A 144179-nucleotide genomic window follows, 5' to 3' on the forward strand; every position below is an offset into this window, starting at 1 on the left:
AAGAAGGCTGCGCACATTACCAAACTACCTAAGGGAAAACACAGTGTTAAAGGTGAAGTTCTTCACCTTCTTAACCACAAGTTATTTGTTGCGTAATAGGATTGCTTCATGTCTTGTTTTGGTTGGTTATGCCTGTTGGTTTGTCAGACTTGATGGTAATAATGTTCTTCTGGTTCGTACTAGGTGTGGGCAGAACCGCCCCTGATCCCGGTTCCACTGCCACTCTAGATGGGGTGCAGGTGCCGCTAGGAAAGGGCTGCAATACCAACATCGACGACACCAGTCTTCTCTACAACGAGTATCCTTATTCAAATATTTCCACTTGGTTCATGGGTTTGATTGTGCAATCTCTTCTTCATTATTTGGTTAAATCAATTCTCCGGCACCACTATGATTTATTCACTATAACTTTTCTTACTCGATCTTTAGCTCAATTTGTGTGGTTGGCAGATGTTTAAGCAGTAAGCCAGGAGAGGCCATGGTTTACAGTTATATTATTAACCAAGCTAGGGGGCGCTGTTGGGCTCTACGCCAGGTGGAGTGTCTAAAACCCCAATAGCTACAAAACGAACACAAGGCAACATAAAATGCATTTATTTATGCAAACATTCTTTCACCAAGCAATATAGTTCCTCATGACAGCATATGGTTGCCAAGCAACACAGGCTAGCATACTTTGACATTGGCAGCACATAAACTAGCTAAAGATTTATTGTTGTTGCGTGTGTAGACGTGTTCCAATCGGGGAAAAAAATTATATTTTCTTCTAAAGCCAATTCTAGTACAGCTATTGGTTTAGAGTATTGATAGGAAGACCTTGATACGCAGGAATCGATGAAGGAATCGACATTTCTTTCCTCTCTGCACACTCAATATTGGCTTTCATCTCGCTTTAGTTCGGAAGCTTTCCTTTAACTATTACTCCTCCCAGGTACATCGTTTACGACGTTGCACAGGTAAACCTGAAGTACCTGCTGAAGACCAAGTTCAACTACCAGACGTCTCTTTGGTGAGAGAGGCCCGCGGTCAAACCGTCCAATCGGTTAAACTCAAAGAACGACCCCACGACCACCACGTCACCCGGACGCCCAGCTTGTCTGCCTCTTCAGCAGACCACCATGTTCCTCAACGGATCCAAGCTGTTGCGCCTATATTGTTCCTGTTGATGTTTAAGTTCCCTAAATGCACTCCCCATAACGTAATAACTGTCAACTGCTTGAGCATTGGTATATTATTAGGCACCTTGGTGTCCATCTTGGTAGGGAACTCGCTGCGATTGAAGCAAGGCACAATACTTTACGGAACGTTTCGGGCACTGTTTAGTGATCTCCTGTTTCTCTCGAGGTAGCGGTTCAAGAAATACAATGTTACCGTTTTCTTATGTTTTTTCATAAATCTGGTAATAACTAATAGTAGCGGGATGGTAATCTTTTCAACCATAAGAATTACTGTCAGAAACAAGCTATCGGCGATGTAGAGTGGAAGTCCTAGACCATTGTTGTTCTGGGTGCCGTCTTTAGGATTTCCTTGTCCTTTAATCAGTCTTCCAAGTCTTTGGTTCTTAGGACAATGATACTGTAAATTAAACTGCTGTTGAATGTGGTTCTGGTTCATGTTACTTTGTTTCATTCACATCAAAGAATAAAAATCTTGAGACATACCTAGATTATTTTGCATCAATATACTTCATAATGCTTTAGTTCATCAGACTTTTTGAAGTGAGCTCAATTAATCTAACCTTACATTTACATTATTTCTAATGGTTTGTGTGTATTCCAAAAAACAAGGTTGGTACAGGGAAATTTAAAGCTCAAATATTTTTGGTGAAATATTGAGTATTTTCATATATTTATCTAGGGACAATTTTGAAAAGGAATTTACAATCATGTAGAACATTTTATATTATGCAAAACATGAGTCTTAGTATTTTTCGTAAAATAGCAGGCAAACTGTAATGCATTATGTGAGCTCATAACTTCAGTAGCGGAAGTAAATCCTTGTACAACAGATAAATAGGACATTTTAGAAGAAGTGTTTCTTAAATTGCCCTCCACATAGCGTCCCGACCCAGAATGCATTTTGACAAGGTCTTTGAAAAAGCGGCGCGGCTAATTCAAGATGGCGGAGATGGACCAGCTGTTAGATGAGAGTGAGTAACAACACTATTGTAAAGAGTTTATGATTTTAAATTACACAAACGCCATGTGAGTTGTAATATACCCATTTCGTAGGGAATTTTCGCTTCAATAAAGTAATGGGCTTAGTTTAGATCCAAGATGCAATACACCTTTTATACGAAGACAAATACCGGTCTGTGCAAGTTAGCTAACGGTGTTTAGCAAAAGGGGCTAGTGGTAGCTAAAGCTCGAGTTAAGGAGACACACGTAGCTTAGCTGTGTAAACAAGTTAGCTTAGCCGCAACACAATATACGCTAGCCACTACTATTTCTAAAAACAATGACAAATCACCTCCTTAATATAGCCGCTGTCTGAACACATCGTATACACACACTATGTGTTCAGCTAGGTGTGTTTCCAAATGGACTGGGTTTGTTGAGCGTAACAGTTCGTTAAGCCAGTAATGCATTGTTTACAATCTTTGACGTTACCGAGCCGACAGGCCATCTTTCGTCCTGCTGACAACTAAACGTTACCTTTTTAAATGCCATTTTGCCATTTTTAGAAAGGGTTGCTTTGAGTTAAATGTTTTCTTGCTCATTGGCTTTTGTCAACTTCCTCTATTTATCTGTTATTTCACGTACGTGTTTGACAGCTACATACATGTTTTCGGCCATTCATTTTCACGGTATCCACAAGCTGAAAAAAAATGCACTCAATGTGGTGGTATTAAGATGGTGTCATGTTGGGATGTCATTATCACTTGTACGCCAACTCTTCGAAGCACTGTTTTGGATTGGAATAGATGGAAAGTTGACACTAGTTATACCGGTTTGTTGTTGTGTAATAACAACGTCCTACATCGTATATAGAGGGAGAACTATTAAATATCGTCTTCTTTTCTTTCAGGCTCCTCGGCTGAGGCACTTGTTAGTCTGAAAGGTATTGTAAGAAAACTATTTGTGTGTCTTTTGTCAAGGGCGATTTTGTCGAAGCATGTTGTTGAATAACATTGAACTGAAATGAATAGAGATTTAAGGTTTAATATCATATCATCCGATGATGACATTCTAATCTTCTATTAAAGATGGAATTTGCGCTCTTCTTTCAGAGGGTAGTTTGTCCAACAGTATAAATGAGAAAAACAGCTTCCCCAGGGCTCACAACACAAGAGGACGAAATTCCTCGCTGACAATGGACACGGTAAGTGAGAAAGAAGCTGGTTTCCCATGTTTTTATATTGTTAGACATAAACCCTTCTTGCATACACTAAATAAGCATAGGAAGTGGCAAGCAATGTAGCCCATGTCTTGCTTAGTTTGTAGTGCATTATATTGTTTGTAATCAGTAATGCTAACAGTTGCTTCATGACTATTTTGGTTGTTGGCTAATGCATACATTTTTCAGTCCATTAAATATGAAATACTGGGTTGTTGCCCGTCTCAAGTTACAAGACTGCAAAGTGGGATCTGTAATTTGCTTGCTTTGTCTGACGAGCAAGTATGCATTTCCTAATAATGTCTGGATTGAGAGAATCAGCTACATTTCCAAAGCTATTAGCAGTACTTCTTTATGAATCCCATATGGAGGACTCATCCCCCTGTCTATCTCTCCAGCCCACGCGGAGCTCCAAGAGGAGTCGACTCTTTCGGGATGAGGAGGAGCAGCAGCAGCAGCAGCTGCAGCCACAACAGCGAGGCGCTTCCAAGTCTCCCCGGAGGAGTCAGAGGGTCACCACCACACCACAGGTACACACCCTCCTTCTGGAGTCTTGTCACCACACTCCAGGTACAGAAGCTCCTTCTGGAGTCATGTCAGAGGAGCAGTCATGTTCATACAGTCTTTCGACATAATATACATTTCACTTGGTGAAATTGTCCTCGCCTAAGGACATGTAGTCTTTGGATGTGGAATGTAGCCCTTTTGTTTTCTTGTATTGTATACATTTAGCGACGTTCCAAAATGATCACCTGCCACAATTAAACATATTGGACCCTGCATCTAGATGTAGATGCAGAATGTCTGTCCTACATCTAGAATAATAATATAAAATAATTGACATGAATGAATGTGTGATAAATCAATGTGAATGCTATGCAGTCGAGTCAAGTACATTGCTGAACTTGATTTATTCAGAACTTCAGTTTGATTCCAAATAATGTAGCTTGGGAAATCCAAAGCGTATCCAATATGGTGAAACATAATCCTCCTCGTATACATCCATTGTGACTGTTTGTTGAAAGGTCAGAATGAGGTTAACATTATTGACTGACTATAGCATTTCACCCGTTTCCGCTTGCAGAAGTTTTCCACCGTCACAACTCCAGACAAGAAGGCATCGCAGAAAATCGGTCTCCGATTAAGGAACCTCCTCAAGTTACCGAAGGCTCATAAATGGTGCATCTACGAATGGTTCTACTCAAACATCGACAGGTAATGTCTTGCGCACGCCGTCAGATAATCTGTGGGACCTGTTGTGTTCCACAATGTGTGGCTTGTTGGCACGAGCTGAGACATCTGATGTCTGCTGTGTTGCTCACTCTGTGCTGTGACCTTCATTTGTAGGGAGTAGAGGGGACTTTTCTCTCTCTCTCTAGCATACACAGAGCAATCAGTCGCAGAATAGAATAGAGTAGAGGCTGAGGTGTTTGACTTAGAGCTGCATGATATATTGTTTCAGCATCGTCATCATGGTGTCGTCGTTACATGCAAAACAGGTTGCTGAAAAAGCCCTGTACCGTGCGCTCGTGAATGACACGCTAGATTGAAAGTGAATGCATGGAGTGTACTTACTTCCTCACATGAGGGAGCTGAAACGGGTAGCGCAAACACCCTCAACCCATTAGCATAGCCGCATAAGCAGTTTGGGTTGGACCGGCTAAGATTTAGCATAGTCAAATTGAAGTCTTCAGGCCAGACCAATCGTTGTCTGATTTATTCACAGTATGACCATATGACAATATGTCCATTCATGTCAGTACCTGCATTCATGTTAATGAATGTAACTGCATTCATGTTAATGAATGTAACTGCATTCAGATAATGGATAATTATTTTGGCAGTATATAATAATAAAGACCAACATAATATACCATAATTTGTGTATGAAATATATAAATCTATGAAATCAAACAGTGGAAGGTCTCTATGGAGACGATTAGAAATACATATAATGATCTGTTTAACGTATAGACCAAATGCAACACCATTCATTTTAGCAGAACAGCGGTAATGCATTACCAAGTACTGATGGAGAGAATCATTTTTTGAGTGTAACGACATGGTATGGTTTAATGTGAAAGCTGCTTTTGGCACAGTTTTTTGGATATTCTTTAATGGTTTTGAAACGCTGCCAAACTTTTTATAAGTTTATTTCCCTGACATTTTGTATCCTTCTAGAAGACTAAAGGTGAAGAGTGTGCTCTACTTCAAAAAATAAATGATTGGATAGTGCCACTGAGCTTACAAAAATTGGTTATCAAGCTAAAATGAAGGACATTTATTGAAACCAAACATAGCACAGTAAATTCCACCCTGTAGACTTAGTCCATCACCAACACATTCTTTTATTACGTACAGCTGGAGGCTTTTCCTTCTAGAAGCCAAGCCATGCTGTGGTAACACTAATTTAGCACCTCCCAATGTAACGCATTGCTGAGACACACACACACACACAATGTTCCTGACACGATAATTCAACTGCTTATGGCGTTGAAGATTTGAGGTTAGCCCTATTATCAACAAGAGAATAATGGACCACCATAGCAAGACACACAGACATCGCAAGGCAAAAATTGAATGTGAGATGTTTATGTCCTATTCGAAGCTTGCAAATGTGGCAGCCTTTGCTTTTGTGTAGGACCTTTCCAAGCTGCCCCTTCTGTATGAAGGATATTTCATTCCGTGAGCAAAGACTCATGCAAAGTCGTGGTCCAAATGTTCATTAATAACACGCTATTATTACTTACTATTACCAAATTAATTTAGATTTTACTTTTACGAAGTTTGACGGCAAAACAATAGTGTAACAAAGTAATGAGTACTACTAAAGATTCCTGACAGCTACTGCAGTTGATTTAAACTAAAGCTTTTAGGTAATTAAGAGTGTGTAAGCTAAACTCCCCTTGACATTAATAGTGATACATATTGATACACTCACAGTTTTTCATACTTCCACACTACTCATATTGTCTTTAATGTTAAACATATGTTATAGATATATTTTTAATGTTGTATAGTGTAATGTTTTTCTGGGGGGACAAAGCCATCAACTGGTATGAAAATATGAACGTTAATCGACTCTTACAGAATTCCAGTCTTTTTTCCAATTGCGTAATGTTTTGTACATTATCGTTCAGCCCTAGTTTGTCTCCTAGCCAAAATGTTCTGGGATTGAGTCACAATGTCTGCATCCGCCAGCAAGATGTCTATCCCGAGTTTTCTTGCTCTTGCTCGCTGTATTCACTGTAAGTAAAACTGTTCATCCTAAATGATTAAATATGGACCTTGTATTGCCTTCTTTCCTTTTTATTTATCCCAGACCTCTGTTTGAGGGCGACAATGAGTTCTGCCTGTGTCTGAAGGAGTCCTTTCCCAAGCTCAAGACCAGGAAGCTGACCCGCGTGGAGTGGAGCACCATCAGGAGGCTGATGGGGAAACCGCGACGGTAAGTACCACCTCCTCCTACCACCCCCATCGCTCTTCCTCTCTACCCATTGAAATGTATCCTCATGCTAATCATTGCTTCATAAAAATCCAAATTGCGACGAAAATAAGTAAGTTAAAACATTTCATCACAGAACCCTCTTTAATGCTTGCATACACCCCTATAATATTTTTCTTGTGAAAGTGACTGATTTGTAACAATGTTCATTGTTCAAGTTACATATTTGTTGCTATTTTCTGTGCTCCAGGTGCTCATCTGCATTCTTCGCTGAAGAGCGGACAGCGTTGATACAGAAGAGGCAAAAGATGCGTCTGCTGCAACAGAGAAAAATCTCGGACATGTCACAATGCAAAGATCTCCCAGAGGAAATCCCTCTGCCCCTCATCATAGGAACCAAAGTAACCGGTAATCTCATGATTCGATTTCGATTCACCCGTCAGTGATTCAGTTCTACTTTTTCTTCAATGCAAATAAGCAGCAGCAGCATCAGCGGTATCTGTGGGACCGATCTCAGTTCATACCCCACAAAGGAAAAATCCTTCTGCAGTGCATTACAAGTGTACTTTTATCTACAAAAAGATGGTTTTCACAGAGCAGCTCTAAGACGGGGCTCATCCTAGACCTAACAGTGGTCCATGCTGCGAATGATTTCTCAATAAGATGCGTCCTAGCCTTTTCATATATACATTTTATAATATGTTGATATTTTGGATACACCTTTATTGGTGTATTTTGTATAGTTTTACATTAATGACAGCTCGCCTGGAATGTCCCGAAATCTGAAATTTAGAGCAGCATATTGCTGCTATATTAATGAATCACAATACATAAACTGATATTGCAATATCAGTTTATGTAATTTAATTTGATGTTATTAATTTTATTCTGTCTAGAATGCCCCCCCTAGTGGTTGTTCAGTGAATAGCCCATTATACCAATTGTAGATTAATTTAGAAGCTGGATGGCAGCCCTCATATTCTAAAGCTTCATGCGTGTCCGTTGATCGCGACTGCCTGTGTGTTTTTTAACCAGCCCGACTGCGGGGGGCTCACGACGGCCTGTTCACGGGGCAGATCGACGCCGTGGACACCAGCGCCGCAACATACCGCGTCACCTTCGACCGCAACGGCCTGGGCACCCACACTGTGCCGGACTACGAAGTGCTGGTAAGTCTCGTGCCGGCCGTTTTGGCGTGACAAAAGCATCAAGCAGTGAACACGGGTGATCAGAACCGCTTGGCTTGTGTTCTTTGTTTCAGAGCAACGAGCCCAACGAGACCATGCCCATCTCGGCGTTTGCCCAGAAACATAGGGCTGCACGCTACCTACAGAACCTAATGACTCCGCCCAGAGGACCCTGTCCGTCCGCTACCACGCCGATCCTAATGGTAGGGGGCCGGCAGCTGAACATTGATGCCCGTGTCAACCTGTTCAGCTTGTCAGAGTGGGGTGCAATCCACGCACTCTGTGGTTCATATGCTGGTAACATTATGTTGCTGATGAATGGGATCTTCTTTTCCTACCCCGGTGGATGCACCTGGACTTGCCTGACACTGTCTTGTAATAAAGGGTATTTTGAGATGCATTTATATATGTGTATGTATACTTAGCGTCTGTTGGATCTGCATTTGATTACAGGACAACGACCCTCTCATCAGCCAGTCAACATGGAAGAGCAGACTCCCCGCTGGAGAGGGGGAGACATTAGGGGGGTTTCCTGTCAAGTTCCTCGTCCAAGTGGTGAATACCGCTTTTTTCTAGTGCTACTCACTGCTAGACCTCCCTTATCCGAGTGCAGCCTCTTAATCCTTTCCCATTCCTTATCTTCCGCATCTCCAGACGAGGCTGTCCAAGATCCTCATGATCAAGAAAGAGCACATCAAGCACTTGAAGGATATGAACACGGAAGCAGAGAAACTGGTACAAAAACCTTACGATATGTTTTCTTATTTGTACATGAGGGTATTTGCCCGTGACTGAATACGTATTATTTTTGCCTGACTGCCAACACTGTTTGTGGGGATGTGGTTTGTGTGTCTCCAGAAGTCCTACTCATTGCCCATTGGCCTGGACTTCCAGAAGCGCTACGCCACCACAGTGCTGGAGCTGGAGCAGCTCAATAAAGACCTCAACAAAGTGCTACACCAGGTTCAGCAGTTCTGCTGCGAGGTAATGCAAATAAATCCCACGTTGGCTTCGTCCTATTTGGATCTATTTATTTAGCGGAGATCAGAATGTCGTGGTCTGCGCTACTCTGTATTTAGTGTTACCAATGTGTCATTGCAAGTCAATGCTTTAAAGTCAGCTACCATATACAGAATGAACACACTTGTTTATAATTAGTAAATCTTTTGAACGCTGTTGACCAGCGTCACGGCTGGTCCTCCCTATTCTAGAAGTAGGCGTTGAGATACTTTGGAAGCCAAAATGTTACTGGTTTCATCTCTTCCAGACTAGGTGTGTGTGTGTGTGTGTGTGTGTGTGTGTGTGTGTGTGTGTGTGTGTGTGTGTGTGTGTGTGTGTGTGTGTGTGTGTGTGTGTGTGTGTGTGTGTGTGTGTGTGTGTGTGTGTGTGTGATTGCCTACAGGCAATCTAAGATGGTATAACTTGCATGACTGGAGGTAAGATTAAACCAAACCATTGGTATCAGCGTGGGCACACTTGGCAGATGGGAGCTTAGACGAGAATGAATCTGTGGTCCCGGGGAGATGCAGCTTCCCCTTGAATACCGTACCGGCGTTTACCACGGGGTTGATCTAAACGGTACTAACAACACGTCCATGTCTGCCCCCTTACCAGCTGGCCCCGGACCAGGGCATGGCTCCGGCCGACCGGCCCACGGAGATGCGGCAGCGGTGTGAGGAGGAGGCCCAGGAGCTGGTCCAGCACAGCAACACCCTGCTGGACGGCCAGCAGAGCGTCACCAACACCAGCCACACACAGCTCGTCTCACGGCTCACAGCCCTGCTGCTGCAGATCAAGGTCAACACATACTCAGACACACACCCCTCGCCCAATACACAAAATACTTGTGGTGTGTGTGTGTGTGTGTGTGTCTGGGGCTGAATACGCCAATGATTTAATACTTTTGTAACTGTGGGGAAAAGCTCCTTACCACTTTTAATACCCATCTCCAAACATTTATTTTAGTTTGTTGGTTTTTTATGTCGCTGTCTTTATTTTAATTATGTGGCACAAGCTCTTCGCTATCTCAAACTGGATGCACGGGCCAAAAAATGCAGTCCTTGTTGTTTGTTTGTAGTAATATCTGCATGTTTTCTTTTGGTTACAGTGTTTGGCTGAAGGTGGTGACCTGAATTCGTTTGAGTTCAAATCTCTGAATGACTCCCTAAACGACATTAAGAGGTCGATAGACCAATCGAACCTCAGGTAAGGAACACATGTACTAATGTACAAAAATGCATTCAAGTACACATGCAGTAATTTTGTGATTGAAAGCAGTCCTGTTGTATAATTCGGTGCATATTTCAGAATTTCAAAAACTTCCTCAGACAATTGGTTGCTATACAAATGCAAGAAAACTCGTAGAACCTTCAATAAAACGGCACTATACACAAATGTGTATGAATTCCAACATGCCTGACATTGCATTGTATTGAAAGAATAATGTGACTGAAATACGAAAGAAGAGGGTTACCAGGGGAGACGGAATATTCTGCGTGCCTTGAGGCCCCGCAGGCATGTATTTGTATAACTGTCTGCAAGAGACAGCTGGATGCAATGTATCCAAGCAAAAGACTTCATTACCAAGCCAGTCACGCTATTCCAATGCTTCTCTCGCCACAGCACTGCACATTTTTCAAGGATTTAGCGCTGTTGTTCAGGTCTAAAACAAGCTGTGTTTAGTAGAGCGGGTCATCTTACCTCTGTTTTTGCTAAGATTTTAGAAGCTTTAAATGTTGAACATATTTTTGGCCGATGTATTACCATGATAACAATCGATTCATATAACCAGAGGTCGGCATACCACAATATATAAAGAGCCTAATTCAAATACTTGAAATAACTTGCAGGTTGGACACCGTACAATAATCTATTCCTTTTTATTTTCAGTTGCTTCCAGAACAATGTGGAAATCCATGTGGCTCACATCCAGAGTGGCCTTAGCCAGCTGGGAAACCTGCACGCCTTCGCTGCCAACAACACCAATGCAGTCTGACCGCTTGCACTCTTTCTGAACACACACACACACACACACACACACACACACACACACACACACACACACACACACACACACACACACACACACACACACACACACACACACACACACACACACACACACACACACACACACAGCACCCTGCACATGGAGTTGGTGCTCTTTCCGGAACTTCTTCTATATTTACTTTTACTTTTTTAATTCTGCAACAAAAAAAACTCCATGCAGCCATTTTTTTGGACTCACAGCACACGACGCAGTGTTGGACGTGCAGCTGAATCGGCCCAGAGTGATTTCCAGAACACTATAAAGCATATGGGGAAGGTGTGGTTAATCTTTTAGCAATTTTTCTGTGTGGGAATGTGGCCCCATCGATCGAGGCCTACGCTCCAGTTCACTTCTCTCATCCCCGGTGGTTGTTTTTCCATGTGCCAAAAATTACACATTTGCAGTTTTTATAGACCATATTTATTTATATTTTAGTAGGTGTATGGTTATAAGACAATATTTTACTATTTCAGAAAGATTACTCTGTATGTATTGCAGCTTTGCTCCACTGATGGTAAGCACAGGGGAGGATAAAGAATGTTTTGTAAAAAAAGTTTATTGTAGATATTTGTACAATACTGAATTATTAGGATTATTGTTGACATTTCTGCTATGTGAAATGGCTTTTTTGTAATTTTGTGTGCACTGAAAAAGAGATGTGGTATTTTTATAAATGATCGGCCTGGGTTCCAGATACCGTTGGTTCAATTAATTTTATTCTCAGAATTTGGCATGGCACCCCCTTTCACTGAACATACATCACTGATGTAACCCTTAATTCAAGTTGTTTACCAGGACTTTCAGTTTTGTAAAGTTGTATATGGGAGTGCCTCAGGGCAAATGTATATAAATATTGCTGTCTTTTTATATTAAACATTGCAAAGCAGGTTTCGGTCAGTGTGTAAGTGTGTTGATCTTATTTGGAAGAAGACATTGTGCATTTATAGACAAGTATCATTTTTTTTTAATAAATAAGAATATATTTTAAAGCAAGTTTACAAATGTATACTACATACGCACATAATCCAACTGTTTTGCTGTGTCACAGAATCACATAAAACCCCCAAAGCCGACCATGGCACTGGTTTCCCAATCAGAGTCCGAGTCGGAAAAGTCCTCACTGGCATGGATCGGAGAAAAGTGGCAGAGCGAATGTGTTGGAATTGGGGGAATAACCACTTTCATCTCCGGTCCGATGGTCTTGTTGGGTGGGAAATTGTCGTATTCCACAATAAGCTTCGGTCCTGCGTTTCCATGAGATGAGTAATGGGCTTTGACGTCATGTTGATGCGCCTTCTGAAATGAAGACGTGACGCAGGGGACGACAACGCTGAGTTCGGGCTTTTTCGGAGACGTCGCTTCGTAAACACAAGAAGTTACAGACTTGTGTTCGTAGCTCTGTGGCTTTGTCGTAGATGAAGACACGTGGTTCTCCTCGCCTTTACAGTGGCGCTGAGTCGGTCTGAAGCTGCCGTCCAATGGGAAGTGTGTTAAACCTATCATGTCTGCAGCCATTCTGTTTTGGAGTTGCGCGAACGGGACGGGGGCAGAGCTGGTCGGCCCGTTGGATTTCATGGGGGCCGATGAGCTGACCTGCCGGCGTGACTTGGCCCGTCTGTTCTGGAACCAGACCTACAATCGAAGAAAGTTGAATTTAGTCCTAGTTCTTATTAATAAATTCAAATGAGATTTATTGGACTATTAAAATAAACATGTAAATTGCCAAAGCATTTAAAATAATCCAACAAGTGGGATATAACCGCTTGCCTTTACCAACCACTAGATAATGACCCTATTATGTACACATATACAATATATTCAGGCTGATAGCTCGCATATAAATAATATTACCTGAATTCTGGACTCCGGCAGGCCAGTCAGAGCCTCAAGTCTCTCCCGTAGGTAGATATCAGGATATTTAGTGTCAGAATACACCTTTTCCAGCACTTCGATTTGCTGCGGGCTGAAGTTGGTTCTCTTCCTCCTATGGGTCAACAGTGCCATGCTGTCCGCCCTTGGCGCAGTAGAGTTGAAGTATTGAACTGAATCTGGAACTGGGAACAGCACAAACATAATAATTTAGTACATTTGATAAAGCACATAAGTAAATAACAAGATGAAGATAGAGTTTCGAGTATTATTGCTCTGCTTATACAATGAAGTTAAATTCCGGAATTCGGACGTAGTAGTCCTGTGCGTAATTACGCACCGAGAACCAACCTGTTTGCATGCTGTTCATCCCCATATTTCCTTCGTGGTACATCTGGAAGTGATTCATTTCCTCGATGTGTAGATTTCCGTGAACTGTAGACATTGTAGGCTACTCCTTAGGTCGGCGTCTGAGTGAGTGTGAGTTCTGGAAGGTCGACTGCAGGGCTTATATCCACCCCTTGTGTTTGCTGATCAAAAGTGTCTTTAGGACGTGTGAATGGCTAGCCGAACCGTCATAGTCGGTTGGCAGGAAAGCATCCGCGTACAGCGACTTCAGACATGTCTGAAGGCCAGTGTGTGAACGTTTAACACCTCTGACGGTTGTGCAGCCACAGGTTCCTTTAAAGGGTTCTAATGGAACATGCATGCGCAATACACATCACTTTGAAAAACATTGACCCTCTCCTGAATGGACGGAGCGATCACAGACCAGTAGCCTTCAAAGAGCACATCTCTAAGATGCCACTTCCTCCAGCGTTCGGCTTACATCCAAATATGCAGTTTGTTGGTGAATACAGTTATGGGAATGACGAGATAGGTAATTTAAGTATCCGATCAAAATACGCATAACTTGATATTGTTTAGTGTAAATGTATTGGAAATTTGGAGATTATGGATTATATGGAGATTTAATTACACATTTTATTTAGTTTATTGTGTTTGCATAAATTGTCCATTAGGCTTCTTTTCCACTGGATGTCCACTCAAGATTTACAATGCCTTTATCACCAGTAAGCTTGATTGCTGCAATGGTCTTCCGACAGGTCTTTAAAAAGAACCTCTAAGGCAACAACAGCTTGTTTAGAACGCTGCTCCTGGAGTTCTAACAAAGACCAGAAATTTGAACACATTACACCAATTCTTAAATATTTACATTGGCTCCCTGTCAGAGAATTGATTTAAAAATCATGCTGCTTACCTATTAACCTATTAGCCCAAGAGCCAAAGTGTATAACTGATATACTTCCACTACCTTCTAGACCGCTAAGATCTTCTGGGACCAATCTGTTAATTATCCCCAGAGTAAACACCAAACAGGATGGGAAAGCAGGATTTATTTGCTACGCAAAAAATAGCTGGAATAAACTCCCTGAGGATTTACGACTTGCCCCAACTCTGACCACCTTTAAAACAAGATTGAAGACTTTTATTTTTGTTTTAGTTTGCTTTAGCTTTTTACTTAATCTTGTTGATCTTGCACTTTCTACAATGCATTTTTATTTTACTTAGCTATTTTATTTTATTATTTCATTTTATTGCATGACGTTTTATGTGAAGCACTGTATATAAAAATAGATATATGAATAAAGTTGATTTATCTTGGATTAGGTAGGCTTATGGTTTATAGGATGTCGTTTTTAATGAACCTTTGAACTTTAAAGTCTACTGATGTAGGCCCCTAACCTATGCACTTTAACGAAAGGAAATCGGGCATGCTACGCCTCTTTGCCTACAAAGTCCATCTGAATACACAAAGCTCAGTTCAAAAGGACTGAGAAGTGGGCACTTATTGATTAGAGGTGATTGAGGATCAAGGACAGACACCCCGATTAATGCAGTTGCACAAAAATGAGGAAATAATCGCAACCACAAAAGTTCATTAGTTCAAACTATTAATGAAAACACCTTTTTATTTAAACTGAATATGAGACAGTTGCCTCTTTGGGTAGGAATCCTACATCGCTATAAAGATTGACTGCAGCAGTGAAGTTACGATGACGGTATTTAATAGTATTCTCCATTTATATAGTAGGCCACTAAGATCCTCTGAGACCAATCTGTTAATTATCCCCAGAGTAAACACGAAACATGGGAAAGCAGGATTTAGTTACTATGCAACAAATAGCTGGAATAAACTCCCAGAGGATTTAAGACTTGCCCAAACTCTGAGCACCTTTAAAACAAGACTGAAGACTTTTATGTTTGCTTTAGCTTTCTGCTAAATCTTAAATACATTGCACTTTCTAAAAAGCTTTTTTAACTTTGCCTTTATTTTTATTTATTTTTTTATTTTCTAATATATTTTCTAAATATTCTATTTTACCCATTTCTTTGCATATGTTTTCTTTTACTTATCTATTATTTTATTTTATTGTATGACAATGTTTATATGTGAAGCACTTTGAGTCTGCCTTGTGTATGAAAAGTGCTATATAAATAAAGTTGCCTTGCCTTGCCTTGCCTATATATTTTTTACAATTGTTGTCAATTTGTGTGTTCGACATGGTAATTCGATCTCATTTCAAATTAGATTAAATCCCACGGTTGTTTAAATCCCAGATTGGCCAACGACATTTTAGATTCCGCACATTTGATCATCAAGGACAGGAAAGCATCTGGACATTATTGGTCCTTTTAAAGCACACGAGCGCTGCCAATGCATGTCTAGACAAACACATGCACATTAACACCTTTTAGAACCTAAAATACAAAGGGCTTCAGCCAATAGACACGCAGATACATGGCCTACTCTGCTGAAATTTACAAGATGATGTAAACATGTGTGTTATATCATGAATCGGGCTGATATAAAAAAATATGAAATTAACTCATCTTTTTGTTTAGAAAAATTCAGAAAGGTTTCAGTTCTCAAATATTATCATTTTGTTATACATTTGTGGTTTATGTTACAATTTGGATGAATAATTAAACCCAACAGGGCGAATGATTTAGAAGGTAAATAATAATCTCAGCCGAATGAGACGTTAGTGTATATTAGCCCGAGATTATATTATTTCTAGCCTCTTTATCGTCCCTCCAGGGGGACGCTGCTGGTCGTCTGCGAGCCATGCCCATGCCCTTTGCTGACACATTTCCTGCTCCTCCTTGGCGTGCGGTTTTTGCGATGCATTTTCCATAAATTCCAACCATGCTAGTATGCATATATCATTTTTTTTTTTTTTTTTAACATTTAAAAGATATTTATATTTTTTAAATGCCGTCCATGACGTTATTTGCGCCTAACCCGATACGCCATGTTGTACGTCATTATTTACTTCTGTGACCAAAAGAATACCCCGGAACTTCCGCTGAATTATAACGGAAGTAAGTACGTGGCCGCTTAGGCTGACATTCTGCATGATGGCGACAGAGGTTCAGAGCGGCGACCTCAACAATGGCAATTCTAGCCGGCTCGAAGTCTCCATCGACGGCCTTACACTTAGCCCCGACTCCGAAAGTGAACCGGGAAGGGTCGGGGAATCGGATTCCGTTCCTACCGGGCCCGAGGCGGCGGAGCCTGGTTCTGCCGAAGCCGAGGATGGGGAAGACGGCGCGACAGACAAATATACCATGGAGAAGAAATGGGGGTTTGAATTACTGGAGCTTTACGGAATGGCCTTGAAATTCTTTAAAGGTATTTGTTGCTTAATGTCATGTTATATTCTTAAAGCAAGGTAATGTTGGCTACCGTTGTGCTTGTTGTTAGCGAGGGGAGAACCATGAGTCTGGGCCCTGCTTCTACACTCCCTGTCTGAGGTGGAGATCAGCGCTGTCACCGCTTAGCTGCCGTTGTCATGCAAACCGCACTATTAGCCGAGTTCAAGCCAAGCCCACTGCGAACAGTAAGAAGCTGCTTGCAAATGTCACAACATATGTCCAATCACGGAAAACACCCGTAACGTGGTCATCGAAAGTGTGCTTACTTAAATGTTGGTTTAGCATGTTGTAGCTAAGCGTTTTTGAACCTTGTCATAAAACATACGCACTTTTCCGGATTACCTTTTACGCCTTGGGTCAGTAAATCACGTGACTACTTCAGTTAAATAGCCACGTATCATTCATGGAGTTATCTTGAACCACAAATTTGTTTTTCGAACTCAACAAACACACCCTTCTTTAGTCATTCATGCCCTCTTCTGCTCTTATTGGATAGGTTTACATATTGGCAGCTGGATGTATGCAGTCAGGGGTGACCGAAAAGATAACACAAGATCATTTGTGAGACAATTAAGACTTTGCCTGCCATCTTCCACATTAACTGCTTTCACAAGCATATTGCTGTAAACATGCATATTGACTAGATGTCACATACACTCATGCTGGAATGTCAATGAGCCTGTAAGTCTTGTTCTGTCTCAATTAATAAGAAGACAGTGCCACAGAAACAGTTTGAAGAAAACTTCTGCAATTTAGATTTCCCTGAATGTCAGCCACAGTTGTAAGTGTTGATTTAATTAGGAAATCTAAGGCCAGTTGAGGACTACTGTGCAAACAGGTTCTGGGCCTGGTATACCGCCCTGTTCAATAGAAAGCGGTGTATTGTGTCCATATTAGGCTAGGCCACATTGCGCAAGTTTAAGAGAGGCCTTTCACCTTCATTCAAATCCAATTAATCTTGTTTTTTATTTTGTAGGAATGAACAGTTGCTAGGTGTTTGTATTTTATTTTTGAGGAAAAGAGCAGATTTCCAGAAATGATCTTGGTATAGTATAAGTATTAACCCTACTCCTGCTAATAATCTTTTATATTTAGATTTTTAACGCTGTTACAAAATGGGATAGAAGCACACCTAAATTTTACCTTGCCTTGACAGCTGGACAGAACTATGTGGAATACATATAGTAGAGATGAATGACAGATTCAGGCCGAAAAGACCAAAGCCAACCAGTTAGAATGTTGGTGTTTCCTGTGTCCACAGATAAAGATGGCAAGGCCTTCCACCCCACCTACGAGGAGAAGCTACGACTAGTGGCTCTACACAAGCAGGTGTTACTGGGCCCTTACAACTCAGACGCCTCCCCCGAAGTGGGCTTCTTTGATGTGCTGGGCAACGACCGAAGGTAACACCAGCTGTGTGTGTGTGTGTGTGTGTGTGTGTGTGTGTGTGTGTGTGTGTGTGTGTGTGTGTGTGTGTGTGTGTGTGTGTGTGTGTGTGTGTGTGTGTGTGTGTGTGTGTGTGTGTGTGTGTGTGTGGTCTTTTAACTCTGGCATGCGTTCCCATCCGTTACAGTAAACAGGAAAAAGAGTGTTGAGCATAGCACTTTTGTCTGTTGCTCTCTCTGTCTCCTTCCTCTATATATTACCTCTTGCTGACCCGTGTGGAGGACCCCCCTCACACAAAAGTCATTATTTTGCTGTATATTGTATTTTTTTTTAATAATAAACATGACAGCCAAGGTACGATAATACCGTATCATCCTAAAGGGAATTTTATAAGAATAGGGAGAAGAACATTTAAAATAGATAAATTGTGAATTGATGACGCATGTCTTATATAATCCTCAATACATTTTCACAATTCGATGTTGAAATGCTCATTTTAAGAAGTAAACATTCTGCCTTGAAGATTTAATGCCATAAGGTTTTTATATTTTGGCCTACACAATATTATCTCCTCAACTCATCTGTGCTTCTCTCTCCCTTCTCCTCCCTGTCCCTCCCTCTGTTCCCAGGAGGGAGTGGGCCGCTCTGGGCAGCATGGAGAAGGAGGAGGCCATGGTGGGGTTCGTCAAGCTGCTCAACAAGTGCTGCACCCTGTTCGCGCCCTACGTCACCTCGCACAAGATCGAGAAGGAGGAGCAGGAGAGGAAACGGTACTACACAAGTCAGATCTGGATCAAACACGGTCAAAACGTCACGCACAGTTGTGTCTTTTGAAATTAGTTATAATAAGGGCGCATACATTATCCTTAAAGGTTTCTTTCCAATACAGTATACCTAACATTATGAGGTGTTGTCTTCAACATGGGATATTGCGGCAGAATAAAGCAGTATACAATCAAACAATCTCAGAATAATAGCAAAGGTACAGTCATCAGTGTGCTGAGAAGTCTTTTTGATATTTTTCCCCCTGCATTAAACATGTCCACCTCTCTGTTCTCCCTGCAGGAGAGAGGAGGAGGAGCGTCTCAGGCTGGAGGAGGAAGAGAGGGAGCGACAGAGGCAGGAGGAGGAGCGGCGGCAACGCGAGGAGGAGGAGAGGCTGCGGAGGGAGGAGGAGGAGCGAAGACAGGCGGAGGAGGAGAGGCTACGCATCGAGCAGCAGAAGTACGCGTGTGTGCATGTACTGTGGCTATGTCTGAGGTGTTTTAAGGCTGATTGATGCGTTATTGATTTGTGTGGGTAGGGAAACTGCCTGTAGTGGCTTCTCTGAGGTTCCGTGCGCAGGGTCTCTTGTTCCCCTCTCTTGTTCTGCCAGACTGCTTCATAATTCATCATTCACGGGGAAGGAGCCCCGTGTAAGATGGACATGAATCCTGATCCTTATGACCTGGCCATAGTATTTCTGTGTGAAAGATGTTTATTTGTATTCAAATCTGGCCAGTAGGGCTGTAACGATACGCGTATCAAACCGAAAATCGCGATACTCAAAGCCACGATCCTGTCTCGCGGTGTGAGAAGGCAGAAGCGCGATACGCCCTTTCTAACTCTGCTGTCAAATTGTCCGATTGAAATTTGCTAATAATTTGTCTAAATAATAGTCTGCTGACAGCGCCCCCTCCTATCGATGCCGTAAGTATGCGACTGCAATCCTCCGTGGCTACGGAGGATCGCATTTCTCCACAGCCGTCGAAGTGCTCATATGCGATATGAACGACATTTATCCAGAGGGGCCTGTGTGATCCTGTCTCTAGTGTTTTGTGTGATTTGACTGGCAGTTTGTCTGCTTATAGGTCGGAATGAAGCGGCCACCGATTATTGACAGGATGGGTACTTTATTCTACCAGACTCGTTCGCTTCTTCACTAGACACACGCGCTACCGCTCGCTCTCCTCGCTCGTCCACTCACTCGCTGACGTCACTCACACACGCATACGCACATTGCCATTCTGGCGCACACATATGCTACTCGTAACGCCTCGTTATTGCGACGTTCATGACATTCAGGTTTTTCTCCATCTATTGAAAGTTAGGCTATTAAGCATGTTGCATTCTATACGGCCTGATTATGTCATTATTTAAGCTACATAGCCTAATAAGAAGTGCTAATAAGGATATTTGACTAAACCAACCAAACAGTTGAAAAAAGCATCCTCCCACACGTTATTTCTTTATTCATTTAGCTATACTTTAATAGTATTCTTTCTGTTCAAATCTGTTCAGTGTTCCAAATTATTTGTTATTAAATGTTACATTAAGTTAATTGGTATATAAGTGTTGTTTAAATAAAATGCTTTTTAAATTTCAAAAAATCGTGGGATGTATCGAACCGTGGGTCAAAAATCGTGATACAAACCGAATCGTGAGTTTGTGTATCGTTACAGCCCTACTGGCCAGGTAAAAATGGTAATTCAATCACGGCTTCTAACATAAAGGAACAGAATCGAAGGGGTTTGAGGTCAACCCACAAAAGGCTTATCCTTCTTTGAGAAGGTAACATGGCTGCCGTTGTTTGTTGAACCGACCAGGCAGCAGATCATGGCGGCGCTGAACGCCCAGACGGCGGTGCAGTTCCAGCAGTACGCGGCGCAGCAGTACCCCAGCAGCGCCGAGCAGCAGCTGGGACTCATCCGGCAGCTCCAGGAGCAGCACTACCAGCAGTACATGCAGCAGCTCTACCAGGTCCAGCTGGCCCAGCAGCAGGTAGTGGTCACTGCGGCTAAGGGGGGGGGGGGGGGGGGGAGAGACGGACGGACGGTCGCAAAGTAAAATGATAAATGAACACCCTATTCCAGCCTGAGCAATGCAATGAGCAAACGGTACAGAGAAAGGGAGAATTATCACCCAAACTAAAAACAGTCAAATGCAAATCCTCCTGACAAATAATTGCATCATCACACAAGCTGTGTGTGCACTTCAATGAATATTTTGACATATTAGACGACCCAGGATGAAAAACACATGTAAAACAGTAAAGCTTTGCATTAGCATTGCAGCCAGAGCACTTTGTTAATGTTTTATAAAATTGATTACCTGTCCATATTAATACCGTCCTAAAAATATGTTGTTCAATTTCTCTTAACTGAAACTGCTCTTGGGTTGTGCTAAATTAACGCTGTTGTCATTTCAGGCTATATCATATCATGTGATTTGACATCAGCCAATCAGTGGGATGTGCACCTCACCTATATGTCCTGACCTTTATGAATGGACAATATGTGTGCAAAGCTTGGGCTATATAAATATTGATGAACACGAGTTAGGTAGTACTGGTTGATTTTGAAAGGAGATAATGTACAAACTGTATCTGCATAGCCTACATGCAGAATATTATTAAAAGCATTGAAATACGAAGCCATTGCTGTCCTAAGGCTGGCCCGCCTGAAGCTGCCGGTTGTCAGAAATAATAATGATTACATTATTTCCTTTCAGTGTTTAGGCCTTGCCTTTTATCAAAAAGCTATGAATAGCAACTTCATGTAGTTCTTTTATCTTAAGTCTTTTATCCAAATATGCCACAAACCCTTCTCTTAAACTGGATTTCCTCAGGGGTCTATTGTATATAAAACAAGAATGGGGGGCTGGGAAATGAAGTGCAGATCACTGCTTCCACCCTTTAGCAGAACAGATAAATGCAGCTCACATGAGGTAGACTTCATAAGGCGTGCTCTCTGGATTATACCACTAGTTCAGAGTGTTTAACCGTAAACCGCTGTGTTTTGGGGAGAGGTTTTAACGACTCTCGCCCTCCCCCTCCCCAGGCGGCCCTACAGAAGCATGCGGAGGACGGTGTGGTGCAGGCCACCCTGGACGCCAACAGCTGTGGCGGAGGCGGCGGGGATCACGCATTGATCAGTGCGGCCTCGCCTCTCTGCGCCACGCTGCCCTCTAGTGGTGACGAGGGCCCCATGGTGAACGGAGGCCAGTCGGACTCGTACTCGGAGAGCATGGAGCGGGAGCCCGAGGCCGAGGCAGCGGACGAAGTCTCAGAGAACGGACCCTTACTAGGTGCGTAGACTCACACGGACACATCGACACGGACACAAAGAGGTGCACAGAGAGACATTGTTGTGCCCCAAGCCTGGGGGAAAAGGATGGCTCAATGAGCCCAGCTGGTCTCAGGTGAACAGTGACCGCCTGGAACTACCCAAAGCAAACCAAAGCCTTGTTGCACACGTGCAACTCTATCCTTAGAGTTCCCGGTTGGGATAAAGGACATGTCCTGTGGAGAACTTGAGTTCAGGGTTCAGATTACTGGAAACCGGTGATAGTTAACTCATTAGGGAAGGGCTCCTACAGACGAAATGCTGACAATCGTCTCAACGCATTTCCATTGTCAATGAATCCTCAAGCTTTGATTTATTCACGGGCTGCTGATAAAATGCAAGTGTCACAAAAGTCGTCTGTAGGTTTGTGTCTAACAGTGTTGTCGTTGTGTCGCGCGACAGTGATCGCCGACTCGGCGCCAGTGATCGCGGCGCCGTCCATGTGGACGCGGCCGCAGATCAAGGACTTCAAGGAGAAGATCCGGCAGGACGCGGACAGCGTGATCACGGTGGGCCGCGGCGAGGTGGTGACGGTGCGCGTGCCCACGCACGAGGAGGGCTCCTACCTCTTCTGGGAGTTCGCCACCGACTACTACGACATCGGCTTCGGGGTATTCTTCGAGTGGACGGACGCCGCCTCCGCCTCGGTCAGCGTGCACGTGTCGGAGTCGAGCGACGAGGACGAGGATGAGGAAGGTGGGACTGGCGATGACGAAGGCTGTGTTGAGGATGGAGCAAACTGTGTTTTTTGGATGGCTTGCCGTAGCTCTGGTTCTGGTTCTTCGGATTATATCCTGTTCTACACGTTGCCATTTTTGGTTTCATCATTTAGGTTGTGATCAAATTTCTTTGTAGTTGTATTTTTCACATTTAGCTAATATTAAAGCTGACGTATTATACCACCAGGTGTGTGTGATTAGCTGTTACAAGCCGTCCACGTAGATGTACGCTGGATAGATCAGTCTCCTGCTGCCAGTGGACAGTAGCAAATGTTGCTCATCTATCAGTCATACATCTAGGTGGACATGCCCACTTGTGATGTCAGAAGAGGCTGACTTTCTAAACGGCTTGTAACGGCACATCACACTCACACCTAGTAGTATAATATCGCACCTTTTACTATTATTCATCCGACATAGAAAATTGATTGTGACGTTAGCATGTATCGCTAATGCTAGCGAGCCGTCTGTTGTGCTACCTATTTGACCCCACCAACCCCTCTACCGCCCCCCTCCAGGTGAGCCCTCTGGTGAGGAGGAGAAGGCCAAGAAGGAAGCGGGGAAGCCCCAGACGGATGAGATAGTGCCGGTGTACCGGCGGGACTGCCACGAGGAGGTGTATGCCGGGAGCCACCAGTACCCGGGCCGCGGCGTCTACCTGCTCAAGTTCGACAACTCCTATTCCCTGTGGCGCTCCAAGAGTGTTTACTACAGAGTCTACTACACCAGATAAGCCTGAGAAGAGACACAATGGGGGGGGGGGGGGAGAAGAGAAGGTGTGTGTGTGTGTGTGTGTGTGTGTGTGTGTGTGTGTGTGTGTGTGTGTGTGTGTGTGTGTGTGTGTGTGTGTGTGTGTGTGTGTGTGTGTGTGTGGAACGCATTGTCTTTGACACGCCACAAGAGGCTGACAAGTGTACCTGTCTGGAGCCGATGTAAGAAGGTCGATGTCATCTGTGTGTCGTGTATGCGCGTGTCCCAGGATGCACCAACGTGAGGCTCCAGCTGAGCCCTTGAAGGAGAAAGGGTTTTCCTCTTCTGTGCTGCCCTTGCTCTACAATCCAACTGACCAGCGCTCTCCCCCCAGATCAGAGACAATTTCCTATTGGACGCTACCATTTCCGATTGGTCGGCAATAGTACAACACAACCACCAACAATAATAACGGCACAGGTTCACTACAGAACATTGTTACAACATTGTCCCATAGAGGGGTGGTCTCTTCGGCCATATTAAGGGTCATATTTAGATGCACACATGCACACACACCCCAACCTCCCATTCGGTCACTTCCTTATCTAGTTGTGAAAATGTATTTGTCCTCTTCCTTTTTTTTGTTTTCAGTTTGCACCTATTCAGGTCAAATGGATTTATTATTACTTTACTTCTCAAATGGAAGAAGCATCTTCTCGTTGGACCATGGTTAAGGTAGCTTTTGGGTCATGATCAGGAATCAAACAAAACTATTTTGGATTGTCAGCTCATAGGATTGGACAAGAAAGGGTTTTAAGGTTTAAATATTCCCCAGCCTACCAACGAAGGGAGCCAGGAGTACGTATGCACCAACTGGAATATTGGAAAGGTATTCATCTCTCCATAAAGTCTTACTGTGGCCAAGTGAGTTACTTCTATCTATATATCTAAGATATATATTAAAGAGGGAGGATTGTGTCTAACAAAACATTGAATTAATATTTATTTTTTTCCTGTTTGTTTTTGAAATAGTTGTGATTTCTTTTTGTGATACAATGTTCGTTAATCTTGTCACCTGAATGCTTCTAAGGTGCCTCAATTCAACTCTGATTATTTTTTCTTTTTCTAACTGGTATAAAGAAAAGCTTCAAAAAAATGTTTAGCCATACAAGAAAGTAGTCGTTATCTAAGTGGTTACTGTAAAGTAGTCAAGATTGCAACTCTAATGATATGTATACGTCTCCTTGTATGATGGTAAATTGTTTATCATCCCAGATTGGGGATTCGTTGCTACCATGTATCATCTCTTTGATTTCACACCACAGGTTTTGCATGCTTTGTGTATCACACCTCCAAAATCATACCACCTCTTGGGGGGGGGGGGGGGGGGTGTGTGTGTGTGTGTGTGTGTGTGTGTGTGTGTGTGTGTGTGTGTGTGTGTGTGTGTGTGTGTGCTACTTGATCATAGGGTTGTTATCTGCTCTGCTCTCTGTAACCTTACAGATGGCATTATTTGTTTTTTTTTAAGGTAAAACTAAACGGGTTTCACCGACACAGGGATGGACTTCCATGCATTTAACCCATAACCAAAAGACTTGCTCCCCTTGTTGCCTTGCCAAGTTCGCTGGCCAACCGGTCCACGTGAATGAATGGAAGGCAAAAAGTCTTGCCCCTCACCCTAAACAACAAGTACAAATATTAATTTCTGTTTCCGAATGTCGCTTCCCGACGCTTTCGCAAAAGATCACGAAGTACCCATGGTTTTTCTCATGTTCACTTATTTTGAAGTATGTGCCACTCAGCAAATGTTTGTTGAGTGGAGATGTTAATCTAAGCCTTTGTATGTAAATAATTCTATAAATGGATTTATGTGTGGGGTTTTTAAGATGTGGAAAATGGGTTGTGGGTGTGAGGAATCGATGCACTAAAGTATTGAGGGTGAGATGTATGTACTTTTTTTTTTTTTTTTTTTACCCCAAATGAAAGTCCAAAACTCTTGGAAAGTGTAAAAGTTTAGAGACGGCACGTGTCAGAAAAAACTCTTGGGGGTTTTCTTTGTGTTTGTTGATCCCTTATGAGTTGTAAGATCTTTTTGGGCATATATTTAATCTTGATTAAACCTATGTTCATCTCTGCTACATATTGGTTGAATGTTTCTTCAATCGATTTTGTCCTATTTTCCGTAAACATGACACAAAGTAGTCAATGGTTTCCAATCGTCTTGACATCAATCTGGATCTTCGATGCATTCCAGCAGACTGCTTTTGTTTTAATGTGCATTTTCAATTCAAAAGGAGGATTAAGGATATTTAATGGTATAATGTTGGTATTTAACATACTTCATTACTGAATACACTTCTCAGGAACGACACCTTTTGGATTTAGATTTTGTCTGGAGCTGGATGTGTCATCTCAGATGAGTTCATTAATATTGACCCATCTTCCAGAACTTCACTTTCGCTAGTTCGGTTCCCTATTCATTTTCTTATTGCTTTTCCTTTACGTAATTCCCCCACCACAACCCTTTTATTTGGAGCTCACAAGTGTCACTGAAGTAAAAGCAGAGTTGTTGTAACACGAGCTCTCCTTGGCTGCACGAATGCATCGTTTTTTACGTTTATTTGACAGGGACAATGCATAATATATAATTAAGAGATTATAGCCATAAGGCTAATTTACATCTTTTGTCCCTGTATAATAATACAATAATACATTTGTGGTGTCTGGGCTGCGGTTGCATATTTAGTTTGGTCCACTTCGCCCGAGCTCTTGGTATTGCGTAATGACATAAGTAGCAGGGAAGCCGCTTGGAGAGCAGAAGGATCGTGGGCGGGGGAATTAAATGGGACGCATTTGACTATCAACCAAAAACATTATATCTCTACCACCAGGTGTTAGCTGAGCGCTATACTGTTGTATAAAGACGAAGAGTTGGCATTGCAAGAGTATTGATTAAAAAAAGTACTACCTTGCTCAATGTAGAGTATGCCGTTAGTGTAGTATGGCAAAGTGTCGAGCATGTCAAGTGTGCAGTAAGTATGAGTATGGACGGTGAGTATGGATGCTAAGCATAAATCACTACACACACTTTGCCTCTGAAGCAGTCGAGAGCTGTAATGTTGTTATCTATTTAAGCTATTTATGAAGTTAATCACGTATTTTTTATTTTTCCTACTATATCGTATATATGTTATATAAACATAGGAATTTAACATCAAATGATTTTGTTCTTAAAAGTGAGAATTTGTTTCACATAATTATACGATTGAATGTTTAGTATTGGTTTTGCGTGGCTAGCGTCTATAAAAAGGTGTGCTTATTGTGCAAAAGGTAAAGTATGGGTAAAAAAAAAGGATAGACACACACACACACGCTTGCTCATGAACCCTAGGTGGGTGGAGACAACTCTCAAATATTATGAAGTAGTCCTATTAACAATTGAATGTGCTTCTAATAATTTTAAATATCTCCCTAATGTGCAACATTGCAGATGGTTATGCTTCAGGCGCTCCATATCTTTGATGTGGGACAGATGGGAATGTAATCGGTTACGGCTGGTTCCTGTATGGGGAACAGATCTGTCTGGAGTTCGAGGTTCTTCGCATCAATCTCTGAGACTACTCTGCATTTGCTGGTAATGCTGATATGCTCAATGTTGATATCTCTCGTGCAACTTAAGGATTGTATAACTCAAATGTTGATTTAAGGTGCCATTTTATCATAATAATGACAATATTGTTCAGGACTATTTTTCTTTGACCCTCAGGTGGCCACAGCATTATTTTAGCTTGAGACCATTAGGCAGACCTCAAGCCGGAAAACCTAATGCCCGCTCACACCTCAGACAAGCACAGTCAAATGTCAGTCACACTCAGTCAAAGAAGTGGGTCTGGCATGTCACGCGAATCATGCTCAAATTGGGTTACGCATCACATAACAGATATAGCATTATCCACTCAGAACACATGGATTGCAGCCATCTTTTTTGTTTGTTTCTAACACCAATGTAACAGGTGTTATAAGAACTTTATTAGTACAGCCTCTTTCAAAATCAGCTTTCAAAGTGCTTTACAATAACTAAATAAAAATTGCATGCATTCAATTAGGATGAAGTAGTTGCAAATAGTACAAAATACCAAAATAATAGATAGGATGCAGAAACCAGGATAACATATCACCCAGTAAAACAAACAAACTCCTCTTCTTTCCTGTTTCCAAAGCCTGATGCGGTCCAAGGCCTGGGTCTCTCTTCGTTGTTGCAGGCTGGTCCTATGAATAGATTCACTGACCGACCTCATTGACTGATTCCTCCCAGGGTCCAGGGTCCATCGTTGACACAAGCCATGGACGTTGCATGCCTGACCTGCAGCCCTGGGTTGGAGCCTCCTGTGTGCAGGAGACACAAGGAGGTGAAGCCCGGTACCATAGACCGTAGGGCTCTGGTGCATACTGTGCATACGTTCTCCACCACTAGTCTCTCTAAGTATAGAGATTTATGTTTCCACAGGAGCTCCCCTGAAACCGGCCCAGTGCAGAACAGGTGCCAACCCTACACGTTGGACATTGGTGCTGAGCGATACAGGTACGTCTGCATTCTAGTTAAGATCCTTGCAAGAATAACAGGGGTTTTAGAGGAAGTTGAAGCCAAGAAACAGAAAACAATGTGAAAGGCTTTATTCAGAAGGCTTGTGAGAAGCTTTTGCTGCTGCTTCTCCCGTGCCCCTGTTCTCGATCAGGGATTAGCGGCAGATCTGACACCAGTCATGTGGCAACAGATATCAAGCGCATCAAATATTATCCTAGTCTATATTTTGTTCCATATTTCATTAAACTAACTTCCTTTCAAGTTGCTCATGTTGTTGGACCATCCTACGTGGTATGTAAGAATTGTAGCTGCATTGGATGTGTACATTTTCCTCCGTGGCATATATTTGTAATGAATGATGTGTATGCAATCCTCTGTGTGTGCGTTTGTTTATGCATGTGTGTGTATGCGTGAGTTTGAACAGTGGATGTGTGGAATGGATGCAATGTTATCCATTGACCGTATAAGTTAAATATCAAATGTGTGTGAAAACTTTTTTTATTAATTGATATGAATGACACAGGCAACATGATTTGACACGCAAGTTATTTGATACAAGTACTCCTGTGACATATAGTGAGCCAAACCTGCTTGACTAGCTCTGTGGAGTCTCCCTGCACATTCTTCTGCTGAAACACCTTACACACACACACACTCACACACACACACACACACACACACACACACACACACACACACACACACACACACACACACACACACACACACACACACACACACACACACACACACACACAAACACACACACATAAACACACACACATAAACACACATAAACACACACACATAAACATTCACGTGCCTATCTACAAGAAAATGTTTGAAACCCGAGAGAATCATGGCAAACAAGGAAACAACTCTGGACTTGAATGACAAGCCATTGTTACTCCTCTGGGGCAGGGCACGGCAAGCATGATCTGGACACTGATTGGAGGTCGAACAAAGCAATGGTGCTAAGTGTATCAAGAAGATTAATAGAACCAGTAAAGCCATGCCGCTTTATGAACAGAGACAGGAAAACCTAAATTCACTATGCTGATATAACCTCATACTGTTATATATCTCCCAATGCATTTCTTACTATTGACCTAAGCGTTTACTTGTTTTCTTGAAGTAAAGCAAATCAATATATTCTCTATTTAAAACCGTGCACCAACCAATATTTATACAATTTGACCCTTGGAAAATCCTCAGCAGATGCTCCGGTGAGGCTCTCCCACTGAAAACTCTTCCCTGGAAGACCACAAGGTGGCACTAAAGGGCCGCATTTGGAACACATTGGTAGAGCTTGACGGGAAGATTAATCTGCAGATGGTCCAAATTTGTTAATTGTAAAGTCAATCTATAAACTTGTAGGTCTGTCTGTTTATTGTTCCATTTTTCAGCTATCGACCTATCGACCTATCAACCTATCTGTATACACACACACACAAACACACACACACACACACACACACACACACACACACACACACACACACACACACACACACACACACACACACACAAAACTCACTCACTCACTCACTCACTCACTCACTCACTCACTCACTCACTCACTCACTCACACCCACTCACTCACACCCACTCACTCACTCACTCACTCACTCACTCACTCACTCACTCACACACATTTATTAGACATTTATCACAGGATTATTCAATTTTTTCCCTCAGGACCGTCACCTGTTTTAAAAGAGTTACAAAATCATTAAATTACCTTTAAACTCAACAGAGGTCATTCAAGGATGCTTTAAACAGGTGCCGTAGGGACCGGATAACATGACTGGCCACAGCCACAGTCCAAAGACGAACAAAGCTGCAATCAGAACCAAACCAACCACCACAACCCTGACCCGGACAGCGTCCGCCTCATGATACCCATCACTGAGTACTGCGATACGGAGTCTGACCGCCCCGATGGAAACCCGTGCCCCGAACACGCACCACTCTCACATGGTGTGCTCTGCAGGGCTGGAAGCTCATCTGGGAAGCTCATCATTCCTCAGCACACAGGGTCGGCCTCAAAGAGGGAACTTCAGGACAGGTACATACCTCTCCCTGTTTATGACTTCCTTTTATGTGTTCTTCTCCCTCGTGTTGTTGAATCTTCTGGACTAAAACCTTTCGTACATCGAACCCCTCCTGTCTTTCCTCCCCTGATGCATGTTTAATTCAAGTGAAGACCCCTGCACCTATAATATACCCCCATCCTCTATAAAACATGGTATTGACCCTGTTCCCCCATAGTCACTCCAAGGACGTATGGTTTTCTCAAGGAAACATTTGATTGATTTGAGTATTAAAGCTCATCATTTCAAAGGCATGAACATTTCTATTACCTGACATTTCATTACTACTTTTTTATTTTTTTATGTATTGGCCAGGACAAAGTCTGCTCCACTTTCCAGTCTACTATGTCGTTTTCTGACATTTACAAACCGCCTCACTAAATATTTTAAACCTTTCCTTTCCATTGAATATATTTGTTTTACCAGTTACAATTTCAGCTGGGAACACTTTAGTAGTTCAAGAATATTTGTCAAACACCGAAAGTTGACATTGACTGAAACTGCATCATATCTGAAAAGCTACCTCTTACAACATGTGTCATCTTGGCAGTCCATCTGTATCTTAAAGCACATGCAGTGCTTTCATGGGCTCAGAAGGTTTTGAACACCCCAGAAGCAACATCAGTGCTTCCCGGCCCCCTAACTTGTGTACAACCCGAGAGGGAGCGCCCCTGTTTGTGTATGAAAACAGGATTCACAGCAGAGCAGCGGTTCCCTAAAGAACGTGAGAGTGTTTTAAAACTGGTCCCTTTTCCCTCAGGGTGTACACACATTCCTCTGATAAAAGCTGCCCTGACTCGCTGAGCCGGGCGTCAGACACCAGCGACTCGAGGCTAGTGCGCTACAACAGGAAGCCCTGTTGTTATCCTCAGCCAGACAACATGGGAAAGCAGAGCGCCCAAACGTGACTCTGCCCTCCATTGCACTGTACGCTCTCTCCCATCATTCAGGGACTGATGGATGCTGCTCGGAGCAGCCTGCCCTGTTCCTCTGGACGGGACGAGCCGCCGCGAGAAGGGACAGCGGGACCGTCAGAGTCCCCCGTGCACCTGTTCACCATGCAGGACGTCCTGTCAGACATCCAGGGGATGGTGGAACGGAGCCATATTATCAACGTGAGTTTTGGATTGATGCTATCATGCTGTTATGCTGTCTCCTTAGGATGTATTGATCTAGACACCATTCAAGTTTCGAAATTTCAACATCAGGGAATTACAATACGTTGCTTTGTGGGCCAGCCTGTTGTAACAAGTTAGTCGCGTCACTTTGTGAAAGACAGAATGTAACTTGAATAGGGAGGGATCATTTACAGAGAGTTTAGTCATTAGTGGCACAACATTGTATTTTTATATACAAAATGTTACTTTTGAACCGTTATTAAACAGGTTGGTCTCATTGAGTTGTCACATCTCTTTAGCAAGAGTGAGACCTCAGAACACCACAGAAGAAAGCATTATTTTACAAATCAAATCGTTGAATCTGGCAGAGAAGCAACAAGACTGGACAGCTACCTTGCTATAGTCTCTCTTCAGCTTATAGGGAGAGTCGAAACAATACAATCATCAGTAAGTGTTGTTAGATTGTCTGAAAAGGCTCACACGGAATGAAGGGAACGGAATGGCCCCGTAAATACAAATGTTCGATTGAGTGTAAAGTTATGCTTTAGGTGTCTGGACTTGGAAACAAACCTCCACCATCTGTGGTGTACTGTGTCCAGCACAGTATGTAATTATAAATCCTGTCTGCAAAATCAGGCCTTGATTTTCTTCCCTTGCATAATGTTTGTAAATACGGTCTACAAGTGTGTCCATAAATGGCTTTAGGAGCCGCAGTGTCCCTGCAGAACAGATACGATCCGTTTGAAGATCAGCATTCTCCGAAAGTTCACGGGAAAGGAAGGTTTTTTATGTACTTTAGGATAGTACAGGGATTTCCTGTGGGCTAATTTAAAGGCCCGGGGGATTGCTTTAGTCCTAAAATAAACAGTTTGTAAAATTAAACTGTTAGAGAGACAGATCTTATCTTACTTATATTATCTTGTTCATCCTGACCATAATTATTGTAATTCATATTATTGTCGTCATAATTATTGTTGTCATTATTGTTGCTGTTATTGTTCTGTTTTCATGTTTTTATAGAGGACACCACACATGGATTTAACTTGCCTGAAGTCGTGTTCTGGTGAATCAGAGATCCATTTGACGCGGACCATTTCCAGGGCTCTGGGATGCCGGTACCAGCCAGCCCAGCTCAATGTACCGGCCATGCTCAAACAACTGGAGGAGGCAAAGGTTACATATTATGCACTCATTTTATTTATGAATTGTGACATATAGATAATCGTGAATTATCTCTATGTTAATTTACATCTATTTCAGAAGGTCCGCCTAGGGGCCTGCCACTCAGGAACTGGTTGGGAGGGTTTTTTAGACCTACAATTTTAATATCCGTAGATTTATTTACGGTCTGTTCAATTGATAAAAGTCCTCTTAATGACTACCTAAATAATGTAATAAATATTTAGTTAGTTCGATGTTTACATGGTTTGTACGTTGATAGCGAACAGCATTGGGTACGAAAGCAAACAAACACATATTTGAATCATGATCGTAATGACAAAAAGCAAAGCTCTCTGTTGATTGGTTGGTCGCAGTACTGTGCTTACTTGCCTACTCTGATGTGGTGAACCTCGCTTACAGGACTATAGGCGCTGTGTGCAGGAGCAAGTGGCGGACATGAAGCGTGCTAGCACGTGCAGGACGAGCCAAGACACGGAACCCTTGGGGACCGCGGAGGAGCAATGGAGCATGGCTCTGCTGGATGCCGCTGCCACAGTGCATGTCAAGGCAGCACAACTGGAACAGGTCACCCTGTATCACAACCAGATGGAAAACATCAGGTCGTTCCTAAAGAGGCTCACTGGGGAAATGGCGAAGCTGAGCTTGTAAGTAGCATTGTTGTTGTGTTTACTGCCAGAATCGTCCTGTTGGTATATTCTCATCTGGATGTGCATTCATTCCCTTTTGTGTATGTTGTATGTTTGTTTTCAGAGATGTTTTAGGTAGCAGCTCCGTCCAAGCCGAAAAGATCAGTGCTCTTTTGCAAACGATGGAGCAGAAGAAAGACATGATTACGGAGCTGCTCCATTCAAGTAGTGAACTTTCACCCCATTTGAGGGAGGCTGAAAGTTCAGGTGTTCTTCTTGCCCAACTCGGGTATCTCCAGGAAGAATGGAGACTTCTGGAAGGCACTTTTAAAAGAGCTCTCAGGCATGCCTCCGCATCCTTCTCTCAGTCGTCTCATCTTTTGAAAATGGCCCAGCATCTGCATGGCAGGGTAACAACTCTCCAGAAGACTTGCGCTGGCCTGCAATCCTCAGAGGAAAGCCATGGCAGCCCATGCAGCCTGATTCTACAACTGACCTGCCTGAAGGCCGACATAAAAATACACAATCAGCATTATCTCCATATTCAATCACAGTCAGATACCTTATGCCAATTTTCTTTGGGTCGGAAGGAGAAGGATGAGATGGGGTGTGTTCTACAGGAGTTGCGATGCTCACTGAATGTCACAAAGAGGCAGCTTGAGGATCTCAAACCTGGTATAGGTGGGACTCCATTACCTAAACACCTCATGTTGTTGGAGGATTTGGCTACATCTGCCAAACACGCAGAAAACCAAGTCGCAATGGGGCAAACTTTACCTCTTTTCCCTGAAGAGGCCGAAATCCAAATTGGGGAAATGCGGAAACTGCGATCCAAAACTTTATCCAAACAATTACAATTGAAGTATTTGGTCATTGGTATTGATAAAAATAACTCTGATGTTTTGAACTCAGTAAAGATGGTAGAAGATCTGTATGAAGCCTTCGATGAAAGCTCAGCTCATTTCCTGGAGCATGCAGAGAAAAGCCTGCAGGAAAGGGAGGATCTATTCCACAAGCTTACTAGCTTTGACACCTGGCAAGCAGACAAACACATCTCCAAAAACCCTCGCATTCATATTGAGAATGCTTCAAAAGTTGAAATGGTAGAGTTAAATAGACAGCTAGGTGTTCACAAATTGGCCACAGACAAGATTGAAAAACAAATGGCCAGGGTAGCCATTTTGATAGAGAACTGTAGGAAAACTGCCATAGAGTTGAATCCTGCTGAGGCCAGATATCTTATTAACAGGCTCTCAGGGCTCTGGACAGAATTTGATGGACTGGTGGCTCATGAGCGTGTAAGTAGCTGGGAGTTAGAAGAGCTTATTCACGAGCGTACCTCTTCTAATGAGGAACTAGCAAGCATTCAAGCTAGCCTAAAGAAGATATCTGCAGATCTTGATGGCCAAAGCTTCCCTTTGACGGCAGAAGCCATCTCTGCAGCTAAGCGGATGACACATTTGCTAATGGAGCATCAGTTCCAAGTGCAGGAACTTCAGCACTGTCACGAGGCGAAGCGAAGCTCAATGATGTGTGACATTGGTGAGCTTCAAGACAGATGTAAAACTCTAACTGTCCATGCCATGGAGCAGGAAAAGTATTTTCACCTCCTGAAAGAAATGGACAAATCCCGGCACATTGCTGAAGGTCAAATCCAGTGTTCATTCACCCAAGCTGCAAGCTTGGGTGAAAGATTCAGACTTTGCCAAACTCTTTTAGTTGAACTTCCCCTAGTGAAGACACAGTGCCAAGAGGCGGCTGACCAATTGGAAGTCATAGCTCAAAACCTGAACGCTTCAGAGCTCCAATCAGAGAGGCAGAGGATTCTGCACACAGTGGAATCCCTGGTGGCCTGGGAGCACGCTGTGACGGAGAACGTCCATAACTTGGAGGGCAAGCTTCTGGAAGATCTCCGTCTCTGCACCGAGCTTCCCAATATGACAGACCATGTCCGAAGAACCAAACAGGAGCTATTGGAGGTTGAACCAGTGACCCCAGAGGAGAAAGCCATTGATGCTGCATTACAAAGGTTTTGGGTTATTCTGAGAAACCTGGAGTCTTGGATGCGGGTGGTCGAAGCTTTGGTGCGGAAAGAGAAGTGTAACCTCAGGACCCTTGAAGAACTGAAATCCCTAACAGATGCATGTATGCATGACTGCCATTCAAAGATGGTAAGCCACTCTTTATTTTATATACATATATATATATATATATATATATATATATATATATATATATATATATATATATATATATATATATGTATATACATTTCTTTACAATATGTCAATATATTTGAGCATTTCAACAACGTGTTTTCAACATGATGAAATGCCTGAACCTGTATCAAACAGGAGGACTTGGCCCATGCTCGAGAGGCCCTTAAGGACTACCACTGGGCTGCTCAGGGGGCCCTATCCTTCCTCCACAACGCCGAAGCTACCTTCTTGTCAGCGCCTGGTGGGTTTTTGGACTGTGCCGAGGAACAAAAAGAGACCCAGGAGGCTCTCGCCTCACTCAAGGATGTCCTGCAGGCTCACATTAGCCATCTAGTGGAACTGGTGCCAAAACACCCCTGTCTCTCAAGCAAGAAGACAGAGCAGCTCCATATTGGGGTTCTGAGCCACCTGTTGGTGGGCAGAGCCATACTCGAGGCACAAGCACAGCTCAGACTGGAGGCCCTGGAGAGGTAAATCATTCCTTTTTTTTTTTTTTCGTTTGTTTTTCTTACATTTTACACTTGGAAAATAAAATGGTTTCTTTCTTCATGACAATCCGTTTCACCATGTAGGTGTGCAAGAACACAACAGAGTCACTGGATGTGTCACAAACAATTACGACAGCTTCTGTCCAGCTTTGAGGCAAGTCTGTCTGAGTGTTGCTCCGAGCGAGTGACCTCCTACGTCCAGTGTGATGCCCAGCAAAACAGAGCTAAGGTAGGCAGATTTTCTCGACAACTTCATTGGTTTCACTGAAAACCTCTCCTGTCACTCGAGTCCAAAGAAGAATTATGGGCTGAGCACAACAGTTAGAAATACATCTAGTTGTTGAGACTGCAAGAGCGTAAAGGTAAATGTATATATTGAATGGACTAAGTAAAGCAATTTAAAGAAATAAAAAACATTTCATGTAAATAAATGTCTGTTGAGTAACTATCTATAGCCAAATGTGGTAACAAAATGGCCCACAGAATATGCTGTTGCATTATTACAGTATTATGAATGATAGGAACTTGGTGGCGGTGGCAACTTTCCCTGGAAAAATCACATGTGGGGCATTGTTAGGGAGAGGTTTTCAATCCCCCAGCAGTGGCTGTTTGGCCAGAGAGGGTAGGCGTAGCTAACACAACAGACGTGCACTTTAAATAACTTGTGTGTATAGCAGCGGACTGTTATTTCCGGTCTCTGCTGACCCGGCCAGTTAAACAACTGCCAACTGACTAATGTCACACTGTTTAGATCTTTGGAAAGTTGGACAAATATACTCCTGTAATAATCGCTTACCGCCATAGGTGTCGCCAAAGAGAATAAAACGGAAATCTTCGCGATCATCCCTTTAAACTGTAGTTATATTTAATAGTATTATTATTTAGGTAATCAAGTCAGCCACACAAAACACTAACTGACTCTTGCCTTGTGGATCTGTGTGAGCAGTCCCTGATGGGGGAGCTGCACAGCCTGGCTGGGCAGCTAGAGGACCTGCGGGCCGGCTGTCCCATGCAGGGCTGCAGGGCGGGCAAGGAGGGGGAGCTGAGCGCCCTCTGGAGACACTGGGCACTGCTGTGTCGGGGGGTGGGCCTCCTGCTGGCCCACTCGGAGCAGAGGAGAGCCGAGTGGGGGGACATCAACACCAGCGTGAGCTTTATACTTGTTTTCAAGAGTTACTGTACATTCTGAGGCAAAAAAAACTATTTAAGTCATTTGCTTAGAATTAAGCAAATTACTTATTTGTTATTTCCACCATGAAGAGTTGATAGATATTCACTATTCAGTCAACATACAGAGCCAAAATTCTGGATATTATGGAACATGTTGTATATTTTACAACCATGTGCCAGCATGATGATGTTGTTATTAAACTACCAGTTCTATCTAGGGTTAGGGTTGCTTTCCTATGCTATCCTGAACATAAACAAGATCAAATATTTTTTCTTGAGAGAGCACCATGAAGGAAATCACTATGAACAAGTCAAATCACAAACATCTCTTTGACCTATCTGCCCCAGATGGAGCAATGCGGTAGCTCCCTGGCGAGGCATCAGGCAGAGCTTCCTGATTCCTCCTCCACTGGGGCCCCCGCCGCTCAGCCGCACGCCAACGAGTCATTATCCCAGGCAAAGATGCACCCGGCTGGCTTGGAGCAGGGGCAGCGGTCCTTCACCTCCCTGGAGCACCGTCTACAGCATGCCCTCAGCCTTTCTGGGCCACAGGACCCAGGCAGCTCCGGGCCCTTGGGCCAACAACTGGAGGAGGTCCAGGAGACTGTGAAAAGGTGAGGGAATCCTTTGGGAAGTGTTGTGTGCATCTGTAGAGGATACGCCAACCTGGTATTAACGCTCGGTAGTAGAGCTTGGCAAATATCAACAATAATATCAACTAGATTTCAATTAACAATATCGTGATATGTATCTTGGTAACATCAGGGATCATAATATTGATCCCGGTTCTTAATATTGTAATTGATCTAAAATGAGATGAATCTATGTTTTACTGTACTGCAACAGAGGCTATATTTTTTGCGAAGATTAAGATTGTACGGTGTAAGCAGCCACATCATGATGATTTTCTACCGCGCCATTGTAGAGAGCATCATTAGATATGGGATCAGCTCATGGTTTGGTAACCTAACCATTAAGCCAAAAAGCAAACTAGCCAGCATCCACAAAACAGCAATGAAAATCATAGGGAGGAAAGACTATGAGCCTATACAGAGCATCTATGAGCAGGCAGTTAGGAAAAAAGCAAAGAAAATAATTTCCAACTCCCAACACCCACTCTTCCCTGAATATAAAACCCTGCCATCAGGGAGAAGACTCTGTGTGCCGCTATGCAAATCTAACCGCCTTAAATTATCATTTGTCCCAGCCTCCATTAAGCTGACGAACAATGTGCAATAGAATACTGTGAAATAAATAGGTTAGCACTTTAGCACATAGTACTTCAGCACATAGCACTTTAGAACTAAGCACTTTAGCACATAGCACTCTATCCATAAGTTCTAGTGCAATAAACACTTGCACTTTATCCCCATACTGTCGATTTCTATGATATACAGCAAGGTGCAATTTAAGTCTATCAAGCTCCATGTTCTCGATGTTAAAATGTTGGTTTGTCTGGTTGTGTCTGTGTTTGTGTTTTTGTTCTGTTGTACTCTGTGTATGTTAGGAAAGCACTGATGCACTGTGCCCAAGACAAATTTCTCCACGGGGACAATAAAGTTGAACCTTGACCTTGACCTTGGTATTCTCCACAGCTTGACAGAACCAAACATGCTGGTGGTGCGACCAGCCCTCGCTGAAGAGCAGGTGATGCGGCGGTCCCAGGAGGAGATACGGGAGGTGGAGGACCGGGTGGAGGCATTGCTCCTCCCTCTGGAATCCTGTTTCAACCTGCAGCAGGGAAAGATGGGACACGTAAAGGTGCTTGCCCTACACTGAGTCCCGGGTCTTAGGGTGCTAGTCTTAGCTGGTCGGCCATTTTAGGTAACATGGGGGCCATAGTGGGGTCTCATTCATGCAGAAAGCATAAGAAGCAACCCCACTTTGGTCCACTTCAATTTTGGCCAAAACAAATTTAGTTGGTAATAGTCTAACTGACTGCTGTTTTTTGGTTGGCAAGAATGTAATGGTTGCTCATTTACTTTTCCCTTTCGATGTTCAGTGCACCATAATGACTTAAAAGCTTTTTTTTTTACATGCAAACCCCCACATGACCACCAATTTGACACAATTTCCCTTTTAGAGCTGTTTTTTCCCCCGTTGGGCAGAATTAATTGCAGTACTGCCAAGCAAATATTGTTGTTTTTAGGCATAAACTTATATTTGTCTGTACAGCTCCTACTCTATCCTACCCATGTTTTCAATTTGGCAGGACGCCAGGCAGGTCTTAGCTTTGCAGAGGGCTAAACTCTGCAGGGTCGGTGAGGAGCTGGGCAGCAGGTACCCAGAGGTGCCTGCAGACATTGGCCGACGGCTCGGTGAAGCCCAGCACGCCGTTCGGACAGCGGAGGAGAAGGTAGGGTGGCCCGCCATTCGACTGCACCGCACTCAAAGAGATGCCAACCTCCCCCCCACTCCCACCAATTGTAATGTGTGTCTTACATTTGGGCTTGCCCTAAAACATTTTCAACAACAAAACAACAATTATTTAATGTTAATGATTAATAACAACAAAATGAATCGTTGACCTTCATTAGAGAGATTATCTGGAGCCTGTATAAGCCATGCTCTGCTCTTGTCATGGTGCAGAGAGCAGAAAGTCATTTTGCATGTATGAACTCTTTATTTGGAATGGGAACAAAACTCAATGAACAGGATTGTGTGAGTTTTTCCAGTATTGACTCGCTTGGGTTATTTCGATATATGTTGTGCTGCATGTCTATATTCATTGGATCTAGTAATATTTTACTTCTGTTATTTCCTATACAAGAATGTGTGTGTGTGTCTTAATGTGTGTGTGTGTGTGTGTGTGGGTGTGTGTGTGTGTCTTAATGTGTGTGTGTGTGTGTGTGTGTGTGTGTGTGTGTGTGTGTGTGTGTGTGTGTGTGTGTGTGTGAGCGTGTCTGTGTGTGTGTGTGTGTGTGTGTGTCTGTGTGTGTGTGTGTGTGTGTGTGTGTGTGTGTGTGTGTGTGTGTGTTTGTGTGTGTGTGTGGTAACCCTGGCGTAGCTCTTGGAGAGGAGCGATCCGTTCCATAAGCTGAGCAGCAGTGCGCTGGAGGTCAGCGTCTCCCTGGAGGCGCTGAAGACGCTGCTGGACACCAGAAGTCCTTCCTTCCCCGAAGCTCAAGACAAGCTCAAGGTGTGTGTTTGGGTGTTTGCGCTTCCCTCTTTAACAAAGGGGGTGCTACTATTGACACTTCCACAGTATGTGTCACAGTATGTTATTGCAAAGCACTTAAAGACGGCTTAGTTTGAACCTTATACGCTAAGTGAGTACATGCTATCGCGGGGCTTTCAGTAGTCTATTCTAGTAGACCCTACTATTCAACAGCAAATAAATTAGCTGAACCTCTGTGCCATATCTCTCCTTTGTTTGTTTCAGGAAACCAACATTACCTATTGAAATGCTATGTCCTATACTTAGGTTATGAAAACAAACATATATTAATCGCCCGTTTAAATATATATACAATGGAATAACCACACAGGCAGTACACCTTTGAGTGACCGCAGGTTCAATTCTGACCCTTGGTCCCATGCTAAATGCATGTCATTGCCTCGCGTGTCAGTGTGTCTTCAAATTTTGTATACATAAAGTCACAAAGAGCCCATAAGACAATATGATGCGTACAATTTTGACCTTTTGCTAAGGAAATCCCACTGAAAGGGCTCCTCCTATCCCTAATGCTGCGTTCACACCAATGCACGTCGCGAATACATGCAAATTCAATACAAAGACGATTTTTTTTGCCAGTCAAGCCGGCATCACAAAATGGCTGGAATCACGAGGCTGCTCGTACCCACCACAAACTTTTCAAACAAGTAGAATATTCTGCTCAGGTTGGGTGTGAACGCACCTTAAGCCCACATCAGCATAAGGAAGTGTTTCTTTGTGTTCTGTGTGTCTGACCCCCCCCCCACCCCCTGCAGCACGTGTGGGACGAGCTGGACACACAGCACAGCCGGCTGGGGGTCCTGGAGAGCGAGGCCCAGGACCTGGCAGAGGAGCGCCCCCAGCAGGGCCACCTCCTCATGGACCGGCTCAGCGGGCCCCTGCAGCTCTACCAGGACACGGCCCAGCTGGCCGAGCAGCGCACCGCCTTCCTGGCCCGGGTCAGGACACGCCCCCTCACATGAGTCTCCGCCTCTTTTTTTGTTGTTGCATTTTTATGCTTTTTAATAGAGTGGGATAGATAGGAGGGTCTGGGAGATAGAGGGGAGGACATGCAGCCACTGACCCCGGGCAGGATTCAAACCCGGGTCGCTGCGGTCAGGGCTGAGCATGTGGTACACGCTGAGCCGATGAGCCAACGGGCCAGCCCAGTCTCTCCCTCTCTGATCACGGATCACGCACTCCTACAATGTTACATAAATGCGAGTTATGCCATGTTTCCTGTTTTTTTTATGGAGATATTTGTCACAAAGATACTTCTTTGTGTAAATGGAGGTTTGTTTTCTACACGGTTTGGATTTGAAAACTTTATCGCCACTTTTTCCAAGAACATTGGTTCCCAGGGCGAGATGTTTTAGCTAATCTTCCCACTGGGAAAAGTTGTGTTTGCTGTAAGCCAATTACGCAATTACAGATTCCTCGAATCCAGCAACCGGATGGATGGAAACTAATTTGAAGTGAAAGATAGTGAAATGGCACGATCGCCCAGACTATTAATGCAAAGTGTGATTTGTTAGAGAGCAAGCAAGAGAAAAAGCACATATTTTTGGGTTAATTTAAGTTAACCTTCATTATGCACTTTTTTTCCATGAGATACATGATGTGCAAATCGAAAAAAGCCCTAATTACGTCTCTCTCGTGGTCTCCCTTTGTGATCATGAATTGCATGCAAAGGAACGTTTAAAGGGTTGTTTTTTTTTGTTTTGTTTTTGTTGGGTCCCATTTTTTGAAAATTGGTTAAAGTTCAATTGGGAAAATAAATGAGTTTCTTCACTTCAGGCCCAATGAGAAATTATTTCATTTTGTCATCCAAAAAGGAAGCAGATAAAAATGCTTACATGACGGTAAGATGAATTACAATCAATTGAAAAATTATTGTAATAAATATTTTTTTATGATTGCTCCAGATTCCGGCCTTCCTTCAGGAGTTTGAGGACATCCTGCACAGCGCCACCTGTTGGCTCGGGGACGCTCAGTCGTGGATCAGTGCTCCCTGTACTTACTCTACAGCCAGGAGCCTCCACAGCCATGCCAAGTCCCTCCAGGTCTGTCTCCAGTCACAAGGGTTCGGGTCAGGAGGGCTTGAAAGAATAGACCAGAATGGTCTACAATGACCTGAGATTGCAATGGAGTTGGTGGAAAAACATTGTGATGCTTCTGAATTAAAATAAAAAAAATGAAAACCGCCCATGATAAATGCTTGCAGCGCGTACATGAATACTATTGTTTGTGTGACACTATCCTAGCTGGTCCTTGAAGACTCGGAGAGGACCAGAGCCACCCTTGGGAGCTTGGGGCTGCTGTTCCAGGTGATGTCTGCGGTCTGGGACACCAGAGCGCTGGAGCAGAGGCTGGCCTGGACAGAGCGCCAGGTGGAGGGCATGCAGCACAATGTGTACGAGCCCATGGAGCAGCTCCTGCACATTGCCACAGTAAGAGCCCTTCGTTAACGCAGTCCAAAGAAAAACTACACGTCAGTTAACTGTTAACTAATGGTCTAGCTGGAATTAACTTCATGTTTACTAATGTGATGGTCTTCATGTTAGATAAATACATTTGATAGGGTAGGACCCTACCCTAATACACCTAACCCTTTGCCAATGCTGTATAAGAATGCTTATTACTGCATTAACTAATGTTCATTACTGGTTAATTAATGTACCCTTATTGAGAAGTATGACCAGGACCCTCAAACTTGTTTGTGTTTATCCTGTGCTTTGCTTTAAGCATCGTATGTGAGCATGAATACACATTATTGTTAACTACAAAAATGCAATTCACATTGAAAAAAACTGTGGCAGAATTTATTCAGAATTTGTTTCTATTTAAGAAAAATAACAATAACACTTAATTTATTTTCCAGGAAATTGATGCCATGGAATTAGAGGTGAAGACTATGGAAAAGAATGCGACGAAGATCAGATCCATTTTAACCACCATGAGCAGCAGGAACATCTCAGAGGCAGAGTGCCTCGAAAGCCGACAGGTGAGGCACTCTGTTTGGTTCCCTCATTTCACCCTGCTACGTGATCGGTTTTCATTAGGAGGAATGACATATGATCATGTTTTCATCCATGTGGAATCCCAATTTATTTTGGGATTTAGAAAGCTGTGCATAACACCGTAAGGTGTTATGCACAGCTTTCTAAATCCCTAAATAAATTGTTGTCAATATTACTCACATCCTATCAATATTAGTGTATCCCTCATACAATACATCTCAGTGGTTGAACTTCCACTAAAAAGAGAAGCACTGAGAAAGCCTTATCAAAAAGAACTATCAAAGCTTTATATGTATACTTATATGTCCCATCTCTCATCTCTCATCTCAAGGTGATCCTGGACAACCTACAGTCCATGCAGGGGACCCTGGAGGAGATTGAGCAGTGCAAGGGCGAGCTGCAGCTCCCAGCAGGGGCGCTGGACACGCTCACCGTCTTCCCCAGGGCACAGCTGCTGCTGCAGTCCCTCCAGGAGCTGCAGGAGTGGACCCAGCGGCAGGGCACACTGCAGGAGGTACACCATGGAGTGTTTTGTGTAATAAAACAAAAACGTATTGCACATCCTCTATAGAACACTTGCAGTTGCTACTGAGGCTATATCATTAGCCACTTGCCAATTTTTTATAGTTTTTCTTATCATAGAATGACTTAACTCACAAAACTTTTTTTCAACCATTGTGAACTTTTTTACTCGTTTAACTTTGTTGTCAAAACTCACTCTCGATCCATATATTGTGGAGGATGGAGACATAAACGTCCATTCTCTCTCACCATAATTGTTTAAACTGGATGGTAAAAACAGAGAACTTAATACATTCTTGATAACATAATAATTGTACTATTTGAATATATCTCTTTAATAATTGTGTTTATATAAGATAAAGACGTGGTGACCTTGATCCTTTGCCAACTCTTATCTGGGATTGATGTCTGCCTGGTGAAATGTTTGCCTTATGTGCCTAACAACCAGAAATGCATCATAACATCATTATCTCAGCTGGCCCAGCAAATGTTTTAAGGGTTAATTTACCACGTAAATGCACATAACTACAGCTCCTGACAGGTTTGAGTTATATTTATTCAGAAAAACAACTCCTTAACAGGACGGTATGAAGTAACTTGACTGAACTGGTTCTTATGAGCAGACAACGCTAACACCCATCTCCTAACCAACTCTATTGCCCTCTCTATTGGAATCAGGGCCCTGTTGAGGTACTCAGCTCTGAGGAAGAGGAGGGTGAGGGCGTGGAGCAGCGGTACCATTCGTCCTCCTCTGAAACCCTCACATGCAGTCTCCCAGAGGTGAAGATCCACACCTTCACACCAGGACCTGCTGACATGTTACATATATTTTAAAGGTTTTGAACTAGGAAGAATGCATGGTTTTACTTCTCTCTTATTCGCAAGTATTGAATGAAATGCATGGCTGTTGATGCTATTCATTGCTTTATCATGGTATGAATGGTCAAATGTTTATGGACTATTTAGTACTTAACAGAAGTCTGTACAAAGCACACTTAAAAAAAACAGCTGTTTCACCCTTATAGAGATCACACGCACACACTCACTCAATTACACACACACACACACACACACACACACACACACACACACACACACACACACACACACACACACACACACACACACACACACACACACACACACACACACACACATATATAAAAGGCTCATAATAACACATAATAACACAATAATGCCCTTTATTAGGACCCCGAAGAGAGCTTTATTCAACTACAGGATATGGAGACAGATGCAGACACTGCCCGATGCCTTGGAGACGCTAAGGATATTCCTGGAACTCAACCACTCCAAGACGAGCCGGTACTTAAGGCTTCACCTTGGATAGTTTCTTTGTGTGTGTGTGTGTGTGTGTGTGTGTGTGTGTGTGTGTGTGCATTACATGTGTATTTGTGTGCGCATGACGTGTGTGCGTGAGCCCATAATATGTGTGCGTGTGTGTGCCTGTGTGTGTGTTTGGCCATTAGCGATCAGCAGTTGCTAGGTTTGGTGTTGTGGATGTTGTGATGTTTCAGGTGTTACTGAGCCTGTCTTGCATTGTTCCATTGTTTTGAAGGCTCCTTGGAGTGTGGCCTGGCAGCCTTGGCCTGAAGCAGAGCCGATCTTAACCACCACCACGCGGGACGGGTCCTGGCCTGCGATGGTTGGTGCTGATAGAGCAGCGTCAGGGGAAGAAACTGGATTACCGCTGGCTATTGAACCCAGGCTTGTGTCCAACACAGAGACCAGTCTTGCTGCTATGGTAACTAAGGCTGAAGCACAAGCGGCCCGCATTACTCCTGACAACCAGAAAATGTTATATTGTTATTATTAATATTATTATTATTATCATTAATGTTATTAATGTTTTATTATTATTATTATTATAATTACGATTATTATTTGTTCTTTATTATTAATTATTTTCTATTATTTCTCTTTATATTTTATTATTTATTTATCTTTTCTTGATGCGTCATTTACTCTTATGGTTTTATGCAATGCATGTGAGCCAGTACCTTCAGGTGCATGTTTTGCCATTTGACACTTTTTTGGGTACGCCCTGTTGATTAGACAGGTGTCCCCATTCGGGTCATGTGATAGAAGTCATCTCACCCATTGTTTTCAATGCCTGATGAAGAACCCAAGCGATCGAAGCGTTGCCTGTTAATAAATCCACTTCTGGAGCATTTAAACAGTGTGCGGACCCTCCCTTTTTTCTCAACCAGTCGAACCCCGCCATGGTGTCAGATGAGCACAGACACTCACCGTACATCGATGAGACGTGTCAACGCGTAGATCCACAGCAGTCTTTGGCAGTTGATGCACCAGGGTTTCTTGCCGCAAGAACTCCAAATGCCTTCACAGCCAGAGGACCATCCGTGAACGCATCACGGAACAGGCCCGAACGTCTCACTGGATCGTTGACCTCTCACCAAGACTTGGTAAAAGCTTGAGATAGAAGAGCCCTGTATTTTTTCGGTTGCGGACACTTTCAACAGAGGGGGCTCACAAAGAGGGGAATATCAACCCACCTACCATACTATCTTCTTTCATAAAGCATCAAACCTAAGCACACCATTCCCCAACCTCTTTGTCTTATCTCCACCCAGGTGACCCAGGATGAGGTTATTGATCCCAGAGCAGACATTAAGGCCGGGGCCACTCTGGGCAGTGTGGTGGATGTAGAAGATATCGCAAAGACACAAACCCATGATGCAATGCAGGACCATAAACCAGGGTGAATGACTCAGAAATCATCTTATTTTTATCTGCAATGGATTGTCTTATTCAGTTTTCAATGCATATAATGTTATGTGTCATTTTGCACGTTTCACATTTACCCTGTTTGTAAAAACTAAACTCAATGTTTGCATAAATTACCCTGCTTTGGTGTAACTCTTTCACTTCTCTGCCTCATTCATTCCGTCCCTACTTCCGTGTTTCTAAAGGATGTCCAATGATGACGAAGAAGAAGCACAACGAGAAGAAGAAGACGAGCAGAAGCGAAACACTGTCTCTGCCGAGATCTCTCACAACCTCAGAGCTGTGATCCACAGCAGAAACAGAGAGGATGTGGAACAGGTGAATGCACAACAAACACCCACTTAAACTATTTTCTCAAGTCATGCAAAAAAAAATTCTGAAACTCAATGGAAATGTCAGTGTCTCCGCGTGCTCCACAATGTCACAAGAAATTAAAGGACAATTTTGATTACAGTTGTTAAAATTTGAACGGAGGTCTAAAGTAGAGCCTTGATGGAGAACCTGAGTTGTGTGTCCTGTTTGCTCTGTGAGGATGATGTATTCCCTGTGATCTGCTTGTGTAGGTCGAGGAGAGGCGAGAGGAGACAGGTGTGCCACAGGAATCCCAGGAGGCTACAATTATGCTTCAGGAATTTGTCTGTACAATGGAAAGAGAGGTACCTTGGATTCACCTTAAATCACCTGAATTTGATATTTCCAATGACTTTACAAATTGCTTGTTTAAGCTTGTTCAAATTGCTTGTCTTATTTATCTTTAGCAGAGTCAGAAATTTAGGTCAACAGGTTTTGATGTCAACATGGGATTCATGGATATTTACATTGTGATTTATCTTATATTTGATGATGTGTTACTGATAAATAATTATTTAGCAAAGCACATGGAGCACAAATGTTTCAATTTTGTATTTTGTCCGCTTGCTTTTTGGGTAGAGAATTATTTTGGACGTAAAAAAAAAAAACTATGATACCGGGTTTGTCCCGACACGCCCGTGTGCTTCGGGATTAAGGGTTGGGATTCATTTTTATGTTTCCATATGACTCAGATTGGTATGAGGCACACAGACAGCTTGCTTTGGTTGGTGGAGGACTTTGATATTGGACGGAGTGAACCACACCCCACTCTCAAGTCTGTGCCTAGTTTGGAGGTAACCAGCGTTTGTGTGTGTGTGTGTGTGTGTGTGTGTGTGTGTGTGTGTGTGTGTGTGTGTGTGTGTGTGTGTGTGTGTGTGTGTGTGTGTGTGTGTGTGTGTGTGTGTGTGTGTGTGTGTGTGTGTGTGCGTGCCAGCATGCTTGCATGCATTCGTGCCACATGTAAGGGTGCATTTCAAACATTCCTAAATGTCTAGTCACATTTTCTTTCTTTAGCATCGTGTATCCATTTTCTTTACTTCTTCATTCTCCAGTGGCTCGAGGGGACCTCCGAAATGGCCCCTGAGGAACAGTCTGAGCTACGGCGGATTTCCAGCTCGTTCCTGCACAGATTAACATGCTTATTAGACCTGGGAGACGGACGCACAAGAGCATGGCGGACTGGCCACGGACAAAGTCTGCATCTCCCCTCCAGAAGCAAAGTATGCACACATAACCCAAAGGATGTCTCCTTCAGACCAAAGCTCCACAGTTAAAATGTGTACAGGTCGATGTATAAAGGATGTCTCCTTCAGACCAAAGCTCCACAGTTTGTGTACAGGTTGATGTATAAAGGATTGTCTCCTCCAGACGATCGCTCCACAGTTAAAATGTGTACAGGTCGATATATAATGGATTGTCTCCTCCAGACGAAAGCTCCACAGTTACAATGTGTACAGGACCATCCCGTGGTCTTCAATCATCTTAAGTCTTGCCAGGGGGACAGGCTTTCATCACTTTTACTGTTTCTTAGAATATACAACATTCAAAAAGGGTAATAGAAATGCATTGGTTTGTTTTTTTTCCGGGAAAGGGAGCCCTCGCCTACTTATAGAAAGGGACTTTGTCCTTTAAACCATGAAACACACTCTTTTGACTCAACGTGTTTCCTGTCCTTTGATACCAAAGTTCTTGCGGGTTCTGGGAACCCAGTTGGCCGTGGCGCAGCATGTGTTCCAGCGAGAGCCACAGGCCCTGGAGGGTACTGAGGAGGCTGTCTGGGCCCAGCTGGAGCTCAGGGCCAGAGCGGTGCTGCAACATGCGCTGGATCAGGAAGTCACATCGCAAAGCACACTTCAGGTTCGACACAGTGTCGTGGTTGTGTTTAAGGCTACACACAAACATACCTTCAAACCATGGTAACGCAGCGCACCATCTCCGCCGCTGAGTCACCGGTTTGTTTCAACAGGCCAGCAGCGAGTGGGAGGGGGGGCGTGGCCGGATGGGCGCGCTGCTGGAGGAGTTGGACGGCGTGGCGAGCGCGGGACCGCCGGAGGGGGAGGACGACTCGGAGCTGTACTCTGTGGAGCATGTGCGGACACGAGTCGGAGCCTGCGAGGTACACCCCGTCCCGGCGTCGCTCACCGTGAGACGTTGTTCACTGGTTCAGTTTCACCGTCGCTTTTGGAGAAGAAAAAAAACCCTCAATCACACTGCTGTTAGACGCCACTGCACTGGCCAGTGTGAGATTGGACGCCATACGTCACGTGGGCTGCATTCACACTTGCTCATCTTAGGATTTTTTTGTGTGTGAGTCTAAACTCAAGGTCATTACCGGTGATGAAGAGCACAGAGAGACGGTGGGGAGCGCTGGTCTCAGCACAGATGTCCTACAGATACCCCAATTGTCTCTCTGTAATAGAACATTTTTCTTTCAGACACCAGGTCCTAAAAGACCTCGTTCTCAGCAAAATGGCATCCGCCGACCCGATGAGAGAACGCTGTGTTCCTCTACTCGATGATGATGATGATGATGATGATGATAATGCCTATTTCAGTCCTTGTTTCTCTGCCTTTTCTGTGAAAAAAGGAAACATTTTTATGGATGGGCTGAGTGACATGAGTAATGCTTCTCTTATCTTACCTTCTTCTTCGCCAGTGTTCTTACTGTAGAACTTTTGTTAATATAGGGACTGAACTTAAAACGACCAAAAAACATGTACATACGACCTATTAACTCCCTAGCTTCATTTATTTCCCTCTGACCCTACGATACTACGACAGGCCAGGTTTCAATTGAGAGGTCTCTCCTCATATAGAAGGAGGTTTTCATAAGAACATCGCCATTCTGTCGCACCTAGCTGCCTGTATGTCTGTGTTTTATGTGTAAGGTAATCCGTTAGACACCCACTTTAAGAGCCTCTTACTGTTTCCTCCTAGGACGTGCTAGTCCAGCTGGAGCAGAGCAGGGCGGCCTTGGGCTGTCTGCTAGACCAGAGACAGCTATTGGTGCTTCCGCCGCCAACCGACGCAGAAGGCAGTACCTCAGTCGGCCCAACAGGGGGAGCTCTGGAGCTGCAGTGGCGGAGCATCCAAAGGCGGACAGAGCAGGAGATCAGGCGTTGCCAGGAGATTCAGCGGAGCTGGGCCAGGTGAGACAGATCAGAGGGGAAGCAGACCATAGCCCGTAGACACTGGAACAGTAGCCGGTGAACATGTTACCTCATTTTAAATAATTCAGACCAAGGTTGTTTATTGCGCATAAAATTTGCAGCTAATTATAGCAAAAGAAATTGACTTTGGAAAGATTATTTTATTTTAATGTTCCAACCTGAGTTGTACATTACTCCCCCAGAGTTTTCATTCATTGCAGTAAATGTCCTAGCTTCACAAATATGGCACATCCCAGAAATATTCATTTTACTTTGGCAAGAGAAGATGAATTCAGAAAGCAAACAAACTGTAATTAAATTCATGTCAACCAGAACACTTCCACCATTCCATTAACACTCTTAAAGGGGCAGTGAACCCAAATATGTTTTGTTAAAACGTGGCAATAGCTAACCGTCACCGACACAGTGCCTGCGGTTACAAAGGTCGCCCGCAAGGACCATATGAGGCGCCCACAGGTTCTAAGTTAAATAAGTATCCCAAAGTTGCCATGGGTCGTAACCATGGGAATAACATGTGCCTGCGCTCCCAGCCAAAGTGCATTTATTTTTAAACTCCTGGTGGCTGAATCTAGCTGAAAAAGGGGCTTGACTTACCCTTTTCAATGACATCAAGTCATTCCCACTAATGCACCCTACATGTGACTCGTAGCTCATTTCTGTCCTCTGTAAAGAGGGAACGGTCATAGTAGGTTATAGTAGATTTTATTTGGACATGACAATGTCATTGGACGAACCAGATGCATTGTTTACAGTGTATTAGCATAAATGCTAGTTTACAACACCTGTCCACAGGAGGCTTTTTGAAAACAACAAAAGAAACTAAACAAGACAGAAACAAGATCAAATACTGATAAAAAACTGATAGTGATAATTAAAAAGAGTAAAAATGCAGTATACAGTAGAGTACAGAGCAGCAATATAATGAGTCAAATATATATATATATATAGGCTACGTAGAGAAAAACAAAGGCAGCATGATCAAACAATAAACCAGTTGTAAATTATTTGTGTGAGCACTGTTGATTTGATTTGAGCCGTTGTTTAAGTTCTCTGTTAATAGTGTTGCTGTTAGTCTCTAGTTTTAGACTAGTGGGCAAGAGGTTCCATAGTTTTGCCCCCTTGGTCCACTCTGCTGGCTGAGTGCTTAATGTCTGAGTCTCTCCCCCTCTCCCCCCCTTCGATAGACTGCAGAGCGAGAGCCAATCTCTGGGGGAGTGGCTGGCGGGGGTCCGAGGGCCACTGGAGACGTGGTGTGGGCTGGCCGACAGCGCTGCAGGGGGGAAGGAGAGCAACATTCACAGCCACCTCACCCAGCTCCTGGTAAAAACAACTGAAAAAAAACAACGTCTTAACCTGAACACCCCCAAGGGAACAACTGGTGTTGGGATAAGGATGTTGTTTTTTTACATTCACATTTTACACTTAGGCCATTTAGCTGACACTTTTATCCCAAGCGACTTACAATAAGTCCATTTGTCATAAGAAAGTTAAACAATGTACCGCTGTCGGTACAATAAGGACCAAGTACCAAAAATGTACCCAGTTAACCCATTCTACGTATGTAACAAAGATAGCTTGAAGATGTTTTTAACGCAAGGCAGGAGCATCTAGGGAACTGCAAAACAGAGGCTCAGTAGATTTGGGGTCCAGGGATAGAGGATAGAGAAATGTCTTAATTTTTAAATCTGTGTTCATCGGACAGAGATCTAACGAATCTCTGTCCAATAAAGACATTGAGATTCAGGCTAACCTTTGAAATCACAATCTGTCTTTTAGTGCGAGTTACTCGCATCTGCTGCTAAAGTTGAAGCAGATGTTGAATGCATCGTTTTTTTATCATCAATCGCTTTCACATTCAACCCATCTGAAAATCTGCATTGGGTTTGTGTGTGTGTGTGTGTTTGTGTGCAAGTGTGTGTGAATTTTTGGTTGCTCAAAATTCTTCTATCTTGGCCGATAAAGTTGTCCAACTAGATGTTTGGCCATGCCGGCTTAGTCTGGCTAATGTGAGCAGGCCTCCATTTAGTTTGTTTGATATTTTTAATGCATCAATAATGATGAAAAGACTCGATGTGATCATGAACTCAACCTATTGACCACCCTAATACATACACATATTTTTAAATATTGGTGGATATGGTATGGAATGACCTAAACAATATGTAATCTAATAAATTGATTGATGAACAGTTGAAAATGTCATTGCTGTCCTGTCCAATAGGATTTCTCCATGGAGGTGGAGGCCAGGGCGGCTCAGAAGGCATCTATAGCCAGGGAAGGAGCTCTCCTCCTGGGCTTGAGAGAGGCAGACAGTCCCTGGCTGCGTGGTCTGCTCAGTGCGCTGGAAGTCACCTGGAGCCAGCATACATCTGACCTGGCCAAGGCCCAGGAACGGCTGCAGCAGGTAGTGCCCATCAAATCATTAATTGAACATTAAACTCTCTTTTTGGTTGAGTTTGCTGATGACATTTTCAGTATTCATAAAAAAAGGAATACAAAACAATGATTTATTCCCAGTTAGACCATGAGATGAGACCATGAATCAGACCATGAGATGAGAACATGAGATGAGAACATGAGATGAGAACATAAATCAGACCATGAATCGGACCATGAGATGAGAACATGAGATGAGAACATGAATCAGACCTTGAAATTAGACCATGAAATTAGACCATGAATCAGACCACGATATGAGACTATGAATGAGAACATGAGATGAGACCATGAATCAGACCATGAAATGAGACCATGAATCAGACCGTGAGATGAGACCATAGAATGAGACCATGAATCAGACCATGAGATGAGACCATGAATCAGACCTTGAGATGAAACCATGAATCAGACCTTGAGATGAGACCATGAATCAGACCATGAGTTAAGACCATGAATCAGACGACCTTGAGACGAGACCATGAGTTAAGACCATGAATCAGACGACCTTGAGATGAGACCATGAATCAGACCATGAGTTAAGACCATGAATCAGACGACCTTGAGATGAGAACATGAATCAGACCATGAATCAGACGACCTTGAGTTGAGACCATGAATCAGACCATGAGTTAAGACCATGAATCTGACGACCTTGAGATGAGACCATGAATCAGAGCCATGAGATGAGACACTGAATCAGACCTCGAGATTAGACCAGGGATCGGCGGGAAATGGGCCTCAAAGTGATCCTGGCTTCATCACTGTAGAGTTCAGATCAGATTACACATCAGTTTTATTAGTTTGGAAACTTGATAAGGCCACAGCTTGTCAGGCTCTGAATTACAACCGCTCTCCCCTGTCCGCTGTTTGTTTTCAAAGATAATTGGACATTTGATAGAAAAAAGACATCTCCCCCTCATTAAAAGGGAGTGTAACTCAAAGGCCCTTTCGGTGCTGGCAGAATCTCAAAGAGAAAGACGAAGAGAAGGGCATTTTTAATTCCCCCTCCATCCATCACCGGTGATCGGAGGAACTGTGTGGGAATCTGTCTGCCATTGCTGGCAGCCTCGACTGCGAAAAAAACACAATAAATTCTTTCTTTCTTTCTTTCGTTCTTTCTCTCGTTCTTTCTTTCGTTCGTTCTTTCCCTAGCTGGTCGTGGTTGTCTGGCCCCCGTCGGAGCTGCTCTCTGACCTGCGGGGCTGGGTGGAGAAGGTGGAGAACAGGCTTGGGGAGGAAAGGGTGAAAGCCTTCCAGGCCACAGATGCCTCCCAGCTGGCCGACACCCTACAGCACCTCCAGGTAGCCCTGCCGCCTCCACCACACACCCTCTATATCAGCCTCCTCTAATCACAACATGATCCCCTTTGGTTTGTGTGCATGTATTTTTAAAGATGAGATTAGGTACAATTGAGGAGCTACAGTTTGAGTGTTAATTGTGAGAAATGCCATTGCCATCCGTCAGCTGAGGGATGGTTAAACGTGATGTGAGAATATGTTCCGGTTGTCGGTGCCTGACTCTGTATGAGCCGATTTAGATTTTGAACTGGTCCTGCCTCATTTCTTACCAATCAGGGCATCTCTTCCCTGATTGGTTTCGGGGATCAATCTTGCCTGTCAATTGCTAGCTACACTACATCTGTGTGAATGCATTTCAAAATGTTGGAGTTCTCTCTTCAGCTTTTTTCTGCCTTCTCTCTCACAACTACTATTCTGTATGTTCTGCTGTGGCACCTGAATTTCCATAGTTGGAATTGAAACAGTAACATTTTATTGCCCATCGTCAACAAGGCTTCAAACATCACTTTTCAGATATTGTGTGGGACAATTGTTGTCTTTCACTTACATTGTTTCAAATGCTTGTTTTGTTTGTTTTCAGACTAGTTGTATGTTTTTTTTTTCCTCATCATTCCTCAGGAGCTGAATGTGGGCGTGAGCTGTGGTCAGGTGTTGCTGGACTTCCTGTGGCAGTCTGGGCCGCCAAAAGCAGATCCGGCAGACATCTGCGTGTTCAGTTGGGAACGCACTCTCTTCACCGAGACGATCGGCGAACTCAGCTCGAGCTGGGCGTGCCTACAGGGGGAGCTAATGAGTCAGGTTCGTTTCTCACAGTAAAAACAGCTTTTTCTACTGAATCCACCCACCCTCTATGATCAGACCTTAAGGTCAGCAGTTCCTATGGTTAAATACTGGTTAATGCAGTCAATCTTTCGGATTGGCTGAAAGGATCCCAGCCCGTGTTCCCTGCCATAATAACGTACATCGTCCAACAAAACATAAAAACTACGGCAGCCCACTTGACCGAGCAAAAATCTCGGGATTGATTTGAGGGTTCAGTCCTCGAGTGACAGAACGTTTCCCATAACACAAGCCTTGTCTGGAGTCCAACCAGTCCCATGTTCTTAGTGTAGTATTTGCCTCTGTTCCCCGATAGATCCGCTTGGTGGGAGATATGCATCACATGTGCTCCCACAGAGAAATGCGATTGGGGCGTATTGGTGACTGGCTCGCACGTCAAGCTGCCGAGTTGGAGCGGTGGGATCGCCCCGCCAGTCAAACCGAGGCTCGCAAGGCCCTGCTCGAGTGCCAGGTACACCGCCCTCCCAGCCGCCCGCATGTTAAAGAGGCTTGTCTCTTTCCCTTTCTTTTGGATCTCTATTTCAGTGTTTCTCAACTGGTGGTTCGCGACCCAAAAGTGGTCCAAAGAAAGTGTGCCGTCCAAAAAATGTATAATGCTAAAATAATACATATATTTTTACTTTTACTTTGTTTTTTGTTGCTAAAGTAATGTTCTTTGATTGCAGGGATGAAAATATTGGTTTATTTATTCATGTTTGAAAAGGCATGATCATGATGACATTTTGTCTGTGTGTTTGCTAGGCCAGTTTGAGAAACAAATTTGCCTGGTTTGAAATGTGTGAAAGTGGATTGCGACTTAATGACCATGGGACAATGTGGGATCCAAGGCCAGACCAGTTGGATTCCACTGCTCTATTTGGTTTACACTTTGAATTGCTGAACACCCCTCTCCCCCAAGGCCATTGAGGGGAGAGAAAAGGAGGTGAGGGCAACAGTGCAGGAGCTGCAGGAGCTGCAGGAGCTGCGTGCTTGTGAGCCGGAGGACCCCCAGCAGGAGCAAGAGACACAGCAGCGGCAGGAGAATCCCAGGGACAGTGCGTTTGCTTCACGGGTAGTGGGCGCCACTCAAGCCTGCATGGCGCTGACCCAGAAGGTACTAATGAATAATTGAACCAATGGGCTTTACTGATGCACTTTAAAGAACACGGATTGAGATTTGTGATACTTTCTAAAGTCATTTAAGAACTGGGAAGTTGTGCTACATGTCCTTCCTCTTTTTCCCTTCTCTTCTTTGGGATGTTCCATTATGCTCAGAGTACACAGTCTAATACTAGCCTTTATTTATACAGTGCAGATACATTTCCAAACACACCTTTAAAACCTGGCAAAGTATGAGCCAGGTTTTAAATGTGATTGTCAATGGCGTGGTGTTTACTATAGTGTTGTGAGATGTTTGTATCGTGTGTTATCAATGTGCAGGCGGAGGCTCTTCGACCAGCTCTAGAACGCATCCTGGTTGAGTGGAGTCAATTGGAGACAGATTTGAGCGAAGTCTCCCTCTACACCACCAGGCTGCGCTGTGTCCTGCAGCAGCTGCTGCACACACCTGCATTCTCACCCAAGCAAGTCCAGAAGCAGTTGGAGGAGCTTAAGGTGAACCAAATATATGGTATACCAGTTGGGCTTGTTCATCAGAATGCATCATGTTGGCGATACTCATTTTGAGAGGATTCAATAGAGTTGATGTACTTTTAAATCCTAAATAAACATAAATATTCAGAAATTGGGTGAAACCAAAAACTTCTTCTGCTCTCTGCTCTCTTTGTCTTTACAAGTCATACTAACTCATCCTAACTTTGATCAATGTTTGAATCTGCAAAAAAGTAATGCAAATCCCTCCCTCCACAGCAACTGCAGGAGGGTGCTGGGAAAGGGGTCAAGCTGTGTGTAGCAGTGGACCAATCATATCAGGCTCTGGAAGGAAAAGTCAATGACGTCACAGCCAGGTTACTCAAAGAGCGGATTGAAGGAGAGCAAAGAAGGTCAGCAGCGGGGATAATGTTTAGCAGAATATTTGTAGGGAAATAAAATGTTAATTGAACTCCACAATGGTGTTAAGAAGGAGAAGTTACAGGTTCTTTAAAATCCAACATAGTCATAGCTGCAACTTTTTAACTACTTTTTAGAGAGCTGAATCCAGAGAATCTCATTAAATAATATTGCTGAAAATGCCTTCTGGCAATTATTCCCTCTCTGCCGGTCTGTTTGTTGGTCTGTCTGTGGGTCTGACCGTCTCTCTCTCTCTCTCTCGGTCTCTGTCTCTGTCTCTGTCTCTGTCTCTCTCTCTCTCTCTCTCTCTCTCTCTCTCTCTCTCTCTCTCTCTCTCTCTCTCTCTCTCTCTCTCTCTCTCTCACACTCTCTCTCTCTCTCCCGCCCCCTCTCTCTCTCTCCCTCCCCTACCTTCCATGCTGATCCTTCTCTCGGTCCCGGTGGCTGCAGGTGGGAGGAGGCGAGGCTGGAGGTGGTGGCGGCCGTCCGGGGGACTGGCCAGACGCTGGCCCTGTGGCAGGGCTACGTGCAGCAGCGCGACAGCTGCACTCTGGCTCTGCAGCAGGCGCGGCTCCAGTGGGAGGAGCCACGGAAGGCCCCTCCCGCCCCACATCGGGTTGCACACACCAGTGGGGGCTCCACCGAGGTGCTCTTGTCTTTCTTTTTGGTTGTTCGATGCTGTCCTTGTTTTGCTCCTGGCTTTATATAACCAGCAAGGAGATTATAACTTCTTGGTCCCCTTGTTTTACTTCGCAAGCACACACACAAACACACACACACCTATATATATAGATATATATATATACAGTATATACCTACCCCCCTACACCTGCCGTGAAGAATGGGAAGCATGCACTTGCAACCAGATGCTAAAAGTATCTAGATGTTCAGTGTTTTGTGACTATTCTGCTCAATGCGCAAAAAAACAATTAACCTTTTCCCGCTGGCATACTTGAATCTGCTACACAGAAACAAGAGATGTTTTTTCCGAGACACATAAATGCTTCTAAAGGCTGCTACACAGAAACAAGAAATGTTTTTTCCGAGACACATAAATGCTTCTAAAGACTGCTACACAGAAACAAGAGATGTTTATTCCGAGACACATAAATGCTTGTAAAGAGAGGCGCATGGTGCAAAAGAAGCCAAAGTAGTCACTGTGCAAGAATAGGAACACCAAATGATTGAAGTATTTACGATGGGCTATGTATGCATCAGAAGTTCATGTGTATTATGAAAAGAAAGGAATGTGATAAATCAAAAGCAGAAGGTTAAAGCTGTGATCTAACATATTTTTTAGTATATATTTTGATTGTATGCAGCAAGAATTGACACTCCCTTGCCTGTAGGCCTTGGATTTTATTTAGTAATGAATCCATATTGGCAGTGTTCTGGGTACTTCTGATGTATGCAGAGCTGTTACCCATCCCCAGTCTCCCAGTGTCAGCTCAGCAGTGATTAACCTCTCAGACAGACCCTCCCTGGCAGCACAGTGGGACAACCGGCCTCGGCCTATTCCATTAGAATGAAAAAATTGCAAGAGTTTGTGTGCCTGATTCATTCATGTTCCTCTGCTTTTCCCCGCCCCCTTTGTGCTATAAATTGCAGGACTTCATTGAGGACTTGCAACGCAGCGGAGGGGATGTGGCGGCGGCCGCACGGCCTTTGATCGCACTACTAGAACCCCTGGCAGCCAATCAGATACAGGCTGAGGTTGCAGTGTTGTCAGGTGACATCCTGCTCATGGTCCAAGCAGTATCCAGAGAGGAGGCCCGCCGGCAGGTAGGAAACCCACATGTCTAACAGACTGGTTTCATTGCTAGTTGGCTTCAATGGTGCTGCTGAAGTTACACAAATTAATGTTACACAAATCGACATTACCTTTACATTACATTACATTAGTACAAATGTTGTACAAATGCTTTTGCAATCACAAAGTTGTGGCCGTGTTTCGATATGTATCTATCAAATGTAAACCCACATTCCTTCTCCGTTTGGAAGGAGGATTTGGAGCTCCACCAGAGATTTTGTCGGGGTTTGGAAGCGGTCGAGCTGCAGACACAGGAACTGGCGAATGGGCCAACCCCGGGAGCACGTCACCTGGAGTCTGCTCAGGTTAGCTTGACTTGGCAACGCAACACCAATACCAACCCGCTTTTCACCATGCCATGAGGCATACGTTCTTCTCTGCAGAATAAAGGCTTATTTTCTTGCACCCCTCGTTCACACACACACACAAAAAAACTCTGTGGTTTTCCCTTCTGCTCTGCACCGTAGAAGACCGTGCAGGATCTCAGCGGCCTGTGCCTGCCCCTCATGGAGCTGAGTGAGCTGAGTGGCCGTGGTCAGAGGGGCCGTGGCGAAGGGGAGCGACTGGGAGTGCTCTGGAGACAATGGGCCGAGGGCCTGACTCACGCGGCTGACATATACCAGTGAGCACGGGTTACATGGGCCGGTTTCTACTCTGGGCTCCTGACAAGGGAAAGTCAGCCCAGTCATTTATACAAATGCCCCTACATTTGCTGTCTTTTAACTTTTTTTGGTCTTCAATTAATGACTTCGATATATATGTATTTTTCTGTCCACTCAGGACTTTTTTCCACTCCTGACCAGTGAGAAATTATTTCTCATTTTAATGTGGGCTTTTAAAGCCTTTCGAGACAGTATTTCTCCTAAAGAACACAATGGGAGTTGTAAGAAACGTTCAGGTGTGATGAATAAATCAACAGGCTGGCGTTTATCTCTTTTGATTTTCTCCCAATGTGTTTGTCGTTTGTGTTGTCTGTCTGTTTACCAGGGAGATGACCATAGCATCCTGTAGTTCACAGAGCTTTCAGCAGAAGTCTGATAGGTTAGCGATCATCCAGGGAGCAGTCAAGGAAGCCTTGGGGACCAGAGACACTGGAAGATCCTCCAGCCTTCTGAAGAGGCTGGCTACACATCAGGTAAGCTACAACTCCCAGACTCTCCTACTTTTATTAAACAATTGTTGAGTAAGGCTGGAGTGGCTATACACCAGGTAAACTACAACTCCCAGACTCTCCTACTCTTATTTAACTGAGTATGGCTGGCTACACACCAGGTAAACTACAACTCCCAGACTCTCCTACTCTTATCACGCTAGTAAGGCTTGCTACACACCATGGATGGTTCTTTGTATGTCATATGAAGAAAACCTAGGAATAAATGTACCATGATAAATGTATATTTATAACGATTTTCAGTGAATTGTGAAATTGTGAAAACTTTCGGTGTGTTGCCTCCAGTAAAAATACACAGTGTCAGGTGATTACATTTTCTGTACAGGTCCAAACAGATCCATTTTTTTTAACAACTAAAACAGGTGCTGCTAACACAAATTATTCTTCTTTATTTAGCTGAGAGCAGCAGTAGAGACTCCGAGCCAAAGTAGACACCTGGAAAATGATCCAGAGATTGAGATTTGAGCACATGCTAAGATTGATAAACACCAGAGTGGATTTCAGCCAAAGCCCCAGCACTAAACTTTGGATTCCCTACTGTCTGGAGTTGTACCAAAACAACTAATCTGCCAATCTCTCCTCTGTGTATATCTTTATGTGTATGTGTGTGTGTGTCTGTGTGTGTATGTGTGTGTTCTACACTAACCGTCTGCAGAGGCTTGTCGTTGAACTGGTAACTGGCCAGTGGCTCCTGGGGGCCCTTTTCAGGGACTCTGTCGGCCTCCAGACAAACACCACAGAAGAAGAAAGGTAAACAAGGCTAACGATTGAGTCCACAAAATCACAATGCATATTTTTTTCTGGTTTCCAAGCGACTACACAGACAGCGACCACACTACTCATATTTGTGAGTTTATGTTTAAGGAAAGGAAAAAACTCATTTATTTTAGATTAACATAATTCAACATTGTGATAAAGTAGGTTACATGCAAGTTCTATGGATGATCCTGGTCCAAATCTTGGCATAATGCACAAGGGTGTAAAAACAGATCAAATAGTATCAAATAAATGAAATAGTTTTTCCGTAGTATTAGGCATTGTATTGAACTTTAGTGTACTCTGTAGTATTTGTTCAGCCAAGACTGATTTTTGATATCGTGTGCACACAGGGCACAGTTAACTTAAGGCACAGGTACAGAGTTAACTTTCTTAGATGCTTAAGAGATAATGTACAGAAATCAAATTAATAAGTCCCATTTACTTTGCAGTAAATTCACTCTGGGCTTGTATGTAGTAAACTTTAAAGTAATCCAGAAATGTGTTAGCTATGGAGAACAGCATAAGGACAGGAGAGGGATACATTTTCAGAAAAGGTATCAGCAGAATCAATTAATAAACATAAAGGCAGACTGCAGTGAAACCATTCATCTGCCATCTTTTTAACGTTTACCATAACGTTTTATCAGGGAGGAATACATTTTTGGAAAGTATGCAACAATTAATCACTTAGCCACATGGGTGAATAAACATCAACCCTTCCTCTACTATGATTGAGGCGAATTTAAAACGCAAAATCAGAGATTAAACGGAGCCAATATATTTGACAAACAGAACAGGTGTTTTTCAATTTTCGTTTTTTTGATGGGTTTTCTGGGTTCCCAACATAGAGCCACTGGAAACCCAAATCCACAATGTCTCCCCATAATGACAAATCATCTCACAGTTAAAAACGAAACAATCACCAAATACCATTACTACGTACAGATACATTTATATTCTTATGCTCTGCAGTTCATTTCTGTTATCAACTGTACCCAACCATGGAAGATTATGAAAGAAGTTAAGCTAATTAGTTTTTTAATCACTCGGATAGGTTTGGTAATGGAGAATCTCTTAAGGATTATTTGGATAGCAAAGGATTTTTGGCTATTTTTGGAATGCAAGGAATGGGGTCAACAGGAACCAGTATGTTGATTTGAAGGATGCGTGGATTGGTCAAGCTTCTGCATTAAGCATGATTTTTAGAGTTGAGATTTGCACATTTCTGTCTGGAATAGAGTGAATGCTACATATTAGGTATTCCTAGTTTATTCATATCAAAGATAAGGGTTGTTTGGACAAGAAAATGTTAATTAGGGTCCAAAGAGGATTACCCAAATGTTTATTTGATTAAAGATAAAAGCCAGTAAAAGGATGTGAATAAATTGAAAAAGATTCATACCAGAGGCTTACATTTTGATGCATCTTTACAATCAAGCAAATATGATTATCACAGAGTACACTGGTCATTTTATTATAATGGGTGTTTTGGAAAAGCTCCTTATTAACGTAATTACTCATAGGGGACTACTTCTTTATAATACATTCATTTTGGCAGAGGCCTTCAGACACATTATCCAAAGGGAACTACAGTGAATGAATTTTAGATACATACATTAATGAGCTCGTCGGAGTTGGGCATCTTGCTCAAGTGTGCATACAGGTTGACTGTGGACACTGGGGATTCTGTCTGTGACCGCAAACACGGGTTGACTCGTACACACACACACACACACACACACACACACACACACACACACACACACACACACACACACACACACACATACACACACACACACACACGCACACGCACACACACACGCACACGCGCGCGCTCGCTCGCTCGCTGGCAAACACGCAAACACACATGCAAACATACACACAGCCTCACAAACACAATCACACACACGCACATACACATTACTGTCTGATATATCCTAAATACTGACTACCCGACAACCTTGTGAGGCCACAGTTGAGTCCCCACCAACACTCCCCCCTCCCCCCCCCCCCCCCCCCCAGGGTGGAGCTCCTGACCAGCCTGGGCCGGCTGAGGGAGGGCTGGCAGCGTGGCTGTGTGGCCGGGGCTGCAGAGCGCAGGGCCCGGCTGGGGGAGGAGCTCTCCCTCTGGAGGGGCTACCAGCAGCGGTCCAGGCTGCTCTGGAGGGTCCTTAGGTCCCCCCAGCCCGACCCCCAGCCCGACCCCGGCGGGGGGACGCCCTGCACGCTGCGGCGGCTACGGCGCGCCCACGACGGCTACAAGGTTAGCCCCCAAGAACCTTTGTTCTATGTTGAGCCTCAGACTCTTTCCATTTGATGTCGTATCCAAGGGGGTGCTTTCGGCCTTCTGAGCAGCCTGATGTCCGACACTAAAGGGCTGCTTGTGTCAGACAGGTGTAGTGGTTCTTTAAACAAGGAGTATGGGAGCATATTATGAGCCACCAGAATCCAAACTCAACTCAACCTCAGGGAATGCGCCAACAATGTGACATACAATGTGACGCACGCATCGGATGACACTTGTGGTCCCTTGTCATGGTTTGTATGGCCCATCCCTGATCTCAAATTATTTCATCCAATCAGGAACAGAAACTCTTCTTATTTTTTCGTGCAGTTTCTCATCTATAAATATACATATATATAGATAGATGGATGGATAGCAGGCGCGTGCCGTCCATATGGGCGGGTGGGGCAGTGCACTACTACAACTACTACTAAGTATGCTCCCAAAAAATAGTTCCTCAGTAAATCATTACTCCAAGTCTATTATTAATAATGCATATAAAAAAAACTATAAATTGTGGGTATGGTCATCATTCTCAGTAGTTTCTGCCCCACTGAAATTTAGGGTCACCGCACACTACTGATGGATAGATAGAATGACTTAAAAACTAAAGCGAGTGTTTTCAGTGTCCGTTTACTTTTGAATATGCAGCAAAAGGAAGCAGCAGTAGAGTAGGAGTAATTGCATATTCAAGAATAACCTAGAGGTGTGTCGTTTTTGTTTGTTTCCCAGCGGCTGGAGGAAACCATGGCCACACACGGCCCTGTTTACGGGCAGACCCTCGAGGTGGGGAGAAGGCTGTGTGCGTCCACAACAACATCAACAGAGCCTGCTGATCACGGACAACTATTCCAAGAGCTCCGGTGTCTGGAGGAGGCGTGGGAGCAGACCAGCACCCTGCTGGGAAGGAGAACGGCCCTGGTTAACACTGTGCTTCAGGTACACACCGCGCGGACATGCACCTGCATATTGCACACCGATCTATACAGGCCGAGGACACCAACATCTCCCAGTCTATAGAAACTGTGCATAGAGCGATGCAAGAGCAAGCTTTGTCTGAAGAAAAGAGTGCAGGGTAGTTGTATGATAAGAACACAAGGTTAATAGAACGCACGTTATTTTTTGAACGTAGGGTTAGTGCATTATAGTGTCATCTTTGAGATACAGGCATACAGCATCTCAACAAAGGGCACAAATCCGGTCTTGAATGATGTTTGTTTTCGCACACCACTTCAAGCAAGGCCAGCCGTTCCAACGTCACGGTACCGCACGTCAGCCCGTCCGGCGCTGTTGGCCGTTAGTGGTGCGAGGTAGCCAGCGGTTGATCCAGCAACCCTTCAGTTGCAAAACTGTGTACACCGGGCAGCTTCACGCATCGTAAATTCAGCCATTAAATCGCCGTGCGATCGCTGCGCCAGACACGGCTTTCCATTAGCCCCATTTGTTCTACCCCACTGGTGTCCAGTGTAATAAAACAAAAGGATAATAACTCGTAAATACATTAATGGTGTGTGTGTTCCCCGGACTCCCGAGGAAGGACCGGGCATTCAGTGGCAGAGCTGGTTTCGGTGGGGAGGGAGGGTAACTAAACAAATAGGAAACGGGTTTCCATTTGACCCTCCTACCCTCCGCTATGTCAGTGATGTGTTGGTCTCTGCCTGTTGTGTATACGTATATTGTGTATGTGTTGTGTGTGTCTGAGATGGCCATTGTGGGTGACCCATATCCAAAAGCTGAGTTCCCGCAAAAACACTCCCATGCACACACATACATTAAAAGAACCCAGCCTGGGGAGGATCAAACTGTTGGCACTAATCTCACCATGATCTAGATCCGAGAGGCCGTGTGGTCCCCGGTCTCCGTGGAAACGGTCTGTTTATTACCATGGCATGTCGTTCCAGACCTGTGTGTGTGGTGACGGTGGACGTTGTGGTCACATGACGAGGAAGAAATATGAAGTGGCCTATCTTACAATACGTCAGGGTTCATGTGTGCATGGTGTGGCCAAAGTGCGCGTGTGTAGGGTATGAATGAACAAAAGGGTTAGCACACTCCGTATCTAGAGGCCTTAATATAATGAATTTGAAAAATCGAGGTCGCAGAAATACAAACATTCTCAAAACAAAAAAACACACCCATCCACATGACAACCCATCCAGGGAACTGTTCTCGTATCGTTGTACTTCGGTCCACTTTCCATTACATAATCCCAACCTCACAGGCCCCCCCGCCCACGTGGGTCAGGCCTGACTTTTGTTGACCCGTCCATGGGGGCGCTCCTGGAGGCAGGATTTATAGTGGACTCTGTTCAAACAGGATCAGGGGACTGGCCCATCTCTCTGTGCTAACACCCTGCATTACAGTCCTACATGGGGCCCACATGAAGGAACGCTGGAGCTAGCTGGGAAACAAGTGATCTAGTGATGGATTCAAATTAGTTCTATCATTGGTACTTTGAAAAACAACAACTAACTATTTGCATCCCCTCCACCCCCCTCCCGTATACATTATTCTACTTCCTCGATTTTATAACAAATATCTATCATGAATTGCAGCATTATTATGGGTTTATAATAACTTTATAAATTATCTTACAAAACATTATTGATTTTTCTTGAATTATTTATAACTGATTATAAATAGTGTACTATGATTATTTATGAATGAATAATGCTTCATTAATAAGGAATCTGGCAGCACACTATTTGATAATAATGCGCCGATATCCTTGCTACATGAGGGTGGACTTTGTGCTTTCATAAAAGGCTTTCAGGCTGCGGATTATTGTAGAGGGATTTTATTATGATAAATAATCTGTTGAGGCAAAATATGGTCATGTGTTTACTAAGACACATTGTAATGTGACAACAATGTCCCATTATTATTATGACACATTTCCTCCGTCTCTTCAGGAATGGTCGCTGTTTGGGGACAAGTTGGTCGTCTGTGGGCGTCAGCTTGATGACCTGAAGCAGAGCCTGGAGCAGCCAATGGGGAGCGAGGATCCTGAGGTGGTAGAGAGGCTACTCAGGGTGAGTTGTGTGTTTGTGTTTGTGTCTTCCCTGTATGGGCGTGTGTGTCTGCCCGCATGGGAGTGTGTGGATGTTTGTCAGGCCCTACAATAACTTATAAATAATAAATAATAAAATAATAATAAATAATCTTTCAAGACAATCAAGACAATGTTATCATTTGAATATTTTTATCCTTACATTTTACTATTTAATGGAGACCTGTTGGATGGGGAGGGAGGGTTTGCAAAAGGGTTGTTTGTACTTGTATTTTTGTTTTTCAGTTCGGTCTTGTCAAAGTCTTCCTGTCTTGTTATTTGATGTTTTTTTTGTCTGTTTATAATGGAAAAAAATAAAAAGTAGATCACAAAAAACGAATCTTTCAAGTAGCAAGTGACTCTGTTCCGACACCATTGCCAATAAGCGCCATTGTTCCCATAGATCATAACGGTGTCGCCACGGACACCCAGTTCGTAACATTAGTAATAAAACAAATGCAAGAGTTTTCATCATCAGTGGCCCATAGGCTCCATCATCAGTGTGTTATCTTTCGGAGATCGAGAGTGACTTAACACCTTTTATAAAACCTTAACACCTTTTATAAAAACAAAAATATTTGAGTGCATAATTTAGAGAGAATGGGATTCAGCAGCCAATCAGAACACTGGCCCTTTAGCCGCCACTCTCTCCAACCCCCTACCCCTTCTATAGGCCCCCCAACTTACACAATAGAGTTACTCTATTATCATGTCAGGACCCCCCTCCCCCCAGGTGCCCCTCACCCCCTGTCTCTTCGCCGCCTCCCCCTTTCACTGCCCACTCCGCTTGGCCCCAGTACCTCCCCCCCCCCCCCCCTCTCTCTCTCTTTCTCATGCGCTCTCTCTCTCAACCGCCCTTTAATCCAACTGGTCAAGAGCAAAGAGAGAGAGACACAGACACACACAGAGAGAGAGAGAGAGAGAGAGATAGAGAAAAGTTAGTGAGTGAGAAAGGAACGGGACGGCCCACACACACACGGGGGACTGAGCGGTGTGAACGTGTGTAACGCGTCGTTGTGTGCGTCCGTGTGTGCGTGTGCGCTATGCAGGAGAGCGAGGTGTCTCTGGGGCGCGCGTGCACGGCCCTGACGGAGCTGGACGGCGCCAAGACGGAGCTGTGGCGCTGCGTGGCGGCCGGCGACACGGCGCTGCTGGAGGGACAGCTGCAGCTGCTGCACCAGCAGTGGGAGGAACTCTGCACCAAGGTGAGAGAGAGAGAGAGAGAGGGGGAGAGGGGGAGAGGGGGAGAGAGAGAGAGGGAGGGAGGGAGGGAGAGATACAGGGAGAGAGCTGTACAACTTTAACATCACCGACTGCCTGAAGTTTGGAATAGCCATGATGGTGATGATGAAGGCAACACAACTAGGTCATGTGCTGATGAGAGTGAAGCATTCTGAAACTGAGAGAGAGAGAGAGAGAGAGAAAGAGTGAGGGAGAGCGAGAAAAAAACGTGCATCACAGATACAAAGGTCATTGGCCCACAAATGCAACCGTTTGTTAAAGAAATATAGTGTTTGGGTTTAACATGGGTTTAAAATGCGTATTTTTACGATTGTAATGTTGCTTTTCTAATTTTTAATCGTTGAGATGGGAGTGAGCAATCCTGACTCAAACTCCAGAGACTGAGACACCAGTGCTCTGAGGAACAGGCACTGCCTTGACCAATGCTTGCAAGTGTACCCTAAACTTTTTTTGTTAGTGAATTTAGAAAAAGCACACGGAGAAAGGCGGGTTGAGTGAAATCTTTTGAATGAATGAGAGTGAGAGAAAGAGGCATTTGTGGGGGGAGAGAGATAAAATATATACAGAGGAAAGAGTACCAAAATGAGTGCGCTGGTGTGCAGGGAAAGGAGTTTAAGAGATAAAGAGAGAGAATGAAGCGGAGGAAAGTTGTTACCAGTGGTGGCTTGGCTATGGCTGGCAGCCCAATAGGCAGCAGCTGCACCGCTGGGGTCAGACCTATTCATTCACACACACACACACACACACACACACACACACACACACACACACACACACACACACACACACACACACACACACACACACACACACACACACACACACACACACACACGCGCGCGCACACGCACACGCACAAAGGTCAAAGGTAATTGGAGTTATTACGTCTGGATTTCTGTTCCATTTGGGAAATAAACTCAATGCAATTAAACTAAATTGCAAAGAGTTGGCTGTTACGTTTTTTTAAGCATCTGTGTTTTGTTGTCTTCAATTGCTCTACATGGTTAAAGCTACAATTTGGAGAAATCTGCATGAGTGAGTTCGATTTTGTATGTTTACTACTGAAAACATCCAAACTCTCCAAGCCTTCAGGCCTCCCTCCAAAGACACTCCCCTAAAAGACATGACTAGCTCGTTAGCTTGAGCATTATGTATGCCTAAACTTGTTGAATACTCAGGTCATGAACAATGAGCACACAGGCAGAGTGCACGCAGGTAGACTGTGAGGTAGATAGGCGGGTTGGCCATCCAGCCCTTTCATTCGGCCCAACTGAAATGATTAGACAGGCTTATAACAGGCCTGCGACACCCACAGATAAGATCTTTTGTCAGAGCATTTGATTCATTGTAAGGAGAGATTGTCAACAAGTATAACAAAAGAAAATCTAAACTAGATACCAAGCTTTTTGAATCTTGAATCTTGAAACTAAACAGCCAAGCTTTAAGGTTCAATGTTTATTTAAGTCTGTTGGCCTTTGTGTTCGGCTTGTGTTTGTGTTTGCTTGTGTTGATGAGTATCCCTCATCTCAATGATGTTTTGCCTTGTTTCCATGAACAAATTACATTTTCAACTTTTCCTGTCAAGTGCATTCTGCAAAAGAAACCTATTCGACCCTCTCTGAACATACCGGATTTGAACCCATTTTGTAGTCGATAAAAGATCCGTTATTGTCGAGGGTCAATCTCTTCACAGAGGCTCATTCTCCAGCCTGAAATGCCCATTGAGACTGGGGAAGACATTAACTGGAGTGATCAGTGCGATACAACATTTCTTTGCTTGAAACTCGTCTTCAATTTGTTGGTTTATGTCTGCTTTATGTGAAATACCATTGCCCACTTGTTGATGGGGTGGAACTGATGGGATGCTTCTGCCGTTATGTAAGGCCTCAAATTAATGACAGTCACAGCTTGACTTGTTTGCTTCCGCCCTGCCTCAATTCTTCAGCAGCAAACCGGCCACAGACTATAACATCGTGCGAAAGACACCTTAATTACTATATGTCCGTTGCCAAGGAAAAGTTTCTTCTTCAGGCAAGCACTGACAAAACCGAGCGGACGGAACCCAAATGAGCTAAGTTCCCAATCTCAATGCAGTAAAATAAGGTAAATAAATGTATTCTTGAAAGACATACACAAATAGATAACGTTAACATCGTTAACATTTGAATATATCAGTAAATAAAGTTTTTGGGCTACAACCGATTAATTAAATGAATGTCCGGCTACCATTCATTAGCTTTTTGTGGTTTGGGTGAGTGCGTCATTCGAAAATCTAAACCCCCCTGCATCTCTCCGTTTAGCTAACAGGTTGCATATTACGGGGGGGGGGGAGGGGGGGGGCAGCCGGCCAGAGGAATGGGCCCGGGGAACAGATGGCTGTGGCTAAAGGTTCACTGAGGACACACTCTATTGTTGTGGAGAGGAGTACCAGCCCTCGCCGCCACAATGGACCCCGAACACACACATGTTTCCCCCCGCCACTCCCCCTTAAAAAAAAAAGGGTGGCAGCGTTACATTTTAAACCACACACACACACAGTGGGCTTCATGAAACGCAAATAAATGCCACAGAACAGTAAAATACGGCCGCCTCTGACAAAGCCAATGTTGTCCCACTAAACCCTCTGACCCACGGGGTGGTGTATCGGCAGTCATCAAGCTGTCGCCGGGAGAACTGAGCCTGCTCCCCTCGTTGGAATAACACCCCATACGCCAACAGTCGATCTAGTTGATTATGCAATGGAGATTAAAAGATGGGCATGGAGATAATGGGTTTATGATGCTCTCTTTATTACCTTTTCCTAAAATACAGGAAAGGCTTTGCATATATCCCTATATATCTATGTATCTATAGATATTACATATGTGTAGCAAGGTCCATGCTACGCGCCACCTAGGGGACTTTTACTGGGCTTCTCCAGACTCGCAGGGTGGTGATGTTTGGATCCGCAAATAAACGTCTAAATCTGCTTTCGCTACCCCATACAATTTCCACATGTTGCTTTGTTGTTGAAACTCTGAGACAATGAGGAAGAGAAACCCGACCATGAGCCTCCACAGTGCCTCGTTTGGTTCATCAACTTGGCCCCCCTCCCTCTGACCCTCCACCAGGTGTCGTCGCGCAGGCAGGAGATCACGGACCGCCTGGACGCCTGGACCCTCTTCAACGACAAGAACAAGGAGCTGTGTGACTGGCTGACGGGCATGGAGGGCAAGGTGCTCCACCACGACGGGGAGGTGGGCATCCAGGAGATGGTGGAGAAGCTCAAGAAGGTAAGCCGTCTCAATCACTTCCGGCCCACAAAGAGGAGGAAAGCTGATTTCACATGCGCACACTTAAGGGCTTATTATGGTCCCTCGTCGACGCAACGCAAGGGGGTTTACGGACCCATTGAGTCCTTGAGGACCCTCCTTGCGTCCACCGTGTCGTGCGCCTCCCAAAAATGGTGGCCTTGCGTCAGCGCTGTGATTGGTCTGCTCACTAAAACCCGACCCAGAACCAAAAATGGTTCACGACTGCGTTGAAGCGTCTACGTGGTCCTTGCATTGCGTCGACATGGAACCATAATCAGCCTTTTAAAAACATCGAGAAATATCTGTTTGGATCCAAAGCCGGAAATCTGCCCGTTTGCAAGGTGGGGGTCCTGCTCGGTTTATGGGGCATCTTCTGGATTTAGTAAATTTCTAGCACTTATGTATTGGATTCAACCAGAGCATTTTTGCATCGTGATTATTATCAGCAGGCTTTTCACAAGGCATATACAGTAATATTAATATTCTCGTATACAGTCAAGCAATTAGGTCAACATTTTCATACTTAATGAGCCTATTCAAGGCCCAATATGTGAGTGGCCTGACGTGCACAGTGTTATCCACGTCATCCATCCTCTTTGTCCATCCTTCTGTTGGTGTCCAAACGGTTTCCTCCTGACGACAGAGCGGCTTTTGTGCGGGACCAGCACATTGTGACCTATGTTCAGCACCACACAGAAGTAGCCAATTATTGGTTTGGGCGCTCATGTTTTTCTGTTTAAGAACGCGTACTGGGAGCAGATGAAGGCCCTCCACAATGGCCTGCATTATTCTGAAAGCTTCGCTCCCTCCCACTGCCTTTTCACACAGCCCCACCGTAAAGTGCTTTGAAGGGCTGTGTTTTGGAAAAGTCCAAAAATACCAACATATCCTCATTTGTATTTCAAGAAAAAGAAACAGAAAACACTCCTGCTTTATTCCAAGCTCTGTGGACCCACTTTAGACCCACCTTGAGGCTACCAGCGGGTTGGCTGGTAGCATCAAGGTGGTTGGTTCGATCCCCAGCTCCTCCTAGCTGAGTGTCGAGGTGTCCTTGAGCAAGGCACCTAACCCTAACTGCTCCCGACGAGCTGGCTGTCGCCTTGCATGGTTGACTCCGCCGTCGGTGTGTGAAAGTGTGCGTGGATGGTGAATGTGAGGCAATATTGTAAAGCGCTTTGGGTGGTCAATGGTTAGAAAAGCGCTATATAAATGCAGTGCATTTACATTTACATTTACCGGTGCGTCCTTCTGTCCTGTTTCTGTGTTTGGCTCAGGACTGCATGGAGGAGATGAACTTGTTCAGCGAGAACAAGAAGCACCTGCAGCAGCTGGGCGAGACACTGCTGCAGGCCAGCGGGCAGGCCCAGCACGGCACGCTCCACAGCAGTCTGCAGGAGGTCAACCAGCGCTGGCACAAGCTCTTCCACAGCATCCAGACCAGGTGAGCGTCTGGGAGGCCGCCACAGGAAGTAGGAGCCGGTAGAAGCTGTTCTGCGTGTGTGTGCCGTGCTTTGCGCTAACTTATGATCTCGTGCACTTCACCTCTGGTCCTCCAAGAGACACACCTCTCACAGCAGCCAGTTTGTTCCAGAGGGCAACGCGACGCTTTGATAGGCCAGAGTGTTATTGTTGCTGATGCAATGAGACAATACAAACCCAGCTGTTCAAACTGCGGCCTGGTAAGCACCAGTGTTGCAGCTGTCTTGTCTGACTGCGTGGCGTCTCTGGCCAGAACCAAGGACTATAGGTTAAGCTACTGCGTTCTGCATGCTGTTGCTGCACCCAGCCCCCTCCCCCCTAATATCTCCCCCCTGACAGATGGACGACCCCGTGGAACAGCTGAGGGATTTTGTGTCACTTTAACCCCCCCCCCCCACCCCCACCCCCACCCCCACCCATATATTCAGTGTGTCAATCTGACTCAGACGTTGTCTATGAGAGGTGAATCATAGCCAAGGTCATGAAACCGCACTGGACTGTCCTGAGCTGTAGGGGGAACCATACTGAACTACACTGAACTGAGGGCAGTGCTGAGCTGTTTAGCCTGGCTGTCTGTCTCTCTGTCTGGCGGGCTGGCAGGCTGTGTGTGTGTGTGTGTGTGTGTGTGTGTGTGTGTGTGTGTGTGTGTGTGTGTGTGTGTGTCCGTGTATGTTATGGAAAGCCCAAAGTCTTCCTATCCATCTAGCTGAATGCTGCTGCCACTGACACCTCATTGAATTCAGACGTCGCCCGCAATGCTCGCTCACAACAACCGAGACACCCTGACTCCAGCTCAGACGTGCACTCTGTGCCAGCATCACAGTGAGAGGCGTTTCAGTGGTCGCATCGCACTGAGAATCTGTTCACTGTCATACTCCCTAAAGCTCCTATACATCTCCACGGTCAATAATAGGATCACAGGAGCATTCTTAAATGGTAAATGGTTATTTGACGTTGAGAATGATTAAATTATTGTATTACTCTATCGATAAATAGTACAGATAAAATATGGTTACATTATATTGTCATGATGTTCAATAATTGGAAGGCAAGAGGCACGGACACGATCCAGTACCGGGAGAACACACCCCCGTCACACTGAGACTAGTAAGGAGCTCTCCAAGGTTAGACCTGTTGTTCCGCTCCCACATCCATGGCAGGGTCTAGAGAGCCCTGCCCCCACCCCCCGCACCCAGCCCCCCACCCCACAGCCGACACACTCCAGCCACACGAGAGCCAAGAGTCCAGGCATAGAAGCGCTGCCATGGAAACGTCTTTCAGCGCTCGTCTTCGGTGTGCGGCGGCGGGGGTCATTACAGCCAGGCAACTCTGGGGCGCCGCCGGCGCCCCGTGGCTCTGACACTGGGCTCCCCTGGCCTTCCCTGAGCCTCCACTCTGATCCTCCTCCACCTCTTTGTCGGCTCGCTGCTCTCCTCTTGCCCTCCGACATGCAAGGGGTTGCAGGGAACCTGTGAATGCGAAAAGATCTATTACCACTATGTTTACACATAGGTATATGGTTTGCACATTATTCACATTACTGGCACGAGATAAGACGGTAGTTCCCAAATGTGGGGGACGCAACGGCAAGTACAGGACACTAGTAACAATTAAATAGATGCACACAAAACCTAAACAATATAAATACATAAAATACATCTATGATAACAATATGAGTAGTACTATGTTAATGTTAGTGCAAAAAAAACGAGCCAGTTAAAGTTGACATGATGACAGTATTCACAGGATATGTCAATCATGTTATAACTAAACATGCTTCATTGTCTTATGACCCCATCGTCCACATGTTGAATTATTCCTGCTGAATCACTCCACATGGGTGACTGGCCCAGCCTTTGTGTCTTTGTGACGGTCCCCTGTGGGTGACTGGCCTTTGTTGGACCTGAGAGAGAGAGAGAGAGAGAGAGAGAGAGAGAGAGAGAGAGAGAGAGAGAGAGAGAGAGAGAGAGAGAGAGAGAGAGAGAGAGAGAGAGAGAGAGAGAGAGAGAGAGAGAGAGAGAGAGAGAGAGAGAGAGAGAGAGAGAGCTAACCCAGCTAACCCAAAGACAGATCTTTTTTTAATGGTCTCTTTGCAGCCACAAGTATAACATCCCCCCCCCCATCCAACCTCATTAAGATCCGATTCCCTCCCTCCTCCCAGTCCCTTACACACTTCTTTCAGAGACACACTCACACACGTGCGTACATCTTAAAGTAATCCTGCCGTTCAGGAGCGTCAGGAGTGAACCAGAAGCCTTTGGCTCCGGCCCCACCTCTTTTGGATTGTACTTCTGCTCTTCATCTCTTCTATGGCGAGGAGCCTCTCTCCTTTCAGCTCTGACCAAGGCACCCTATTGAATGGATAAATGACCTCAAACCCCCAAACAGGGGGGCACGCTTCATTCCCTCTCCAGCAGCATAGAGGGGCCTATAGAGTCTTTGTCATCCTACCCCCCTTCCCGTTTCTAATACTTGTAGGGTCTCTGGTGGGGAGGGGGGAGGGCTGTGGTGTCTGGTTCAGTCGCCATGGCGACTTTTGAAGTTGTGGTGTTGGACACCTGTGCTTGGGGGGGGGTATGTATAAGCTATAGATGAACAGAGAGGAATACTTTGTTGATTATGAAGTGCTGGAGGAGGTGAGTGCGTCATAGCGCGCGTGTGTGTGTGTGTGTGTGTGTGTGTGTGTGTGTGTGTGTGTGTGTGTGTGTGACCCTGCAGGGTGAGGAAGCTGAAGGAGACGCTGACGACGGTGCAGCAGCTGGATAAGAACATGAGCAGCCTGCGCTCCTGGCTGTCCCGCGTGGAGGCCCAGCTGTACCGGCCCGTCTCCTACAGCGTCTGCCACCACCAGGAGGTCCAGCACCGGCTCGCCGAGAACCAGGTCCGCCCCTCTCCGGGGGAGGGATGGCCTCCTCTAGCCTTCTCCCTTTCTTTCTTGCTTTCTCTCTTTTCTTCTTACTTTGTTTCTTTCTTGCTCTCCCTTTTTCTTTCTTTCTTTCTTTCTTTCTTTCTTTCTTTCTTTCTTTCTTTCTTTCTTTCTTTCTTTCTTATTTTTTCCTTTTTTATTTACCTCAGTCTTTCCTTCTTCCTTGCTCTCTCGCTCGTTCCCCCTGTCCTCCCTTCTCTCTCTCTGTCTTCCTCATCTACACTCTCTCTCTCTCTGTCTGTTATGGATTAATTATTCATAGCCACCCATTCTTTTGTTTTATTTGGGAAGAGATAGTCGTGTCATCAGGGCTGGCCACCGCGCCACACTGCACACTGCACACTGCAGGCGTGAGTGTGAGTGTGAGTGTGTGTGTGTGTGTGTGTGTGTGTGTGTGTGTGTGTGTGTGTGTGTGTGTGTGTGTGTGTGTGTGTGTGTGTGTGTATCTCTGACTCTGTGTACGTGAGAGATGTCATGCCCGTCCGCCTGTCCGTCCCCCTCCCTGCAGGAGCTCCAGCGGGACATCGAGCAGCACATGGAGGGCGTGGCGTCGGTGCTCAGCCTGTGTGACGTGCTGCAGGGGGACGAGGACGCCGAGGGCGAGGGGGACTCCCTGCTGGAGACCAGCCGCAGCCTGGACCAGCGCTGGAGGGCCATCTGCGCCCTGGCCCTGGACCGCAGGCTCAGGTGAGAGGGGGTCTGGGTCTGGGACTGGGTCAGGGTCTGGGTCTGGGACTGGGTCTGGGACTGGGACCGGGACTGAGACTGGGACTGGGACTGGGACTTGGTCTGGGTCTGGGACTGGAACAGGGTCTGGGACCCGGACTGGGACTGGGTCTGGGCCTGGGTCTGGGTCTGGGACTGGAACAGGGTCTGGGACTGGAACAGGGTCTGGGTCTGGGACTGGGACTGGGTCTGGGACTGGGTCTGGGTCTGGAACAGGGTCTGGGTCTGGGTCTGGGTCTGGGACTGGTCATAGGTCGTGGTGTGGGTCTTGTTGTGTTTGTGCATCTCTCTGTCATACGTGTCCTCAGAAGCAGAGAGCTGCATGCTTGAGCATTAATGGGTTTACTTCAAAAGCAGACCCTTTTTTTCTGGATGCTTCAGATTTAATTTGCTTACCTAAATGTCTGACCTATTTCTATGCAGGCTGGGTTTGAATTTTTTTCTTGAATAAACATCCTAAAACATCTTATATCTTATCACTCATTTCACTAGCATTCAATATATAATTTTTACCATTGGCCTAAGATTTTAAATACAGGATTAGTTTAAATATTTTGTTTATTACACTGGAACTGATTCTGATGTCCGTATAGTTGCACCCAGCGTCCAAACCGATTTAGACCAATGAGCAGCCATGGCTGTGTCTCGCTGACTCTGAGTCATCTTGCGTGTGCGTGTAGGATCGAGGAGACATGGAGGCTGTGGGGTAAATTCCTTGACGACTACGCACGCTTTGAAGATTGGCTCAAGATGGCGGAGCGCACGGCCGCCAAGCCCAACTCCACCGACGTCCTGTACACGGTCGCCAAGCAGGAGCTCAAGAAGTTTGAGGTCAGTGGAGGGGGACGCTAACAGGGAACCGGTCTTGTCAGTGCGGACATAGACGCAACAACACCGTACATCTGTTCATCAAACACGGTATTGAATTACCAACAGAAAGCCCTTTGAAAAGAGAAGCATTTCCTTTTACTAACAGTGAACTGGCAGTAGTAAAATGAAGAACATGAAATGAAATGAAATGAAATGACACAACACATACAACTTTTATGTTTCTATTAGAATCAATGAGACTCAATTACGAAAAGAATGAACTATATTTGTGTGTTACTTTGCTTGGCTTACGGCCCTACTCTTCGGCGGCGGCTTGAACTCTCTTGAACTCGTGGCACAGTCACCCAGTCACACGTCATAACACGCTTCTCTGTTTCCACGCGTGGGCGGTCAGTCATTTGGAACGTTAAAGCACACCGTCTCACTCATCTGCTTCGGTTTGGTGGAAAGCATCCTCACCCAAATGTCTGTTGACTCCCCCCCCCCCCCCCCCCCCCCCCCGCTCCTCTCCAGAGTTTCCAGAGGCAGGTGAACGAGCGGCTGACCCAGCTGGAGCTGGTCAACAGCCAGTACCGCCGGCTGGCCAGGGAGAACCGCACCGACCGGGCCAGCCAGCTCAGGGCCATGGTGCACCAGGGCAACCAGCGCTGGGACAGCCTGCACCGCAGAGTGGCCGCCATCCTGCGCCGGCTCAAGGTACACACACACACACGCACACACACACACACACACAGACACAGACACACACACACACACACACAGATACACACACAGGCGCGCAGATACAGACAGAAACACCGACGCACACACACACACACACGGATACAGACACAGACACAGATGCACAGATACACACACACACGCAGACACAGACGCACGCACACACACTCACACACAGATACAGATACAGATACAGACACCGATACACATGCAGACACAGACCCAGACACACACAAAGACACACACACAGATACACACACAGACACGCACGCACAAGCACACAGACGCACATGCACATGAACACACACACACAAACACACACAGACACACACACACAAACACACGCACTTTCGTTGGAAAACCTAAAGAGCGCAGATTTCGGTAGTTGTAGCGCCACCCAAAAAAAACAAGTTGAATCATGTTGTTTTGGATGTGAGGAAACACACAGAGGGTGTGTGTACCGGGGCTGCTGCAGAGGACTTCTGTCCCTGCGGGGGCATCTGATTTTGACTTCAGGGGAATTTACCCTACTACGCTTCCACATGGAAACTAATAAACCACAAGATGAGAAGGCTCTGCTATTGATATTAGGGCCACGACAGCACAATAACACATTCTGTGTTTCCAAGTAGGTTCACTCAATGTGATAGAGCGGTGTTATGACACCCAGATGTTGCATGGTGAACAGCAGCCCGGCTAAAGGGAGGAGCTGCCACCGGATGACTGCGGTGGACCGGTCAGGCTGAATGGGGTTGTTGTGGTTGCAGTGTTCTGAAAAGGAGAGCGGTATAGCCAGGGGATAACGTGTGCTCTGTGGGCTGTCTCTGTGATGTGATAGAGTGTTTGGCTCATCTTTAAGTTGGCGTGCAGGAAATGTACTTTTTTACTGTTGGAAGATTCCTTACCCACCTTTTCCACTCTTACTCCTCTCTGCTCCTTACTCCTCTCTGCTCCTCCTTATTCCTCTCTGCTCCTCCTTACTCCTCTCTGCTCCTCCTTACTCCTCTCTGCTCCTCCTTACTCCTCTCTGCTCCTCCTTGCTCCTCCTTACTCCTCTCTGCTCCTCCTTACTCCTCTCTGCTCCTCCTTACTCCTCTCTGCTCCTCCTTACTCCTCTCTGCTCCTCCTTACTCCTCTCTGCTCCTCCTTACTCCTCTCTGCTCCTCCTTCCTCCTCTCTGCTCCTCCCCACTACCCCTCCCTCCTGCCCCCCCCTCTCTCCTCTGGGCCCCTGCTGTTCCGACAGCACTTCACGGGCCAGCGGGAGGACTTTGAGAGCACCAGGGAGAGCATGCTGGTGTGGCTGACGGAGCTGGACCTGCAGCTCACCAACGTGGAGCACTTCTCCCAGAGCGACGTCCGCCACAAGATAGAGCAGCTCAACGTGAGGAGACCCGCACACTCACCTGACACTGGGCCATGGCACGCGGCAACACGTGAACCTTTTTGCTTATAAATCAGTTTGACTGTATTCCAATTGCCCACATATCTGTCTTTTGAGTATTGTTATTATATCATGTTATTATTGTTTTATTTTAATAATTTGTTAACAATGGACCCGTTTCACTTTGTAAATGTATGTTTGTAAAGTAAGCGTTATTGTCGGCGTTCTCAGGAGTCCTTTTGTACCGTACAGTCAGTGTCAGCAGCGACCTGAACACACTTTATTCCCCTCCCTCCATCCCTCGGCCCTGCGTCCACCTAAACACCCAGGGCTTCCAGAAGGAGATCACCCTGAACACGGAGCGCATCGACGGCCTCATCGTGTTTGGCGAGGGCCTGATCCAGAAGAGCTCCCCCATGGACGCGGCCGTCATCGAGGAGGAGCTGGAGGAGCTGCACGCGTACTGCCAGGAGGTGTTCAGCAGGCTGGTCCGCTTCCACCAGCGCCTCAGCACCACCCCGGTCAGCTCGCACGCACACACACGCACGCACACACACGCACCACGCACACACTTAACAGGCCATTACAGGGAAAGGGAGGGGTACCAGGGAGGGGGTATTCATTTTAATCTGCAACCGCACTGCTAGACGCCGCTACCTCCTACGCACTAAGAATAACATAACACCCAACAAAAAGCTGGCTGTAGAGAAGGGGACGCTTTCACACAATCAAATATAAAAGCTAAATAACAATAAAAGGACTTACACATTCTTACACACACACACACACACACACACACACACACACACACACACACACACACACACACACACCGAAAACACACACACACACACACACACACACACACACACACATACACACACCGAAAACACACCGAAAACACACACACACACACACACACACACACACACACACCGAAAACACACACACACACACACACCGAAAACACACACACACACACACACACACACACACACTCACACACACACACACACACACACACACACACACACACACACACACACACACACACACACACACACACACACCTCCTACCTCCTAACTGGGTTTGTGTCCACGGCCCCAGGCGGAGGAGCCGGAGCCCTTCTACAACAGCGTGACGCTGGAGGAGAGCCTGGAGCTGATAGGCCGGCCGTGGCTGGGGCGGGGCAGCCTGCCGGCCACGCCCACTCACCTGCTGAGCTCGCCGATGGAGCGCTCGGGCTGCGGCACCCCGGTCAGCGTGGACTCCCTGCCGCTGGAGTGGGACCACACAGGGGACGTCGGGGGGTCCTCCACTCAGGAGGAGGACGAGGAGGAGGGAGAGCTGGAGGAGGGGGACGACGAGGACGAGGAGGGGATGTACTTCAGCGTGCTTTCAGGTAGCTCCGGTGAAATGAAACCGTTTCTTTGCGTGTGTGTGTGTGTGTGTGTGTGTGTGTGTGTGTGTGTGTGTGTGTGTGTGTGTGTGTGTGTGTGTGTGTGTGTGTGTGTGTGTGTGTGTGTGTGTGTGTGTGTGTGTGTGTCATCATGGTCACGCCCTAAAACATGTTTTCCCTTGAGCATTCACCCACTAAATCATTGGCCTATGGGCCCACCTGGGACAAGGAAGGACGCTCCTGTTGGATACTCAGAATTTCTTCTGCCAGTGCAAACTCAGAGTCATGTTTCCGGGGAAGGAATTCTTCAGTATTTAAGTAACATATATATACCTTAAACCGAGAGGCATCTGGACTCGATACAAACACAAAACAGCAGAACTAACCTCCGTTCTCCTGCCAGACTTGGAGAGGAGTGAAAGCGAGGAGGAGTATGTGGACGTGGCCGGAGAATGGCCCCTAGAAGGCCCCCTATCGGGTAGGGCCCCATGGCTTCCCCTCCTGCATGGCTAGCCCGCAGGGGTGAAAGCTCACTGCGCTTTTGCCCTCTCCTCCAGCTCACAAGTGTGAAAATAATGCTGTATTTGGTCCTTGTGTCGGATAATTATGCCCACTTTGTTAGAAAAATAATATCATAGCAACAAAGTGGCCTCTCTATGCCACACGGTGGGGAATGCTTGACTTTGGTCATATCTCGCCTAACCTCAATATCCCTTCTCCCCAGCTTTTAATTCCTCCCCTCTTCTCTCCCCCTCGTTCACTTTTATTCCTTTTCCCTCAAATTTTGTCGCTTCTGTTCCTTCCCTTTCATCTTCTGCATCCAAAATCTGTCTCTGTATCAGAGAGAGAGAGAGAGAGAGAGAGAGAGAGAGAGAGAGAGAGAGAGAGAGAGAGAGAGAGAGAGAGAGAGAGAGAGAGAGAGAGAGAGAGAGAGAGAGAGAGAGAGAGAGAGAGAGAAGCTGGTTCAATGGAACAAGTCTCCTTACCCTGCTGGCTACGACGGTAATTGTACGGTAATTGTCACCTATCAGGGGAGCAATTACCGCACACTCACATGGCCGAGCCGGCGCCTAATTGCTTGCACTCACATCGCGGTGCGGTGGTGAGGCCGCAGCGTTCTTGAGGAGACACAAATCGCACTAAAATGGCGAGGGATTGGAAAGACTTGGTCTGAATCGGTCTGAATCCCTGCCCGCCGACGCGCTTCAAACCACCGCCGTCTTTCCAAGACGAGGAACGCTAGAATAATTTATGTTTTCCTGAGAAGATATTTGTCAGGCGTGCGATGGATAGTTTGCTCTGTGGTGTGTTGTTCGCCGTTTGTTGCACTTCACCTGAAGTGTTTGAAAGCCGTATCGGCAACTTGTTGTCTGGGTGATGGTTGGATTCTGAGCAGCACGTCTGTCGTGTCGGCCCCAGCTCCCAGCAGGTCCATGCGGGTGGAGGCCCAGTCTCCACGCTGGCAGACCGCCGACGACGTGGACACCTTGGACACCTCTGAGCGGCCACCAGCGCTGCTCACCAGCACGCCGCAGAAACACAGCTATGTGAGTCTGGGGCTACAGTATGCTACACATTGCAATACCCAAGAGCATCAAGTTGGGAGTCAACCGTAACCTGATTCAAAAGTAGTATTTTGTGAGCTGCAATTCACTGTTAGAAAGCTGGACATTTGAACACGAGTTCAGAGCCCTCACCAGTTACTTCACGTCCTCCTCTTCTTTTCATCTCACAAAGTTTTTGAATAAATGTCATTGGCACGGCTTATAGTAGATCATAGGCGTTCAATCTCATGGCAAGTGGGCAGACCAAATAGATGTGTATAATCGCACTTGCTAAACAGCATTAATTATGTTGAATTGAGTGGTTGCATTTGCAAACAGGTGTGCATGATCTGGTCATAAAGCTGGGGTGAGCAATTTGGAGAATTGATTTGATTTTTGAATTATCCAACCCGAAACATCCCAGCCCTCTCTCCAGGATCCCTCCCAGGCAGTTCCCCCAGAACACATCACAAGCTTACTAGCTCTATCGAATCATGAACAGGGACTGCGTCGCCCATAGACGCCTGAGCATTTTTTATTGCTGACTGGATGTTAATAGAATTTCCCAAATATGACAAAAACTAATTCTAAAATAAATGACCTACCTAAGCTTTAAAGGTCTAATATGTCATTTCTGCCACCAGGGGTCTCTCAATCAAAAATGGGAAGTTTAATGTTGTTATGAAGAAGCGTGGGATCGTCTGAGTTGTTGTCTTCGCCACTAGCCTGACAACGCCAGACCAATTAGCAAATTAACGGAAAATCAACTTCAATTCCAAGGGGAGGCAACCAAAATATCTCTGGATGCATTTGGACAGACAACCAATCGCAGAAACCAAATGCATCAGGGGCTGACTTGATGAGATGACTTGTCACTAGAGAGCCCAGTTGTTAGCCGTGGTCAATCACACAAACAATATATTTATGAGCTTGTTAAACGTTGTTATAGTGTTACAGATGTTATGTTGTGTTAGAAATGTTTGATATGCCGCCAAATTAAGACAGTCCTTTTTGACATGCCTGTGTGTGTGTGTGTGGGGGTGTGTGAGTGTATGCATGCTTTTTTCTTTCTGTGTGTGTGTGTGTGTGTTTGTGTGTGTCGGTGTGTGTGTGTGTGTGTGTGTGTGTGTGTGTGTGTGTGTGTGTGTGTGTGTGTGTGTGTGTGTGTGTGTGTGTGTGTGCAGCTGCGGCTGCTGTCAGAGTGCAGTGGGAGTTCTGAGGACATTAAGAGGGTCTCTCTGGTCCGGGATAGCGAGGAGCAGCTGGAGACCCCGCCGCAAGCAGGGCTTACCTCCACAGACGCACAGCCAGGTAACTGCACACTTCAGCCGGGTAGTGGATTAACGCAAGAGAGGGTCTTCCTGGGGTTAAGAGGGGGGGTACCGTACTGGAGCTGCTGTCACAGCCTGACATAGCCATTACAATTATTGTCATTTTGTAATGTGGTCCAATATATAAATCAATTCAAAGTCATCTCAAGCAATTCAAGAATTTCAATTAATCCTGGTATTGTTGTGTATGTGTGTGCGTCTGCGTGCCTTTCTCTTTGTGTGTGTGTGTGTGTGTGTGTGTGTGTGTGTGTGTCTTTTTTTGTGTGTGTGTGTGTGTGTGTGTCTCACACACCCAGTGGGGATGGAGTCCTGGATGGACGTGCCCGAGGTTCAGTCCAGGATCCACCCGCCGCGGCCGGCTCCACAGGAACCCAGGACCCACATGACCTCTGACCTGGTGGAGGAGGTGACCTCCTGGCTGGCACTGGTGGGGCCGGAGCTGGAGCTGATCCAGCGCCGCGACCCCGCCACCAGCATCCCGGACCTGGAGGCGCGGGTCAAACGCCTCAAGGTAACCATAGGCTGGCAAGTTACCATGGCAACCCCCCTCATCAGCAGCAGCCGCGCCGTCTCGGGATGCTGCACTCTGCTCAATGCTTCTCCCACCTGTTTAGTGTTGCTGCGGGCTGCAGTTTCCATCTTGAGCAGAGCAACCGATGATAAAAGCGATTCAATGAGGTGAATCCTAATGTTGCTGCTCTCTGTGTGTAGGAGATGCAGCGCGAGTTTGCTGGCTACCAGTCCGTGGTTGGTGATGCCGGAGGGCTTCTGCGGGCTGGAGCTGCTCTGGATGGGGGGGAGACGGAGGGGAGCCTACTGGGGGAGCTGAACCGGGGCTGGGGCCAGGCGTGCACTGGCCTCCAGGACTGGGAGCACAGTCTCAGGACCAATCTCCTGCACTGTCAGGTGAGAGCTGTTGTTAATGGCCCTCCGAGTGGAAACGATTGCTCATACTTATTCTGTCACAGTCCCTCAGGTTATGGATTTAACCATTTATTGCATTGAATGGTAATGCACTTTGCTTCTGCGGAATGGTTCCACTCTTTTAGTGTGCTCCCTGCTGTAGGATTTAAAGCATGACATACAGAGGTCATACAGCACCATTGGACTGAATATCGTTTTTTGTGCGTTTGGTTGGATCGTGTTAGCTGACTGAGAGGATGACTAGAGGGACAGCACCATAACTAGCTATACTATAGCTATTGTAATGGCAAAAGCTTGCATCTTAATTCGTTATTTATTTGAGACTGGGTTATGATTTAAGTGATTGTTGTATATATATTTAAACATAACAAATCTCGCACTGCAGTGTGATAATTCTTTTTCTAAAATAAAATTTCAATGACAGCTGAAATTCAGAAGAACTGATCTTATATTTTTTTCTGTTGTATCTCTTTAATATCACTGTATACATTTTGTTTAATGCTTTTTTATGTTATGACATTTTTATGTTTATGTTTGCTTTTAAATGTTTTGAGTGTTTATGTTGGTGTCTGTTTCTTTAAGTTAAATCAAAAGTCTTTCCCGCAATGACAACTTGTTCCTAATACTTTGGAGACGGTAACCTTTGACCCCTCAACAGGAGTTCAACGGAGCCCTCCACTCCTTGCTGCTGTGGTTGGCCCAGGCAGAGAGCAAATGCCACGCTGTGGACATCAGCCAATCACACGCCCCGCTCCGCAGCCTTCGGCAGCATCGCTGCACGCTCAGCGTAAGCCAATGGTAGCCCTGATGTGAGGCTGTCTTATTATCTAAGCCCGAAGCTCACCAAAACAACACACCTGATGGATGTCACTTAATAATCTCTTAGAGAATCACAGAGGTCACAGCTATCTCTGGTGCAATGTATTCACACTGCATCGTCCTTGTTAAATAAACATTTCAATACATAGCAGTAAGAACTCTTAAAGGTTAATAGTTTCAGTACATGAGAAAGAGAAGGCAGATGTATGACAAAACCACAGGTGTGACAATTACTTTCCTAAGGTGAGCTCACCTTCCACCAATTTCAATAAATACAAAAAAAAGACTTCCTTTAATGTGGGTTTGGGTTGCGATAGTCTTGTGTAATGTCCCCACTCATTACCAAACTCCATCATCTGAAGTGTGAACACCATGCTCGCAGTGGGACATATCTGCTTTCATCAAGGCGCCCCCCAGCAGCAGCAGCATCAGCAGCGGGGGGGGGGTCTCCATCCACCCACCCACGGCCGTGTGTCTCCTCCCCAGGTTCTCCAGGCTGATCTGAGGAGCCGGCAGTCGGAGCAGCGCTCCCTGCAGGTGCTGTGGTCTCAGCTGCAGCCCCGTCACGGCCCCACCGCCGAGGGAACGGAGGCCCAGGAGAAGCTGCACGTCACGGCCAGCAAGCTCCGGTCGCTCCTGAGGCACGTGGAGCGCGACCTGAGCCGCCTGGACCAGCGTATGGTGAGGGCTTCTGGTCACATGCAAGCTCCCTTTTAAAGAGCCCTGCACTTTGCTGCAGATGCTTTTGTGACGTATGTTTTACCTTTTAAGACAATGAAGCCCATTGTATTTGTATAGCCCATAATCAGAGTTACAGTCTCAAAGTGCTATTGGTCCCCCCCAATAGGCCACTAAAAAGCAACAAAAAGCTCCCTTGATTATCTAGCAGGCTTGCAGACTTGTGTATCTTCCTCTCACCCTCTCACAGACAAGAGCAGCCTTCTCAAGTTTTAAAGTATTGCTGTCTATCCATTCATCGTCATGTAACTTTTGTTGTTGGCAGACCAAATGTCCGTGGTGGTGTACACATGATCCAGGGAGGACTCGAAAATAATTTTGAACTTCGATTCCATGTCGGTATAACACTTGTTCAAGTAATGGGAAAATGCTTTCCTGTCGGATGTTGGCTTGCGAGTGGCGGGTAGTTTATCTAGTATTTTTCTAAATCTGGGCGATTCAATAGTCGACAAGGGAACCATGTCTTCTACAATGAACCCTGCAACCAGCCGGTCTTTCTGTGTCAACTGCTTCTGTGCTCCAACACTTGAACACTTCTTCGCACAAGCAGCTACGTCACTCAAATCGATCGCTATTGCAACGTGCCGAGGCAAGCAGGTGCTGCAGACACACGGGCAGCACGCATGCATGCACCACAACAGATCAGAACTTTACACGCAGGCAAACACGGCTTGGTTAATGCAGGAAAGCGTTTTATTATAGTCTAGTAAAGTAGTGTAGTTACCGGTATTTTAAATGTAATGCGTTACTTTACTTCGTTACCCAAAAAAGGATGTGTTACTTTGTAACGCGTTACCCCCAACACTGCTGGCCGTTGAGTAAACTGATGGCTGTCAAGCGGGCGGGTGTCCAGTCATGATCACAGCAACTCACTGAGACAGCAGGCCCCCAAACCTCCTTACTCCTCCCTGCTCCTCCTTACTCCTCACTGCTCCTCCTTACTCCTCCCTGCTCCTCACTGCTCCTCCTTACTCCTCCCTGCTCCTCCTTACTCCTCACTGCTCCTCCTTACTCCTCCCTGCTCCTCTCTACTCCTCGTTACTCCTCTCTGCTCCTCCTTACTCCTCTCTGCTCCTCCTTACTCCTCTCTGCTCCTCCTTACTCCTCTCTGCTCCTCCTTACTCCTCTCTGCTCCTCCTTACTCCTCTCTGCTCCTCCTTACTCCTCTCTGCTCCTCCTTACTCCTCCCTGCTCCTCTCTACTCCTCTCTGCTCCTCCTTACTCCTCACTGCTCCTCCTTACTCCTCTCTGCTCCTCCTTACTCCTCCCTGCTCCTCTCTACTCCTCTCTGCTCCTCCTTACTCCTCCCTGCTCCTCTCTACTCCTCTCTGCTCCTCCTTACTCCTCCCTGCTCCTCTCTACTCCTCTCTGCTCCTCCTTACTCCTCCCTGCTCCTCTCTACTCCTCTCTGCTCCTCCTTAGTCCTCTCTGCTTCTCCTCACTCCTCCCAACTCCTCCCTGCTCCTCCTCACTCCTCCCAACTCCTCTGCTCCTCCTTACTCCTCTGTTTACTTGTTGACATGTAGGTAGGTTGATGATGACGATAGTGATGGCGAAGTTGAAGTTGCTGATGAGTTGTTTCTCACAGGACTGTGAGTCTGCGTTGTCCTCTTCAGCTGAAGGAGGAGGAGGAGGAGGAGGAGGAGGAAGGGGCCAGAGTGCATTTGTTGCTTCTCCACAGGAGCGGGAACACTCAAGGAAGCACTCCTCTAAAAGGTAGGATTTTAATAGAACCCCTGGTAAGCAGGGGATGGAATGAAATGGCATTCTACCCAGAGGTAAAATTATTATTATTATGACTGACTAAGAGGCAGTGATGGAGCAAAAACACGGCAGAAAAACGCATCAGCACAGCTTTAGTGACTGCACTGTTGAGTTTAGTCTTGCATATATGAGAACGAATTATATTATTTCACGACATATGGAGATGAGTCACCCGAACTAGATGGGACATCGCAAATGTTTGCTATTGTATTTCACCCCAATCCCTCATTATGTATCGATTAAGTATAATCCATGATGTGTGTCATCAAATGATAGTATAGTATTAGTGTGATTGTGTTGCAATCCAAAAAGAAAGGATAGAAAAAAACGGTAAAAATATCTATTTTAAAATGTTTCGCTCACTCTCTTTCTGGCGGGTGCGTCCCAGGCAGAGGACGGGCGGAGCCCCCCCTTCCCCACCTCCTCCCCGTCGCTCCTTCCTCTGCCGGGTGCTGCGCGTGGCCCTCCCCCTGCACCTCCTCCTCCTCCTGCTGCTGCTGGGGCTGTGCTGCCTGGTGCCCCGGCCTGCCAGCGACCCCGGCTGCTCCCTCACCAACAGCCTCGCCCGCTCCTTCTACCCCATGCTGCGCTACACCAACGGACCCCCGCCCACATGATGACCCCCCCCCCTCCCCCCCATGGAAACATGAGATCTATAAAGACATGGACATTTGGTGGACGTTTTTCTTCACCGATTTCCTCTTTGGGGAACCATGAGTTTAGATCGGAGGACGAGCCGGGATGGGTGGGTCCTGCAGTGAGATCCTAACCCCTGACCTTGGGAATGATGACGCCCTTTGACACTATTACCGTTTGAGATGGTAGTAGTGGCCACACACACACACACACACACACACACACACACACACACACACACACACACACACACACACACACACACACACACACACACACACACACACACACACACACACACACACACACACACACACACACACACATTTGCAGGAACATTCAGTCCCAAATGCAGGAGTCTCTGCTGTATGTATTCTGCTAGAATCCCACTTTCTCAATGTTCAGGACTTACTTCCGAGGAAGAGCGTTCGGAGAGGTCATTTTCAAGGAATTGTATTTTTTGTTTCTACCATGTCTCACTTTAAGAATGTTAGAACGGGTTTTATATATTTAATTTAAAAATTGTATGAATTTATTCTGCCGATAAACACTGTTTCTCTTACACAATGTGTGTGTTGCTTCAGGTCTTTAACAGCAAACACAAAAAATGCATATAGCACAATACATAGTGATATTTGACTTGGTCTGAGCAGGCTAGATTTTTGGATTATTTCGAGTGAAATGTAATGTCTACATTGATGGGTGTCATAGTTGTCAGTAAACCTTGCCTATCAATTGATTCCCGACATATATGTGTCCATTATTCCCTTAGTGTAACATTCAATAAAAATATATTCGCATTAATGTTCTCCAAACCCAATTTCAAATAGCATTTTCTATTGATCATGTGGCAGGCAAGTTCAGCTAGTTCATCAAGTTAACTAAAAGTAGGAAATGTTTTAATATGAATGTGTAGTGTTTCATTATATTTGATGGTTCAGTTAGTGCGTAGTGTGTTTACGTTTCCATGGAGATAGACTTCACCCAATGTCACTTTCAGAGGCAAAAGTATGTGAGCTTTTAATATACCGAATACCAAATACTCTTAAAATAGGCTGCTTTTTGTAACTTATTAAAATAATAACATACAAAATCTTTTGAGATATTTGATTACTTTTGCAGTAATGACATTTTTTGAAAGATATAATTTCTGTTTATAATCAATCAAAGCTGTTTCTAAAGCTTACCATTTCAAATCAAAATGGTACTTAGATTGAAGGACACAAAGTGAGAGTTACATATGTAACTACGGTTCTATGAATTCTGAATGACCGTCAGAGGCAGTGCTTAAAGGCCCACTATGAACTTTTTTAGCCAAAATGACATTAATAATGCCGGTTGAGAGTTATTCTGATGGATCTGCAACCATTTCTGGGTCGTTTGTTGGGTGTGTCATTGCCCCTTGTCGCTTCTCCAAGGAAAAAGCGAATATGCAACTTGCTCTGTTCGGACCGACACAATCCGGATGTGACACAGCGGAAGTATCCAATCGCGCCTCTAAAATGTAGTCAGATTGTAGTTTCGAAATTGCTTTACGGCACAGACACACACCCAAACATGGCACCGGCTAGATATAAACAGCCATCTGCGAGGCAATTGTTGCATTCATCATGGGTCGATCGACTGAAACAAAAGAAAAATAAAAATAAGTTGGACCAGAAAAGAGACCAGACACGAGTGAAAGGGGAACTATGCAACTGTTTTGGCTTGATTTACCTTAATATAACAGGCTAAGAGTCATTGCGATGGTTCTATTACACATTTTTGTTCGATTGTTCGTTGTTTCGACTCCCCCTTGCGCATCTTGGCGGAGAAAGGGAATATGTTTCTGCCGGCGACCCGCCGCCCCATAGATATATATATTGGTTAATATATATATTTATGCGCCGCGCACTCTCGCGGGACTCTCGGGTCTCGCGAAGTACCAAATTGCTTTACGGCACAGACCCCCAAACACGGAACCGGCTCGATATAAACGATATATATATTAACTAGATGGCGGCGTCTAGAACGTCACCATAGGCCGCCATCTTACCACAGTAAAGCTTTCTGGCGGAATCTGTTGTAGCGGACGTAAACCAGTGATCTGCACAAACGCTAATACTCTTATCTCGCTGAAATCTTGAAGGATTTACAAACGGTTTGGTTTCTTACAAACGTTATTAAAGTGGTTATAATTCTGGATGCTTGAACATGTTTAAATTGCAGCTTTTCTCTTTGAAAAACGACTTGATCGTGCAACTTAGTTGTGTATCACGGGTAGGCTACTAGCTACCCAGTAGCTAGTAGCGGGTAAACATTGTGGTAACCTCAGAAAATCTATAGCTTCAAGAGTTTATATGTACGCATATTTAATGAGATATTGCCTAATTTGCATATTTTATTTTTTAGACAAAGTGTAATACAAAAAGTATTTCTGTTAGTATGAAGATTAATCTGGTAGAAATGTATGAAGATATCTATAGAGGAAAAAAAAGTCCCATTCCCTTGTGTGATACAAGTGTCACCTATTGTGGTCAATTTTAGGACCTTCGCCCCGGATAGAGATTTTTTCACACATCCCACGTTGTTCACTGGGGTCCTATAACAGTTGAGATAATCTTCGCCAAATGAAGTGCATACAAATCGTATCCAGGACCTCTAGGATTTATATGTAGGCTATGCATATTGAATGAGTGTTATGCGCCATAACACCAAAACTGTACAACACTTGCGTTACTGTCCTGGAGCTCTATATCTAAATAATATCATATAATGCATAGATATCTATATCATATTATACATATTATCACGGCCAAAAGCTGTGTGCGCCTCCAGACGATATTATGAATCACAAACGACTTTGTCGGGTTCTGCGACGTCTCTGGTTCTTCCACTTTCACATCAACCTGTAGTAGACAGAACCGCGTGCTGCCTGCTGCCGCCTGCTGCCGCCTGCCCGCTGCCGGGCGATGGTGCCTCTTGGCATGTCGCAGTTCATGTACTTCAGCAAGTCAAAGCCAAAGTTCCTTTCCCCCCAATTCCTTCTCAACCATGGCTCAGATAACCCCCACCACAGTCTCGTTGTGGAAATACAAGAGACGTCAACGAACCGACAAGAAACACTTGCGTCACAGTGTGTGTATTCACACACACACATGTGGCGCTCGCACGGTCGTGTCTCATTGGCGGGCCAACGTCTCTGGGCGGGCCAGGCAGAGTAAGGGGAGGAGCTTAGATGCTTTATGACGTCTTAAATAAAGACATTGCAAATCAGCGTGCTTGAGCCTCCGTTTTTTCAAAGGCGAGCAGAACAGCTAGTGCTCGTTTTACACCAAACGCAAGTTTTAGCCACTGGGGGACCATAGGCAGGCTAGGGGAACTCATATTTATGTTAGAAAACCTCATAAAGTGAGATTTTCATGTCATGGGACCTTTAACAATGTACCAATTTAGCCTCAATGCCTTGATGGTCGATTGCTCTTAGTTGTGGTCACCAGAGTTCCTGGTTCATGTCCCCTGAAACAGGAACTCTGGTGAATATATTCATATTTGAAATAAACAAAAACATACCCATCCAGTGCCCTGTACCACGAAGCTCGCTTAGAGGGTTAGCGAGGTATGTTGAGCTCCAAGCCTGGGTTAGTTGTACCCAGGGCCGTTGCACCAATTCCTGGGCCCCTATACTATAGGTATTGATGGACCCCCCTGCGATTTTTGACGGGGGGGGGCGGGTGGAGCGATTGTTGACGGGAGGGGGGGGAGAGCGATTGTTGGAGGTGGAAGACGTGGCCGGTAGATAATTATTATTATTATTTTTTTATTTTTTTTCATGGGCCCCCCCTCTGCCTTGGGCCCCCCCACAACTGTCCCCGCAGTCCCCGCAGTCCGTCGGCCCTGGTTGTACCACGAAAGTCGATCTCTTTTAGCGTCGCTGTATCACCATGGTGACTTATGCTCGCAACCAAACCTGGTCGGGAGCAGTTTTTCGGCTTAGTCTAGCCGGAGATCGGCTACTTAAATCGGCGTGCGCAGCTTCCTAGCCCCTACTCTGACAATGGCGTCACCATTTGTGGGTGTTCCCGTGGACCCGGCGTACTTCTCATACAGGCGTCTCTCCGGAGACAGAGGGTTTTACGGGACAGAACCGATCCCTTGGCATTGTCTGACGATATTCAGATTTCAGACTTTATTGTCATTGTACAAACAACGAAATTGGGGTTCTTCAGGAGAGATAGAGATTCTCATCAGAGGGTGTTCGTTATTTGATCGTCCTTTTGGACCTTATGTAGACAATGATTACTGTTGCGCATTGTGTCTCCTCGACAGTGTGCTAGAGTGGAGGTAGCGCGTCAGTCTTGAATTTCTGCTCGGAGGGTTCGACTCCCAAGTGACGCGAATTTATGTGAAGCTTAAAAAGTCCTAATTCTCATGCATATGGAATACTTATTCGCTAAAGCATATGGAATTATATTTTTGTGCTTATTTCGAACTTGAACCCATATTTTCAAGGCCGTGCTGGCACCACATCTATGGGGGTAAAATGCATGATGATAGACCGGCGAATTTGAACCCCGGTCGCTGGCGTTCGGGTCTTATACTAATCCACTACGCTACAAACGCTAACTCTCAGCGGTCGAAAACATGCGATATATTTCTTAAATAGGGTGTATTTAAAGTGAATTCCCAAAATGATAGAATAAGGCAGGATGGACGTTGCTTATGCATTTTTAAATCATCATCATTCTATTTGGATTAATGGCGAACAATTCTGCATTTGGCATAGTTATTTTACAGACAATATGCAGAATCTTTTCACTTATACGCATATAGACTGCTTGATCTATCGTAAAGGTGAGAAAAATGACGCAAAAAACGCCCCTTTCACGTGAACGCGCACTGAACCTAAAGCGGAAAACCTGGTTCAACTAATTGAATCTAAAGTGAGCTTCGTGGTACCATTTAACTCTGATTGCGAGTTGCGGCTCTGTCGAGCCAGGTTTTCCCAAGAAAGCCTGGGTATGTTCAGCGAGCTTCGTGGTATACAGGTGGAACTTCTCAAGCAGTACTGTGCACCACCATTTTCTGAGGACAGGCATGTCTTTCTAAAGTAAGGGGATATTCCAAGAATCGACAATGATAAAATATGTATACAAGTATGAATTTTTCCATGTTGTAACCTTACATATGTCAAAAATCAAATTCTTAATTTAATCATATCTTTTCAATAGTCAGCTCTTTTTTCATTTAATGTAATGCCTACTTACAACAGTGAATTCAAACGGTGCCTCCATGGCAAGGTACCAAGCATACTGTGATGGAAAAATGTAATTGGGGACAACATTCACAAGCGTTGTTATAGCGCTGAGAGGGTGTGTTTTTGAGTCAGTTGTGATCACAGATGTCTTGCTTTCTTGTACTTTTGCCTCTGTAGTCTGTTTTGATGCTCGTCATTGTAGTCCTTTGAATAACCTGACCTTCTTTTCTCATATTACTATTCAGATGTAAAGCCGTTCCGCCTAATTCAACAACCGTAGAAACAGAGGAAAGGACACAACATTAACGAGACCAATCTCATGGGCCCTGACGAACCGGTGAAACTGATAAGTCTGATGAATTTAACCACGGGTCTAACCAATGATGGAAGACTTCAACAGCAGATGAAACAGGACATGAAACAGTACATTTGTTACGAATGAGATCAATCTTATTTTAGATTTCTGTTGCCTACTGTAAAACCAAAGAGATCAGTCGGAGTCAATTGCGAATCCGATAAAGTTGGATGGAAGCCAATGAGTTGGATGACACCTAGGATAATCCCTCAAACCACAAATCTATGAACAAGATATGCATTGAAGTAGAAACATTGATTTCCCTGTGATATCAAAGATGTTTTTCCACTTTGATTTTGCTACCGTTTCTGGGCGATGTGATGTTTATAATGAAAGACCAGTTCAAATAGGATTTCTGTCATTGTTTTATATATATGATCTAGATTGTCTGCGGTATTTCATTCACAGCGCTACACATGTGACACTTGATATGAAATGGCTGGAGATAAAATATAGGCCTTCCTAGACCTTCAAAGGAATTTAAAGGGATACGCAGAGGTATATGAAAATGTGCCTGTTTTACCCAGATTGAGACGATTTGTTTAATCCCAAATTCATCATTGTGCGTCAAGAAGGGGAATTCCCCGGGTTAGCATTTGCTTTCGACAGCCGCATCTATTGATTTGCAGAGTTATAGTATCCTTGCTCTATCTTACTTGAAACAAACATCAGCAGGATTTGAACAGTGGTGCAGTGGAGAGCACTGTTGGATAGCACTCTGGAGACCAGCGTTCAATTCCTGTTTAATGTATGTTAATTAACTAAAGGGTAAGTCTAGTAAGTCTAATAAGTCTATAAAGTTTGTAATGATATTTCTATTGAACTGATTGATATAGCCTCCGACCACAAAATGCCAACCTCCATGGGGATGTGGAGAGAGCAGTTGGCCGACACTCCTGAGACCGGGGTTGAAGTCCAACTAATGCTCTCTAATGTTTTTTTCTACATCATGTGAGTTGTAAAGTCAAGTCTAACCGCCATCAACAAAATCGTCAAATCATCAAAACTCAGACGCAGGTTTGAGTCCCAGCTCACAGGGATTAAGAATTTGCTCATCCTTTCTTGCTGAACCTAGATTCTGTTCACCGCTTAGACCCAGGGTTTAAGTCCCCTGATGGAGTAAGTACCTTGGATACTTCTTATTTCTAGACTGTGTGAATTGTAAAGTCAAGTATAACCTCCAAAACATCCTGTTCTGTGTCTTGGTGGTGTGGCGGTAAGGGCTGTGGGTTAACACTCTGCAGGTGCAGGTTCGAGTCCCCGCACACACGCACGGCTAATACGAAGCTGTCCTTCATGATGAGCTTTCAGACACTATGGTTCAGGTTCCCTGCTCAGATCCAGGGTTGAAGAGGTACCTTAATGGATTAATCTTATTTCTCTATCATGTGAATAGTAAATTCAAGTATTACCTCCAAACATTCTCTGGGGAGCGTCTTGGTGGTGCAGCGGTCAGGGCTGTTGGTTAACGCTCTGTAGACTCAGGTTCGAGTCCCCGCACGCGCGGCTAATAAGAATGATATTATTGGGACGGTGTTCAATATACAAAAATGTAGCAAGACCCTTTTAGTCCTTGGTCTTCATGAAAAAAAAAATATTTGAAAAAACTAAATATTTGTCTTTGTCAAATAAAATATAAGGGGTAACACTGTCGTTTTTATCAAATGAAATTTAAAGGGCAACACTGTCAAAATGTATCGAATAAAACATAAGGGGAAACACTGTTGTTTTTTATTGGTCGTCATGAAAAAAAACATAAGGGGTAACACTGTTGTTTTTTATTGGTCGTCATGAAAAAAAACATAAGGGGCAACACTGTTGTCTTTGTCAAATAAAATATAGGGGGTAACTCTGTCGTTTTTTATCTGTCATCATGAAAGATCCATAAGGGGGAACACTGTTGTTTGTTATTGGTCATCATGAAAAAAGACATATTTGAAAGAAAAAAAAAATAATGTCTGTCAAAAAAAACATAAGGGGTAACACTGTCGTTTTTTTATCTGTCGCCACGAAAAAAACATAAGGGGTAACACTGTTGTTTTTTATTGGTCGTCATAAAAAAAAACATTTTTGAAGAAAATAAGAATTGTCAGTCAAATAGAACATTAGAGGTAACACTGTTGTTTTTTATTGGTCGTCATGAAAAAAAACATAAGGGTGCAACTGTTGTTTTTTATTGGTCGTCATGAAAAAAACATAAGGGGTGACACTGTGTTTTTTTATTGGTCGTCATGAAAAAAAACATAAGGGGTAACACTGTTGTTTTTTATTGGTCGTCATGAAAAAAACATAAGGGGTAACACTGTCGAAATGTATCAAATAAAACTTAGGGGGTGACACTGTTGTTTTTTATTGGTCGTCATGAAAAAAAACATAAGGGGTAACACTGTTGTTTTTTGTATTGGTCGTCATGAAAAAAAACATAAGGGACAACACTGTCGTTTTTATGAAATGAAACATGAGGGGTAACACTGTTGGTTTTTATTGGTCATCATGAAAAAAACATAAGGGGTGACACTGTGTTTTTGTATTGGTCGTCATGAAAAAAAACATAAAGGGTAACACTGTCGAAATGTATCGAATAAAACTTAGGGGGTGACACTGTTGTTTTTTATTGGTCGTCATGAAAAAAAACATAAGGGGTAACACTGTTGTTTTTTGTATTGGTCGTCATGAAAAAAAACATAAGGGACAACACTGTTGTCTTTGTCAAATAAAATATAGGGGGTAACTCTGTCGTTTTTTATCTGTCATCATGAAAGAACCATAAGGGGGAACACTGTTGTTTTTTATTGGTCGTCATGAAAAAAGACATATTTGAAAGAAAAAAAAAATAATGTCTGTCAAAAAAAACATAAGGGGTAACACTGTCGTTTTTTTATCTGTCGCCACGAAAAAAACATAAGGGGTAACACTGTTGTTTTTTATTGGTCGTCATAAAAAAAAACATTTTTGAAGAAAATAAGAATTGTCAGTCAAATAGAACATTAGAGGTAACACTGTTGTTTTTTATTGGTCGTCATGAAAAAAAACATAAGGGTGCAACTGTTGTTTTTTATTGGTCGTCATGAAAAAAACATAAGGGGTGACACTGTGTTTTTTTATTGGTCGTCATGAAAAAAAACATAAGGGGTAACACTGTTGTTTTTTATTGGTCGTCATGAAAAAAACATAAGGGGTAACACTGTCGAAATGTATCAAATAAAACTTAGGGGGTGACACTGTTGTTTTTTATTGGTCGTCATGAAAAAAAACATAAGGGGTTACACTGTCGTTTTTATGAAATGAAACATGAGGGGTAACACTGTTGGTTTTTATTGGTCGTCATGAAAAAAACATAAGGGGTGACACTGTGTTTTTGTATTGGTCGTCATGAAAAAAAACATAAAGGGTAACACTGTCGAAATGTATCGAATAAAACTTAGGGGGTGACACTGTTGTTTTTTATTGGTCGTCATGAAAAAAAACATAAGGGGTAACACTGTTGTTTTTTGTATTGGTCGTCATGAAAAAAAACATAAGGGACAACACTGTTGTCTTTGTCAAATAAAATATAGGGGGTAACTCTGTCGTTTTTTATCTGTCATCATGAAAGAACCATAAGGGGGAACACTGTTGTTTTTTATTGGTCGTCATGAAAAAAGACATATTTGAAAGAAAAAAAAAATAATGTCTGTCAAAAAAAACATAAGGGGTAACACTGTCGTTTTTTTATCTGTCGCCACGAAAAAAACATAAGGGGTAACACTGTTGTTTTTTATTGGTCGTCATAAAAAAAAACATTTTTGAAGAAAATAAGAATTGTCAGTCAAATAGAACATTAGAGGTAACACTGTTGTTTTTTATTGGTCGTCATGAAAAAAAACATAAGGGTGCAACTGTTGTTTTTTATTGGTCGTCATGAAAAAAACATAAGGGGTGACACTGTGTTTTTTTATTGGTCGTCATGAAAAAAAACATAAGGGGTAACACTGTTGTTTTTTATTGGTCGTCATGAAAAAAACATAAGGGGTAACACTGTCGAAATGTATCAAATAAAACTTAGGGGGTGACACTGTTGTTTTTTATTGGTCGTCATGAAAAAAAACATAAGGGGTTACACTGTCGTTTTTATGAAATGAAACATGAGGGGTAACACTGTTGGTTTTTATTGGTCGTCATGAAAAAAACATAAGGGGTGACACTGTGTTTTTGTATTGGTCGTCATGAAAAAAAACATAAAGGGTAACACTGTCGAAATGTATCGAATAAAACTTAGGGGGTGACACTGTTGTTTTTTATTGGTCGTCATGAAAAAAAACATAAGGGGTAACACTGTTGTTTTTTGTATTGGTCGTCATGAAAAAAAACATAAGGGACAACACTGTTGTCTTTGTCAAATAAAATATAGGGGGTAACTCTGTCGTTTTTTATCTGTCATCATGAAAGAACCATAAGGGGAAACACTGTTGTTTTTTATTGGTCGTCATGAAAAAAAACATAAGGGGTAACACTGTTGTTTTTTATTGGTCGTCATGAAAAAAAACATAAGGGGTAACACTGTCGTTTTTATGAAATGAAACATGAGGGATAACACTGTTGTTTTTTATTGGTCGTCATGAAAAAAAACATAAGGGTGCAACTGTTGTTTTTTATTGGTCGTCATGAAAAAAACATAAGGGGTGACACTGTGTTTTTTTATTGGTCGTCATGAAAAAAACATAAGGGGTAACACTGTTGTTTTTTATTGGTCCTCATGAAAAAAACATAAGGGGTAACACTGTCGAAATGTATCAAATAAAACTTAGGGGGTGACACTGTTGTTTTTTATTGGTCGTCATGAAAAAAAACATAAGGGGTTACACTGTCGTTTTTATGAAATGAAACATGAGGGGTAACACTGTTCGTTTTTATTGGTCGTCATGAAAAAAACATAAGGGGTGACACTGTGTTTTTGTATTGGTCGTCATGAAAAAAAACATAAAGGGTAACACTGTCGAAATGTATCGAATAAAACTTAGGGGGTGACACTGTTGTTTTTTATTGGTCGTCATGAAAAAAAACATAAGGGGTAACACTGTTGTTTTTTGTATTGGTCGTCATGAAAAAAAAAACATAAGGGGCAACACTGTTGTCTTTGTCAAATAAAATATAGGGGGTAACTCTGTCGTTTTTTATCTGTCATCATGAAAGAACCATAAGGGGGAACACTGTTGTTTTTTATTGGTCGTCATGAAAAAAAACATAAGGGGTAACACTGTTGTTTTTTATTGGTCGTCATGAAAAAAAACATAAGGGGTAACACTGTCGTTTTTATGAAATGAAACATGAGAGATAACACTGTTGTTTTTTATTGGTCGTCATGAAAAAAAACATAAGGGTGCAACTGTTGTTTTTTATTGGTCGTCATGAAAAAAACATAAGGGGTAACACTGTCGAAATGTATCAAATAAAACTTAGGGGGTGACACTGTTGTTTTTTATTGGTCGTCATGAAAAAAAACATAAGGGGTTACACTGTCGTTTTTATGAAATGAAACATGAGGGATAACACTGTTGTTTTTTGTTGGTCGTCATGAAAAAAAACATAAGGGGTTACACTGTCGTTTTTATGAAATGAAACATGAGGGATAACACTGTTGTTTTTTATTGGTCGTCATGAAAAAAAACATAAGGGTGCAACTGTTGTTTTTTATTGGTCGTCATGAAAAAAACATAAGGGGTGACACTGTGTTTTTTTATTGGTCGTCATAAAAAAAAACATAAGGGGTAACACTGTTGTTTTTTATTCGTCGTCATGAAAAAAACATAAGGGGTAACACTGTCGAAATGTATCAAATAAAACTTAGGGGGTGACACTGTTGTTTTTTATTGGTCGTCATGAAAAAAAACATAAGGGGTTACACTGTCGTTTTTATGAAATGAAACATGAGGGGTAACACTGTTGGTTTTTATTGGTCGTCATGAAAAAAACATAAGGGGTGACACTGTGTTTTTGTATTGGTCGTCATGAAAAAAAACATAAAGGGTAACACTGTCGAAATGTATCGAATAAAACTTAGGGGGTGACACTGTTGTTTTTTATTGGTCGTCATGAAAAAAACCATAAGGGGTAACACTGTTGTTTTTTGTATTGGTCGTCATGAAAAAGAACATAAGGGGCAACACTGTTGTCTTTGTCAAATAAAATATAGGGGGTATCTCTGTCGTTTTTTATCTGTCATCATGAAAGAACCATAAGGGGGAACACTGTTGTTTTTTATTGGTCGTCATGAAAAAAAACATAAGGGGTAACACTGTTGTTTTTTATTGGTCGTCATGAAAAAAAACATAAGGGGTAACACTGTCGTTTTTATGAAATGAAACATGAGGGATAACACTGTTGTTTTTTATTGGTCGTCATGAAAAAAAACATAAGGGTAACACTGTTGGTTTTTATTGGTCGTCATGAAAAAAACATAAGGGGTTACACTGTGTTTTTGTATTGGTCGTCATGAAAAAAAACATAAGGGTTAACACTGTCGAAATGTATCGAATAAAACTTACGGGGTGACACTGGTGTTTTTTTATTGGTCGCCATGAAAAAAAACATAAGGGGTTACACTGTCGTTTTTATGAAATGAAACATGAGGGGTGACACTGTTGTTTTTTATTGGTCGTCATGAAAAAAAACATAAGGGGTAACACTGTTGTTTTTTGTATTGGTCGTCATGAAAAAAAACATAATGGGCAACACTGTTGTCTTTGTCAAATAAAATACAGGGGGTAACTCTGTCGTTTTTTATCTGTCATCATAAAAGAACCATAAGGGGGAACACTGTTGTTTTTTATTGGTCGTCATGAAAAAATACATATTTGAAAGAAAAAAAAAAAAATGTCTGTCAAAAAAAACATAAGGGGTAACACTGGCGTTTTTTTATCTGTCGGCACGAAAAAAACATAAGGGGTAACACTGTTGTTTTTTATTGGTCGTCATAAAAAAAAACATCTTTAAAGAAAATAAGAATTGTCAGTCAAATAGAACATTAGAGGTAACACTGTTGTTTTTTATTGGTCGTCATGAAAAAAAACATAAGGGTAACACTGTTGTTTTTTATTGGTCGTCATGAAAAAAACATAAGGGGTGACACTGTGTTTTTTTATTGGTCGTCATGAAAAAAAACATAAGGGGTAACACTGTTGTTTTTTATTGGTCGTCATGAAAAAAAACATAAGGGGTAACACTGTCGAAATGTGTCGAATAAAACTTAGGGGGTGACACTGTTGTTTTTTATTGGTCGTCATGAAAAAAAACAAGGGGTTACACTGTCGTTTTTATGAAATGAAACATGAGGGTTAACACTGTTGTTTTTTATTGGTCGTCATGAAAAAAAACATAAGGGTAACACTGTTGTTTTTTATTGGTCGTCATGAAAAAAACATAAGGGGTGACACTGTGTTTTTGTATTGGTCGTCATGAAAAAAAACATAAGGGGTAACACTGTCGAAATGTATCGAATAAAACTTAGGGGGTGACACTGTTGTTTTTTATTGGTCGTCATGAAAAAAAAAATAAGGGAAATAATAGAAATACACACATTAATTTAAATGTCATGTATATCCTCTTTATTGATGATTGATCATTGTGTATTGTCATCGCCTCAGTGGTGCAGTGGAGTGCACTCTGCCTAACCCACTGGAGACCACGTGTCAATTTCTGTGGAAAACACAATATCTTTAATTTTAAACGTAATGCTATCATGTCTATTGTTGTTCAGGGGGTTCTGCCACGTTGGGGCCCGTTTGGGGGTACTCCCTTCTTGGTGGCCGTGTGAGCGGGGACTTGAACCTTAGTCTACAGAGCGTTAACCAACAGCCCAGACCGCTTCACCACCAAGACGCTAACAAGAGCATGCTTGGAGGTTATACTTGACTTTACCATTCACATGATTGAGAAATAAGATGAATCCATTACCGTACCTCATGAACCCTTGTTCTGAGCAGGGCACCTGAACCTACATAGTGTCTGAAAGCTCAACATTCTTATTAGCAGTGCGTGCGGGGACTTGAACCTGAGTCTACAGAGCTTTAACCAACAGCCCTGACCACTGCACCACCAAGACGCTAACAAGAGCCTGCTTGGAGGTTATACTTGACTTTACCATTCACATGATTGAGAAATACGTTGAACACATGAAGGTACCTCTTCAACCCTGGTTCTGAGCAGGGCACCTGAACCTACAGTGTCTGAAAGCTCATCATTCTTAATAGCCGTGCGTGCGGGGACTCGAACCTGCACCTGAAGAGTGTTAACCCACAGCCCTTACCGCCACACCACCAAGACACAGAACAGGATGTTTTGGAGGTTATACTTGACTTTACAATTCACACAGTCTAGAAATAAGAAGTATCCAAGGTACTTACTCCATCAGGGGACTTAAACCCTGGGTCTAAGCGGTGAACAGAATCTAGGTTCAGCAAGAAAGGATGAGCAAATTCTTAATCCCTGTGAGCTGGGACTCAAACCTGCGTCTGAGTTTTGATGATTTGACGATTTTGTTGATGGCGGTTAGACTTGACTTTACAACTCACATGATGTAGAAAAAAACATTAGAGAGCATTAGTTGGACTTCAACCCCGGTCTCAGGAGTGTCGGCCAACTGCTCTCTCCACATCCCCATGGAGGTTGGCATTTTGTGGTCGGAGGCTATATCAATCAGTTCAATAGAAATATCATTACAAACTTTATAGACTTATTAGACTTACTAGACTTACCCTTTAGTTAATTAACATACATTAAACAGGAATTGAACGCTGGTCTCCAGAGTGCTATCCAACAGTGCTCTCCACTGCACCACTGTTCAAATCCTGCTGATGTTTGTTTCAAGTAAGATAGAGCAAGGATACTATAACTCTGCAAATCAATAGATGCGGCTGTCGAAAGCAAATGCTAACCCGGGGAATTCCCCTTCTTGACGCACAATGATGAATTTGGGATTAAACAAATCGTCTCAATCTGGGTAAAACAGGCACATTTTCATATACCTCTGCGTATCCCTTTAAATTCCTTTGAAGGTCTAGGAAGGCCTATATTTTATCTCCAGCCATTTCATATCAACTGTCACATGTGTAGCGCTTTGAATGAAATACCGCAGACAATCTAGATCATATATATAAAACAATGACAGAAATCCTATTTGAACTGGTCTTTCATTATAAACATCACATCGCCCAGAAACGGTAGCAAAATCAAAGTGGAAAAACATCTTTGATATCACAGGGAAATCAATGTTTCTACTTCAATGCATATCTTGTTCATAGATTTGTGGTTTGAGGGATTATCCTAGGTGTCATCCAACTCATTGGCTTCCATCCAACTTTATCGGATTCGCAATTGACTCCGACTGATCTCTTCGGTTTTACAGTAGGCAACAGAAATCTAAAATAAGATTGATCTCATTCGTAACAAATGTACTGTTTCATGTCCTGTTTCATCTGCTGTTGAAGACTTCCATCATTGGTTCGACCGTGGTTAAATTCATCAGACTTATCAGTTTCACCGGTTCGTCAGGGCCCATGAGATTGGTCTCGATAATGTTGTGTCCTTTCCTCTGTTTCTACGGTTGTTGAATTAGGCGGAACGGCTTTACATCTGAATAGTAATATGAGAAAAGAAGGTCAGATTATGCAAAGGACTACAATGACGAGCATCAAAACAGACTACAGAGGCAAAAGTACAAGAAAGCAAGACACCTGTGATCACAACTGACTCAAAAACACACCCTCTCAGCACTATAACAACACGTGTGAATGTTGTCACCAATTACATTTTTTCCATCACAGTATGCTTGGTACCTTGCCATGGAGGCACAGTTTGACTTCACTGTTGTAAGTAGGCATTACATCAAATGAAAAAAGAGCTGACTATTGAAAAGATACGTTTAAAATAAGAATTCGATTTTTGACATATGTAAGGTTACAACATCGAAAAATTCATACTTGTATACATATTTTATCATTGTCGATTCTTGGAATATCCCCTTACTTTAGAAAGACATGCCTGTCCTCAGAAAATGGTGGTGCACAGTACTGCTTGAGAACTTCCACCTGGATGGGTATGTTTTTGTTTATGTCAAATATGAATATATACCTCAACCCCAATATTAACAAAATATGTATAATTCCTACAATCATTTCTCTTTATTTATACAGGCACGGAAGAAGGTTCCCACACTTCATGGAGGAGGCCAAACAAATGGCGGCTGAACTACTTCCACCAGTCTTCAGACTGAAGCGAAAAAGAGAAGTGAATGAAGTTTCCAGTGACAGAATATTAATAATATATTGTATAGGCTTAATATTGATTTGACTGTTTGATTCTTTTGACAGTGAGTTGGAGCTGATGGCAGTCAGCATGAAGAAGCTATATCTTTAAACTTCTGTAGATTATTTGTTAAATAAATTGTGAGGAAACTTTGGTGTGGTTATTCTTCAATGTATATTTATATCAAATTATGATGGTATACTTTACAAAAAATAATATTGTTTAATATATTGCAGCTCCCCGAAGGCTAGCAATGTCTGGTTAGCCTGGATGCCACGATTCAAGGCCTGTTGTGCTGCTGGGCCAAACAGTTCTCCCGGAACTACGGGGAGAGTGCGGAGGGTTCTCCGGCATGGCTCTGATAATGGGGACTGGGCCAGCCATACCTTGCGGCGAGCCAGCGTAAGCGACGACATCAGCCTACCAAGCTCTCTTGTACGTGCCGCTGTCTCATAGCACTTCGTTAATAGGCCATCAGTGATGCGACACTGTGGCCTGGGACAGCGAGCATTCGGCCTCAACACCTCCTCTGGTGCCACAATGACCGAGGAAATGGTCGGCTCTACGGCTGGAATTCTGTCAAGCCCATGCTTGCTGCCATTCTGCATTGAAGCCAAGGCCCTGCCGTCACTTGTGTGATGAGATAGAGATCTGGGGTCTGGCCAGCATCTGTGAAGCTCCTCGATATATGGCTGGGAGGGACGAACAGAAAAAGTATCTTGTGGCGGGACACGCCTAAAGAATGCACTAGCTGGAGAAATTGCTTCTGGAGCCTCATCCGACCCTAAGCGTGCCAGTGCCAATCGGACCACTGGCTTAACCGTGGCAGGGGAAGCTTCTGAGCCTGCCCTAGACCCACTCCCTACATGCTGGGAGCCATCTTCAGAAGCCTGGGTAGAAGCCTCTACCTCATCCTGCCCCGGCCTGTCTTCATAGCATTGGCTACAGGAAGCCCTCGTAGACAAGACATCTCCATCCCATTCTGGTGTAGTTGGAGCCTCAGCCTGAGGGATTGACCCCTGGGTTGATGCCAACCTGACTGGCTGAAGGTTAAAGAGCAAACTCTTGATCTCAGCGAACTCCGACACTAGCTTGTCCACTTTGGCAGCATAACCGTCAGCCTTCCTAGCCTTCTTCCTGGGCGGGGCAGCCCTGGGTGGGGAGTGTACCCGTACCACTGGTTCTCTTCCTTGCAGGGGAACCTGAGGTCCTTCCACACTGATCATCAGACAGCCCCTCCCTCAGGTGGACCACACTGAGGCATGCGGGGCATTCATCATGTCCATCTAGGGCTTGGAGTGGGGCAATACAAGTGTGGCAACCATGTGAGCCTAACATGTTTGTGGAATTAAGCTACCCAAAATTGTAGTTACTAATGAGCTAAAGCACCCAACAGTAATAACTCAACAAAAGGGCAGCAAACTGCTCAACGTAAGAAACTCAGTGTTTGGTTTTTTCCTTCAAAATTAATTTATTTTTCTTATTTACCCACTAGCCTTAACCGTAATGGGGAGCTTCTGCTCTTAAATTCCAAACAAGGGAGTACACGCCCCTTCAGACCCTGTGTCCATTACAATGGACGTCACATGACGGGGGCTTTTTTTTTAACTTTTTGCAACGTTTTACACCACTTGAAACCTTAAGTCCATACAAGTGGACGTTTAACAACCAATCAAACGGCAGTATAGCTTTGCTTGTTGACATATGAAAAAAATCCACCACATGGAAGAGAGGCATGGCAGGGCTTCACCCCACACGTCGAAGTAAGGACCATTTTTCAACAGTTATATTCATATTTATAGATATTTTATAGAAGATTTCATAGTTTTGATTCAATATTGAAAGATGGAATGTATAAATAGAAGTGTAATATCGTATGTTTCAGTGTTAGTTTTTACACAGGATTTTATCAAATATCGCTGTCCATTAGAATGGACATTGGGTCAGAAACCATGTTATTGAACTCAATTTACCAGTATTGATGAATGACCTTATTACTATAAAAACAGTACATCAGAATAAGAGAATGAGTTGATAATCAGTTGAAAATATTCCATATGCAGAATATACAGCCCTTGAAGTCCTTGAACTGATCGACAATGGAAATATCTCTGATATTGACATTTTTGGAAGCGATGAGGAAGATGGAGATGCTAATAGATTTCCAAGAGTGGGTGAGTGTAGAAAGTCAGTGAATATCATATAAAAATTAGTCATGTTTTAGTATAAACATCACATAATATCATATATAAGATTTTAAATAAATAAATAAATAAATAAATAAATAAATATATACAGACGGATAATGTTTTGCTAATGATTTCAGGGGAAGACAGGGATGAGGCAGAGGTACCATTGGTAGGGGAAGAAGTTGAGATTGAGGCAGTGGAAGGTCAGGATGAGGAAGACGGAGAGAATTATGAGCTTGAGGAGGCAGATAGAAACCTGTTACTTGAGGATGGCCCTTTTGCAAACATCACAAAGAAGAGTGATATTGAGTGGCCCCAGTAAACACGACATGGGAAAGTCCTGCTCCTGCTCCTGAACCCCCTGAGCCACTAACACCATATGGCTACTTCAAGCAGTATGTTCCCAGTGAGATGTTCCAGCTGATGACAACAATGACTAACATCTATGCAGAACAAAATGCAGTCAGGGGGTATAAACATGGATCCATTTCTGAGATTGAAGCCCTTGTTGGTCTACATTTGGCAACTGGTGCATTGGGTTTGCCAAGAGTGCGAATGTACTGGTCTTCCAGTATCAATATCTGCCTTTTCCGGGATACTCTGTCTCGAAACCGATTTTTCCAGCTTCGCTCCAACCTGCATGTGGTGAACAACAATGAGAGGCCTTCTGAAAACACTGATGTGTTCTACAAGGTCAGACCACTCTATGATTCCATAAGGAAACGCTGTCTAGAGCTGCAAATGGAAGAAGAACTCGCAATTGATGAGCAGATTGTGCCTTTCAGGGGGAAACTTTCTGTGCTTCAGTATATCAAAGGGAAGCCAGAACCATGGGGAATCAAGATATATTTCCTCTGCGGCAAAAGTGGCCTTGATTATGACTTCCTCATCTATCAAGGTGCCACAACAGAGCTCTCTGAGCAGAGCAAGAAGGTTTTAGGTAGGGCTGTCAAAATTAACGCGTTAACGCAGGGTGATTAATTTGTGGAATTAACGCATTAATTTATTTAACGCATTAACGCATGCGCAAAATGACCCGCCCAATATTTCCCGCTCCAGCACTTGCCGCCGCTATTTGCCGCCGCTATTTGCCGCTCTAGAGTTTTGACTGAGACACAAGATGGATACTGAACCGAAAGAAGTTGTTGGCCCTTTGGATGGAAAGTTTGAATTTAAAAAAAACAAAGATGGAACACTTAACAAACAAGCAGTGATTTGCACACTCTGCAAGAAGGAGTTTTCGTTTCACCGAAGCACTTCCAGCCTAAAGTACCATATCAACGCTAAGCATGCGTTTGTCGGCTCTTCAAGTTCTGGGGCAAGACCAGGGGGCTTAGTTCAGACAACGCTCACCGAAGGCCGTGCATTAAGTAAGTCTATTTCTGAGAACTTGACCCAAAAAATTGCCAAATGGATTGCAAAAGACTGTCGGCCGATTAATATTGTCGAGGACAAGGGCCTCGCGGAAGTGTTACAAGTTGCTTCACGCGACGCATTCTACAAGCCACCGTCAAGAGGCACAGTAATGACTAAAATCCACGACCTCTACAAAACGGAAAAGAAAAAGAAAGAAGAGGATTTGGCTGTAGCTGACTATGTCGCCCTGACAGGAGACCACTGGACCTCTGTGAGTAACAACAATTACCTGGGTGTAACTGCACATCATATCACTAAAAAATGGGAACTGAAGTCGTTTGCGCTAACTACAATGAAAACAGAAGAGCGTCACTTTGCAGAAGCATGTGCAGAGCAGTTCCTAACAGTAGCGCGCAAGTGGGAAATAGAAGGAAAAGTCACAACTATAGGGACCGACAGCGCACGCAATATGATCGCTGCGGCTAGACTTTTGACATTTGAGCACATGCCTTGCATAGCTCACATCCTACAGAGAAGCATCACGGTGAGCCTCTCTGACAGCGGATTTGTGCATGCATTGTCCAAGTCTCGCAAAATTGTGGGCCACTTCAAACACAGTCCGGCAAACACCGCGGAGCTTCAAGCACAACAAGCTGCCCTTGGACAGAAGCAGGAGCCGCTGGTCCAGGACGTTCCAACACGTTGGAATTCGACGGTGGATATGGTCAAGCGTCTGAACCGCAATCAAGCAGCAATAAAAGCAACCCTGGACCAACAGCAGCACAAACTCATTATGCTGACACCACCAGATTGGGACAAGTTGCAAAGACTTGAGACTCTTCTAGAGCCCTGTCGGTAAGTAATCCACATATTAATTATTAATAGGCCTATAGTTTGAAATAAAATGTAATTAATTAAATTGAAATTATATGTTACCTTTTTGTAAACTACCAACTTCTGTTGTAATCACTTAGTGTGTGTGTGTGTGTGTGTGTGTGTGTGTGTGTGTGTGTTTCATTCAACTGCAGGTATGTAACTGAGATCCTGGGTGGGGAGGCCTATGTATCCTGCTCTGTTGTACTGCCTGCCCTCTGCCACTTGCGTCGTGTAATGGAGGTCTCTGATGAGGACCCTGCATATGTGGTGCGATTTAAGACGGCATTCAAAGAAGACCTAGCCTCCCGCCAAGAAAAGACCAACAACACATGGCTCAAGCTTGCAACGGCCCTGGATCCACGCTTTAAAGACTTGAAGACCCTGCCCAAGAGTGAAAGAGAAGAGGTGTGGACCACACTGGGAGGCATGCTGCATGAACAATCACCAAGAAGGTCTCCACAGACTTCTGAAGATGGGCCACCCAAGAAGAAAATGAGCCTGCTCCTACAAATGTGCTCAGATTCAGATTCTGATGAAGAGGTGCAGCCTGGCAGAGACATACACAGGTACAGGGCAGAGCCCTGCATTAGTATGGAGGACTGTCCATTGCAGTGGTGGTCTGCTCATTCAGGAGCCCATGACAAGCTGGCCCTGCTGGCTCGCAAATATCTAGCGACTCCTGCATCCACAGTTCCATGTGAAAGACTCTTCTCAGTGGCAGGCCACATCGTGCAAAAGAAACGGTCAGCCTTACTTTCAGAAAATGTCAGCCAGTTAGTTTGCCTCAGCAACTGGCTAAAAGAAGAATAGCCAAGAGACACATTTTATTGTACGAAGGTGTGGTAGTTTGTTAATTTAAAAAAGGGAAAATGTTCAACCAATGTTTAACCATTCTAAACTTAGCAATGGCTAAGATGCCCATAACGTTTGGGATGACTTATCTTTAAGTTTGATTAAAAAAATAAAAATAAAAATGTTATATGCTCATAGGCATTGCAAAGAGACTGGCACAAAACAAAAATTGAAATATGGTGTGGTATGTTTAAGTTCGATTTTATTTTTCATTATTAATAACACCATCATCTGGATTCTTTCATGAATAAAAGAACATGCTAAATGCCTATATATCCACCTTCTGTCATTTATCTTTCCGTTCCTACAACAATATACAGAGAAATTCAGAAATTCCGGGCATATTTATGAATGGCAATTAATCGTGATTAATCGTGATTAATCCACAGCTACCCTGTGATTAATCAGATTAAAATTTTTAATCTATTGACAGCCCTAGTTTTAGGACATGGAGCAGGTGTGGTTGCCCACCTGTGCCAGAGAATCCAGAATCCTAACCACAAGCTCTTTTTTGACAACTTCTTCACTACCTACAATGTCCTTGAAGTGCTGGCTGAAAAGAAAATCCATGCGGCTGGCACAGCTAGGGTTGTCCGCTTTGCAAAGCCTCCACTGAAGAGTGACAAGGAAATGTCAAAAAAAGAGCGAGGGAACCATGATGTAGTGAGGAGTAGGTATGGAAAGGTGGTTCTAGTGAAGTGGTTTGATAACCGCTCTGTTGTGCTGGCCTCCAACTTTGTTGGTGTAGGAGATGAAGATGAAGTTGCTAGGTGGCAGAAGAAAGATGGGCAGTTTGTTACGGTCAAGCGTCCAGAGGTGGTGAAGAAATACAATAAGGCCATGGGAGGGGTGGACAAGCTTGATCAACTCATCAGCCTTTACAGGATTGCCATCCGGTCCCGCAAATGGTCACTGCGCATGATTACTCATGCCTTTGATGTTGCTGTAGTGAATAGCTGGCTTGAGTATCGCAGAGACAAAGAACGTCAGGGCACTCAGCCACCGCTAGTCATGGATCTCCTTGACTTCAAATTGAATGTGGCAGAAGCTCTTGTGCGTTTGGGGAAGCCTCACGCATTGAGAAAACGAGGGAGGCCGAGCAGTTCCAACACACCCAGTCCATGTATGAGTCCACCTCACCATGATGAGCCCCCAAAAAAGAGGGGAGCCATGGAAAAACGGCACCTTCAAGAGGTGCAGACCGACATGCTGGACCACATGCCAAATTATGATGCAAAAAAAGAAGCAACAAGGTGCAAATTGCCAGGCTGTTCAGGAAAAACGCATGTCTACTGTGACAAGTGTCAGGTACACTTCTGTTTTGTGTCAGAGAAATTGCTTCAAATATGCCCACAGAAAATGAGACTAAAATGACCGAAATGTGAGACCCTCAAGTTATTTTTGTTGGTAAATTGTAACCAAAAAAAAAAAAAAAAAGCTATGTTATATTTTAAAACTGTTGGGACCTTACAAAAAAACATCATTTGAAATGTTCAAGTTCATGTTCCATGTAATGTCCATGTTATGAGACAAAAAATAGGTATGATGTTGTCATATGATGTTGATATTTTAACAACTGTTTGGACCTGATGTCCATTGAAATGGACAAAAAAAATAACAATTAAAGTTGGTTATGATAAAAAAAAAAAAAAATGTGATTCTCATTTCTGGTTGCATTAAGGATGGGAAAAAGTCATTATTATATTTTTCAGAACCTTGGAACATAATTGGGGTCTGAAGGGGTTAAGGCTCCCTGACGAGTGTTTTTGCTCGTTAATTAAGTGAAATGAAAGTTCCAACAAAAAGGCAGCAAACGCCGGTAATGGAAATCTCAGATGCAGCGAGGCAAACAAAACAAGACGTAAGCTTAAGCGGGTGCCGAAAACAGGAACCCCTTATCTTACTTAACTTTAAAGCTAACACAGAGCGAATACTTACCTTAGCAGCCGTTCCAGCTGGTGAAGACGCTGTGTTAGCCTAGTGTTATATGAGCCGAGCTCACCGGCGAAAACACCGGTATGTGTGACTAATCGCAGCCCTTGGAGGACGAATCCGTGGCTCCAACCATGCGGTTGCAGGGCTACCAGCAAAGAGTCACCGGCTAATATTTCTTATATTCAAGCTTATTTCGTACTCTCAACCTGTAATCGCTACTGCGAGAAGATACAATGGACATCTTGGAGAGTAACGTGGGCTTATATAGACGGGCGGCCCGACGTCACCCCCAGTCACGTGTGACTTTGTTGATATGAAATACTCGACCTGCACATGCGCGATGGATAACATCCAATGGTAAGCACTGCCTTTGGCAGTCAGTATGAATGAAATAGAACAAAGCGATCAGGGGCCCGTTTCAGAAAGCAGGTTTAGTGAAAACTCTGAGTTAGTTAACCCTGAGATGAGGGAAACTCTGGTTTTTCAGTTTCACAAAGCCAGTTCAGCTTGACTCTGAGTCAGTTACCCTGGCAACATACTCCGTGAACCTAACCTGCTCGCTGGCAGGTTTTCTTCAACTAACCCCGAGTTTATCCTGCTCTTAAGTTGAAGCCTGCAGACTGAAGGCAGTGGCAGACATGGCGTGTCCTTTTATTGAAGAGCCAGTTGATGTCGAGGCGCAGATACTTGGATGTTTTATCATTCCCTGATTAGTAGCTACCTGTTTGAGCGTTTCCATTTCTCTGCATCATCAATAAATTATATAAACAATATTCTCAGCCCTCACATCGCTCACATGACACATCGTGGACACGCTCTCAGTTCCGAGCAAATTCTTTGTATTGCACTTCGTTTTTCTGCCAACGGCAGTTTTTTGTATAACGTCGGTGATGCAGAGCATGTGTCCAAGGCAACTGTCTGTCGGGCTGTCCGAAATGTGACACTTGCACTGAAACGGCTACTATGCACGTTTGTAGTGTTCCCAAGTCACAGACCCACCAGACTTCTCAAAGAAGAGTTCCACAGAATTGCAGGTATCAGTCTAAGCAGTAATTAATTTATGTCATAAAGCTTTGAGACTTGAAGCACTAATCAGTCAATTTGATATATTTTAGGGTTTCCAGGTGTGATTGGCTGCATAGATGGCACTCACATTCGTATCATAGCTCCTTCAATAAATGAAGGAGATTATGTGAATAGGAAATCTGTCCACAGCATTAATGTACAGGTAGGCCTAAATAATAGCCTTTAACATTCCAAATGAAATATGCTTCACTATACAGCTAATTACTGTTCTCCACTGTGAAGATCATATGTGACGCAGCCCACATGATAAATAATGTGGAAGCGAAGTGGCCTGGGTCTGTGTATGACTCACGAATGTTTCGTGAGTCTACACTGAGTGCCAGATTTGCCCGTGGTGAGTTTATATATATAGTTTATGTATCCAGTATATAGTTATATCCTATGATCAATATTTTGTTTCTTCCTATTACAACTGAAACAATAAAGTGTATCTTGTATTATCATAGGAGAGTTTGATGGTTATCTACTCGGAGACAGAGGGTACCCCTGCCAGCGCTATCTGCTGACCCCTTACCCTGACCCTGACCCTTGCCCACAGCAACACTACAACTTGGCTCACTGCAGGACACGAGCCAGAGTGGAGATGACCATCAGCATACTCAAGGCCCGGTTCCAGTGCCTTCGTAGGCTCAGGGTCACCCCGGAAAGGGCTTGTGACATTATAGTGGCATGTTTGGTTCTCCACAACATTGCCACTATTAGAGGAGAACAATGTCCTACTCTTTCCCCGAATGATCCAGATAATAATTCTGACCCCCCTGCTGATGCACGAGATGGAAGAGCTGTTAGAGACATGATATGCTTCAATCATTTCTAACTGACTGCCTTTTTTCTGTTGGCTATAATGGAGGTCAAATTTTAAGATAACCAGAAAACACAAATTTGGAGACTTGTATGTATAAAAGGCATTTAGGTGTTGCTTTCATATAGACAATATTAAATACTGGCAGTGTTGGGATTTTTCTTTGTTTAGCAGATTTCCCTAATTACTTAAATATATCCATCACATGTTGAATGCAGCCACTAAATGCTGTTTAATGAGGGCAGGCTAAACAACATCACAATTGCTTGTACTTAAATTATACCTTATCTGTTTGAACTACATTTTTATATTTCATTTTTAGTTGCAGCCAAGTCCGTTTGGGGCCTGTTGGGTTGCACCTGTGCGCACAAACACACATATGGAATATAATTGTTGAATAAGTGGAACATTCAAGAGAAAACATTTTCTTTTTCTCAAATACTCTGACTCGGTCAGCTATATTTTTCCACGCGAGCTCCCGCTTTTTGGCTGCTGCCATAGTATTGCTTTTTAGTAAAAAGATATGCTCGCTTTCTGCATATGCAGTCATTAAGATTTGCAACTCCGCTGGGGAGAAGTAGGAGGATCGAGGCTTGTTAGTACTTGTTGCCATGGTGAATCATGTTATCTGTGTTCCATTGATGAGGGCTTTTTATATCCTCATGCACGAGCTTCACTCAGAGTTACCTTGACTCAGAGTTGATTGAACTAAGCGTTATCACCTGTTCTGAAACCGAAAATTCAGAGTTTTACAGCTCAGAGTTGGTCAACCTAGAGTTAAGGGTTTAACTTAGAGTTTGTTGAACCTGCTTTCTGAAACGGGCCCCAGAACTCCTAAAGGTGATGTCATCATGACAGTGCTGATTAGTGATGGGGACAGGTGTGTAGCGTGGAGAGCCATGAGCCCGAGACCTGAATGTCCACAGTCCCTCAGAGAGGGGGAGGCACTAATACACACACACGGGCAGGTTGGTGAGGCTCATGAGAAGGTGCAAGATGAACTTGTTGATCGACTATTATAGAGATGATACGGTGAGAGACTGCCGGTCTGGTAGACCTGCCGTTGTCATGGCCACAGTTGTGGTGCTGTGTGTTCTCCCCCTGTGTCGGCCACACCACCTGGCTGCATCTGTGCTTTGCCTGCCACTCTCAAGTGCTCACACCTGGCCTGCATCAGGTCATCAACTACCCTTCAAATACACCTGGTTTCCCTGCAGTCATCGCAAGATTGTACTTCGAGATACTGTGGTAGTTACGCGTACCTGGCTCCTGTATATACACTTTCTAGTTGTTTCTCCTACTGAAATCTCGTGCCTCCCCTTTGTTCTCTTTTGTCCATAGTTCTGTGGATCTACACCTCCAGCCTGCCTGGTTCACTCCCTCCAGCCTGATTCGCCCCACTCTCCAACCTGCCCCACTCCTGGTTATACAAAATAAACCTGTTCACCTTCACTCCACCTCCTGTCCTGTCTCTGTGTTCTGCTCTTGGGTCTAGCAAGTATCGCTCCCCTAACAGTCGTATCGCTTTGTAAGAGGAAATCAGATGACGGTTAGTCGAAGGGACAATTCACTGTTTGTGTTTGTTTGACTGAATAGTTGTTTTTTTCTGTGGGTTATGGTTGTATGTGTGGGTGTCTTCCCTGTTGATTGGTTGTATGTGTGGGTCTCTTCCCTGCTAATTGGTTGTATGTGTGGGTGTCGCCATGCTGATTGAATGTGTCTCAACGAAATAAATGATATTAGGTTGCGAAGGCATACGTCTTTGACGGGAATTGAATTTGGAATTTTGGAATTTGACGCTGTCAAAATACCAACTTCAGGTTCAAATGCGCTTTTGGCTCATGAGAGATGGCACTCTCATTGTTTTATTGCACGTTACGCCCAAACCACACCTACGGGTAATTATGCTACTTCAGGGCAACCCTTTTTAGATTTGCGTTGAGCGCAAGAGTCATTTATCCGCCGGTATAATAGCAACAGCGGCAGAGCCCCGCCCTCAAAGCTACTTCTGTTTTGCGCTTCTCACTTGCGTTTCAGACCGTTAAAGTAGGGCCCATTATGTTTTTAAATATAACTGCTCCACCATCGACACATGCGCCAAGGTAAGAACACACACGCCATTGACAAACTCTCCCAGGTAACCCGTTCTGTCTATAGATTGTAGAAATTGCAATAATAGAAGGGAAGAGACTATTTCTCCCCATGACAAGCAACGGAGGGTCGTTCATTTTGTCATATAAAAAACGTTAAATTCAAACATTGCACCGACCGGCATAACAACAAATAAGTCACGTGATCTTAAAGAGACGGTGTCCTTATAACGCAGAACGAAAACATGTCAACAACACAGTAGGGTGAATAATGTCTATAGAGGCCACCAGGAGACTACACTTTGTTGCTCAAATGCAATATTACCCTCCTTCTTGAGCCTCCCGAAATTTTTCGCTCAAACTTCATACTACTCCCCTCCTTGAGCCTCCCCAGATGTCTTGTGAGATTTATATCCCCCCTCCCCCATGCTGAATGTTTTTTATTTTTTTTATGTTTTGTTTGTATGCTATGTGTGACTGTATGCTACTGCTGCCTGTCTTGGCCAGGACACTGTAAGAGATGTTTAATCTCAATGATGATTATTATTTTCAACTAACCAATAATAGTTGCCTTGCATTTTAAAATGTCAAAGCACTTTCAGCCCTGAATAACAGTAAAGGCTATTTAACGATTGATTTGCATGCATAATATACTTCACTTTCAATTGAACAATTACCCCTGTTACAATTAATTGCCTAATTTTATAATGTAATCAAATGCTCACACACTAGCTGCTTTCAAACACGAGAAAACTCTAGTCAATATAATAACAGTATGACGAATAATATAGGGACCATTCAAATAAACAAAATACTCTGTTTCCATGGTGACACGCAGCACCCTGCCACCTGGTAAACTAAAGCCTAAAGAAATTCATCCAACACAAATTGTTTGTCAGCAATACCAAATTAGCTGTTAACAGGCGGTGTTGCAGCTTCCAACGCATTTCAATGTGAGTGGTGCCACTATTACAGGGACAGGATACCTGTTAGACGCGCAGAATTACTTTAAGTAACTTTCCCAAAAAAATCATCCCCTGATTGCCTGTTTAAGTAGACAGTTAAGGTGGGCGGAGTCAGGTGGGAGAACCAATCCGTGCCTGTGTCACCAGACAGAATCAGGCCTCAACACAATCATTTCATGCTTCATACATCATGCAATACAGAACAACAAAAAGATCGTAAATGGCCCCAACAACAGGTGGGTTCCTGATAAGACTACTGTTCAACATCATAGGTAATCATGCAAACTAAGCCGGTGCTAATATAAACTCGTTGCTAATATAAACTAATATAAACGCACGGTGGAGGACCCCATCTGTCTCCGGCGTGCCAGGCAAACTGGAATTGGTCCAGAGAAGACTTGACCAGCAGACGGAGAGCCGTCAGGACCAGTCTCTCAAAGGTCTACATGATGTGGGAAGTCAACCCAACCGGTATGTGGTCATTGGAGGTACAAGGATGGGCCTCTTTGATACGGGCGCCAGGCGGGATGTCTTCCAGAGCACGGGGGGGGACCTCTTCAGGCAGTGGGGCTGGTTGGCCCGGTCCACATCAACCCCTGTTCAGGAAGCATCTCCTCATCCACATCTCCCCCAGTCACCTGGCTGCAGGTGTCGCTTGGTGATACTTGTACCGCCCCTCCACACCTCCCCGGTGTTGCTCTTCTGGTGAGCTCCAGATTCCTCCTATAGAGGTCCTTTCCCTCTTTGATCTTCACAGACCGCTGCCTGTCTGACCTTCAGGCTGCTTCCCTGTCACATGACCAGAACGCTGCATTCTTCTCGTTCAGGAGGGTCATGAGCTCTTTGGTGACCCAGGGCTTTTTGTTCATGAAGCTGTTCTAACCATCTTTAAGGAACCAGCGGTGTCTACACAGACCTTGATGAGGTCTGTGATGCAGTCCCTGGCGAAGACAGGAACCGGGACATGGACAGGGCTTGCAATAAACGGTCCTCCTCAATCCACCCGATGATCTGGCCCTTCAACAAGGTCTCTTGGGGACTTTGGACGTCACTCACTTGTCAACTGGGGTATTTCATTAAACATCGTGGAGAGACTGTTACTCCACATTGAAAGGTTACTATCGATAGTTTCTTGGTGAAGGTAAAGATCTAACTCCTGTCAAATTCGTAGTACGACCTTATTGCATTACTATCAATATTTATCATGGTCATTTTCTTTTTAGTATAAGTCAAAATGGAGGACATCATTACAACATTAAATGTACTATTATGGTTTTGGACATGACTAAGAACATATCTATCAGAGGGACAGGAGCAAATACAGCCCAAAACAGTGCAAAGAAATGTTTGCACTAGTGCTTCTCTCCATCTGTCTAAAAAAAGGGCATGGTCTTGCACTGTCTGTGGCAATTCTGGAGATATTGGACAGACCAGATGTTCTTGGACAAAGCTTTTAGGAATTGCTGCTGCTGCCAGTGGCAGAAACTGCACATAGACACTTACATTCTTGAGTTCCATTCAAGACCTCAAGATGTGGTGTTGAAATCTTTCATATATTGTAAATTATAACATACTATAAAAATAACAATCCATTTAATAGCCTGCTTAATAAAATGTTTTATATGGCAGTAGTTTTTAATATTGTCTTTACTTTTTACGTTTTTTCAAAAACTGGATACACTACTACAGCCCAAAGGCGTCTCAAAGTACAACAGACAGCGCCCCAATAGTGTTTGAAAAACTGCCACTGGTTGTCTTGGAAACTAATGCACAATCCACAGTTTGGGACAGCGGGGCTGTCAAGTGTCTCTAGTTTACAGGTTGATCTTTTAGTCATTCCCAGGAAACCGTTGATTCAGGCCTCATCACATAACCAAGAGTAACTAAAACATTTGTTTTGACAAGTTGCAATTACATAAGTATTTATTTTTTACCAGTTAATGACTTAATCTATGAAAACATTTTGCTCCTTTATGAATAAATTGCCGAATGGTTGTCACCCTTTAAATCAAGGAGTTGGAACAGATATAACTGATTCTGATACAACCTTTTGAACTTAAAGATAATACTTGAAGATAATACACAATGGGATGGCCCACGAAAAAAAATCTGTATGCATGAGTCATGCATACAGTACTCAAAAGGTACTGTATGCATGACTCACGATTATGCCACAGGTATATTATATTACACACGGTTAAGGTGTTATTATGCAAAAGAAGGACTTGTTCAGAAAAAGATAATCCATATTTGATTCAGCCAGATATTTAATGTTAGGTTTAAGGTGCGTGTCAAAGTTGGAGTAAAGGTTGCAGTGCAAATTCATGATTGTCAAGCTGCAAAATAGACAAAATTTTAAAATACAAAAATAGCATTTCCGTCTCCTTCAAGCAAAACAAATACATTGAAAAATGCAACATCATCTTACAATAGACTTGTGTGTGAATAAGCATAACCAGACAGATAAGTTTGGCGGTGAAGCTTAAAGCTCGGACTGGATAACAATGAGGACGCAGTGCGGACACAAACCCTTCCCCCTCTTTTTCTGCATAGACGGCTGCTGCATAATCGTCACACTTCACTTAATATCACCAGGTAGGACTTATATCCAGACATTGAAATTCCCGTATGTGAAAAGCACAGAAGAGGAAATAAAGCAATTTATGACTGACTTCCAGCTTCACAATCAGTCCAAAACGTTCCTTTACTATAATCGGTTACATTCATTACAGGTTAGTTTGAAAGATGAACCCAAAAAAGGCAAAGGCTACCCTGAAACACATTACAGGGGCTTTATCCTGAGTTTGACAAAGAAAGCGCTGCAATGTTCTGTACAGCTAGCATGTTCAGTACAGCTAACGTGTTATCTGTACAGCTAACATGGTTCTGTACAGTTAGCATGTTCCGTGCAGCTAACATGTTATCTATACAGCTCACATGTTATCATTACAGCTATAGCATGGTTATGTACAGCTAGCATGTTCCGTGCAGCTAGATTGTTCCATACAGCTAGAATGTTCTGTACAGGTAGCCTGTTCCGTACCACTAAAATGTTATCCGTACAGCTTACATGGCCTCAACTGCTGTTCTTCTTTAGGTGATTAGTAGGCCTAATGGTTTGTGCAAGGATCACAAGTTGCCATTACTCAAATGGCACACAAGGCTGGTATTGTCAGTGCTTTGGGCTACATTTAGAAATATTAAGGCAAATTTTTAAATTAGCTTGTGGTTTGTAAAAGAAGGGCCTTTTAGGCAGTGATGAGTAATGAAACTAAAATCTATTCCAAAACTTATCAGGCACACAGATTTTTCTTCTTTTTTTTAAGAAACAACACTTGGATTGCTTGAGTTCAAAAAAATTTTCAGTCCTCACAAGCATGTTTTGGCACAATATGGCACCCCACTGTCAAACAGCAGAGCACTCAACAAGGTTACACAATGCCATGTTTACAAAACAAAAAACATATTTACGAGTAAAGGGAATGTCCATCCGGTAGCTCATCTGAATGTCAGGCATTGTCATTATTATACACTAACCTGGCTTCCTGTTTCACTTCAACCGTTTCTTTCATAACTTGTATTCATAACTAATAGTTAAACTTATGTTAAAAATACAACAGGGAGTAATTGATAGATCAGAGGTTCACAAAGTCCCTTTTATACAGGGTCCTCCAGAATGTGCCAACCCATGGCTGGGGCCTTCAATGCTCACCCCCCGCTGACTATCCAAACATACATCTGTACATGTTGAACGTTGATGTCAATCCATAGACTAAGGCCAATGAGTGAATGTTTATATATTGTATAATAGCTAAAGCTAAAATGGTTTATGATATGCGTTTTGATATATTATGGTATTACGTTGCTTCTCTGTCCAAATCACTGCTCTAGATCATCAAATGGCATTATTGATAATCAACTTAAAGGTTGAAACACCCCCTTACAAGGTCTCCATTAAGTGTCATTGGGGAACGACAACTATTAGCTCTGTAAACAAATGTACACATCTGTAGACAAGCGATTTAGGCTAGACAGAACAGAGAATGAAGCAATGGATGCAGAGTAGGAAATGTTGCCTGCGCGTGAGATCTACTTATTTATGTAAAACTTGTCTGTGAAGAGGGGATGGTGCATGGTTGCGCATCTGTAATATGTGGACGCTGGACACAAACCCATCCTTACCCATACATACCGAGGGATTTGTGATGTCAAATCCTAATCAGGGTAAATATAGCGTAATTTAGGTCAATAAAAACGTTGCTTTGCCACGTCTTGCATGAGAAACGCTGTGGCAGATCAAACATAACAATATCTCCCTATGACAAACCATGTCACAATTAATGACAAGACCAGAACACCATTACTACCAATAAGCTTCCCATATGCTCCTATAACTCTGAAATGGAGTCGGATACTTGTGATCAGGCATCATCCTTGTAGTTAACTTCAAATAAAGACATGACGTCGGTCACGTGGTCAATCAATTGCCATGCTAAGAATAACAGACTTAGTAGACTGTTATCTTAGTAGCAGTAACTACTCAGCTGCCTCGTTATGATAGGGGGCTAAATAGAAATGTTCACACAACACCAGACTCTCGGTCTATTAATATGATGTCTGGGGTTAAGGTAGCAGGCCAAAGAAGAGCAATTAGTCGGCCCTTTAGCGGCTATAAAACACCCTTCATTTTCTCTTTATGCTTCCTAAATTTAGTCCAAAGCATTTCTAAGGGGTTAATTGGCGCATCATTCATTGTTTATTTAGCAGAGCACCTTATACTCAATAATTTCAGTATTTATGAATTATTGGCTGCATGGCTGATGGAAGCGGTGTCTTGCGACGATGCTGCACCACTGCTAGATGCAAGAAGGGGTCACACTGACGGTAAGGGTGGAGCCGGAGAATGGGTGAAGGAAAAAGAAAATAGGAGGCAGTCTCCTCCCGCCTCTCCCCCAGCCGGCTCTACTCCTGCTGGTCCATGCTGCTGCTGGTGGGGGTCCAGGTGTGGCTGGGACCCGTGGTGGAGACCAGGGGGGGCGGCGCCGGGGGTCTGTCCGCCTGGGGGGGCTGGTCCGGCCCGGCGGGCTGCGGCGGGGGGCAGGGCAGGCGGGTGCTGCTGTGCATGATGTGGGCGTCCAGCATCTCTAGCAGCAGGTCGTACAGCGGCACCATGTTCTTCATCTTCATGCAGTGGAGGTGATCCATGCCCTTGTTGCTGCACCGGGAGACAGAGAGACAGAGAGAGAGAGAGAGAGAGAGAGAGAGAGAGAGAGAGAGAGAGAGATACAGGGAGATTGTGATAAAAACGTTTCCTTGACGCAAATGGTTGTTGTTAAAAAGCATATTTTTACTTAAAACAAGTAATACAACCGTTGAGTCATTTGCACAACTCAAGCCTCCCCCCAGTCTAAAACTCTGGCCCTCTTAAGGAGCACCAGAATGGGTTTGGTTCAATTAGCCTATGAGCCACAGCTGCAGACTATTACGTCTAACAGCCAGACAGGAATTTGTGCATCTTTTAAAACATGGTTTAAAACAGTGAAGATGCCATTCAAATCTTCACAGAGAGACACAGAGACCAAGACAGAGATAGGGAGAGAGAGAGAGATACAGGGAGAGAGAGAGAGAGAGATACAGGGAGAGAGATACAGAGAGAGAGACAGATACAGAGACAGAGACAGAGACAGAGACAGAGACAGAGACAGAGAGAGAGAGAGAGAGAGAGAGAGAGAGAGAGACAGGGAAAATGACAGAGAGAGAGACAGGGACAAGGAAAAAGACAGACACAGACCCAGAGACAGACACCCAGAGACACAGCGACAGAATCAATTAAGTATTAATGATGTCAAATTAACTGTGATTTAAATTTTAAATGTGATTTATGTAGTATGTGCTTTGTTAAGGATTTGTGATGCAACAAAAGAGGAATATATGAAACATGACTATTTTGGTCAAAGTTCTTTGACCTAATTAGAGAGAATCATAACTTGACACCATCAAACCAATTTGCAATTGGCAAAATGTCCAGAATGCCTCTGGACTTAACTGGCTATTCCTACAACCATTCAGTACAACAAAACCTGACCCATCAGCAGCAGCCATCTCGGTTGTTTATGAAAATGCATCAACTCTGCTGCTATAGGTCATTTTATCAAACCCGCCCCGTGTTAGATAAACGGTTGTGATTGGCCTGACCCAGGCCAGGTTTGCTGGAAACCTGTCTGAACAGAAGAGGGCCGGACGCATACGCCAGCGCAAATAAAACGTGAGCTCGCAGATTAGTCATTGGAGCCGACAAACAAGAGGGCGTCGTTGAGATTGTAAGAGTGGCTGGAACGCAAAAGTCCAGCTGATAGCGTTGCAGTTGGAGGTTTCTATGAAGAGCCATTCTAGCTGAACACAGAATCGACAGAATGATCATGGGTGTTGTTACCCCTGGAAGAGCACTGGCGGTGGTCCATGAATGAGGACGTTGTGGCTGTTAAGTGACTTGTGTGAGGGGGACTGGAGAGCCGTGGTCCGGCCTACCTGACGTGACGGATGTGGGAGAGCAGCATGAGCAGGTGGGCCAGGCGGGTGTACTGCTGCCTGTAGGTGAGGCCCGTCTTGCTGATGACCCACACCAGGGCGTCCGTCACCGAGTCCAGCAGATGCAGCAGCCTGGAGCGACCCTTTATCTCCCCGTCACCACCGCTATCGCCGCCTTCGCCGTCGTCAGACGAGCTGAGGCACATGTCTGGTGGGGACGAGGAGAGAGGTAGAGAGAGGTAGAGATAGAGAGAGAGAGAAGGGGACAGACAGAGACAGACAGGGATACAAAAAATGAAAGAGAGCGATAGAGTGACAGACACAGACAGAGATAAAGACAGAAGAGAAGAGAGAGAGAAAAAAAAGAGCGAGAGAGTGACAATTTATTATTAGACGATGTGAGCGTAACTTATGTGCTTCCGTATCAACGCTGATACAGCTGTTCATGGAACAACAATAATATCTCTTCACAATAATAAGAGACGGGGAGAGAGTGCTATTGAGAGAGGAACAACTAGAGAGGAAGCGCTAGAGCGGGAGGGAGATAGAGGGGTTGGGAACAACACAGTGTTCTCATTAAGTTATGTATGTTCAGTTATGTAGCTGTGGAACTCCCTGCAAAGCCTCCCTTCACTCACTCCCACAGAACGGAGTCTATCTAGAGCAGGGGTGCCCAACCAGTCGATCGCGGTCTACCAGTAGACCGCCGACAGATCCCAAGTCGACCGCGAGGGGTGTAGAAGGAAAAAAAAAATTCTTTTTTTTTTAATAAAATAAAATTTGCGCGGGACATATACGCGCGGTAGCGCATGCGCTGTCAACAGCAGTTGAAAGTCGTGAACAGTAGTTACGCACTCCTAAACGTTGGCATGGCTGAGGGGAAACGAGCTAAGACCTACCATTTTCACCCTGAGTGGGAGGAAGATTATTGAATATGGTTGAGAAGGTGCCGTGCGCAGACGTAATGAAACCTCCACTGAAGTCCGTAGGTTCACGATACAACCCCCCCCACCCCCCCCGCTTGAAGGTAGGTTTGCAATGTTGACACTAGGCTGGTAGATCTCGGGAGGTTGGTTACTTGAAAAGTAGATCTTGGGTCAAAAAAGGTTGGGCACCCCTGATCTAGAGCAACCATGAAAGACCTCTGAAAGCACCACGCACAAAACTTAATTGTATTAATGAAAAGCTGCACTCACACATAAAATAACACAACGCACCTGGACCCACTTGACCGTTGGAAGCACACACACACACACACACACACACACACACACACACACACACACACACACACACACACACACACACACACACACACACACACACACACACACACACACACACACACACACACACACACACACACACACACACAGATGACGCGCTGGGCCCCGTAAACAATGACAAACCAATTTTCGTCATTACACAGCCACATTAATATATTCACATGCACAAACACCTGTCCGGCGCAGACAGTCTAATGAAAACAGGTTATGGTGGTGTTGCTTTTCTCAAAAAAACAACAGTACAACGGTTTCCATGTCTGCCTCCAGTCACATACTATGACAGGGGTCGGCAACCCTAGGCACGCGTGCCAACACTGGCACGTGGCAGCATAATCATTGGCACACTTAAACCAAAAAAATCGTATTCTTTATTTTATTATTATTATTAAAAAATTGCACCGCACAATGCCCTACAAAGGCAAAGTGCAGTAACTACGTCAACGTTGAAACTGAGAAAAATGCCTTCAAAGTTTTCATACTGGCCGGCCAAACCTGTTGCAGGTACAATAGTGGTGATACTTTCAATGAATACCTTTATAGGAAGGAAAATTGTATAGAAAAAGAAAAGACCAACGATATGACCTTTGACCTCAAAATTGTAGATACTGCACTCTGCCTTTGTATTACCTCGAACAACTAGAGTGCTATTACAAAGGCAAAGTGCAGTATCTACAAGTTAAATGTGTTCTGAAAGTAACTTTTTTGCATTACCTATGCCTTTTTATTTAATTTAATAGGCTTGTGCTTCGTTTATGAAGGTTTTTGAGAGCATTGAAATTGCTTGTAACCTTCAATAATCTATTTTGTCCTTATGTCCGTGTCACATCGCAGCCCTAAACAATTGAAGAGCTTGGTTCCAACACGCTATATCCACAATTTTAATGAATTTTCATGAATCATTTTTTTATATAAAAAGGTTTTAGGTTATATCAGTGAACCTGCAGTTGGGATAGTGTTCTGTAATGTATCTTAACTTTAACAAAACAACAAAAATACTATTTTGTTGATATCACTGGAGATACACACTATAAATATAGATAGCGTTTTGAAATCAAACCCTTCAACTGGGGGGGGGGGGGGCTACTGCATGGTGGCAGCCAGTGGGAAGCTTAGATAAGTGATTCACTGGAACTCTTGGATGCATACATGTGTGTATTAAAGTAAGTATTATACAAGATTGGATATTACTGTTTTGGTGGCAAAAGACTATCAACAATTCATAGAGGTCACTCAGTTACATTAGTTTGAAATATAATAACCATAAGAACTACAGATAAGGTAGATATAATAAAAAATTACTTGCCAATTATATCCCAAACTAGATCTAACGTCAAAATGAGTGACTGCCATTTTATACAATAGAAGAAATGAACTGAAGACGTCAACTGATCTCGATGGTGGTTTTGCAATCTTTGGACTTTCTGCTTGAACTTCATTGGCTATCCTTTAGACAACGCAATATTTTACCCAAACCATGTGATGTAGCGTGTGGAATGAGAAGTAAACAACCAATCTAAATGGACATTTCATTTTCATTCAATATCGTATTTGCGGCTGCACGGCTCTCCTCAGGAGATCAGCTAACTCTAGAATGCTAAAGTAACAGGGACTTAAATGGAGTCGACTAACTAAATGAGTAGGCTGATTTTGTTATCTTCACATCAGTTGGATTAGCTGCCCCGAAACGAAAATAGTTTCAGAAATGAAGACAAGAAAGAAAACAGCGACGTGATCGTAATTTGACTATGACAGCGGTTCCAGAGTGGAAAGATGCTACAGGCTTCAGGGGAGCAGGTTGGCTAAAATGGTTTAATAGATTTAGGTCAGTTGTTGATATTTTTCCATCGTCCTTACCATTGTCTGGATACTTGCGTTTCAAAGCAAGTTCCACCATGAGTTTTCCTCAGTAGATTCGGATGGGGCTACTAAGGCAGACCGCAGTATCTACTGTGTCAAAGCCGGGTGAACAAAGGCAGAGCGCAGTAACTTCACTTACTGCGTTTAGCCTTGGTATTAGGTTGGATTTTGTAGAGTTACTGCAAATTTGACTTGGGGATATCTCTGAAACGGGACACAGTTGGACCAAGAGTTTTTGTCTCAAGACAAAGAAGGTGTTATAAAACCCATTTTCACCCTGAACTCAATTTTGACAAAATACGTAGTTACTGCACTTTGCCTTTACTACTGATTCTTTTTGCACTTTATTCTGTTTTGGGCATTTCCTCCAAGTCCAAATATGATTAAATTAGTTACTGAAAGCAGTGTTCTGCAATAGGATCAATTGAGAATAAAATATTTAAAATATTGTTGCAGGTGCCCTGTATGCATCGCCTTAACATGGTTTTGCAAAGCTGTAGATGTCTTAAAGATATTGATGTGGATGGTTCCAACATTCTCATCTATTCTTGTTTTTTACATTTCTCACAGTGCAAATATGTTTTTATTTTTGGATGAGTTTCTGAAAGTGGTGTTTTACAGGGTTCATACACTTTTGGACCAATGGATTTCCATGACTTTTCCATGACTTTAAACCAAATTTCCATGACCAAACATTTTGTGAAATCTCGGTGTTAACGTGCAAAAGTGATAAAATGTAGTATTAAAACTAACAATGGGCATACTGTATACATTAAATGACACAAAATTGAGAGACAATAGTTTGATTTAAAGAATGAACATTTATAAATATACTGGTTGCATTCACAGCACTGACATCAATAAGAGCTTTAGTATGCAGAAGCATCCGGCTAGTGCAAACATTGATTTCCCTTTTCTAGTGCAAAATGTAACGGAACAGTTGGCAACTAACTCTTTGACCATTAATCAACCAAAACAATTTCACATTTAAACAGCTTTATAAAACACGATGTATTTTGTCTTAACATCGGCGCCATCACATAGCCTCACATGTAAATCCATCTGTTTGGACTGTAAATAACTATTCAGGCTTTTGTCGAAGAGAATGACGTATGCCCTTTGCTTCATTACGTTGGACAACGTCAGACTCCTGAAGTGGGGAGCGAGACCGAAAGAGCAGAGGAACGAGCATTTGCTTTCGCCACAAGCAAACTGTGTTGCTATCTGGCTATCGGGGAACATTCTTTGAAAGAGCAGGCTAGCATCTTCAGATGACTTAAACGAATAATGCGAATTAGCCACCTTCAGTGCCCACATTACCTCCGCAGTAGACCAAAGAGAGAGTCGTGCTGTTTGCCGTAGCAGTTGCCCTGGCTGTGGTGGTGAGAAAGCCGGTGCTGCTCCGCTAGCAGCAGCGCTCTGGTGTTTAGCGCCTTTCGCATGGCTCGTTAATGCCGCCTCTCCCATGTTAGATATGTCAAACGTTTTGTCACCACATAATTTAGCTTCCTTCAACAAATACCTCAAACAATTATTTGACTGTACAAATAGAAGTGCACTGATAAATACGTGCAATCAAGGCACTAACATAGTCTAAGGCTACTTAACACATAAACATATATCCATGATTGTGCCATACAATGAATGCAGAGGCTGAGCTGTGCTGTACTGTGGTGTTCTTCATAAGAGGAAACGGTGGTTTGGAAAGGGCTTTGGAGGCTTTACATGCCATGCTCTTCTCTAATAGGAAGGTATGCACATGCACTTGCATGAATAATGTTACATTTCTCTGATTAATCACAGACCGCCTCCGGACCTCCCACACACATACTCACTGGAGTTGAGCAGGATCATGGCCTTGAGGCAGACGTACTCCTCCTTCTGCAGCTTCAGTTCTCTGAGGCGCGCCGTCGCCGCCACCAGCATGTCAAAGATCTCCACAAAGCCCTGCACACAGCTGCCCTCCTCTCTGGCAGGACGGACACACACACACACACACACCTCTGATACCTTGGCCAGCAGTAGCCTGGCAAAAATAGCGTAGAGCAAAATGCATAGCACCAATCAGAGCAACAGAACACGTCATACTTCGGGCAGCCATCTAGGTTGATAGATTAGGCCTTATCGGCACTACCATAGGGTCATGTAACAAACCTGCCTCTTATTAGATAAGTGGTTATAACTGGTCTGACGGCTGAATGGTCTGCTAGTAGTCTGTCCAAACAGCCAGATGCATATGCTAGAGCAAGGTCCATAGATCTTTATATTTGCGGAGCGCACTCACTAAGAACGGAAGTAGTAAAAACTCAATAATGTGAAGCTAGCTACTAAAGTCTGCAGTTAAGTTATTCTTTTTTTTGATTTATTTTTACTGATTGCATTCAATGGTGCACAATGTAGCACAAACAAATTACAATCGTAAAATTTTACCATAACCATGACATTCAAACAAGTTACAAGATGTTCGTAAACAATGTGTCAAAAGATGCTCCAAACAAGGAAATCTTTTCTCAACTGTGAATTATGTTAGTTGTACATTTGTAATTTTCTCTCTTGTCGTCCATTGTCCATGAACTATGATAGTATAATTAACAATCTTTTTTTTTATTTTAAAGGCACCTATTGAAAACTCAATATAGTTATTTACTGTTATTTGGGACATTTGCTCTAATTTGATCACTTAAGGGACTGTTTAATATAGTTACGTTTTCTCTCCTCAATGTTAGCTGGAGAAACCCGAGTGTACCTGCTCAGACAGAGGTCTGGGGAGAAGATGAGCTGGCCAGGGTGGTCTACAGACCTCCACATCAGCCCAATCATCAGCACCTCCAGCCAACAGCACTCCAACAGGTGCACCTGGTCCAGCAGGCTGAGCTCCACAAACCCTGGGATGACGTGGAGACGTCAGATGGGTCACGCACGCACACCCACACCCACATAGACAGACATACAACATTCGACAGCATTAAGTTCCTGGAGGTCCACATCACCAGAGACCTCACCTGGGAGGAGCACACCAAGCAGGTGGTGAAAAAAGCACAGCGGCGCCTATTTCACCTTAGGCGGCTGAAAAAGTTTGGCATCACTGCCTGGTACGGGAACTGCACTGCCCAAAGCCGCAAAATGCTGCACAGGGTAGTGCGGACAGCTGAGAGGATCAGCGGATGTGAGCTTCCCTCCATCCAGGAAACCTACAAGGCCCAGTGTGTCAGGAAGGTCCTCCGAATCATTGGGGACCCCAGCCACCCCAACCAGAAACAGTTTGAGCTACTGCCGTCAGGGAGGCGGTACCAAAGCCTAAGGGCCAAAACCCAGAGGATGAAAAACAGTTTTTCCCCAAAAGCAGTCAGACTCCTGGAGAAACACACTACCCCCCAACCATCCACACACACACCACAACAACAGACTGGTATTTAACCATCTATTGTATTTGCACAGCATTTATCTATTGCACAATAACCCTACCTGTGGCTGCTATCACTACCACTTGAACACCCTACACTTCACACTTTATTACACCTCATTACTTTTTATTATTATTGTTGCTGCTACTTACTTATTTATTTTTATACTTATTTTATATTTTTTACTTTGTTTCTCTTCATATGGTTTCTTATCGTTATTTATTTTTATCTTGTACTGTTGCTGCTATGTGAATGTTGAGGAATCAAGCCTAAGAATTTTACTCTTGTGTACTGTACAATAAGATGTAATAAAAGTAATTCTGATTCTGAAGTAATAGGCAAGTAATTCAGCAGTAGCTGGGCGTTAATATCTCAAACTTAAACGTATTTATCGTTGCTTTATTCCCGTTCGCACTATTTCATAATTGACCACCAACTTCACGTCATAAATCATGCTCTGCTCCTTCTCTACTCTGCATCCATAGTGGCACTGCTGGAACCTTTTTGAAAGAAGAACTTTGAAATGTTTCTCCTTGCATTGGCTGTGGCAACAAGCTCCCTGCTTCAGGAGTGCAAAGTAACTAATGGCTTGAAGCGTTACAATTAAGATCACACTCTTGGTTTTGTTGAAAACATACAGTCCAAATCTTAGATGGAACCAGCTTTCCAGACGTTGACAATTTTCTTATTATTATAAATGACATGATTATCAGACAAGCATGAAAATGAACTATATTACAACACCTCAGCAAAACTACTACAGCAACAAACCAGTTTGGTGCGTACTGATTCCTGGCCCAACAGGCCTCCCAGAACACCTTTATACCACGGCCTCCGGCTCACCACATCACACAGGAAACCAAATCACATTTAAGGGGTCACGGCGGCCTTCACAGCCCCATTTAGATCAATTGGCTAGTTTGGCCACTAATGAAGGGGAAACTGCAGTGGCACACACACACACACACACACACACACACACACACAACCTGGAATCTTCTTGGCCCAGCTGATCATGTGAACCAGCTCCTTGTCGGCGAGGCGGGTGAGTGACATCATCACGCCGGCCTCGGTCAGCGGCCTCTTGATGTCCCCCAGGAGGTAGATGTCTGGCGGCTCCGCCTCCATGATCCGCTCGATCAGCTGCTTGGGCGTGAGCACAGCGGAGACCAGTTCCACCAGAGCCCCTCCCCCGGCCGCTCCTTCGCCGCCCAGGGCCTCTCTCCTCGGACGGCAGGCCCCGCCCCGTGACGACCCACGCCCTCCCCGCCGCAACTGGGGGTTGCGGATGTTGCTGCGCTCTCGCCGCATGCCTGAGACAAAGACAGAGCAGAGTCGTGGGGCCAGGAGAGGGTCTGCCCTATATTTGATGTGTTAAGAGCTGACGTGGCCTTAAATAACACCTCTTCATTCTTTCACGTGGACATTTCCCTGTGTGAGATATCCTACTTCACTAGGAATGGGAGGGTTTCACCGACTCAAATTCTCGGTACTTACAGCACCATCGGTTCCCAGGACAAACAATAAAATTAACATAATATATTCCTAAAAACGCTAAGTGGGCTGCAGCAGCAGGGTGGCATACAAGTACAATGAGCTGCAGTCCATTTAAAGATATTTGGTCATGATAAAGACAAGGTGAAAATAGGTGAGGCATATTGACAAAACAAGTCAATAAAACCAAATGGAGAGTTATGCTGAAGTTACCAAAACTTGATCATATTATCATATTTGCAATGTATCCCACTTTATAGCATGCATATTTGTAGGTATATTTTAGTACAACTTTTTGTATCTGTATATTTTTCTTCATTTAATATCAGTATCGCATTATTACAATTACAATTGTAAGTATTGTTAGCGGGCCATGAAAACAAAGGGAAGGAGAGGATACACACCACACTTGGTCATGCCAACTTCATAGCACTTGCGGAGACGGCAAGCCTGGCAGCTCTTGCGGCGATTCTTGTCGATGGTGCACTGGTTGGTGGCGGGGCAGATGTAGTCCGTGTGCCCTGGCGACGAGACAGGGGAGCGCGTGAGACAGAATGTCTTAGAACAGGTCAAATGCAGCCTCCATTCAACCTGTTTAATAGTCATTTTTAATACTCTATACTCGCAAAATGGATCCCGATTGATTCATGAGGTTTTTTTACCCAAAGTGATTCGTTTGAATTTAAGGAGTGATATTATGCAACCAGGTGTGACTGTGATAAGCCATTACAAGCCGTTTTAAAATCAGTGTTTTAGTGAAATCAAAAGTTGCAGTGTCGACCTCAATGTATGATGGATAGATCACCAACATTTGTTAGTCCACTGTGTAGGCTGGTAGACTGATCTATTCAGCAGACATCTAGGGGGACACTCCCACTTGGGTTGTGCCAATATTCAGACGGCTTGTAAATGGCTCATCACAATAGCACCTGGTGGCAAAATATCACACCTTTAAGTCCGACTAGGTTGAGCAATTCAATACTAGTTTTATAAAAGAGGAGTAGTGTACATACGTACTGTATATTATACAGACACTGTTGGAACAAGCTGATTGACATCTAATCTACACATAATTTCCTGACTGTGACTTCACTGACTGAAACTTAGTTTTCCAAAGATCTGTAAAGGCAATATTTTAATTGGGTGATTAATGAAAGCACTTTTTCTATTTTTCAACCTTGACTAAACCAACTGTCATAGCATATTTGGAAATACTATTTAACTATATTATGATTATACTAATAATCAAAAAATGTCCTCTGATAATAATATATAATAATAATAATAATAATGTAAAAGCATTACATATTTGCTGGGGTTGCTGTATCATCACTTATTACGTAAAGGTTACATCAAATATATGTCCAGAAGCCATAAACAGGAAGACAAGAGAGTAGGGGGCAGACTGAATCGTATAATAATAATAATAATATTATAAAAATAATATTAATAATATAAGCAAAACATTACAACCGGTACGATGAGGTAGTTTATAATAACGTTACTCCTCTTTTGTTTTCCTGTTTGAACCTGCAATATGTGAAGGGACTTTGTTTGACCGGGAGGAGTTGATTGGCTTTGCTCTGGCAGTGTAGCTAGTTCACAAATAAGAGTGTCACAAATAAGAAAGCTTGTTTTTAGCTGGGTTTATGAAAACCATAAACCAATATTACAATCAAAAGGTAGGATAGGCTGTACCTTGCCTTGATTGGGTTAAGGGTTCAAAATTGATATAATGGTTTATTATTATATCCTAAAATAAGAAGAATGAACAAAAACAGGATTATTTCGCCTTATTTACGCCTATTTCCACTTTTATTCTAATACAAATAGTTCTTTGGCCTCAAGAAATACAGATAAAAATACAAATAATGGGCTCTCTGCACATCGCTAAAAGAATACGTCACTCTGACCGCCTGGAGCTTTTTGAAAACGTAAGACTGCTGGCAATGTTTGGAAAGCAATTACTATCCAGCCAAGGCCAGGCAGATATTCAGTGTGTAACGCAAACGTGATATCGCGATGGTCTCACAAGGCAACCCTGTGCCTCCTCTCTCTCTTATCTCTTATGCACTGAATCTGTGGGAGTGTGTGTGCGCACAGACACACACACACACACACACACACACACACACACACACACACACACACACACACACACACACACACACACACACACACACACACACACACACACACACACACACACACACATAAACCAAGACCCAGACTGGACCAGCATACCCTGGATGCTCCTCTTGAAGAAGGCCTTGCAGCCCTCACACGACCAGACCCCATAGTGGTAGCCCGACGCGTAGTCGTGGCACACAGCGCAAAAGTGCAGGTCAGCCTTCCCCCCTGACGACACCACACTCTCCTCGCTGTCCTGGGGGCACTTGGTCAGGGCCTTGCTGAAAAGATGAGAGGGAACGACACAGAGTGAGAGATAGGAGACGGGTGGGAGAGAGGCTGAGGGAGGCATTCATGAACTGCAAAGGAACATTTAGTGCAACAATAACTATGCTGGCGCGGGGCGGATAGCGGGGGGGGGGGCAGGGGTGTAAAGATGATGCCAGGGTTATGAGTTACGCTGTGAACATTGATAAAGAGGCCTGGGGAAGATATGTAGATATCTGACCCTGAGTGAGTCAGTGAGTGAGTGAGAGAGGAAGTGGCAAGCGGTGTTTGACAAGGTAGGGTTCATTTTAGGACCAACTGTCTGGTACTCTCTCGTGTAAGGAGCCCCTCTGAGCTCTAATGGCAGAAAAAAAGGTGTTTGTTATCTGTGACCTATGATTTGTTTTTTCACAGCAGAGAATCAAGTGGACCAGATTTATAAATCAGTTGTTTTTTTTAACCATGTGAACCCAGAGGAAAGCCGTAGTCCATACTGGTGGAAAAAGAGTGGGACATTTCTGTACAATGTGATTCATGCTGTTATGAATAAAACATGGGCAGATCAGAGGGGGGTGGTCGGGGGAGGCCGGCCCCCCCATTTTAACATCCCTGCACCGCTAAGAACCATCTGCGACATGGAAACAAATGAGGGCGAATTCTAAATGAAAACCATGTGTCATAATAATAACTTACATACAATATTTTGTCAAAGACAAATCTAGTCGTAGCTGGTCTACTTCACCAATCATTCCTTCACACAGTACCCCACACAGTACCCCATTATGTTACGAACCACACTTTGGGTCACACCCCGGACCGAGTAACACAAACTGAATGTCAGGACTTACGTTGAAAACAGACGTTTTATTTTGTAGACGCTGCCTTGTACATGGCGGGACGGTTGTTAAATCAACGAAAGGAAAGATAATAAAACAGAAGGAAAACCCTAACTATCCCTAACTCTGGGGGACCCAACTTGTCCTACTCAGAAAGTAAAAGGGAATGTGAATTAGTCGGGAACTATATCTACTCTGCTCCAACCTAACCAAAACGTGAAAACAACCATCTCCAACCAACAACGTATAAAGTGAAGTAAAAAGCAATAATGTTCCCACATGGGAAAAGGACGGCACTGGACCGCAAATTACTAACACAAGAGAAACTAGTTCACACATGAACGATCGGTGACTTCCTTGTATCGCGACGGAGAAAAACAGTAAGCGTGCGGGACCAGGAACGAATTCCCCCCCCTTGCAGTCTGGGCTGGGCGGTCTTTATAGGCGACGTCAGGCCGCGGCGGGAACAACCAGCCTATAGGAGGAAAGGAATGCAGAACAGCGCAGCTGCGCAAAATCTCACATTTGTCCTTATAGGAACGTAACACCCCCACCCTTAAGAAAATAAATTGGGGGTTAAGTTTGTAAAATCAAGCTGAATATTTACAAAAATACAAATATACACAAATGTACATAACATTTCTTTTTTCTTTTTTTTAAAACATCTTAACAAACAATTTATTTACACTAATCCAGACGCTAAACCCTAGACAGGGCATCTGCCACCACACCACCGTGCCCCTTTGGAGACCATTGAATGGATCTCCATCGTTTTAGCAAGCCCCTTCCAATGGTGCAATTCTCCCAGCCAAGGCAGTGGACAAAATAAACACTTCAGTCCAGTTGGCTAAGCCAATCCTCACTCTGAGTTCTTGTTTGCCTTTTATTTGATGAACGATGGGGAGACCCTTCGCAGAAATTGTCATTAGTATTTCAAAAGTGTGATTATATATACAAACACATTTTTCAACTGTCGTTGTCGGGCTATGATTTGTTATCAGTTCGCTGGGCAGTGTAAATCGACTTCAGTGGGCAGCAGAGGAATTTACAAATTATGCTTTTTAATATTTATCGATATAGCTCAGGGTACCGAATTGAGTTGGGGGCTTGTTTTGTGTATTTAATGTAATCAACGGTAATAGAACATTATGTTAAACAACCTCTTCTCTTGTCAGTCCCAGCTTCTTTCAGACACATAACAGCCCCATCATAGCCCCACGTAGAGCATAGTACACACAAGGACACACTGAGCCACCGCCCTCACCTGCTGTCTGCGAGAACGCTTTCCTGTGGGGACAGCTCTGCCCACGAACCGTGGAGGGGCTGAGCGCGTTGGCAGGACAGGGCGCGGTGAAGGGGGATGGCCGGTCCCATGTGGGCGTGGCCTGGCCAGAAGAAGGAGGGGCTGAGAGACTGCCGAACGGGCGAGCGATCCGGTAAGCCGGGGCCGGCGTAGCTGAAGATGGTGGGGCCGTAGAAGGGCACGGCGCCAAAGTCATGGCCCAGGTCGGTGTAAGGGGACGGGATGCATATGGGGTGGCTGGAGTCCAGGGCCAGGCTGGGGGAGGGGGGGGATCTGAGGACGGGGGTGAGGATGTGGGCTGAGCCCATCTTGCTGGAGTGCACTTCTTGCAGCTGGAGAACTGGTTGCTCCCGCTTTGGGGAGGAGGTTGCCATACCAACCCCAAAGAAATGTGTAGAGTAAAAGAAATTGAATGAAACTATATCATGATCGGAAATACTAGACTAAGGCAGCATTAGTAAAATGGGGTTGCGTTGTTACACATGATTTACAAATCAAAGATGTCATGGTACATGGGTCATCGGTCTAATCCTTATGTCCACCTGCTGAAGGGTACCTTCAGGTCTTTGCTGTGAGCTAAAGGTGAGAGATGTTCGACTGTCAACATTAGATGTCCGGCTAGCATCGGTGAGGGAGTGGTTCTCTCAACATGAAGCGCTCAACACAGAGCCCTCAGACATGATGGGAAGCTGCTCTGAAGTCGCAGATCACAGGAACACTCCAGAGGTCCTAGAATAGACACAGGGAGTTGGAAAGTTGGTTACAAAATGAAACATTCCTTCACAGTATCAATATTGATTCATTACTATGGTGCGTCTCTGTGAAAATTTAAAATATCTGAAAATGTTTCTTTGTCCACACTGAGTGTGGACAAATGTACCAAGTAGCCGCTAGAACAAATATGGAGAATGGCACACACACACACACACACACACACACACACACACACACACACACACACACACACACACACACACACACACACACACACACACACACACACACACACAGTTAAGAGATAAAAGAGAGGGAAAGGGAGTGAGGAGGTATGGAGTGACCTGAGGACATGCATTTCTTACGACACAAGTCATTTACATAATAATTGATGGTGCAGCAACTTCAACGGTTAGTTAATCATCTCTGGAACAGCTGTCGGTCACTGTCTGGCCATTGTTGTCCTAGTCTAGGGGATAGCAAAAGTCCATCTTGTTCATTGTCTTCTCTTTTGTCTACTATTACTTTGCGTCTGCAAAAAATGATTTTACAAAGTTCAAAGAACTGAATAATAAGGAAGCACTGATACTATTTATAGTTTTAGTAGACCAACAACATCAATAAAAAGTATTCCTGCCAGCTAGTTACTATAGTTATTGCTTGCAAATCTGGGGTAGCCAGGTAACAAACATCAATCCACTCATGATTTCTCTCCTCTGTTCAACAGGGTTACTCAGGAATCTGCCACGTGAAGGGCCAAGCCATTAACATAAGTAAATATAGGTTTGATATTTATTTGATTTGTCTCAATATTATTTGTGTGAACAGACTAACTAAAATCTGTGCCCTCATTGGAAATTTGTGTGCATATTTTTTATGTGTGAATATATTGCCAATCCACTTGAACCTATCGATAATCCCTGTGTACATTTGTAATTTGTATGGATATATTTTTTTCAATGGCTCACCGACCGACCGATTTTCGGAAGGCGTCTACATCGCGAGAGTGGATGAGTGGAACGCAAATCAAGTACGGTTTACATCTCGACATAAACACCATCACTGATGAACCCGGGGTATTAGCAAACCAGCCAAAGCCCTTAAAGTGGCAATCTCAAAGATCTCAATTTCATTGTGTTTGGCGACAACTATTGTGAAAAAACTCAGTGCACCACTACAAACAGGTGGGTTGAGGAGCGGGTCTGCTGCAGTAGGTCTACCAGACCCTCTGGTGGGACCACCCATGCTGGGGGATGGAAAGTAGCCACTAACTGCACCACCATAAATGCATAGATGGTTCATTTATAAATTGTTATATTTCATATAAATCTTTATATATAACATGAGCAATTGTTCTCAACCAAAAATGTTCCTAGCTCATTGAGATACATTAAAAAACAACAACAAATGTACATGTGGCCCATATCATCCATTGTGGGGACAGGAAGCACGGCACCAAAGCGTACATCCACAGGTGAGTAAACTGACTTGACAATTGTAGGTATAGTTTAGTTTAGTTTATTGTTTATTTGTCAGGGACCATGTACAATTCACAGTCGCACCAGAATTAACCTCACTCTAGTTTTCCTTCTGCATCATTTCCTCCAAAAACCTGCCCAAATTTTTTGGTCAAATAATTGGGAGAGATCCTTACTTTGACTACTTGACAATAGTCCATTATTTATATTAAAAAGAAAAACATCTCACTTTAAGCTTCCAGGAGGTTTTCCGGTAAATTAAGACAATTATGCTTTTTTATGTCTTAAACCACCATTTACATGTAGCAGGGTTTAGATGTCCATAAACAGATGTCGTTAGATGTGTGTGTGTGTGTGTGTGTGTGTGTGTGTGTGTGTGTGTGTGTGTGTGTGTGTGTGTGTGTGTGTGTGTGTGTGTGTGTGTGTGTGTGTGTGTGTGTGTGTGTGTGTGTTTTAGGGGGAGGGGGGGAGGATCTTTTGATGCTTTGACCTTGACTTGAGATCTACCTCCTGACTCGTCAACCCTCCCCTAAAAAAGGAGTACTCCAACCTAAACCTGAGCTAAAAAGATTGCGATAGTGAGACAGAAAAATACATACAATGTAAAATGCTGATTATTAGTATGAGACATGTTTGTATCATATTCAGCAGTTTACTGTTATTCTGTCTGAAGAATCTCTGATGATGAATCACTCAAAATACAAAAAAATTAAATATTCCCGTTATACTTGTAAACAGATCACATGTATACGTGGCACACGTACACAAACACACACATGTGGCGAAACACTTTCCCGGAAAACCACAGACGTAGAATACAGCCAAAATAAGCCGAAATGTGGAGCGAAGAGAGGGATCCCGGCCACAAGCCAAAGGTTTGTCCATTTTAAACAAAAGCCCAAGGCCACTGCAATGTTCCCATCCTCCATTCTCGTTGACTCCCTAACGCCGGGCGGAAGGGGAGAAGGTAAAATGTCTCTTTCAAGAGGCTTTGCAAAAGGAAGTGCTTATATATTGAGGGGTGAGGGGGGAGGCTGTCGCTACGGATGCAAGTTGAAAAACATGTGTGAGACGGATGCAGGAATGAGTATACAAATCTATTTTTGTATAGCATTTTTTGCTGCATATTTCGTATAGGGAGCAAAACAAATATGCTGCCCTGAACTCCCTCTTTGAGGGAACGCATGAGCCAGAGAATATATTTGTAAAATAATATTTTAGATGAAGGTGGTTGAATATGGTATTGAGACTTTTGAGGACAGCAAGAAAAAAACAGAGTGAGCATAAATATGGTATGGGGTTGAAGATGCAGTTGTATCATGCATACAGCTGTTTCACATTGATCGCTTTGGAAATGACTTAAAAGTGTATTCCACTCACATGAACAGAAGCTAGGCTACTGTACTATGCTAATGGACCAACCAAAAGCCAATGCTAACCCAGAGACGGCACTTATGGATTAGCAAAGATGAGTTTGGAAGTTAACAATACGTCTGAATCTTAGTAAGACAGGCACACACAGATTTACAGATATTGTGGTGTATCCCTTTAAGTTTTGCTAAACAAGCACTGCCATATACTGCCTATCAATGGATTCACACTTAAATTCAAATTGACCAGTCAGGAATAGTACTTGAATAGGAAAATGTTTGAATATATAGCTAAACAACTGAATCAGGACCAAAATTGATTTATTTCAAGTGCTTTATTGTTGCAACAGTTGTTCAAGGTTCTACCACACAATACAATTTTGGGTGGGTTGCCAATAGGGAAGAGGGTTGCCTTATCATATCTTGATAGTTATTTGATAACCATATATTAATATATTAATAATATATTAATTCTATTAACTCTACCATTAACTTCCCTTTCCCATTTCAGTAATTCAGTCATTTGCATGTCTAAGAGATTAGTGATTTATGAATAAATGGCTTTATAAAAGTTGCTACAACAATTAAAGCCAGGCTGCTCAGCCATGAAAGTGTTCTTCGAATTTGCCTTGCCTTGTGATTTTGCACAGAAATTTGGTTTTAATGGTAGGGAGATGGAATTTCTATGGCACCCATGTCCTCAGCAGAGCAAAGCTTTTTTTCTTTGTGGTTCCAGTTTTCGAACCTTCTGGAGAGCAGAGATCTCTCAAGATGTCATTCCGTGTACACATATGCCCTGCACATCAGAGCTGAGGCTGCACGTTAAATAGCCATAAATATTTGGCCTATGCCATTCTAACAGAAAGTAGCTTGTTCAAACCAGAACGTTCATTGTTTATTTCACTAAGAAAATCCAATATCTCACCCTTTCCAGTGATATCAACGATCTATCATTTCACAAAAAACAAATACACATAAGTAGTCATTGTCACTATCACATTTCATTTTTCATTAAAAACTTTTGTTTACCGCAGAAGCAAAACCTGTGGCTTGTGTAATCCGTTAACGCCATGATATTAACAAGCAACATGGGAGGTTTACAACACCCTTTTCTAATTAAATGGTTAGTTTAAGGAAATCTAATAATGTAAACTTGGGGGTGAATAGGGTTTGTTGGGAGCAACTGAGGTCTTACTTGGAATACAATCTGCCAGCTGGCAGATCAGACGAGCTTGTTTACACAATGGTAAGTTCTTTCTGAAGTACTCTTGGTCTCATACGGCTTGTTCAGATTGAAACCGGCGGTATCATCCTCTGTAAACACAGCCAGCTACTGCAATAACGTGAACACGAACACATGAAAGAACCAAGAACTCAAAATTAGAACCATTTTTGTTAATGTGATATGTAATATACAAGGGGTATCACGTTAATGCAAAGTGAAATCCAGATGTTTTCGCACACCAGCGATACGACCATATATATACTGTCAGAATAACGTGATAGCAGGCCCAACTGCAGCGAGTCAGTGTTTCCGACGTATTGTTCAGCTGTCAAGTGCCCTGGTTCATAGTACGAGCAGGTGGAAGGTCCCATCAACGCCAAACAGATTGCCATTAAATGTGTCTGTTTGGTTTCGCTTGTTCCTGACTCAAGTGAATACTCGAAGCAAAGGTGCGAACAGCTCACACTCTGACCCCGTGCTGCCTGATATGAATGCTGCGTGTTGTCAACAGACGCTTAAATGGAGTCCTACCTTCAGTCACCGGTCCGGGAGCACCAGTTGCCAAGTAACTTGCTTTTCATGTTTGGCTGCTTAAGGGTAGGCTAAAACAACCGAAAAAGCCTCTCTCAAGTGTCGTCCGTTTCAATCTGTATCAGTCGAGTCTATTCGATAAAAGCTTACTGTCTCAAAGTGCAGATATCCGGAGCAGTGGGTGAGTTTTGTGATGCTGGGACCGCACTACCAGGCCGTTGCTTTAGCTCTCCATGTCTGTCTGCTTAACTTAAGGCGCGAGACGTGCGGGGACATTCTGCTCGCAGAGGGCTACGTCACAACAAACCAAACCCGCCTCGTGCCCGCCTTCAACTGGCTGCTATCTCGTCTGGGTTTTGTTTTGCCTCACAGTCGCACGTCCCGTTTGAAGCAATGCATCCGTGGGTTGCGAGTGCGACTTATCTAATCTTTTGACTATCCATAAATAAAGCAGTTCGGGTGTATCCATTTTGCTTTATTTATGGAAGAAAAAAGGGGGAACGGGGTGTAATGCAATACATTGTTGTTTAATCGTTTGTTGTGCCTAAAGGTCCCACGGCATGAAAATCTCACTTTGAGGTTTCTTACATAAATAGGAGTTCCCCTGGCCCTGGCCTATGCAAGCATATATGTAGCAAAATTCTAATGGAAATGCAATTTGCAATTCAGTAAGTCATTACATTATGCGATTGACAATTCATTATGCAATTTGATAATGTAATTTGTAAAAACGTTATTCAAAGTGTATCTCAAAGTGACAATGAAATCCTCAATAAAATTATAACAAAAATAGAATAACATTTTGTAAAAGATTTTGCAAAAAGTTTTGCAAAAGATTATGTAAAACGCTTTGCACGCCCTTCTCCGGTGCGATCCGGTGCAGGCATGTTGGTCGCTCTTTCGTACCCTGCATCCCGTTGGTCGCTCTTTCGTACCCTGCATCCCGTTGGTCGCTCTTTCGTACCCTGCATCCCGTTGGTCGCTCTTTCGTACCCTGCATCCTGCAGGTCGCTCTTTCGTACCCTGCATCCCGTTGGTCGCTCTTTCGTACCCTGCATCCCGCTGCTCCCCTAGAGCTCCACGCGTGGATGATCAGCTGATCTGACGAGGAAGTCACCTAGTTCCCGCCCAGACGCGATTGGCTGATTTTTTTGCAAAGCGTTTTAGCATAATCTTTTGCAAAACGTTTTGCAAAAGTTTTTCAAAATCTTTTGCAAAGCGTTTTGCATAATCTTTTTCAAAACGTGTTTTGCGGATTGAAAGGTAATTTGAATTTCGCAACACATGGAGCGTGTCGAAGTGCATTGCAATCACGGGGACGCTATAGCTTTTCAATTTGAATAAAGGAAATCCAAAAATTTGTCTAAATGTTAATCTATTTTTATTGTTATAACTTTTGCAAATTCTATTGAGGATTTCATTGTCACTTTGCATATTAAAATACACTTTGAATAACGTTTTTACAAATTACATTATTAAATTGCATAATGAATTTTCGATTGCATAATGTAATGACTTATTGAATTGCAAATTGCATTGCCAATTGAATTTTGCTACATGTATGCTTCAATACTAGCCTGCCTATGGTCCCCCAGTGGCTAAAACTTGCGTTCGGTGTAAAACGAGCACTATACTAGGTGTTCTGCTTGCCTTTGAAAAAACGAGGTTCAAGCACGCTGATTTGGAATGTGGTCCCTTATGTCGTCATAAAGGATCTAAAAGGTCGGAATAATGGAGCGTCAGAGAAACGACATGGAGCCGAACTGACAGCTGTCTACTGAAAACATCTATATCGAACTCAGAGTTTGTTGTTGCTGGTGACGTAAAAAGGTCAGCCCGTGGCTCTACTACCACAAGTTGAAATGGGTACAGCGCCACCTTTTCTCACCGTCATTTATACTCGGACAATTGCAGTTGTCCAATTGAGGAGCATAGTCGAACTATGGCTCTAATCGGATTAAGCTGTGCATGTAAACGTTCTGATTGACAACAAGCCATCTGTGAATACAGGGGCGGCCTTCCCTACAGGCGGGTTAGGCGGCCGCCTAGAGCGCCATCTAGAGGGGGAGCGCAAAACAATGCGCCCGAAAAGAAAAAAAAAATATATATATATTTGTATCGGCCAATCGCTCAATACCCATTCGAAATATTTGGGAACGTGAGACGTCTCCGGTTGAATTGCATTTTAGTGAGGCTATTGTTAAGGGAAGGGTAATTTGAAATTCGCCTACTATGTATAAATATTGACAAAAAAATGGCTCCATAAAGGATGCTGCTGCCCATCAATCCCTTGGCAGGTATAAACCGCTAAACGAGGGAGTCGTACCGGTGATCAATGTGAAGTTCCCCACGTCACATCGCTGTGTTTCCAAAAAAGTCAACTGTCTGTTGAAAAGCCAACATCTTTCAAACTTTGTTTTAATTTATTTAATGTTACAAAATCCGCCCAAAAATACTTACAAGTAAGTATTCTGTGGGAAACACTGTTATGTAAATGGTAGCGTTAGAAAGTTACAACAACGTTCAACATGCTCAAGTATTTTTTTGTATTATTGTTTTTACCACAGATAACAGCGATGGGCTAACCCATAATTTAATTCCCCACACATTAGCTATAGCTGTTTTTTGGGTAGTCTACTCATCTATTTCTAGGTTAGAAATAAAAAAACATTATGTTTCTTCCGGCAATTAAATTTGAATCAAATTACGAAATAAAACGTGTGGGGAAAAAACTTGAATACATTCAATCGTTTGTGAAAAGCAAAGGATTTCACTCAAGACAGATTTTCTCCAGCATGTTGGGGAAGAAAACAACTCCCAATTTCCCACGCTTCTTCATGACATCATCAAACTACACCTTCTGTTATGTTTAGATTGAGAGACCTCTAGCGGCAGAAGTCATGCCTTTGAGTGATATATTTATATTATATAATGTTATGCTAATGAATTCAAAGTAGAGTTCAGTTTAATAACCCATTACTTTGATAAATCGATGGCAACGTTTTCGAAAAGGCTAATAATTAATATGGATTTTAATGGCCTTACAATACCACTCTGGGATAAGGCAAGCATACAGATTGCTATTGCTTTTTTGTAAACTAAAATAACAATAGCATTCAATTATTGACCAGGCCTACAGATAATGAAATGGATAATCGATCAAAACCATACGGTGCAGATGACAGCTCGGTAGTATGATAAATGCGTACTTCTTTGAACCAACGTAGAGGAATATGAGTAGCCTATAAGAACTCAGTGTGAAGGGTGCCTGGAACAGAAAGTGTCAGCCACAAGGCCGGCCACCGTCCACACCGAAGACAACATACGCTTGCTAGATACTATTTCATATGATTTCTCTTTTATTTGCAGGGCCATGCAACCCTGAACCTTATCTTATAACCCCAATATAAAATATTGATTTAACCTTGATTTATGGTCAGACTCTTACAGTTCTAAACAACATTGAACCCAAGATAAAAGATGGCCACTAATCCTCTGTAAATGCATGCAAATAATGCAAAGTAATAGTAGAAATATCTTAATAGAGAGGCAAACCAAAATCATGATCTTACCGGATACCATTATTATTAATACTTAGTTGATAATCATGCTGAAACTGCAGCCCAAGCACACCACTGCAAAGTTTCTCAACAATAGCAGAGCTATCCAGGGAAGATTTTCCCATTGCTAATGTGTGTGTTTGTGTGTGTGTGTGCGTGTATGTGTGTGTACATGGGTCTGTGCATGTGTTTCCGTCAGTGTGTAGGGAGTATTGGACATGGACATTTCACGATGTCCATGTTATCTTCCTATGAGTGACAGAACTAGAAGGTCAGGAATGGTCAGAATGGTCATGTTGATAACATTTACAATAATGCTTGGAGGGAGAAGTGAGCTGGTTAACCTTGTAAGCATCTTAACATGGATGCAGTCAACCATTTGAAGCCAGTGGAAAAGGAACACTACACAGGAGGGCTGGGGGAGCTGCTGGAAGAGAAATCAGATACAAATTGCTTTCTCGGGCTCAAAACTTTCTTTTCTGAGTGCATTTGCATTGCCTGACATTTCTTTAGCTATTCAAATTTAGTTATTTCGCTGAAAAATTTTCTCACAGATGCCTACAGGCAGATTGTTGTCATCAGGGATCAATCCCAGGAGTGACTACACTATCCTTCTCCTACGTTACAGTCTTAGTGATGGTGGTTTGCACATCCAAAAAGGATGTGCAATCCTTTTTTTCGGGAAAAAAATTTCTGGCTGTGCTACCAGCCAACCACGGTTCACTTCTGCAGATGGTTCCAAATGTAGCAAGAGTCTTATTTATCCCCATTAGGGATGGGCAAAATGATTCTTTTCCGGGAACTAG

General features: G+C 43.8%; 6 protein-coding genes and 1 long non-coding RNA gene across 14 annotated transcripts in view; 4 read left to right on the forward strand and 3 right to left on the reverse strand.

The window, feature by feature from the left end:
* The window catches only part of parp1 (poly (ADP-ribose) polymerase 1), a 12982-nt gene extending 11316 nt beyond the window's left edge, over positions 1 to 1666 (forward strand). Inside the window, exons 21-23 of the mRNA XM_030345460.1 lie at positions 1 to 52; positions 184 to 298; positions 932 to 1666. The exon at positions 1 to 52 is cut by the window's left edge and continues 10 nt beyond it. Coding sequence (XP_030201320.1) covers positions 1 to 52; positions 184 to 298; positions 932 to 1013 — 249 coding nt within the window. The 3' untranslated portion in view covers positions 1014 to 1666. The remainder of the gene's footprint in view (positions 53 to 183; positions 299 to 931) is intronic.
* A 404-nt stretch (positions 1667 to 2070) lies between these two features.
* On the forward strand, positions 2071 to 11904 carry lin9 (lin-9 DREAM MuvB core complex component). The gene is made up of 15 exons (XM_030345026.1): positions 2071 to 2149; positions 3028 to 3060; positions 3230 to 3321; positions 3735 to 3866; positions 4421 to 4551; positions 6659 to 6784; positions 7032 to 7189; positions 7817 to 7950; positions 8043 to 8171; positions 8422 to 8523; positions 8623 to 8703; positions 8827 to 8952; positions 9583 to 9765; positions 10076 to 10173; positions 10858 to 11904. The coding sequence occupies exons 1-15, from the start codon at positions 2119 to 2121 to the stop codon at positions 10961 to 10963; spliced, it is 1662 nt and encodes a 553-aa protein (XP_030200886.1). The 5' UTR covers positions 2071 to 2118; the 3' UTR covers positions 10964 to 11904.
* Positions 11905 to 12009: 105 nt separating this feature from the next.
* mixl1 (Mix paired-like homeobox) lies at positions 12010 to 13295 on the reverse strand. Its single transcript, XM_030346149.1, has 3 exons — positions 13238 to 13295; positions 12869 to 13071; positions 12010 to 12649 (listed from the first exon to the last, which is right to left on the reverse strand). Exons 1-3 carry the CDS (start codon positions 13293 to 13295, stop codon positions 12068 to 12070), a joined length of 843 nt encoding a protein of 280 aa, XP_030202009.1. The 3' UTR covers positions 12010 to 12067.
* Positions 13296 to 16257: 2962 nt separating this feature from the next.
* Positions 16258 to 25642, forward strand: acbd3 (acyl-Coenzyme A binding domain containing 3). The gene is made up of 8 exons (XM_030345027.1): positions 16258 to 16583; positions 17868 to 18009; positions 18622 to 18762; positions 19058 to 19216; positions 20578 to 20752; positions 21811 to 22057; positions 22498 to 22791; positions 23333 to 25642. The coding sequence occupies exons 1-8, from the start codon at positions 16307 to 16309 to the stop codon at positions 23545 to 23547; spliced, it is 1650 nt and encodes a 549-aa protein (XP_030200887.1). The 5' UTR covers positions 16258 to 16306; the 3' UTR covers positions 23548 to 25642.
* Positions 25643 to 30988: 5346 nt separating this feature from the next.
* On the forward strand, positions 30989 to 88445 carry syne2a (spectrin repeat containing, nuclear envelope 2a). 2 transcript variants are annotated; one of them, XM_030345848.1, is made up of 64 exons: positions 30989 to 31297; positions 32321 to 32473; positions 32882 to 33126; positions 33233 to 35279; positions 35463 to 35797; positions 35900 to 36044; positions 36762 to 36962; positions 37334 to 37599; positions 38581 to 38746; positions 39198 to 39341; positions 39993 to 40124; positions 40916 to 41098; positions 42065 to 42202; positions 42404 to 42589; positions 43021 to 43143; positions 43491 to 43673; positions 44360 to 44461; positions 44891 to 45004; positions 45258 to 45443; positions 45910 to 46125; positions 46294 to 46421; positions 46633 to 46765; positions 47011 to 47103; positions 47491 to 47592; positions 47851 to 48018; positions 48485 to 48655; positions 48765 to 48914; positions 49736 to 49947; positions 51153 to 51288; positions 52190 to 52372; positions 53560 to 53709; positions 54325 to 54504; positions 54842 to 54997; positions 55445 to 55639; positions 55966 to 56139; positions 56395 to 56528; positions 56986 to 57181; positions 58144 to 58317; positions 58537 to 58650; positions 58813 to 58967; positions 59333 to 59480; positions 60172 to 60266; positions 62301 to 62541; positions 63295 to 63501; positions 65475 to 65594; positions 66661 to 66816; positions 69964 to 70125; positions 71421 to 71587; positions 74344 to 74506; positions 75060 to 75238; positions 75958 to 76108; positions 76622 to 76804; positions 78074 to 78211; positions 78541 to 78732; positions 79320 to 79614; positions 80015 to 80089; positions 81031 to 81158; positions 82340 to 82466; positions 82783 to 82997; positions 83198 to 83392; positions 84069 to 84197; positions 84716 to 84910; positions 86556 to 86683; positions 87120 to 88445. In XM_030345848.1, exons 1-64 carry the CDS (start codon positions 31139 to 31141, stop codon positions 87346 to 87348), a joined length of 12546 nt encoding a protein of 4181 aa, XP_030201708.1. In that variant the 5' UTR covers positions 30989 to 31138; the 3' UTR covers positions 87349 to 88445. The 2 variants fall into 2 exon arrangements, with proteins under 2 accessions (XP_030201708.1, XP_030201709.1); XM_030345849.1 differs by lacking the exon at positions 80015 to 80089.
* LOC115534694 (uncharacterized) lies at positions 50654 to 57064 on the reverse strand. Its single transcript, XR_003974357.1, has 2 exons — positions 56947 to 57064; positions 50654 to 51238 (listed from the first exon to the last, which is right to left on the reverse strand). It is a non-coding gene; the product is annotated as an uncharacterized LOC115534694 (long non-coding RNA).
* Positions 88446 to 117635: 29190 nt separating the features above from the next.
* esr2a (estrogen receptor 2a) lies at positions 117636 to 140741 on the reverse strand. 7 transcript variants are annotated; one of them, XM_030345029.1, is made up of 11 exons: positions 139814 to 140104; positions 139253 to 139390; positions 135052 to 135224; positions 134457 to 134848; positions 132204 to 132370; positions 130364 to 130480; positions 129455 to 129778; positions 127808 to 127946; positions 126897 to 127030; positions 121919 to 122126; positions 117636 to 120605 (listed from the first exon to the last, which is right to left on the reverse strand). In XM_030345029.1, the coding sequence occupies exons 3-11, from the start codon at positions 135118 to 135120 to the stop codon at positions 120353 to 120355; spliced, it is 1803 nt and encodes a 600-aa protein (XP_030200889.1). In that variant the 5' UTR covers positions 135121 to 135224; positions 139253 to 139390; positions 139814 to 140104; the 3' UTR covers positions 117636 to 120352. The 7 variants fall into 7 exon arrangements, with proteins under 7 accessions (XP_030200889.1, XP_030200891.1, XP_030200890.1 ...); XM_030345031.1 differs by lacking the exons at positions 139253 to 139390; positions 139814 to 140104 and adding an exon at positions 140720 to 140741; XM_030345030.1 differs by lacking the exon at positions 139253 to 139390 and having other exon boundaries at positions 139964 to 140110.
* Between the last annotated feature and the right edge of the window lie 3438 nt (positions 140742 to 144179).

This window comes from Gadus morhua, chromosome 21 (assembly GCF_902167405.1).
Source record: "Gadus morhua chromosome 21, gadMor3.0, whole genome shotgun sequence".
Classification (NCBI taxonomy): Eukaryota; Metazoa; Chordata; class Actinopteri; order Gadiformes; family Gadidae; genus Gadus; species Gadus morhua.

Excerpts from the sequence above, each read along its gene's own strand:
- lin9 (XM_030345026.1), top strand. The coding sequence starts at position 2,119 with ATGGCGGAGATGGACCAGCTGTTAGATGAGA. Across the intron at positions 7,951-8,042 it reads TGCCGGACTACGAAGTGCTG|AGCAACGAGCCCAACGAGAC; the intron begins GTAAGTCTCGTG and ends TCTTTGTTTCAG. Across the intron at positions 8,704-8,826 it reads ACACGGAAGCAGAGAAACTG|AAGTCCTACTCATTGCCCAT; the intron begins GTACAAAAACCT and ends GTGTGTCTCCAG.
- mixl1 (XM_030346149.1), bottom strand. The coding sequence starts at position 13,295 with ATGAATCACTTCCAGATGTACCACGAAGGAAATATGGGGATGAACAGC. Across the intron at positions 13,072-13,237 it reads GATGAACAGCATGCAAACAG|TTCCAGATTCAGTTCAATAC; the intron begins GTTGGTTCTCGG and ends TGCTGTTCCCAG. Across the intron at positions 12,650-12,868 it reads TGCCGGAGTCCAGAATTCAG|GTCTGGTTCCAGAACAGACG; the intron begins GTAATATTATTT and ends CTTCGATTGTAG.
- acbd3 (XM_030345027.1), top strand. The coding sequence starts at position 16,307 with ATGATGGCGACAGAGGTTCAGAGCGGCGACCTCAACAATGGCAATTCT. Across the intron at positions 19,217-20,577 it reads CTACGCATCGAGCAGCAGAA|GCAGCAGATCATGGCGGCGC; the intron begins GTACGCGTGTGT and ends TGAACCGACCAG. Across the intron at positions 22,792-23,332 it reads CGAGGACGAGGATGAGGAAG|GTGAGCCCTCTGGTGAGGAG; the intron begins GTGGGACTGGCG and ends GCCCCCCTCCAG.
- syne2a (XM_030345848.1), top strand. The coding sequence starts at position 31,139 with ATGGATGCTGCTCGGAGCAGCCTGCCCTGTTCCTCTGGACGGGACGAG. Across the intron at positions 47,593-47,850 it reads AGTCTGTGCCTAGTTTGGAG|TGGCTCGAGGGGACCTCCGA; the intron begins GTAACCAGCGTT and ends TTCATTCTCCAG. Across the intron at positions 56,140-56,394 it reads AGCAGTTGGAGGAGCTTAAG|CAACTGCAGGAGGGTGCTGG; the intron begins GTGAACCAAATA and ends CTCCCTCCACAG.
- esr2a (XM_030345031.1), bottom strand. The coding sequence starts at position 135,120 with ATGCTAGCCGGACATCTAATGTTGACAGTCGAACATCTCTCACCTTTA. Across the intron at positions 134,849-135,051 it reads CTCACAGCAAAGACCTGAAG|CGGGAGCAACCAGTTCTCCA; the intron begins GTACCCTTCAGC and ends TCCTCCCCAAAG. Across the intron at positions 132,371-134,456 it reads AGCGTTCTCGCAGACAGCAG|CAAGGCCCTGACCAAGTGCC; the intron begins GTGAGGGCGGTG and ends TCATCTTTTCAG.